The 112157-nt window shown below is 36.4% G+C and overlaps 3 protein-coding genes across 5 annotated transcripts; 2 read left to right on the forward strand and 1 right to left on the reverse strand.

The window, feature by feature from the left end:
• Nucleotides 1-10238: 10238 nt before the first annotated feature.
• LOC140164216 (post-GPI attachment to proteins factor 6-like) lies at nucleotides 10239-43838 on the reverse strand. 2 transcript variants are annotated; one of them, XM_072187497.1, is made up of 14 exons: nucleotides 43662-43838; nucleotides 37975-38140; nucleotides 30941-31145; nucleotides 29027-29160; nucleotides 27338-27612; nucleotides 25742-26178; nucleotides 24995-25188; nucleotides 24249-24388; nucleotides 23228-23406; nucleotides 22334-22487; nucleotides 19101-19201; nucleotides 17494-17703; nucleotides 13364-13443; nucleotides 10239-12347 (listed from the first exon to the last, which is right to left on the reverse strand). In XM_072187497.1, the coding sequence occupies exons 1-14, from the start codon at nucleotides 43747-43749 to the stop codon at nucleotides 12101-12103; spliced, it is 2610 nt and encodes an 869-aa protein (XP_072043598.1). In that variant the 5' UTR covers nucleotides 43750-43838; the 3' UTR covers nucleotides 10239-12100. The 2 variants fall into 2 exon arrangements, with proteins under 2 accessions (XP_072043598.1, XP_072043673.1); XM_072187572.1 differs by lacking the exon at nucleotides 13364-13443 and having other exon boundaries at nucleotides 12135-12347.
• A 10186-nt stretch (nucleotides 43839-54024) lies between these two features.
• Nucleotides 54025-61820, forward strand: LOC140164935 (uncharacterized). Its single transcript, XM_072188370.1, has 3 exons — nucleotides 54025-54445; nucleotides 57622-58309; nucleotides 61684-61820. Exons 1-3 carry the CDS (start codon nucleotides 54437-54439, stop codon nucleotides 61776-61778), a joined length of 792 nt encoding a protein of 263 aa, XP_072044471.1. The 5' UTR covers nucleotides 54025-54436; the 3' UTR covers nucleotides 61779-61820.
• Nucleotides 61802-111232, forward strand: LOC140164691 (uncharacterized). 2 transcript variants are annotated; one of them, XM_072188082.1, is made up of 9 exons: nucleotides 61802-61910; nucleotides 97338-97385; nucleotides 99393-99442; nucleotides 104478-104653; nucleotides 105769-105848; nucleotides 106820-107054; nucleotides 108348-108516; nucleotides 109371-109454; nucleotides 110259-111232. In XM_072188082.1, exons 1-9 carry the CDS (start codon nucleotides 61906-61908, stop codon nucleotides 110300-110302), a joined length of 891 nt encoding a protein of 296 aa, XP_072044183.1. In that variant the 5' UTR covers nucleotides 61802-61905; the 3' UTR covers nucleotides 110303-111232. The 2 variants fall into 2 exon arrangements, with proteins under 2 accessions (XP_072044183.1, XP_072044253.1); XM_072188152.1 differs by lacking the exon at nucleotides 97338-97385 and having other exon boundaries at nucleotides 61803-61910.
• The last annotated feature ends 925 nt before the right edge of the window (nucleotides 111233-112157 follow it).

Here is a 112157-nt window from a genome sequence, read left to right on the forward strand (position 1 = left end):
ATGCCCTTTTAATAATGGTAAATTTTATTGCTCTTTCAATTTCATTTTGGAAAATATTGAGGGTGGGAGTTTAATAGAGACTGGGTGCTTATTAGGAACAATTCGGTAGTCTTAAAATATATGTTATTTTGCACAGCTTTTTGTTACAGGGTATAGAGGGGTTGGCTTTGCAAAGAAACTAACTGTAACTACATACTTTTATTAAGCTTCATTGATCTTGTAACTGGTTCTCTTCCATTGCATATCAGATGAACTTGTGTGCCACATCAATGTGCTATGTTTTACGGGTCTTGTGAATTTGCATGCATGAAGAATGTATTATATTTGCACCGTCTAAAATACATTTTGGTGAACAAGACGCTGTAGTCGCATACAATGTACATGTATCAGATACATATCATTTTATTAATGTGCTTTGTAATACGGGTCTTCTTGAATTTGCATGAAGGATGCATATTTATACTTATTTATACTCTTTATACATTGGCCTCTGTTGCCAGATCACATCACATTGTGTGATGCTTTTAAGCAATGTGCTATTCCAGTTGAAATCCATACACCCCCTGTGGAAGACATGACATTAATAATGGAGTCACCCATTCAGGAAACCACATTTCACACACCCTGTGTGGAAGATAAAGGTCATTTGTCTTCCATAAGGCGTGTGGATTTCAACTGGAATAGCCCAATATGAGTCTACTATAATGGAAAGTTATGATGAAATTTGATTCTGTTTTAATCAGAGGATTGCCATAAATTAGTAGCGCGTACATGAAATGGTGCTTGGTAGTATATAAACATCATATTATGGAAAGATGATTTACAATTGTCCAAGTCGATGTAATATTTGGTAAATATGTATTTGATGTTCAGTTCATGAAAAATCATATAATAACAATGACTTATGGCCCATACCTAATTTATAAGGTGCAGCTTTCCCCAACCAGACAAACTGCAGCTAGCTGTAGTCATTGAAGGAGGATTCCCCAGCCAAGCTGAATAGCCCTGGTATTGGGACCTTGAATTTAGTTCAATTCAATGACGACCACATACATTTTTATTATTTTTTTTTAATTTTGAGATTACAATTTTTTAATTACAGTAATTTGTATCTGGTTACAATTATATCAAAATTTAACAGATTATGACTTCAAGATATGTGACCAGATTGACGGTCTCACAAAACAGATTACTTAATGGTAGGGCAGAATGTAAGTAATATATCAAGGATTGAGAACCGCGATTTAGAGAAAACATAATATGAAAAATTCTGCCCACCCACTTTTAAATGGATTATGACTTTTACCAAACCTGAATGGAATAAGTAATTGATTGGTTTTTGAAATTGACTTTGAGGTGAAATTGATTTGATGCAATTGGTATAATGTTGGGAGCTATGATTTTTTAAAGAATGAATTTAACAATATTAATATTTGTTGGTAGAAGACACCAAATGAGAATTACGCACTGGTCACAGCTCTCATTTTTTATCATATTTGAATATATACTGCAGCACTTCCCAAACACACTGCCAAGACAGCCTTTAATCAATCTGAATATTTATTTAAAAAAATAATTGTTGAACTTGATGACCTCTTTGAAAATTCTCATTTGGTGAAATGAATTTGTAAGCCCAGTATCTTTCATTTTTGGGTAAATGTGGCATTTAAGACAAATAACCCCTAACCCTAACCCCTACCTCTAACCCCTAACCCTAATTGGCATACGGGGATGTTTCTGTCTTAAATGCCACATCTACCCATATTTTTGTGTGTGTAGAGTAGATAAGTAATTTTAAGTGTACATAGTTCTCCATAAATTTGTGCATAATGACATTTGCATGAAAAAGAGTTTATTATAATTTGACTTGATCATTATTATATTGATGACTTATTAGAATTTAGTTCCAATTGAACGATGACCATAATTATCATTGAAATTACAAATGAAATCAAATTGGCACCGTAGTTACAGGGATTATAATCATTTAATTTTGACACCGAAAAACTTAAGACAAATTTATTGATATATTGATAGAATGTGCAAGTTGTTTTTCACGGTGTAATTCCAATAAATAAAACCCCACGTTTTCCATACTGCTTCGGCAATCCAGTCTGTTGCCTTTCTCAATGGTGTATGCCAATGGGTCCTTTGTTGCATGGAATGACATCATTAGAAGATGATGACAGACGCCCTCTATCAATTTGTTAGTTGACCAGTTTTGGGTTTTTTTTTAATATATATAAATTTTCATTTGATGAAATGAATGGTTGCGGCTAGTATCATAGTATATTACATCATTGTTTTGTAAATCGAATACTAATTTTAAGTGTATTTAAATTGTTCATAGTTTGCATTGTGTCATTTGCAAGAAAAGGTAATAAATCTAATTTTATAATTGAAAGAAACATGGTTTCTTGGCTAAGATTATTTATTGGTGTCATGTAAGAATCAAAGAATAAATCAAATTTGATTATAATAGAAAAGAAAATAACAAGTCGATCTGGCTGTATATGTATGTTATATGGTCATTGGTCCATGACATTGTCAATGCCGTTTATATTCAGTGGCACGCCCAAAGAGGGGGCCGGGGCATGTGCCCCCCCCCCACTTTTTACAGTTATGTGGCGGTGTGGGAAATAGCTATAACAGCAAGCGAAGTGAACATTTTTAGAACAGTAATCGAGACCTGTGCCCCTGACTTTTGAAAACCTGCACATGCGCATGCCACTGTTTATTTTATGGCAATAGAATGGCATTTGGCTATGTGGATTTCCCATATTACCGTTCATCCACCTTGCCCACTGGTGGCAGAACCAGGAGAGCAATCCCCACACACTTTTTCAACTGTCCCTCACACTTTTTGTGTCCCTTGGGAGAGAGGAAAGAAAAAGGAGTGAGAAAAGAAATAATGATATTGTGTGCAAGTAGAGTCCTCCTTTGAAATCCATTATCATCCCAGGGGTGCAAGCTGCAATCCCATAACTTCACAATCTGGAATCTAACGCAATCCTCCAAGTCAACGACTACCTACAGGATATGGGAGTAGAGTCAAAATGGCCTGCCATCAGGCCAGACCCGGGGGCCAGACCTCAACCCGATTGAACACTTGTGGGACCAGCTTGATCGTGCTGTGCGTGCCAGAGAAGCCCATATGCAACCACACTGAATGACCTGCAACAAATCCTTGTTGAAGAATGGAATTCCATCACACAGTAACGTGTAACCAGGTCGGTGAGCAGCTGAGCAGCATGCGGAGAAGGTGCCTGACTATTGTGGTTTTTCCACCCGCTATTGAGATTAGTGGCTAGCGTTGTTTGAGCACAGAATAATGGTCAATTTGGCAAATTCTGTTTGAGACACCACTACATTCACAAGGCGTGTACACAGCCGTGAAAAATGTTATTGTTTCAAATGGGGTTTCATTGTAAAGGGTAGTATGTATTGTAGCTATCCTGTGATATGCAACACAAATAATTGGAGATATAGATGCTTGAAAAACTTTCCAAACTTTTGTTGAGGAGTTTATAATCAAAAATAGTGTAAAAATGGTTCACCAAATGACTGCACTACATTCACAAGGCGTGTACGCAGCCGTGAAAAATGTTATTGTTTCAAATGGGGTTTCATTGTAAAGGGTAGTATTGTAGCTATCCTGTGATATGCAACACAAATAATTGGAGATATAGATGCTTGAAAAAACTTTCCAAACTTTTGTTGAGGAGTTTATAATCAAAAATAGTGTAAAAATGGTTCACCAAATGACTGCAATTTGAATTAGCTGGGCACAGTGTCGACTTCCTATTCGATAAATATAAATTTAATACTCCGTTGGTGAGCGACGGGCGACTGGTATTTCACCGAACGCAAGAAAAGGAGTTCTATCTGATTGGCTAGCAATCGATCGCTTAGGTCGCTTAGTAGTCAACTACAAACTCAAAACTGAGCATCGTATTCAATTCGATTGAAATCGATATTCTATTATTGCCGTAGATAAAGAGGGTGATAGTGTGTCAATAATGTACATTGTATTGCAGCTGGATTTTACATGCATTCTTTTATATAAATTTTTTTCTCAAAGAGTTGAATATGATCAAAATTTTTACTCAGGATTTCAAATTTTTTGCCCGCAAATTGCAGTTAAACATATCCACAGCAAAATACCAGTCCTCACTAATTAGTGTATTTAATTTCCAGTTAGTGTATTTAAGATAAAACCTGACAACAAATAAAATTTTCTTGCAATAGAAATATCATATGGGATACTGACTTTTTGCTCCGTGGAGCCAAATTGACCAATCATGATCATGTTAGAGTTTTTCATTACTCGGAGGTAAAACTGACTAATTAAGTACCGGTACGACTTACTCATTACGTGAAGCAAATTTATTCATTAAGAATTTGCCAGACGAGCGTCACATAGTTGCAAGATATCCTCGGTCACGAAAGTTATGATTCAAAAAGTAGTTTATGAAAAGTACAAACTGACTTATTATTAAGACTAGCGGGACACCAAACCAGTTCGGATTTACTTTATATACTAGTAGTAGGCCATACATACTGTAGTTACTGTCCGCTTTTCCTATACACAATACTCAGTGCGCTCACCATTGACGCGTGACCTCTACAAATAGTGTATGTTAGAAGTATAGGCCATTGCCTAGTTGACGCCACTACTGTGTAAAAAATAACCGACCAATATTTAAAGTATTCTCTGAAATTCTAGAAAATATAGTTTTGTAACATGTCCTAAATTTTAGCTAATTTAGGTGTTTGGAAATATTGGTACTTTTGTGCCAAAAAATATGAAGAAATTATTTCTAAACCGTGTTAAGTCATTAAGCTTCTCATTTTCAAGAACGCTGGTTAACAATAAGCAGACTATTGTCTCATTTCGTAAACAAAAGCCCACAGTATTGTTACCTTATGTTAAGCTTTATAATCGTTCACCCAACTGAAACTATAATACCAGCTCATTGCACAGGTAAAACAGACACAAGTGCAGTGTGTATTTAACCAGAGAAGATCTGATGTAACATAGTTGAGCCGCTTTTCATTGAGTGTTATCTTGGTTTAATAGCTTTTAATAGGGTTTAAGTCCTTCAAAGGTCGTGGTGAGTTCTACTGTAGACATAACTGCATCATGATTATTTTTAAGTCAACAACATTCAACAATATGATCACCGTGATAGTATGAGAGTATCAGTACCGTGGGTGTCAGTGATCCTGGCCTGACACAGTAGACAAACAAACAAACAAACACGCCACACACATGACACATGCATGCAAGGTAACATTGACTATACACTAATCAAACAATGGTATTGATCCTGTACAACTGGTCGTGGTTTATTTACAATCGATTCATTTAAAATCCCCATAGTAAACATTAATTTTGGCAAGGTTTTCTCTCTCTGGAACGAGGATGCATCCACTGGCTCCGCGTAATGAAAAGATCTAACATGATTGGTCAATTTAGCTCCGCGAAGCGAAAAGTAAGCTACGCGTAGCAGCTCCACATTGTGGCGGTTACGGCCAGCCATATATTGATCATGCGAAAATCGTAAAACATAGAATAGAAACAGTGTGGCAGGCGCCAAAATCTCAAATTGTATGCTTAGCCTGAGTTGCACGGCCTATCTCGAATAAAATCACCATGCGTAGTTGTTGAAAAACGTGAGGATTCATCGTACTATCAAGGCAATTTTTATCACAAAGATATAGGGATGATGACGGTGTGCTGGGCTTCATTTTGAAAAAAAAATCAACTTCTCAGTGGGCCACATCCCCTCCCCTCCGTCACCCCTGCACAACCATCATTTGATTGGTTCCCCCTTTCAAAATCTTGCCTTTTTTGCCGGATATATTCATGTTGTTTTCCATATTATTGGGTTAGAAATTTCTATCTTGTCAGGATTTGTCTCAAAAGGCTAGAAATGCATGTCACATACATTTGGAAGAAATTGCCTTTCCTTTGCTTTTTGGCAAGGGCCTCCATGACATTCATGGAAGTAATAGGTATAGGTCTATCCCACAGAATTAGAGGAGAACCAGGACTCCCTATACCGCCACATACAATCGCGCCTTCAGCTATGGGGGTATAGGGGGATTCGGGTCCTTGCCGACGGTGTGCGGAGATGAATGAAAACAATTTTGCGTCCCATCTTTAGTGTCTTTGTATCGTGTGCAGGTCGCATCTCTGTGCATCTCTCAAATGCGCCCATCATTCATGTCACACTTGCATGACAACGATTTGCCTCGAGCAAATTCCGAGGGAAAACGATACCCCAGGTTTTGCTCCATATCTGTATCAAGATGGCGGTCGAATCCCGGTTCTCTTCTAATTCTGTGGTCTATCCAAACAAATACAAAGAATCACACACAATTACACAGTAAAATTTGACATAAAAATGTATAATTTTATTTACACACAGACTATAATTTCTTCATCATGAATAAAATAATTTGTAACATGTAAATTACGAACATGTACAGAAATTCATACAGATTATAAAACAAATGGACTGTTCCAGAAACAAAAGGAAAATATGTATAAGAAATTATTGAAATTAATTAAAACAAATAGTATTCCCAAATTTCATTTATATGAAAACGACACAGTAGCAAGGCCAAAAACATGTTGTGTTGACTTGGGTATGTTGGATTACATGTACATCATTATAACACTTATTGGCCAACAGTATTTTGCAAAGACCCTTTGCACTGCTAAACAGGAGGTGGGGTTCTGATTGGCTTAGGGATCTGGAATGAGCGTTTCGACAGTATTTTTTGTGGGACATGAGAGCACATCAGACATATCGAATTGCATTCTGAATATTAATCAAATAATTTTCATTTTTTGAAATTCACGATATAATACAAATTATTAAAATTTGATATTTTTCACATTTTTGATACATAGCAGTCCTCGAAGTAAATTTTATAAATCTAATGATATATTCTGAAAGTGTATGTACATGTAGCTGGGATGAAAAGCTGACGATCAATTGAAAATTTTGACCTTTCATATTGAAGATATGGATTTTTTTGGTGTTTGGGGAAAAAAATCCATATCTTCAATACGAAAGGTCAAAATTTTCAATTGATCATCGACTTTTCATCCCACCTACATACACTTTAAGTATAAATCATCAGATTTTTCAAAAATATCAATTTTTAATCATTTGCCATAAAATGTGTATTACATTGCAAATTTCAAAAAATCAAAATTATTTGATATCAGAAGGACATTCTCCGTATTCAGAATGCAATTCGATATGTCTGATGTGCTCTAATGGCCCACAATAAATACTGCCCAAATGTTCATTCCCCACCCCTTAATGGAATGATGTCATCAGAACATGGTACCTCATTCAGTGTGATAGGTCTTTGCAAAATACAGAATACAATTTACAGGAACAAAATCAACAAATTTGAAAATTCCATGTCTTGGAAATCTTTTCCTCAAAAAATATTAAAACAATTTTCACGGGAATTTCCACCAAAGAATTCAATTTACAATATTGGTCATAATTAATTTTTAGTTACTGAACAGTCCAATGGGACGATTGCCACTGAAAATGTACTGATGAGGGCATGTGATCTGCTCTCACAAAGCCAGGAACATGGCAACATTTTTATCTCATGAGGACTTGGATGCTGCTGTAAGTAAATGTGATGCTACACTTCAAAAGGTGGGACTTTAGGGCAAAGTGCTTTTCAAGATATAAATTAAAATAGAAAAAAAGAAGGAAAATAATATTTGAGATGCTTTTTTTTAAATATGAATACCTTGTAAAATTCTTTCAAAGCAAAAATACTGAACTCAAAATAGACTTCAGCTATTATATAATAGCTGCCCCCCTTTTGATGTGCTGCATTACAAATGTATAAGTTATTTTTTGATACTAAAAGGGATCTTTAATAGGTCTTTATCGCAAAAATAGGCCAGCCTGCCAACATTGTAAGAACAGGTCACATATGTTAAATGAAAGAGTACCGGGAATTTGTTGCACAATAGGCTACTTAAGCTAGGATAATGTAAGGTCCTCAGATAGCAATGATAGACCCTGTTGTGGAGCAGGGGACCCACACCAGAACAACAATCAGGTGAGCTTTTATATTCTCTGTATTTTCACTGCGGGGAAGCATAATTATTATGGAAATCATTGAGCATGACAACATATTGCATATAGGTCTATACCAGGTCATCGGAAAACCAATGTGTATGAGGTACATGTATAGTAAAACCAAAGTGCACATTAGCCAAGTTTTCAAATACAGGGGTAGCACAAACTTTTGAAAGTATCGACAAAAGTATCAAGTACATCACATCAGTGATCTGGCCCTCCCCCAGTGCCATACCAGCCAAAATGAAGAATAACTTTACCTTGACATGTGCGTGTGGAGTGGGTGGAAATTTTCAACAATAATGTGCCAAAATGTTGTTAATTTTGGACTGAAACAGACAAAAAGGAAAAAGGCACATTGCAGATTTTCTCAATTCCCCTGGGGTACCGACGCCCAGTAATGTACCGATGGTCATGATTTCTGGTAGCCCTACCATAGGGCTTTTTTTTACACACTATGATACTCCAAGACACCATCCATGCAATAAGATCCTGAGAACGGCTAAATCCAGTAACCACTCACCCGAGAAAAGTAACTGGGTTGTTGTGAGCTGTCACTGGGTTGTGAGCTGTCACTGGGTTTTCAGCAGTTCTCAGGATATAGCATGGTGTAGAGCATATATAAAGCATAGCATGGTGTCTCGGGAGTTTATAGTGTTTAAAAAAAGGCGCCGTGGTAGAGCTAATTTCTGGGGGGCATTGCCACTGAAAGTCACACACACCAGCTCACCTAGCATATGCTTAAATGTAGTCCAAAACCTTTGTACCAAATAGCAGTACATCTATTTCCACAACAAGGTTTGCCAAAAAGACAGAAAAAAAAAATATTATAATTTTATCAAATTTCAAAAACAAAGCAATATACAAATTCATAATACAGATGGAATAAAATGTTCACAAATTTTATGATTTTTACAGCTTTTCACAAATACTTGGGAGCAATATGCTAGTTACTAAACAATGTGAAAGTTTGATTGAACTTGCTGTAAAACTTATACATTATAGTACAAGTATGAAAGACAGCTTATTGTTTTGCTCAAAGAGAATGATGCTAAATGTGACATAACATTACAAAATTGTCAAACATATGGTTTAGGAAAGAATGACCCTGTTTGAAGAAATACACAATTTTCTAATGCTTTATAGCTACAAGTATATAAACCATGCACTTTGTTTTCTAACATTTTGATAGACAAAATGTGATGTCTGAAAGACACTATCACTGGCTTTTATCACAATATTCATATCAGATTATTTCATTGAAACACAATTCATTAGTATATTTCTTACATGGATATACTTAATTTAACATTCAATATAGAATCATTTAGAAATTGAAGATTTCCATCATGTTATATGGAAAAACAGTGGCAAGATCAACAGGAATTATATAATAATAAATGTTTATTTCATTTCTGTCAATCTTGCCAATATTTGTCCATGTTATATTTTCTCTACAGTGAGGATGGCAATATATTTCTTGCATATAGGCCCTAGCTATTGGGCAATTTGTGGGGAGGAGATAAGATAAAGTGACTGCTTATAGGTTCAAATTTCAACCTTCCTACGGCCAGAAAAAAAATTATTTGATTGTCCATAGATCCAAAGGGTTTGGTTGGACAGTCAGATTTAAAAAAAATTTGTTAAGGTTATAGCTTAAAAAAATAGCCCAAATAGGTGTGCATTGGTATATTTCTCTACTGTATTCCACTTCATTCATGTTTTTAAAACAGTTTAGAAGTGTGAAAAAACTGTTTTCAAAAATATATACCTTATTTTACACAGTAAAACCAAAGAAAAACCCTTTTTTCCAGATTAGGATCGGTCAGATGAGGACAATCAAACAACTTTTTTTTGCCTAATCATGAAGCTCCAGTGGTCAACTGGTTAAGGTACAGGTCTTTTCTTTGGGATCACTTTTTCTACTTGTCTCCTTTATTATTTGCGACAGAGAATCTGTTCATACGAGGCCAAATTTAACCAAAAAGCCTTACATAATTTTTGACAGACAAAACTGAGATGGACGGACACACACCCCGACACACAACTCATCTTTTTCCTTCGGATGACCTAATAATGACTAACATTCTGGAATCATTATAATAAGTTCATCAAGTTTACAGAATGATCTTATTAATTTATTATATTAAAATGAATTACATTAAATACTTGGCAGCATCAATTTTATATCATAATCTTGTTTAAATATTCACTAAAATAGAGGACATATCATTAAATCTGGTGCCACATGTCATTCACATGATCTATCCAGGGACTGCATGTGAAGGGACTGGAAACGGTTTCCATCCATTGTAATCTGCTGGTTTACAAATTATCTTCAGTTGAGCAAGCACATATAATTCTGTGATCGATAGAGCCTTGTACAAATCCCAGCACAGTTGCAATACAGCACGTAGCCTGTCTTGCATGATGGGAATAATCTCCGTAAATCACATTCATTATTTTAAGAATTATTTTAGTATCAAGAACAGAAAGCATACGATGTGCAGCACATTGTGCACATTCCAGGAAAATGTTTACTTTGTTTGTTCTAGCATTCTACACTTCCATAAACTTATCATATTTTGTCTCCAAAATCTTATGTAAATGATTCTCAACATTACACAGAAATTGTAAATATTTTACACAATTTGACATATTAGAATATTTTGATGGTTTTTTGGTTTTGTGAAGGGCAAATGAATAAATACATGTAGTAAGAAATCAAACATCACGCTCTCGGCACAATTAACTTGCATCTAATCAAAAGTCGTAAAAGATAATCCAATAACAATATAGCCATCAATAAGCCGTTTCTAGCAGGGTCTTAGCTAGGATTTGACAAGTTCCTGTCATTTTCACTCATCTGCCTAGCTGTCCAAAATGTGACCCTGAAAACAAAACCCAGACATCTGTCCCTTCTGGGGTTCCATCAGTTCAAACAGCCTTTGCTATAGCCTTGATTTATTAGGCTGGTCTTGGTTTGAGTTTACAGAACTTATTCAAGCGTATTGTTTTTAGAATTTAACAATTTAGCATTAAATTTACCTGTCCCAAAAGCAAACTGCCTGTCCAAAATGACATGTGGACAGGCTACCAGTCCCTTCATACATGGTCCCTGATCTAACTTAATGATCCTGTAATGACCACATGATAGCTATGTGATGCTAAAATGAGTTTGCCAAGGACTATAAAACTTAAAAGGCTAATAAATGTGTTTCAAGCAAGATGTCAAAAACATCATTTTGGAAGAGATTAGTATTACAGTTTGATATGGGCTATTCCAGTTGAAATCCATACACCCTATATGGAAGACATGACCTTAATCTCCAACACAGAGCGAGTGAATTTCAAATGGGATTACCTGAAATTGAATGGGTGACTCCATTTGATATTCACACTCCATGTGTGGGACAATAAGGTCATGAATTGAATTTATTAAGACGTCGTCAGGTTACAGCCAGGCTGAAACATAGTATGCTTTTATGCTTTATATAAAGCAGAAAACTTGAGTGGACCAACATGAAATGTGACCATCCACCACGTAGTCGGCTCTGTTTATTGCAGATTTTGAAAGAATGCACCTTTAGCTTTACAATGACACCTCAACCAGCTTCATCGGACATCTAGAAGTGAAGTTACGGTTCATCAAAGGTCAAAGTCCTAATATATTTTACACACAAATCCAATACTGTTTTTGATTGTATCTCAAAATGGAAAATGCTGACTTTACGACCAGTTTGTGGTGGATGGGCACAAATAGAGAGAAGAGAGAGAGAGTAAAAAGTTTTAAGCAAGTAGCAAAGTAGCATGATTGTTACATGCTTTTCCTTCATTAAGTCGGTGAGTATACCTCAACACGCATTTTCATTGCCAGTGTTTATTCCAATATATTGAATCAATTACGGCTATTATACTTAAATTGTAAATATGGCACATAATACAGCAGAGAACAGCTTTACGCTCAGTTATCACCGACTCAACACCTGCAAGCATATGCGTATAATAACATTAATAGTACCTGTCCACAGTGATGTGTATGTCCTAACCATGGCAGTATTGAGGGACCCGAATGACTTCCTTGTGGTACTGACATAGTAGTCATGTGATAAGTCACATGATCGTTCTCGCAGGGACTTATAGAGCATCATGTACACCTGTTCCCATTGGTGTGTATGTCTCAGTTTGAACCACAGACCACATGTCATCTGAATTACGCTGTAGACAAGAAAGAAACCAAAAGAGAAATAAAGCCTGTATAAGGAAGGTTGTTTGTACCCTGGACACTGGTATACTCTGTCTGATGTGAAGTAGTTTGATTTTTCACTACCAATGAAGCTGCTATATTTTATGGTGCAACATGCATAAATGTTTCACAAAATGCAAATAAAATAGCCTTAGCAAGGAATGTATAAGGGAGCGTAAGGGTTCAAATGCATAGTCTACATCAAAGCCGCCATATTAGATTTTCAAGCATCATCAAGCATCATCTAAGCATACAAAATTTGAACGGTTTGCAGATCACTTTAACAATGTTACCATTTCACACACACACACTTTGTGCCATTTTAGCAAAGAGGCAGGAGGTAGTGCTCTATTCGTGTGTCGCCGGAGTGCAGAATAGTGCATGCCATGCCCCCAGCCAAATCCAAGTCCATTTGGTTATGAATTACATGCGCTGATACCTGCACCATGCACTACATGTACATGCATACGATTTCATGCTTAAGGCCATTATATATGATTTCATTCAATTTTGATTTTGTTATTTTTTGCCAGAAACTATGAAATAATATTAGTACTGCCAGGTAGGTTTTCTGTATATTTTTGGCTGAAATAATGAGGTAAAATGAAAGAAAGACCACTTACTAATTACTATCTTGGCTGCCTCTGTTGTTTCACACAATTCAAAATAATAAAGCAATTTTATGGTAGACCACATAAAAAAAATTTCAAAACCAAACTTGCAAAACCTTTATTGGTTCAAATTTGTGATATGTACATGTAGCTTGTAATTTGATAACATTTTTGGTATTATTTGCTGAAAACAAAGTTAATGCAAACATATCAAACTTCCTCCATGTACAAGTTATTTTGCGTTGCATTTTTATCTCAAATGCAATTCACGCTGAAATGTAAAAAACTCATCTATAATGGATGTTTACCGTGATGCAATCAGGCAAAAGAAACACTTGAATATCAAGCACATTCAGCTTTAATGTGTCTCTACTCACATTGTCGAAAGGCTACATAAAAATGTTAAAACTTCTTCAAAAGCGGTCTTAAGCCTTGCGATAAGTCCTACACTATGCTGCTGAAAACAATAAAATATGTAAGAAATGTGGTTTATCTGCACTTCAAAATCAGTCTTATTGTACAAAATGGCCCATTTTGACAATTGCATCACATCAGTTTATTTGCTTGAAACAAATATAGGCCAATGTGCTTATATATATCTTTTAGCCTGGCTTGAGCATTTTGTTGAGTATGGTCCCATCAGGAACCAAGTGTGCCTCCGGATGGAACAACCATTTGAACAAACAAACAAATGTGCTGTGTGTGTGTATATGATAATTTTGACTTTATAGCTGCACTTCCATGAACCAGCACCAGACAGAGTAGACTAGTGGCATAAATAAATGGCAGGTCTTTCTTGCAACAGGGTGATTCAAAATAATCAAGTAAGAAAATAAGGTGTTTGGGATTTAAAAATTCAAGAAACTCATATATAGGCAGGTTGGGAATTAGACTGCATGGTGAAAATGAAATTATCAAGAGTGAAACAAGAAGATTATTTTTTTGCTGAGGTGCAAAACAAGAGGCTGCCTTAAGAAGGTACATTTGTATCCTATTGCCTCAATAAAAAATAAAATCCCTCCGCGACCCCTTGCAACACATCAACACATATAAATGCGCACAACTTAAAACACCATATTTGGATATACATACATGTGTATATGTGACACGACCTGGCCCATGGGAGCCAAAGGTGGCCAATTTGAAATTGAGATAAAGGCAAAAATTTGGAGTAAAAAAGCCCAACAAAATACATAAGAAAACAGAAGTTTAGAACTTTAGAACCAAGTATGCTAGATCTTTGGTGTTTTCAGCATATGATAGCCCAATGTTTGTTTAAGGTAATAATTATAGTAACTCAATTTTCAAAATGTCTCCTTTAGCCCCCATGCAGCAGATTGTGTCACATATTGTCGTTATTTTGAAAAATGCCGTAAAAGTTTAAGACAAATCGATGTACTCTCCATATGCATACGTTGAATTGCACATTCTGGGGTTCAGTCAATACAAATAGCTATAGCGATAGCTTTGATTTATTAGCCTGGTCTAGTTAGTGTTCAAAGAACTTGTTTAAGTATTATTTTTAGAATGTAGCATCTGCCAGAGGTTAATTAATCTTGCCTGTCCCAGGAGCAAACTGCTCGTCCAAAATGACAGGTGGGTGGGTGACTGGCTAAGACAATGCTCTGTAGCCAAATGATACAAATGAAACATTACGATATATTGTCAGAAAACAGATCAAATGGGAAGGAGAGAGGGTTCAGTAACAGTAACCCTGGTAACAAAATTGGTTATTTCATAATGCTTCATCATTCACATTTTGGTTTGATTTTCTAAGAAATCAACTTCCAACAACATTATATATTAAATTTGAGACATCACTAATTAATAAATAAATATTAGTATATACACAATGGATGGAAAATAAATCTTTGTACAAAAATCTATCTGAATGAATACCTATTTGTTCTATAAACACAATATATATACAATTAATGCCCAATCTAGACATGTATTAAATTTTATATAAACACTTGAAATATCGCACAAATCGAACAGAACTAACTTGACAGAAATCAATTTTAGAGGGCATTTTGAGACAAAATTGGTGTAAAATTCAATCATTTCCTGACAATCTCATCCATAATTCTTTAAATTTTGTAGCAAAATTCACTGAAAAGGGACTAAAATGATTCCTTTTTTCACTCAAGCTCCGACCTCGTCCAAAAGCTGCGAAAGTGTAGTGGCTATTTTCAAGTTGTGGGCCAACAATAGTTAAAAGTGGCCCAATTGGGATCCCAAATTGCAGGTTTGGCAACCCTGTATCACATGTGTACTGTCAAAATACTGGAAGGCTTAATTGTTTGCATTTCACGCAAATATTTGGCCCAGATGGTGAAATATGAGATTTTGATGAACAGGCCAGGGTCATATTGGAGATTGAACAATATTTTAGTGCTATGTGCGGTGATCAAACCCTGGAGGCAATACTTTTCTTTTTCAGCTGCAAAACTGCCAATTGTGCACTGTTCCAATAAAGCTTAACTAGCACACATGTTTGATATTGTGCACTTTCTACATTAGTGATCCCAGCTTCCAATTCTAAGCATCATCTTTTTATCAAAGTGGCTAAAGCTTGGTCTAGCATTTTACTACCCAGGATAATGTTAGAACTACTTCTGATTCCAGAAAAATATGGCACTAATTTGTTTGGATCAAAAAAAATATTATACTGTTTTGCCATATGAAACATATAGACCTAGACCAATCCTTCAGCTGGAACTAACTGGCAAAGAAGTTAATTAATATATTTGGGGATTTTTTTTGGGGGGGGATGGGCAAAATGTGCCATTTTTAATGTCTTCTTGCATTTGCAGTCACAAAATTTGATGACTTGACATAAGCCTATAATTCTTGAGTATAGATTAACCCAATACTATTTTATGTTGATTTTTAATAATTAGTTATTACATATAACATACAATGTGTTTGCTAAAAATTAAGGACATACGCTGATATTAGACTTCTACAAGTCCTTTAAGCTTGATTGTCACAGCATACAAAAAACGCACTAAAAAAAACCATGTTTTTACCCTTATTATCAAAAATTGGCCTAATATTAAACTTGGACTTGTATTGCCAGTTATAGTTCCGACTAAAGGATTAGGTTTGAGATATATGTTTTATTTAGCCAAACAGGATAATTTTTTTAATCCCCCCCAAAAAATAGCACTGTATTTTCTGAAATCAGGAGTAAACATGTTAATGCCATCTCTGCATAACTTTTAATAACATTTTAAGACACTATAACTAAGGCTTTCATTGCATGATTTGGCAGGCATAAAGATTATTCCTATATTTTAAAAGTATGACTGCTGACACTTTCTATAAAACCAAGTTAATCTATGTAAATAAGTAAATTTCCTATTTGTTCAGAGATTGGCTGGTTTACAACCAAGACAACAAGACAGTTGACCCATTGATCATCAAGCGTGTTGAAGGGGCAAAGATGTTGCCTCTTCTACGTGCTGAATGATCACCAACACCTACCCGGAACTCTCAACAATTAGAAAATTAACTTTAGACCCCGGGAACCGATAAAAACTGATAAAAACATATCCTAAGTACTGAAAGTATAAACCTAATTTGTGTAAAATATAACTTTATAAACTACACCAAAGCCAAGGTGTAGTTTACTATTTTCTTTCAATGTTAAAAAAAATCCGTACTAAAATCGCACGGCTACCATACTGTAAAAATCACATTATATTTTTACAGCATCGAATATTCTTCACTAATGTAACCTGGCATCAGTCAACTGTTAAAAGTTTAAACTGGTTTAGTACAGAAATTTCATATTTACCTTGATATTTTACTTGTAACCATTATGCTTTAGTCGTGTATCTTTCCCATTACCTACACTAAGTAAAACAATTAAGCCTTCAAAGTCTATGCTTCTATTTATGTGAATATCCATACAGGATATAGGCATGTTGGAACAGTTGGTGGTTAAAAGTATGGCTCTCTCTGTGCAGTGGTGTAGCACCTGGGGTAAGGATACATAATGGTGCCCCCCCCTCTCCCCAGAACACAATTGCACAGAGCGAGTGAAAATGTAAATTTGAATTTTGTTCTTCTAAGAAATGGTCTTTCAAATGATTATTTATGTTGAAATGTGTATGAAACACACACACATTTTGACTTTCACCGCTTGGAGGGGACCCAGAATTGATGCTGAATTGGTTGTTTCGGCACCCGAGAGCATGTGTCCTCCTTTTCCCCCAGCTATACCACATGTGCATCACCAACAGCGTAACATCCCAGTCACCTATTAGCTTAATTTTCTGTTACGCTCCTAAAAATTCATGGTTTATATTAACAGCATAAAGCTGACTTGAGAAGTTCACCAATGTTGTTGTGGGAGTGGATCGGCCGTAGGTTACAACAAAAATATCGAGGTAATTAATAACTTAGAACTGCTTTAATACTCTAATATCTCATTTTCCACTAGCTCACTATTAAGGGCATTAACATCAATAAGTTCAGACATATGAGAATCATGCATTACATCTTTCCTTGTACGGGGTGGTAGTAGTAGCAGCACTCCAAATGCCATACAAGCATGCCATACACTGTGCACATATTGGTAATTGCTCTCTGTTTCGAAGAAAGCGAAGATAAGGAGTCCAGCTGAAGTGATGACGATACCGGGTACTATATACAGGAGCCACCTCCGTTTTGTTGGGTAACAACGTCTACGTTTATTCCACCGGTATCCCTACAATGAAAATAAGGCAAAAGAATAAGATGAACAGGTGCATGGCTATATGTGAATCACACTGGACATTTTGGGAATTGGAATAACACTAAGCTTAAGTAAAGCCCAAACTTTTCTGCTTTCCAAAGGTCAAATTCTGTTTTTTTCCGCTTTGTAATTTTTACGATGGAAAATTCCGATAAGGTTATTGCAATATCGCAAGACAGATATTGGGTACGGCCGTGATTGGCAATTCTTAGATCAATATATAGGGCCTGTGCTGATATTGAACAATAATCAGATTCATGGAATAAAGTCTGAATGTTAAATTGGTTCGCCCATTGCATTATGCAATTTATGAACACAAACACCAAGTCATTAAAAAACATTTTTCTGTATTTCAGACCTAGCACATATTTGTTGAGGTGGAATTGGTTATGTATGATACCCCCTGTCAATTACCAGCGATCCCGCAAGGAAAACAAAGCCTTCAACAAAGTCAACCATTTGAGTGACTGACAACCCAAAATCATAGAGTAAAATGAAAATTGCAGCAGAGAACCAAATGCATCTTTTGAAACAGAATAAAAGCACAAAAAATGCTGGAACATATCCTGGCCTTAATGCAGGAGTCAAAAAGAGTCTTGAACCTACCCTCCTCAATCCCTTCACCTTCTGTCCAACAATATTAGGTCAAGATTCATCTGATCTATACTTCGTATACCTTCCTCTAATCAGTAAAGTAAAATCAAATTTTGAGATTTTCTCAAAAACAGTCCATTTTTACAGGAATCTGTTATGCTAGTTGGATTCCTTGCATTATTTCCTTTCTGAAAATGTATACTTTAAATATACTTCTCATCATAACATTTAGAGATATTTAGAAACAAAAAACATTATCTAAAGAAAAAGATAGTGCTGTTGGTTCCATATAGAAACATTAATTTTGTGACCCAAGCTGATCCACTCAGGCCAAAGTCAGAAATTTTGGAAATTGAGTTACTACCATTACTAATTTGCTCAGTATATACAATTACTGATGTTGAATCCCCAGGTCGCTTGAATACTTTGTTGCAAAGTTATGAACCTTTTATATGTCCATTTTCTTTTGTTTTTTCTCCTCACTTTTTGCCTATATATCAGTTTTGTTATTGCCAACTTAAGCCTGATTGGATCAGATCTGGTCACATTAACAGCAAACCAAATGAGGGCAAAGATTAATTGAAGAGTCACCTTCACAATTTTTTGTTTGATTGAAGATTCATAGCATCTGAAAAAGTATTGGCCCAAGATTTACCCTATAGTTTTGTCCAGCAAGGTTAAGATTAAGACATATTTTAACCAACAAAATGGCTTGAGGAGGGTAGAGGCAAGATTCCCTTTTCCTACATAAATCATATACTGTAACAGTTCCTTACCCATGATGATAGTACTACTATTACACCAAAACCTATAGGTACTACTGCTGCCCATAGACTAAACCTGTTATATGTCGTACCTAATGCTAAACCAAATGTACCTGGGGAAAAAACAGAATTAGAAAATTAATCTTCAATGAAACATTTGGGCAACAAATTACGCTGCAAAATGATGATGAGGCATTAAACATAATAAAACAGCAGCATACTGTACATGTAAACGAACTGTACAATGTTAGAAACCTGCTTTCACAGTGAATAGCATCATCAATTGATATGTCAATAAACAAAGGCAGTGATTTTCGGGTAATTTTGTGCCCGGGTCCCCTATGTAATTTAAGGGCAGATATCTGCTGTACAAGTATTACCAGGGATAAGTCAAGGTGGAGCAAAAAATTTGCTCTTAATTTGTTTTTTAACAGTTGTGTGTGTAGCCATGATATTTACTGAAAAATATATACCGGCAAAATATGTAATGTAAACAAGTTGAACTCTGACCTCTTTAATTTGATTCTGTGGCAAGGGACAAGTTTATCAACTCATGGTGCCATTTACCTTTTGAGGTAAATTTTTCATGCAAACTAACAATGCTTGTAAATATTAAATAATGATCTTTGGGTAACCCGCACCAGAAATTCTGACCCAGATAAATTAGCGACAGGTGGGTAATCAAAAGCTCACCCCAATATTATGTCCCAGCTTTAATCAGAACATCACACTTTTATGCACACACACTTTGTGATTTCGGAGTTTTATTTTAATACCATCTTTCTCAACAGCTTGGACAAGATGATAGTTTTGGTTTTGATATAGAGGGAACTTGGCAAGATATATCTGTGGGAACTAAGATAATTTCCTGTTTGGTTCTGTCCTAAAGCTGTAGAAAGATGATCAAAGCGAGCTAGTTTGATCACAGCATATCAGAAGATTTTTTTCAGAACTTTGTAAATTTGCCTTGGTAGCTTGAAGTGTTATCAATATTGCCATAAAAGAAGCAGAACCCTATTCTACTTTATACAACATCCAAAGCACCATATATACCCTATAACATATGGAGGGGTCAGTGACACACAGACGTAACTCCATTTTTTGCGAAACATGAGGAATTTTCAATAAACACATAGAAGTAACTCTATTTAGCACCCCATTGAAATCAATGGCCAGTTAAACATGGACTTATATCTATATGGTCATTTTCACGGTAAAGGGTGTAACTTTTGATTTTTAGGGTCAAAATTTCAAACCACTTAAATATGTTTCTGTTTACTGTAATCATGCATAGAAGCAACTTAAATTCCAGTAAAATAGTGTTTCAAGGCTTAAACCTTTTGATTTCTGATAAAAAATTTGACATTTCCATAACATTTAGAAAAAAAAAAAAGAAAAATGTATTTTACATAAGCTCAGAAAATTATGACATGAAAGCTGGAATACATGTGAAATCCCATTCCAAAGTAAGTCAACAGATATAAGTTAAATTTTATACCATGTTTTGCTATGTTTGTAATTGCAATTTTGAAAATTTTTAACATCAAGGGTCATTTGCAATGGAAATTTCCCAACCTTAAACATATTTTTTAAGTTTTAATTGGGTTCCTAAAATAATTTAAATGTCTAACTTCATGTACAAATACTTCTTGATGAAAGGAACCTCCCAGCCAAGTTTCACAGAAATTGGGAGTTATTTTTAGAATTGGCAATTCAAGCGATTTGTGTTTCGGAGGCTTCAGTTAACAACACAGGTGATCATAAAAGTAAAATATTTGGCTAACTACTACAAGTTGACATGAAAAAATAGGTAAAAAATATCACAATTACCAATTTTCATGCTTTGCTTCTAAGTATTGAATTTCAGTTGTGACAAAAATTAAATTATCACAGCAAGTCATTTTTTTTTGTTTCGAGGCTTCATGTTTACAATGGTTAAACATGGCAGAAGTAGTTTTTTTGAAAACAACACTGTTGGGATCATCTAAGCTGTTATTTTCTTGTGTGTATTGAATCAATGATTCTATGCGGCAGATATTGCAGATTTATAACATGATAATTTTTCACCCATTTGTTAAGTATGGTGTTATTTGCATGTGAAGCCTCGAAGCGGGCTTTCTTGGATATCAGTATATTTTTCAAGCATTAACCATAATATCAATTTTTTTTTAAATTTATGACATTCTGCACATATCATGCAACAACTACAATGCAGATATCAATATGGAACATACCAATTTAGATATGCATAGATGATAATTAAGTTTACTGTTGTTTCGGAGGCTTCATTTGTTTCGGAGGCTTCAATTGTTAACGGAAAGTTTGTATTGGGTCCCATTTTCAAACGGTGATATATATCTCCATGATTTAAAAACAAGTGACTTGAGGATCTACTTTGCTACATTTTGATAAATAGATTGGATGAGCTCTTTTATTTATATTTGCCCAAGCTTGCTGAACAGTTTGTTTCGGAGGCTTCAAAAAGTTAACGGAAAATCGGCTCTTTGAAGTCAAGATTTTATAAAAATTTTAAAAGCTTGCAAATCAACTAATTTTTGTTACCCATTTCAAGTTAAGATATCAACTGTTATGAATCAAGAAGAAGTGAAGAAATAACCAAGAATTATGAACCAAAGCTATACCCACAAAGTTTGTTAACAATTGTTAACGGAAAATGAAGCCTCGAAACGACAAATATCAAGTCCGGTTCTCAAAAATACAGGGCTGTTCACAATTAAATCTAATGTGGCAGTGTTTACTGAACATATGACCGTACTTTCAGGATAAGAAAAATTATCCATGAACTAACTGAAGAAAACACAGGGTTTTACAAAAATGTTACTGTTTTTTACAGTTTTTCAAAATGGCAATATTAGGTACATTTAAGCCTGCTAAAACTGAACGCAGTAACTCCCGAAGATGATTATGCTACCCAAGGTAGCTGCTAACTAGATGACTTATGTGGCCAAAAATCATGGAATTCTGTGGCTTTATTAGAAAACTACGGATCAAAATGTTAAAAATCCAAAGTTACACCCTTTACCGTGAAAATGACCATATACATAAGGCAATATGGACCCATTATCTTTTAAACTCATTTTTCTCAGAATGGCCAAAACGGAGTTATGTCTTTGTGTCACTGACCCCTCAATATGGACGATTTGTGAGTTTGGTAGGTTTACTGTAAGAGGAATCAGAACCCTAGCCAATTTACAATAACCTACCACAGTCTACCATATACTCACCTAACATATGTAGAGTTTGTTTGAGAGAACTTGGTAATTTGGCCATAACTATTAGTGTTACAAATATTGCCATAAACGATGCAAAGAAGTCACAGAACTGTAGAGTGTTGTAATCCATGATGCAGAACTTGCTGGAATCACACGCATGATAAAACTGTGGATGTAAAAGAGAACAAACCATATAGAATATTTTTGCTTCTCGGGTATAAGTATATGAACTGTAACTTAACGATAGGCTACAATTTGAAATGACAAAGTATACTCATCATCTTCAATCATCATAAAATGTATAAATACAAACACACCCACCCCCTGCATATACAGAACACAAAGACACAACATACAAATGGGCAGGCATATACACTAAGAAACAAGCACACAGACAGACCAGGCTTTGCCGTTTGAAATTTGCAGGGGAGCTTTTAATTGCTCTCCTTGAGTGCTACAGGGGAGCACTAGGAGAGCATTTTTACTGTACTGTATATATGTGGTTATTATTGTTACAACAAAGGTAGGCGAGCAATAAAAAGCTCTCCTCAGCTTTACTTGGTGAGCTATCGCTCTAGCTCTCCTCAAACGGCAAAGCCTGACAGACACACACCCTCAAACACCTAAAAACACACACCCACCCTACACATAATTCCTGTGTAAATCCTATATTGTGGACAATACTGTCCAAGTATAGAAAATGTGTATCTATAGTAGCTCTAGGAGTCAAGTTAGCTCGATACTATGAAATTCAAACCCGCATTGTGCCTATGAATGGGATGTTGGGCTCAAATAGATTGTCACAGATATAAAACCATAACTGCAAATATGAGATCACCCATTGGACAGTGCATGATTACATATGAATGCACACCCCCACATACAAGCAGCACATGAGCTACTTACCGTTGAAAAAATTAATGTGCAGAAATAGACGACTGCTTCGGCAAAAAAATGCCTATACATAGCCAATATGACTGGTAGGATGAAAAATATATTACTGAGTGTTAGCAGTAGTACTTGGGTAAGAAAATACGCCCTCGACCACGCGTGAGTGTCATCTGTACACGCCCAACCACCGTAACCTGAAACAAAAGACAAGATATTGATGAGCATAATGTGAATCAAATAAGCAGGATAATACAGATAATTCAACTTCATCATAAAATTAGTGCAGATACCTAATATTCAAATCTTAGATATGTACCACGTACAGATTGTTAATGTACTGTATAGTGTATATAACTTCAAAATGAAAGGTCTTAAAGAACTGATTTGGATCAAGTGAAAGCATGCCTCACATGGGGTCTAAAATATCATTTGATATCCAAGTACCCCTCCCTCTCTGTGGAGCAAAGATCAACACTTTATTCTGAGTATTTTCTGTGTGATCACTACGTGCATGGTCTAGAGCAGGCTTCCTCAAATAGATTTGTTGAAGCGGCACATGAAATAAAAGAAAACTGCAAAGCGCCACTCATGCTTTTGCGCTGCCAGGGAGACATAGGGGGTGTCCCCCTCTGAAGCTATCGATTTTTTTAAATTTGAGGTGCAAATGATGCCATTTGGTGCAATATTTTGTACTATTTTAGTCTGTCTTTACAAAGATAACATTGGAATCGTTTGATTGGAAAAGTTTGATCAAAGGGTTTGATTTGATGTATTTTTAAAAAATCTAAACGGCGCCGCGTGCCACTCAGGAAGCCACGGCGCGCCACAAGTGGCGCGCGCGCCGCTATTTGCGGACCCCTGGTCCAGAGGGATTTAAATATCCCACCCACACCTCACATTTATATCGGAACCCAACTCACAATATAGTGATGATTGGATATAACATAACACTTAACATTCTAGCAGATCTTTTACAGAATATGGAAGCCTACATTAAAATGCATATGATGATTGGATACAACATTACAGTACTTACCATTTTGACACACACAACCATACAATCTGAAGCCATCCTGGTGATAAACATGACATCCACCATTAGGACCACATATGTCAATGCACTCTATCATAGACAATTGAAGTCTGGAAACTACTGAAGAAGGACACTGGTTGTTACTGAAATGTAAAAGACCCATAGAAACAGTCATCTTTTAGCATCAAGTGTAATGGCAATTGTTTGAACCTGAAAATCAAAAACCTTGATCACTATTACAAAGACAACATAATTTATTTAAAGCAATAATGTGTGATTTGCATAAAGAATAGATTCTTATTTAAATGTTTGTTTTCACTGATCACAATATCCCCTTTTAATTTCGAGCCAAACAAATGAGGTATACTACGAAGAAAATTGTGATTCATTCCAACGCCTACAATGCGTGTACTACGCTCACCGATTGTATTACATGTAACGGCACAGAGCATCGCACTCGACGTGTGTACATACAAGCTGACATCCACGGTACAATGTATATGTTAGCAAGTACTCGATCGTTGAACTCTGAATAAAACCGGGTCAACCCGGTTTTAATACAAAAAATAAAATTTTACTGTTATTAAAGCACTTCAGGCTTAGTCTTTTACGTGGTATTTTAGTATACCACTGGGCATTATAATTATGCAAAAAGTAGAAGTCCAAGTAAAATTGAGGGCGTCGCTGTGAAGCAAAACACACATTATGGCTTTAAATACACATGTGCAATTGTTAAAACTCTTGCTGACCTTAGAGTTGGTACACACAAAGCTTGCATTGACATGTACCACCACCCTCCAGCTGGAAATGGAATGTGCCAAGTCACTGGGTCATCACTCCTAATAGTAAAACCAAATTCTGAGCTACAATTGCTACCTGGGGGTGGAGAACCTCTCATCAAACAGAACGCTATAGTTATGTTGTGATTATGTGTGGTGGTATTCTGAAAAGAAAAATTGATAACAAATATATTATTTAGTAGAGTTGAAAGTACTGTAGATACATTTTTGTCAATTAGATCGTATGTTTAAGAATTTTTGTCATTTTTTGTAATTTTGGGAACAAAGTACAAAATGTGACCGTACACCACGAATGAACCATAAAGTCGGCCCGGTCAATTTTGTTTTATTTCGCATTTAGAAAATATATATCATAAGCTTTAAAATGGTATATCATGTATGCTTCAATGCATGATTGAACTAAATTTTGTACTTTGATCTCACAATTACAAAAAAAATGACTTGGGCAATTAATTATTGTAGCAGACTGATGATATGCAAATAAGCCAAGGCATTGCATTCACCAGGCTTGCAATCATGATCAATCCATTATTAATTATGTTACTATTTATAACTCGTTTAACATTATTTTATAAGGCGATGTAACATAAAAAGCCTGTTTTATAGGCGGAAAGACTTTTCAAGTAGGGTCGGTCGGTCAGTCAGGATTTTTTTCCTGGCGGAAGAATGACTCGTAAAATATCACCGAAAGCTTACCTCAGAATCTATGTTGGCCTTTATTTTCATTGTGCCACCAATATCCAATACAGGATCCATGAAAAATTTGGCAATAATTTGTCCATTGACCGGCACCGTATATAAATCTGTATTATTATCACTACGGATCCAAGTCTTAAACGGTGACGACTGCCCTTCAAATGACGACAATGAAATAGTTTTGGGACATAGTGCCATCTCCTCTGGGATTTGTAATTCATCAGGGGAGAGTATATATAAATGGTTGTCATCAGGTGGAGTTATGAAAGTAGCCTCTTCGTAAACCCCGGTGATTCTTTCGTTTACAACTGTCCATCGCTCTTTTACAGTTTCATAAGCATGATTTGCTTCGTCGGACATGTTGGTTCGTCTGTACCATAAGAGTTCATCTTTAGCAGTTAACTGGGCAAGAGATTTGGTTGGGAACTGTGTGCAAGCTGTAAGTTAAAGTATAGAACAAAAAGAAAAAAGTTAATAACTAGTCACCAGTCACATGTAAATCTTAGAACAATCAACAACTGATTAAGGATTACTTTTATAACATTTGTACTATGATTACAACTGGTTCAGGATTGGTTTTACAACTTGTTTAGGATTAGGCACCAGAACCATATTTGTTCGATATTTGGATCGATCGTTGATGCTACTTTGATGCTTGCTTTTAATGAACCAAAATTAATCCTTAATTTATATTGGTCAATATCAACACAGGCAAAGATTCATAATTATGTTATCACAATTAACAATAGTCAATTAATTGATTTCATAAATGCTTTTAATGAATCAAAATTAATCCTCAGAGATGCCCAGTCAGTTTCACTCAAAAAACCTGAAACTGGTCAGAAAATCTGAAAAAGCGTGTGAATGCAGGCCAAAAAGCCCCCAAACAGGCTGAAAATAAATAAAAACACGGGAATTTGAACTCACAAAAACCTGAATTCAGGTTAAAACCTGAAAACTGGCATCTCTGAATCCTAAATTTGTATTGGTCATTATCAACACAGGCAAAGATTCATATGTTATCACAACTAACAATAGTCAATTAATTGATTTCATAAATACTTAAGATCAGAGTAATTTGTTTCTGTTGCCTTAGTTGGCATTATGACTGGACTAGTTTTGTAATATCGTATTACGATTAGAATAGAGAGGTATCAGTGTTAGGTTCAGGGCATTATTTTAAATTTTGGATTGTTCCATTTCATTATCAGTTTGTCACCAAATGAAATGACATTCCATGTCTTTTCTCTTCTAATTTTTTCCATACAGTAGAAAATTATGAATGAAACAAGCTATCACAGACACAACCCTGTTTGACAATATCTCAGTCCAATCAATTCCAAATGATAGCCCTGCAATTACACATGCAAAGTATTACCTGCGCAAACCTTTAAATGCTGATGCTGTAAAATGAAGACTTTTACTCAATTTTAGACCTTGGCCAAAAAACCTGCAGGTACACTCTTTTGGCCCCTGCCGTTACATTCCAACATGGTATCATTTATCAGTGCTTAGAATTGCACACAGGGCTATACAGGATCCAGAATTGTTTTCATCGCCTAACCTTCACAGTTCAGAACCATCACCTTTACTCACCAGTTACACTGATTTCCACATTAAAATCGACAGTCAGAGGCCCATTCTTTGTTTTGTTCACCCTCAAATAATACCAACTGTCCTGCCAAGGATCGGAAACTGTAAACGAACACGAATCATCCTTTGATGTGTTGCATTTCAGTATAGGTTCGCTTTCGAGAGGGAAACGATTAGCTTCAAAGGATAGAGATATCGGACACCAACCGGGTTCGTTGTCAGTTACACAGCCAGTGATGCTGACTTGAATTGATTTCACCCTGAGTTCTGCAAAATATCTGGAAAAGACAACAAAAATGGATGTTTGAGTACGATTTTAGAAATTTTGATTTGTATGATGGCTTAACATAATATGCGTATCACAACTAAGATGTACGTGTGGAGCATGATGGCCGATCGGAACAGGCTCCAAATCATAATCGGAAGGTTGCGGGTTTGAGCCTTGGCAACGCCATCGTGTTGTGCCCTTGAGTATGGCACTTTATCTTGATCACTCCTCTCTACCCAGTGTATAGATGGGTACCGGCATTCTTAACTGCTCGGAAGGTAAGATTCGCTGTGGAGGAGGTGTGGCTATCCCCCACACCACAGTGGAGTCTGGCCTAATTGCTAATGAAAAAGAGATGGGCACTCCGTCCTGTAAAAACACAGGTTCAACTCCCTTACCTTTTACCTTGAACTTGAACCACGTTGCAAGTCTTCATTGTTTTTGACTGAGAGACCATCTTGGGCAATTCAAAGATTTGATCCACTCGATCAATACATGTTCAGAAAAAAATTACAAACATCATCCTTCATTTATCTTCAGTGGCTTTGGACCACTAAATGGCTATTCCCAAGTGGTACTCATGAATCAAATTTGGTTACATTTTTCAACTTATTTTCAAATGAGGCCATATAAATACTGTTGAAACTAACCAAAACAAATCGCATACACACATATGCCTACTACATACATTGTGCTATACAGAAATAGTGATTACATTGTACATTGTAGCCTCAGCAAGACAATAATACAATTTTATTGGATTGTGTGTAGAACGTAATACAATTTATACATAAATTATTTGATCTGCGTCATATGTGACCCCTTTTTTTAAACGTTAGAAGCATGTCAAATCTGATTTTCTTTTGTGTGCAATTATGCACACAAAATGACTGCAAACATAGATAAACACAATGTTGAGTTCATTGCCAAAACTCACTGCCTAGGAATCCAGCAACCATGCAGTCTATAATAGGCATTATGTTTGAGCTTTAACCCTTCACTTAACATTTAGGTGTGATAAATCTAAGGAATTGTAGTCATCAGTCTAAAAATTTGCCTGGGATATGTATACATATGTGACACGATCAAGGGGAATGAGTCGGATGTCACTAACATTGATTTTGAGAAATTGGCAAAGAAAGTGTTAAAATTCTTTTGTTTTCTATTGTTTACAGCGATTGATAAAGTGATGTAACTTTCTTAAGAAAAGTTGTATCAACTTGGGGTTTTCAGTTTCTGAAAGCTCTAAATGCCCTCTTTAGAAACATATGTATTAATCATTTTCGACCAGGGTCGACATGTGACTCATTCCCCTTGATCATATCACATATGCAATTGAGCTTAAGGGACCAAAATGATGCACACGATTTATATTCTTATCTCCCCCCCCCCCCGACACCCGACACACCACTACATATACTTACCTAAAGATAACAAAGGTTTCATTTTCATGCAGTCTATATGGTGTACTTGCAATGTCATTTAATGTCTGTACAGATGCTATCTGTCGATATGTCATGATAGCTTGGAGGAAGTAGTAACACTCAGTAGAAAGGCCCTGTCAAGTGAACAAAGCGAGAAAGTTAATACACATACAGGGAAAAAACAGAGGCACCGAAAGGCAATTGCCTTGGGTGCCCCATGCCTTTGCCTTGATGCCCCTTGGTGTAACTTTGGATGTAATCTTTAGCATGTAATTGCCTTGGTGCACTAGCAGGCCTCAGCAGAGTTGCCTGGCTGCTCTTGCACATGCCAAAATGAACTTTTTCCCTGCACACCCATACATTTCCATACATTTACCTATACATAAAAGGAATATATTTGCGCATTGTTATTTTCGAGGTACATGTAGCAGCTTGAAAAAAGCGTGAAAATAAATGTATCCCGAAAATTTCCATTTTTACATTATTGTGGCAGACTGTGCGACTTTTGCTGTAAAAAAACACATAATTAAATTCGTCGTTTGCATCACATACTGCACGGTATTTCAAATGGCTGTGTTGTGTGATTTTGTTATTGTCATCTAATTGTGATGACATAAAATTTACTTTCTATATATATTAATTTTGAGGTATTAACATCATTACAATCTCATGTTCATTCATAGATTAGAAAGAAGCATGCTATATGGATGATCAGACATTTTTACATGCTCATGTATAGTGAGTTTTCACAAGCAGTACAGTGATGCATTGCATGTTCAAGGTCAAAATGGAAACGGGTGGTGCGTTTCATTTCCAATGCAGAAGGTATACATTGATATGTATGTGTTTTGACAGGTGTATACTTATTGAGTATAAAGGATTCACAAGTTCTATGTTGCAAATTGAAAGGTTTTTAATGAAATTATAATAAAATATATTGGTAGCCTATTCTGTTTTACACACCTGGATCCTATTCCCATTTACAATAACAGATGTTTCAGTCACAAAGCAAAGATACAGGTATAAAAATTGCACTTAGGTCCATTTAACTCACAGTATGTAATCCAAAGTTATGAATATTCTGCATATACTTTTGTGTTTTTTCTTTACCTTGACAATCAAGCTCAACAACAAGTACAAAGCTTATTTCAGGTTTTGCATTTTAATTTTGGGGAAACATTTTCTTATGTCTTTAATATACCAGTAATCAATTATCAAAATTGACATAAAATATTAAAATAAAGAGCAAGCTCATAGCCTATCAAGAGGTTTGTGACTGCAGTTAGTACGTAAACATGTAAAATTGCATATTTTGGCCCATGTCCCCTCAAATTGCAAAAAATTATGTTAACATTTGACTTTCATTGCCAGTTAAAGGATTAGGATTTAGTTATGCTTCATTTGGCATCATAGGATAATATTTTTTTGACAATAAAAATAAGTGCTGTATTTTTCTGGAATCAGGAATAGAGACAAGCGACAACAAGTTAGCCCAATCGATAAGGCGTTCGACTATGGTGCGAGAGCTTGCAGGTTCGAACCCTGGCAGTGGATTGGTATACATGTATACACTCTCATGAAAAAATAGAGTTACCTTGAAATTCCACTGGACAAGAAACTTGCTGTAATTTGTCTCGTTGTAACCCATACGAAACACAAGGTGCTGATCCTGGCGGCGAAGGTCAATTTTGGAATGTATAGGGTGTGTGCTTCTATGCAGCAAGTCTCTGTGTTGTTGTTAAATGGTTTATGGAATGATGTGGGGCTGTAGTGGTCAATCTTGAAAGTGTGCAGAGGCTTATGGATCAATGTCTAGGCATTGTGCCTCTAGCTGTGTAGCACACTATCATTGCGCTTTTAGATATTTATTTAACCACCTGCACACCTCCCAATTGGTTTCTCCTTGCAACTCACCTCTTGTTTGATTCTGTCATCTTCGTCATGTGGCAGCCATGCTGTCAGAAACCAGTAGCCCGGGTTTGGATTTTTAATAAATAAGATGAGAGTAAGGTCATCAGCTATCTCATACGTTACCATATCAGGATTACTTCTGTACATATGGTCTGGGAAAGACTCATTGAGTGGGTTAACGATGGGAAAACTGCCATTTTGTAATGCACTGAATAAGAGAAAAATAAGAACAAAAGATGTTATGAACAATGAAGGACAAGTGTTGTGCTACGATCAGTGCTACAATTTCAGTGAAAATCTGTGAATCGGTTCTCAAAAAAATTCTATACCATTTTTCACCCTGATGTGGCAGTGGTGTCAATGCGTTGATGCAGGTGTTTCGCGAGTGCATTTATGCGGCATTAAAAGCACTTTGAGCGAACGCTAGCGATTTGATTGAAGCTGCACAGCAATGACGTCACTGCCACACCTGAGTGAAAATTGGTATAGTAAACATTATAAACTATAAAGTAACATTCAAGATATTTTAATAGCTCTTTATAAACTGAAACCCTATTGATTTCTACTTCTGAAGGTTCTGCGACAGTTAAACACCAAATAAACATTGTCGTCATCAACTTTGTAATGTGTCGTCGTCCAAATTCTACAACACACAAAGCGTCTGACAACCGGCTGACAACCCTCAAGGCGACAATGACAATGTTTGGTGTATTACCATCGCAGAACCATCCGCTGTTGAAATCAAAAACTCCCTATTAAGTATATACAGGAGGAAAACATGATTTAGGAATCCAAAAATGCACCAGGTTTTTCCAAAAAATGCAAAAAAAGTGATTTGCTGGGGAAATCTTTAAAAAAAGAAATAATTTTTAAGAATTATTGACCCAAAATTTTTCCTATTACTCAAGGTTGAAACCAGATAAATACTGCTACTTAAAAAAAAAAAAAAAAAAAGGAAAAGTTAAAAAGTTTTTTCAAGGCTGGATAAAGTTGTACATTTTAATTACTTTTGCTTCTACTGAACAGCTGACTTTATCCAGCTTTGAAAAAAACTTTGATTTTTTTATGATCAAATCAAACCTACATCAAAGGAGACAAAAGCTAATATTAAGATGCAATTCGGAAGACCAATAAGCAATGAATTTCAATATAAATATATTTGATTCAAATGTATCCTATTCCCTAGCCTTGACTTCTGCATTTCAACACACAGTAAAAATTAACAATCAGAAAACTTTGTCATTGACCTTGGAACATATGGGTAATCTATAGGGGATATTCACTCATTTATAGAGGAAATTATGACCGACATTTTGCCTAGATTTAATAACATATTATACAGTGTACACACCATATTCATGGACAGTACAATGAGGAAATAGCAGCTTTAATTAATTTGTCCCTTAGCACTAGCAGAAGTTAATTTTGCTGCAATGCTAGGAACAAATGAATATAAGCCTAGATATAATGTGTGCTTGCTACATTGTACATTGTACATATGTATAGTGTATACAACTGAGTCATGCATAATTTTGCAATGATTACATCATTACAAAAAAGGCCTATAATGCATTGCCCATGTTCAGGCTTCAAAGAATTTATATTTTATTTTTATAGGGGATATTTTCGCTCACTATCAAATGTAGTGTTGCTAATTTTACTGGCTACTTAAAAAATATAAGGCGAAAGTACTCCATCACCCCTCTCCCATGCATTCATTGATCCCATGAACATACATGTACATGTACGTGTATGCATCATGTTGAAAACTGACAATTGAATATGCCCGACTTAAGACTGATTTTGCTTGATCACACAATGCTTGATGCAAAATCAGATGGTCTATTGCCATTTGGTCTAATGCCATTTCGTCTAATTCCCGCTTAGTCTATATTCGATTGGTCTATTACCAGAAAGGCTAATTGCCACTTAGTCTAATAATCATATAGTCTAATGTCCATTTAGTCTAATATTGTTTGGTCTAATAACGGTATGTCTACTAACCATATAGTCTAATAACCATTTGGTCTAATATTTTTTAATAACCATTTGGTCTAATAACGTTTGGTCTAAAAACCATTAGGTCTAATACTCGTATGGTCTAATAACCAGTTAGTCTAATATCATTTCGTCTATTTATTAATAAACTAAATGCTTGTAAGACTAAATGGTGTGTAGACCAAATGGGTATTAGACCAAATGGTTATTAGACCTATTGGTTATAGACCAAATGAGTATTAGACTAAATGGTTATTAGACTTAATGGTTTTAGACTTATTGGTTATTAGACTAAATGGTTATCGGACCAAATGGTTATCGGACCAAATGGTTAAAGGACCAAATGATTATTGGACGTAATGGATATAGACCTAATGGGTTTAGACAAAATGGGTGTAGACAAAATGGATATTAGACCAAATGGTATTAGACCAAATGGCAAATCCCCAATCAGATAGGTCAGTGGTTCAAAACCACACCCAAGATAAAAAGTTTCTAATTCTTTCTTTCTTCCATTCTCCTTCCCCCTCGCCAAAAGCAACTACGTGTTAGGGTTAATGTTGTGGTAAAGCTGATGGGTGATGAGCCCCCGGGGGATCACTCACATAAATGGACTGTACGCATGCGTGACCAAAAAAAACAGGAAAAGGGGGTGTTTTTTTAGGCAAGGCAAGTTACGCGCGTGACGCATTTAGGGTCTAAAAAACACTGATTTTCAAGAATAAGGGTAGTTTTCTGAAGCTGAACAACTTGTTTAGGGTACCTTTTCAAATTTTTGGTAAATTACGAGTCCAAAAAGGGTACATTTGTTGCATTTATACTAGCCAAAAACTCATTAGGGGGTAAATTTTATATTAATCTACCTTATTAAGGGCCTAAATTTGCTGGTAGTGTAAAACTCGTTTAGGGGGGTGTTTAAAGAAAACTTGGTCATGCATGCGTACACTATCATACTTGAACCCCCCGGGTTGGAGCCTACATCTGTTAACCTCCTTTTTGAAGCTGGCCTAGCTGTTTCACACTTCCTGGAATGTGAGGCGGGAGTGCATTTCATGTGTGGCTGTACATGGAATGAAGGACCATTCATGACAAACATGGTTAGATATTGGAATTTGAACTGCAAGGTTGCGAGATTTTTATATTCAAATCAACATGTACAGGTTAATACCTCATTACACTTAGCAATTTGCCACATACATAAGGCTTACAAATTACCTTTCAAAAACGGTAAATGTAAAATTATGAACAAAAGCGATATTGACAAATTAAGAAGCATGCTATTTTGGGTATAAATGGGCCATTAACACTGCCAAATTAAAGAACAGTTTTTAGTTTTTATCCCCAGTCTTGATATACATTTGTACATGTAACCCATAATGCAAGTTTAATTGAATGTCAATTATATTAATTTCTGATTCCCTCTTGGCATTTCACCCATACATGCACATAAATTGCTTATATTATTAATTATGAAAACATTATTTCTGGCGTCGACTTGGGAGTTAACGTTATGGCTGTAACAACTGACATTTTTGTTTTAATATTTTTCTTCCTGAAACCTGAACTATAGGTACACATAGATATTTTCGCTAAATTTAACATGCATTCACAACAAGTTGATTTTCTTTGGCTACTGTTCTTTTAACCTGTATGTACAAGCTGCAGAGACATATTTTCACAAACTCTTTCAGTAATACCTCATCAGACTCTGAACACTTGATGCATGCTGATGAGAACCTAGTCCACTACACCACTGAGATGATACATGTAACTCGCAGCAATAAGGCATGCAAATTTCCCATCATTACCCCTAACCATACCCATGTTTTTTTGCTATCGGAAGTTAAAGAACAAACAAAAGTCACCTGGCACCCCCCGGATTCGAACCTCTGACCCTTCGCATGCCACGCAGAAGATCACTGGTCTGTACCCATGGCAGTTTCGCTGGCCCGGCCAGCGATTCCCCGAGTATGACAGGCTGATTGCGTTATCGCATCACATGATATGCATACATGCACAGTGCTTTTCATAAGTGAGCTTTAGTGAGATTCAGTTTGGTTTAGCTGCCAATATAAGATCCTTGGTATATGAACTTATGCTTTCGGATGGAGACAATAATTAAGATTGATCGCTCTGGATCGTTTTACGGATGTGGCCCACTTAAAGCTGCAACTACTGTTGGTATCTCAGACATACATGTAGGTGTACGGGTCCGAGCGCCGTGTCAATGCATACATGTGCATACTTCACAAAAGCTCAGACCTTTGCGATCAGCTGTTTTACGTCAGTGTGATTGGCAGTGTTCGAAATAAGCACTTATCCTCTTGTCCTCTTGTCCAAAAATCACTGGGGACAACCAAATTGAGCTATGTACTTATCCCCTGGACAACCAATATATTTTGCCTCCAAAAATATGACACATTTTGGGGACAACCAAAATGTTTTGAGGACAAGCAGAATTTATGCTTTAGTTGTCCTCAGGACAACCTCCATATTTTCCTTATTTCAGACACTGGTGATTGGTTTAATGTTTTTTGAGTTGTGTAGTTTACAATGTTACACACTAGCGGAATGCTTGTGGGATGCATGCATGCTTTCAAATGTACATCATTTCCGAGAATACAGATAGAGAAACACTAGGGTAGGGTTGAACTTGAACTGGTCAGCATTGCCTTAAAAACCCTTCCAACATCACATCAAATTTCAATTAATTGGCAATTTTATGCATCCGATTTGTGAATTGGTCAAAGGTCGCCAGGAAGAAGGGAAAGAGGTAAAAAAGGTATCACTTTGAGGAAATATATTGACCAGGAAACTGGCTGGCGGATAGTGCATACAAAAAACAGCCGGCCCTGGAAAAACACAGGAAAAGGTGATAAAGATATCACTTATTTTGATGATCAAGAGTAGTTGGTTAAAATATTTGACTTGATTACTGAACTACATCTATGTGTGATTGTGGTATGCAACCCTTGGTGGTTTTGAATAAGCGGATTATACCAGAGCTCCACATCTTAGCTGGACTAAAAAGGAGTCACTGTTACTCGACATTAGTGAAGAGGGTGAGCTGATGTTGCTGCATCAAATCAGTGCTTTCAGTGATGCTGTGATCATGTAACCACTCAATACAAGAATCTGAAAAGGTAACTTTTCTAGCTTTTATTGCAGGCTCCCAGGAGGGTCACTCTACATGTACTATAAAAGTGCTACCCACATGCTCGTTTAAAATAACAAGATTCTAAATGATGAAACTGATGATAGCAAATTTGCTACCCTTTTTTAAATAGTGTATTATCACTACCAGGATTTTTAAAATACATAAAAATAGTGCAACCACATGCATTATTACCTTTTTTTTAAAACAATTTTAACACTAGGTATTATTCAGACTCAAGACTCAAGCTTGTGAGGATTTAAATATTATTGTTCCAATAAGCGCCCATGCCCCAGCGCCCACCCAAGGTATTTTCAATTTGTTAAAGGAAAAAGGGTACCATTAATGTTAAAGTGACGGATAGATGTTGATACATTGAAATAGCTGGGGAAATAGAAGTCCTGTGTAAACATGTAATATATTTTCTGCATCAGAAAAGCTACTAGAACATCTCAGGACCCTTAACTTTTATAACGTACATAAATTTGTCTCTAATAACACCTGTTAGGTTAAAATTGGTAAACCACATGTAAAAAATAAGCGCCCACCCATAAATGACTTTGTTAAGCGCCCTGAGCGCTTATTGGAATGAATACGGTATTAAGATACTCTATACATTAAGCTAAAAATGGACCCCTAAATTATATCCACGCTGAGCACTGTATACTCAAAATTCAAGTCTTTTTTGATGTTTTTATCAATGCAGAATGCACCCCAGCCTTCGTGTTGAGGGCCTGAGGGAATTAAATTCTGAATAATTTCTTCAATAAGCAAAACAAACTATATATATTATGCAGAATGCAAAAGTAAGAAGTTTATTTGTAATTGGTAAGAACTAATAACTGTACTAGAACAGGTCAACAGGAAGTACATAATCAATTTATAAATTTATATATTTCTACCTAAAGTATTGACAATATTTAAGTTACTTTATTTTTGATTTTTTTCCCTTATCAATCTGCGTGTTTCTACTGGGAAACGGTTGGCGGGTAATGTGGTTTAGTTTAGAGTGTTACCGGTTAATGTGCTCAGTGGAAACAGATCAGTTCAGAGTGATGCGGTGTGGACACCCAGCAACCGTGATCCACCTCATGAGGTAGACCATATCATGTGGTGTGACACCCGTGGAAACACAACGGTTAACGGTTGCTGGGTGTTGAACTTCTTTTATGTACACTTTATGTATCACATCGTGACCTTAAAAGCAGCTTGGGGGTCAGGAAAATATTTTCAGTACTTCCGGTACACACCACAACCCTTCTTTTAAGCACTGATCAGTAGAAACATGCTGGTTGTTGCCTGAATCGGATTGTGGGTTACCAGATAATACCGGGTAAAAATACAGAGTGCTCAGTGTAAACACGCAAAAAGTTGGTACTGCTGGTAGCATGGGTTTAGTTGTGATCAATGATCAGACACTGGAATAAATCCGAGATACCGTATTTCCTCGAATAGTCATTGCTTTTTCCAAAAGGGGGGTTTAGAGGTCATTTTTAGAATGATAATTCCCGTTAAAATCAAATTAGGTAAGCTTACTCACGCTGAAATTACAAACTATGAACATAGGAACGACAACTTCCTGTTCACTCCCGGGTTTACCACCAAATATTCTCCAAGTACCGACGGCTCCGACGTCATAATTAGCGACCATATTATGTGCACTTAAGCTTACTACACATGCAACAAGATAGCATGGAAATATTAGCATTTTTTAAACATCTTGGTTGAAAAAAGTAGTGGGACATGTTGAAGGGGGCGACTATTCGAGGACATACGGTACCCTACATGGTGTTATAGATCTTTTCAGGAGGTGACACAAAACAACCCTAAAATAATGAACTTGTCTTTTGATCGTAACACAATGCTTTATCTATAACATACTCACACATGAAAAGTAAGATGGGGACATTTTGAGTTTGATCTATGTTTCATGAGTTGCCATCTGACATCACTGACCCTATCAGGCAAACGGAACGGGAACAAGCTTACACTGCCATAGTCGTTGTATTCTTTCACTTGACGTGGGTCGTAAAACTGATTCCCCGTCACATCTGAAAAGAGGAAAGGATATATTATAATATAAGCGACCGACTCTGGTAGTGACCATTATGACAACTTGATATCAAATGAGGTTTGACCTCAAAATCTGACCTTTGAGATCAATATTTCAGATGGCTCCTACATGTGTATATAATGAAAGACAGAGATAAAAAGAATTTATCGCGTCTGACGTCATCTGTCAATCAAACTCGAGCACGGTTTGTTTACAAGTGTCGTGATGATGACTTGCTTGGAACGTGGCGTATAACCGGGCGCCTTATTGTTAATTTTGCACCTTCAAACATACAAACCATCTCAAAAGTTAGGTCTTTATAGTAGGAAACTTTCTTTCGCAAAAGCACCATGTCAACAATGCCTAGAAAAGTTGCTTTTTGCCTTGTAAAAGTACATAATTTTTCGCTATTTTCTGCTATTCCTTTTCTCCGATTGGCACCATATAAATCGGCCTTCCTTTTACGCGCTATTTAACCTGTGTAAACCAATCAAGGATCGTAATTGACATTGACATCAGACGCGATAATTTCTTTTTATCTCTGTCTTTCATTATAATACACATTTGACACAAGTAAAATCAAAGCTTTCATTGACAAGTCAACAACATTCCTTCTTTCAGATATCTGATATATTCACTGGCCTTATATTTAGGGACTATGCAATTATTATGAGCCCTGGTGGGAGGGTAAAATTGGGGGGGGGGTGCTGTATACCGTTGCTCTGCCTCTGACATCAAGTTTATTTCAACTATCCTCAGAGCGTCCAGCTTCTGTCCTGCTCTGGATGAAAAGTTAGAAATGTGCTTTGTCCAGGTCAGCTTGCTGTTGACTGTGACTCAGTATCTCCAGCTCATCCTTCACAGCCAGTCTGGTGAAGAAGATCTAGCTTGGTTGGATCCCTCTTTCTTGATATTGTCATTGCCTTACATTTCCATGGCTTACCAAGGTCATCTTCGTTCTGTCTGCCCAAAACCTCACTTCACGTTCACTGCGCAAAGTAGGTCTACACCAGTGTCTGCGACTCACTCATGATAAATTTTATTTATTGCGTCCAAATTAAGTCACGCATTTGCGTTGCAGCATGGAGGTGGTTGTAGTTCATGTACATGTACCAGTAGTTTAGAATATATGCGATTTATAATCATGGTTGGCTCACATCATCACATGATATATCCATGACTAGACTTGCTACCAGTCCAATATACGCCGTGCCTATTACGGATATATACATTACGGACTGGCTCATACCATTTTTCTGTCTAACGGCAATACACACTTAACGATATGCGCAGGTCAGATATTTGACAAATTTGGTCAACGGCATAAATATAACATTCATAACCTCATTAATAAATGCGATACATATGATCCAATCATTTTTATTTATTTGCCAAAACACAAAAGGCGGTTTTTAATATACAGTGGACATCAGCATAAATATTAGTAACCTCCACGCGCACCGTGCTGTGAGTCAAACAAATTGCAAGCGCGCTGGCCGCCGCATTTGGATTTCGCGCTACCATATGTGACCGTCCACGTCGAAACGCTCGTAAAGTCGGCCCCTGGTCAATTTTGTTTTCTTCCGTGTTTAGAAAATATCATAAGCTTTACAATGATATGTGATGCGATCAAGCAAAATCAGTCGGAACTCAGAAATATTGATTTTGAGATATAGCCAAGCAAAGGAAGCATTTTCTTTTGTTTCCTATTGTTTTGGAAACTCTTTAATAGCTCATATCTTTGGAACTGGTTGTTCAATTTTAATGGGGTTTTCTGCAAAATGCAGCTTTGCAAATGCTTTTTACTGTCCTATAAGAAACTGAAAATTAATATTTCCGAGTTCCGACTGATTTTGCTTGATTGCATCACATATATCATTTGACTTCAAGTTATGGCTTGTTAAACTTTGCTCCTTCAGTAAAAGGGTACATTATTTTGGTGCAACAATATTTCATTTTTTCTGCATTGCTGGTATTAAATATCAAATGGTCATAATTGGCGGTCACTTCAAATCATCCCCAAGTCAACGAGGTTCAGGAATGTGCTCTCATTGTTAATTGTTGGTTAACCCACCACTAAAACAGGATTTAGCCAAAGCAAACAAAGATTTAAGTTATTTACTATAAGTATTTAAGCTTATTATCCTCTTCAACAATAGGATTAAAGATTGGTGTTTGACTGGACTAAAATGAGAAACATGTAGGACAATTATTAGGTACATTATGAATACAAGCTTTATGCACATTTTGGACTGTAACTCAAAATACAATTTGCCGACTTTACGAGCGGTTTGAGATGGATGGTCACATGTGACATGATCAAGGGAATGAGTCGATGTCCCTAATATTGTTTTTGAGATATTGGCAAAAACAGTGTTCAAATTCTTTTGTTTTATTGTTTTCTGCCATGCTCATAACTCGGTAACCAGATGTCCGATTTTGATGGAGTTTGCATCAAAATGTAGCATAAACTGTCAGAAAATGATGTAAAAAACTCCAATTGAAAAGTGCCGACATGTGACTCAATCCCCTTGATCATGTCACATATAATGTGATATACGCACTTCTGTTATTGGTCGTCCTGTTTTAGCCTGAACGATTTTTCGAAAGGCAAAACGTAACTAGACTGACGGCGGTTCTCGGATGTCGCGGTTTTCGACGCACGGCGTTGACCATGATGCCTCCACTAAAGGGAGTGATGTGGCACTCAAAAGTTGATACAAAGTTTCAAGCCTCAAGGGCAGACTGAATTTGACCTCAGATCATGACCCCTGGATGACTCATCCCCAGCTGTTGCAATTACCTGGCTGATGGTGACTAGACTGTACCTACATGTACCAAGCTCTATGCCCATACAATGTATGACAGTTTTTACTAATTTGACCGCCCAAAATGTTTTAATCTAGTTGATGACGGTCACACTTGAAACAAGTGAAACATGCAATATTAATTATTTTAAAACATGATTTATTGATGATTTCAGATGTCAATGGTCAGGCGCAGTAAGGGTGGAATGACAATGTATGTTCAATGGGAGCCGGCGCTATACCATCACATTCTAAATTCATCCGCAGCATGTGCATCTCGTTGGGTTATTTCTTTCAGAATTGTTATGCTGGTTTCATACTTTCTGCCGCTTGCTGCTGAGCGGCATGACGCTTCATCATGCCGCAAGCTTGCACTTGTCTGCACTTTGTTCCCATACCGGTATGTCAGAGCGGCACTGCTCCGAGCTGATTATAATTCAATTCCAAGCGGTGCTGCCGCTTGGGTAGCCTTGATCAAGGCTTCCTCCTTACTTTTTCTCTATTCATGCTCTTCACTGTCCCAAGTATAATCAGTGGTAGAAGTATATATCATATATATACTGAGCTCAAATTTTTAGTCAGGTCTGATTTTTTGTGTAGGATGTACTGGCTACATACATTGTTGCTCAAACACTGTACCCATGCACTCAGTGCACAGTATGCCTGGGGTAAAGTAAGATAAGATTATATAAAAAATATAGAAAGTCCACTATTTGGCATAACAATTCCAATGTCAAATACATTTTTACAAAGTTTTGATGGTAAATAATTGTTTTGAAAGAATAACTTCAAAATTTTGAAAAATAAATTTTTTGGAAGATGTGGCAAAGCTTCCATGAATTTTACATTCACTAACTATGGACGCCAAAGGACTTGAAGCAAATCCACCGCTTGGGCAAAGTGGTGGAGAAATCAATATAATTTGGCTTGCATGGTCACCGCTAAGCGTTTCTGGTGCGACTCAAGAGTGAAGAAAAAATCATCTTCATAGTGGCAAAGCATCTGAAAGATGAGGCTACGGTATCGGTTACTTCCGGAACTATTTTCAGATGGTGACTTGGGGAATTCGTTATCAAACACGAAAATTAACCCCGGTTATTCGCCTACACGCAAGACTTGGTGATAGTCTAGCTGTTTAGATCATTGTTGTCAAGCTCGAGGTGATTGACCCCCGATGATTGACATTTGGGAAAGCGTACCGTACACGTAGCCATCAGGTAGCCGGGGTGCAGCACCCGGCGCGCTTGTTAGCACACCATGGCGGCCCCCATATGTGTGTCAAATTTTGTAGTTCGTGGCAACTTCTGTACAGCATACCGTAGCCCATGGCGTGCAAATACCCAAATTTGGAGAATCGGCGAATCACTGTCAACCCCCTGCCCGAATGCGATTGATAATCGAGGCCAGCCATTACATGTACATGTACAGCTGCTAGCTGTCGATCATCATCATCATGATTCATGGCTGTTTGTTGAAAGTCGTGTTCATTCAATTTAATTGAAATTTCTAAAACGCTACTAAATTTATACATAACTAGATTTCACGGTTCTCGGGTTGGGCGGTTCTCGTGATAGGCCTATCTCTAATAAGCCAAATCGCTATTGTAACTTCCGGTTTTTTTAGGACACTTTGCCCTTTGACCTATCTGGAAAATTCGGGTTTTGTGAGTACAAAATATAATTTAAAACTTGTTACTAGAATAAAAAAAAAAAAAAAAAACATTATTATTACATGAATTAATTATTTAAATATTTTTAATGATAACATTATGACAATAATAAATAAATTATTAATAATTACAGCAATTTTCCCGATAGGTCAAAGGACAAAGTGTCCTAAAACTGCAAAAACTGTCCCACAATGCATTGCAAACTTCCAATGCCGATTGGGCTTATTACCCAACGCCCGTTACCTATAATCATGATAATACTTGTCCTGACCTTTCAAACTACTATACGATATACGTCTCTCAATGATTACAGTGTAAGACACAACTATCAACTCTGTTTTGTAGCTGTGACGCTTACTTCGGAACCTATAATCTGAAAACCCATCGTTCGCCTCGTCCAAACCCTGTCCTGCAACCACATCGGAGGACCCAAAAATACCCCGAAATTTTAGTAGTGTCTGGATGTTGGCCGTCAATTCAATCGGGAGAAATGTGAACGCAAACGGGTATGTTAATCATGTCTTTAAAATAGGCCTATTGGTCCGATGAGATGCACCTGTTAGTCACTGTAATGCTTTCCGATGCTCGCACTGCGCCTGTCGGTACTCCGCAGCACTACGCGATAGCGCACACAAGCACACGCTGATACGCGACAGCAAGGCTTTCACGTTATCACGCACCATGAGCACGCGATAAGAAGCCACGCAGCGACGCGATAAGCGCCATGGACAGACAGAGGACGACACGCATAATTAGTATTAAGATACAATGTATCATGAGGAATACAATTTTTGAACCTATATATTCAAATAATTATGTTAATTTTAACTAAGCTTACTGCTTTCACATTCATGCTAGCATTTATAATGTATGAATATAATGCATGTCCATCATGTCCATTGTTGTGCAATGTGCATGTGTGTCATTGAACATGTTGAATGAACATGAAGAATGATTGTCAATACAAAATGAAAATTCACAAAAAAAATACTAGTCAAGCATGCAAGTGTGATAAGATTTTTTGGTATGAAAAATCGCCTTACACTCAATGTTCTCATCAACAGCACCCGATCCGAAGAATTGCACACACAAAATGACACCCAGATATACCAGGTAGTGAACTGACATCATGTAAACATGAAGGTTTTGATTATGGTGTCGTCTCGTCGTCGACAAGTTCCAAATTCCGCTGCATCAAAACATTGGACAAATATTGAATAGCAAAATCAAATGTCATTCGCAGCAGCTATTTTTTCAGGACGTTTTTACTATAGACTAATTTTACAGTCGTTTTTAAGGGCATTATATATTGATTCATTCATTCATTCATCAGCATTTGTCCTTGTCGATTTCATTTATCTAAATCCATATATTAGGGAGTGTTCAGAAATACTTTGGTGGGGGGGGGGGGCTGGTAAAAAGGGAAGGGGGCCAAAAAAGTTTTGAACCTTAAAAGAGGGGGGACCAAAAAGTTTTAGGTGGTAGAAAAGGGGGGGGGGACAAAAAAAGTTTTCCGTTTTAAAACCCTATCACTTTTAACATGGGCAAGTTTGGGTTTTCAGTGCTTTGGTTTGAAAAAATTATGGCACTTGGTGTACACATATCTATTAATTAATATAACATTAAAGATGATCAGCAACATCTATATAGGTTGGTCTAAGAAATACTGGCACTTTTTATCATAGAATTTTATATCTCTTCAAAGTAGGCTACAAACATGATTATGTACCAATCTGATCAAAATACAATTAATTCAAGAAAATATTGTAAATAAATTGGATTTCTTTGCACGTAAACTGCACACTTCAGTTTACTATTTCTCATTGCAAAATTATTTTGTACACATAGGCCCATGGGTAGATTTACCATAGGGCAGAGTGGGCACAGGCCCAGGTGCCACGGTCTTTGGGGGCCAAACTGATACCTGTGTACATTTGCGTGACCAAATTAATCTCATATTTGACCATTTTAGCTTTTTGCATAAATTATTTCCAATTTTAACATTATTTGACCATTCAAGCTCCAATATGGCCAAATTTTTTGCGCGCATTTGTACAATAGCCACAGATGCAAAATAAGGCTGATGTGCCTATGAACCTCCAAATAAATCCTCTATTTCATTTATCCCAGTAAAATCAGATAAACACACTGATTTGGGACAAATCTAAATTAAGTATAAAATGAAAATTTCCTTGTGCTTGTATTTCATGCGCAATTGTCCCACCGGGAATGTTTCAAACATTTGCCTCCCTCAATGACATGTGACCCGTGAGATACCACACCACTGGAAACAACACTTAAGTATAATGTTTGTTATACGATAATGGGGGGGTCAAAAAGTTTTGTAGGTCAAAAGAGGGGGTCAAAAAAGGTTAGCGGTCCATCGAGGGGGGGGTCAAAAAGTTTTCGGGCGAAAAATTTGAGGAAGACCAGCCCCCTACCAAAGTATTAATGAACACTCCCTTATTGAAAAATAACACTTTGATGTTCTGCAAAAGTTTATTCAAGTTTACAGATATACTAGTTGAAAACTTGCTTGATTTATGGTTGTTAATGAGTTATGAAGGCCTGCGCTCTAAAAGAATGCTCCCGGCCCGGGCTCCCGGGAAAAACAGCTAAAAACCGGTCTAAAACTCACTCCTCAAAAGAGTGATTCACTCAAAAAAGAGTGAAATGTGTTTTTTTACATTAAAACCACTCTAAAAAGAGTGAAACCCCACTCTAAAAAGAGTGAAAACCACTCTAACTTAAGAACCACAGGACCTACCAATGCAAAGTATAGTGTATTAGGACAACACAGTGCACTAGTGGCATATACATATAAATCATACTAGGCCTATAACTCGCAAACGCAAAATCGGAATCAATTGAGAACAAGCTTTTTTGTGGGTATAACCAGTGGTGGCACTATATACGGGGGTGGGGGACAAGTGGACATTTGCTCACCCCTCCCACACTTTTAAGGCAAACCCCCCATAACTTACCCAAAAAAAATCCATTTTGAGGCAATTTTGTGAGCTTTTGTGCAACTTGAATTTTAATTGGTTGATTACCCCCCCATTCACTGCCCCCCCCAAATCTCAAAGAGGATGCCATGCTAGGATCACAAAATACTCCTTTAAACACCCCCTTCTACAGTCGATTTTTGATTAAAAAATAAATTCTATTCAGTTGAACTCGAAATTATACTGATATTTATACATCAAAATACTGCGATAAATTTGCAAATGGCGTACCAAAAATTGAACCCCCCCCTCGGTCTGCCGAAAACTGCACCGAACAATAGTGAAACGGGTCAACATCCTAATCAGTTCTATTGTTTGTGATCTATTTTGATGTGTTTCCTAGGTAACCAAAATGCCCTGTGCAAACTATTCTTTTTCTTGATTGCTATATATTACAAGACAAGATATTACATTTGAGAACATTTTCATCAAAATCGAAGGAAATTTTTGATCCAGTAGCCTAAACCAGGGATATTGAGGCAACTCATATCCCTGGTCAAACTAGGCCTATACATTTAAAACAAGAAATGTCTTTAAAAAGACAACGCCATGGATGAAGATCATGTTTCATAATTTTGCATTGCAAGTACTTGGAAAGCTAGTAAATTTGAATGTTTGGCACAACTAACCGGGTGCGAAATATTGGCATTTATTGGTAAATACCACCAATGACATACTAGGAAATACTCAAAATTTTCATGTCGAAAGCTGAATTGGAAAATGTGTGCTATAAATAGGTCTACATTTAATTCATACTTGTAACAAACGGCTCAATTGAAATCACATCCTCTGAGTTTTACAACAATCCAACTATCTATATTCAGATAACCTTAAGAATGTTTGCTGCAATTAAGGGATTTCATATCAACCACATTTCATGACAATCCAATTATCTATTATCAGTAACTGTTAACCTTGATATTGAAGCATGGTAATTAATTTTAGATATATTTATTCGCAATGTATAGTTTACTGGTAGTTACAATCACATCATATTCATAAAGAAGATGGATGTTTAGCCCAACTGAGATTCAAAAGTATATTAAAAATAGTCACAATAATGAATTCAAATGAGGGTCAGAAAATGAAGTGAGGGCGGTGACGGGAAACTCAAAATCGACTTTCATTGGCCTAATCAAAAAGACTGATTACTCAATCCCAGGGATTCCCAAAGCCACTATCTACCCCAATTACTGGTATCCCCCCCCCTCGACGACTAGTGTCACTCCCAACATCAATTAGTGTTGGTAGTAGTGCACTATTTATACCCAGCTCTGGTCAGATCAGGGAATGGTCAGATAATGCTCATTATTATTGTTTAATTAGTGGTCACACTTTACTTGTCAATGCTTGTTGACAGCTTATCAGTAGTCAGATCAGCAGGGGTGCAATTGTATCCTTTTTCATAGAGCAAAATTGTTCAAAATGTTCTAAAACCTTATTTGTGAACGGATTTTAATCGTTAACAAAGCAAAATGTATGTTTAATATATTAATTATTTCATTAATAGCAATTTCATAAGTTTCCATCCATAAATAACCACAGAGCATTATCTGTTTACAAAATAAGTGTTTATTTTCAATTAGCCATCTTATCAGTAAAACTGATAGGAGGCCAAATTATAGTCAAATCAATTAGCCATCTTATCAGTAAAACTGATAGGAGGCCAAATTATAGTCAAAAACAGATTCTTTGTCTGGTAGTCCCGGCAACCCAGTCTATATGTGGCTCAGTTGTAAACATACACAACACAAACCGACTGTGAAGGAGCCTATATGCACGTAAACAACTTTCTAGTACATGTATAATAAAATCCGTTTTTGAGTATAATAAAGAAAGTCATGCATTGGCAACATGAAGGAAATACCTATTGCTAACTTGGTAAAATGCATACTCGTAGCCCAATCCGTTGTACATCATAGCACCCAGTTTGGGTTTGTAGTTTCGAAATGTTGCAATTAAACATTAGTTCTTTCAAATATGAAACGCTAAAACACAAATCTAGAACAAACAATCATTATATTTAGAAAGATATAGCAAACTTTCCATGATAGAGATTGGACCCAAGACAAAGTACACCCAAATTAGGTGACAATTCGGAATTAAGCCATGGCTGGAAAAATCCATGCAGAGGAATATTAATTTTGAAATAAGTTTTATTAAAATTTGAGCAATTTTGAAATTGGACCCCTGTATAAACTTTGACCTTGGATTTCTGGGATTTGGGCTATTGCCCTGTATAGGCCTATACATCCATGTTTTGGACCAGGGGATAACATTGCCTTGAAATCTTGCGCACTTTGAGTATAGGCTACTGGTCCATCAGGGCACTGTGATCAGGGATTGTATCATATCCCTGATTTTCGGCATTTTTTTTTTCTAATTTTTTTTACACACATTTTAAGCGGTAAATTGGGTATGCATGATAAAGACCTTGAACTTTGTTGTTCCTTTTTTAAAATGTTGTTAATTTTTTTATATTTTTTCTATTTTTTTGCAAAAAAAATAAGAAAAAGTCTAGGGTCGGGCCTATTTTTAGGGTCGGTCGGGTTACGCCAATCAAGTTTTTTTAGGCCTAAAGGGCACTTGCAGTAATTGACCCTCTATTTTGCGCGAAAATTTGCCTGAAATACCTCCCCTATTTTTATCATTTTGAGGACGCATTTTTATTTCACCCCTTTATCACGAGGAATCAAGGACATTTTTCTAAATAAATACCCCTATTTTTACCATTTCAACGACGCTTTTGAATTTTCTCCCTATTTCATGGGGAAATGAGGACAACTTTTTCGGAAAAAATACGCTCGCTATCAATTTTTGTGTGGAAATACTAAAAAAACGGACAGAAAAAATACAAAAAAACCCCGGGAGTACCTTTAGAATACCCTACCACATCGACGGCGCCGCGAAGCTGCACCTTTTTTGGTAAAACTACACCGACGTCGCGTCGGCGACAATTAATGGGATAGATTAGAGGTATATGAGTCAGGTTTTTAATAAAGTATATATGTCGGCGTTTGACTTAATGAAGTTTGCATTCATCAAGGTAATAAGTGTTAGTACGATTAAATTATTGTGGTTACTTCTAGATAGTAGTAATGTCATATTTTAAATGAAATAACTATATTGCATTATATAATGACTTAGAAGTATTAATTATGCATAACAGATTTTAATGTACTCAAGTAATAATGATTGATCGCATCAAAAGATGATGTTAATAAGCATGATATAATTATAATTAGTGTGACGTATAAGAGGCCGATTGTAATTGGTTATGAATGATTATATAATTCTAATTATTATGATGGATTAGAGGGCGATGGTAGTTAATTAATAATTATGACATAATGATAATGAGTGTGAGGGATAAGAGGGTTGTTGTAAGTAATTAACAATGATTGTTAAAAGTGATTAAAGTTATATTGATAAGAGGAATGTTAATTGTTAATGAGTGGTTTGATTAAGAATGAGTAGCATTTATTTCATGGAGTAAATACGTATCATAATATTGAATATTGATGTGATGGAGAATGAAGATATCGTTGTCGCCGTGCTATAGCGACGACGCAAAGGTATCGCTGTTGCTGTGCTACAGCGACGGCGCGAAGCTAGACCTTTTATGAGGGGCCTACACCGACGGCGGTAAGGTAGACCTATTTCCGTAAGGCTACACCGACGGTGCAAAGGTGCACCTTATGTAGGCCTAATTGTTAAAGTTGCCATATTAGCAAATGAGTGTGGTGGAGGAAGGTATCGTTGTTGCTGTGCTACAGCGGCGCGCAAAGCTAGACCTTTTTACAGGGCTACACCGACGGGCGCGAAGGTATCGCTGTTGCCGTGCTACAGCGACGGTAGCCAACTATACCTTTTAATGGGCTACACCGACGGCGAGAAGGTGCCGTTGTTGCCGTGCTACAGCGACGGCGCGAAGGTGTCGTTGTTGCCGTGCTACAGCGACGGCGCAAAGCTAGACTTTTTTTGAGGGGCTAAACCGACGGCACGAAGGTATACCTATTTCCATATGGTAACACCGACGGCACTGGGGTATACCTTACTTGGTCATGTCACCAAATGAATGTAGGGGAGGTAGGTATCGCTGTTGCCGTGCTACAGCGACGGCGCCGGCTATACCTTTTACGGGGCTACACCGACGGTAGCGAAGGTATCGCTGTTGCCGTGCTACAGCGACGGCGCCGAAGCTAGACCTTTTACAGGGCTACACCGACGGCGGGAAGGTATTGCTGTTGCTGTGCTACAGCGACGGGCGGTAGGCTATACCTTTTACGGGCTACACCGACGGTAGCGAAGGTGTCGTTGTTGCCGTGCTACAGCGACGGCGCGAAAGTATACCTATATACCTATTTCCGTATGGTAACACCGACGGCACTGAGGTATACCTTATTTGGTCATGTCACCAAATTAATGTAGGGGAGGAAGGTATCGCTGTTGCTGTGCTACAGCGACGGCGCGAAGCTATACCTTTTTACTGGGCTACACCGACGGCGCCGAAGCTATCGTTGTTGCTGTGCTACGGCGACGGCGCAAAGCTAGACTTTTTGCGTATTTTGTAATGACTTGATCATGTTAGCAAATAAATGTAATGAAGAGGAAGAAGGTATCGCTGTTACCGTGCTTTTCAGATATTATAAATAAAAACAGGACCGTGACCACTGAAAAATTAATTAAGAAGAAACAGAACTTTTGCACCTGGGTAGGGGTGGTTGGGGCCTTTTATGAACGACGTATCCCAGCTAACCAAATAACGTTCTCTGAACGTTCTGAGAACGTATCGTTGACGTTTTCTAGACGTTTCGATAAAACGTTTTTAAAACGTAATTTTGTTGAAGGTTTTTGACGTTCTAAAAACGTTATTAAGAGACGTTCTTAAAACGTTTTCACAACGTAAACAACGTTTTAAAAACCTTTCTTTCTGTCACTCAGGACGTATCCAGGACCTACAGAAAACGTATCGGACGTTGTAGTACGCAACGGACGTACTACAAACGTTGTAGAAACGTCCAAAACGTCCTGAAAACGTTATAGGAACGTAAAAAACATATTGCATATTTTGTTTTTTATTGCAGCACGCACTTGTCACCATCAGAAAACGAATGTTACGTTTCTACAACATTTTAGAACATTTTAATGACGTATAGACAACACTAGTCTTTACAAAAGTACCAAATATATTATACATAATACAAAAGATAGGTCCGGCTTCTGGAAAAAAAACACGCGGTCCATGGCAGTTTTACAGTGACCAATTGACGAAAACTCCGGACGAAAACTCTGTAGTAGCCTATAAACACGAGAACCATGTGTAGTGATACGTCTACCATGATGAAAGTAATAATGTTTCACACCAAGGTAATACGTATGACCTCAACAGTTCCATGTTCGACAGCAGCAGCAGCAGCAGCAGCAGCAGCAGCTTCTGTATTTTGCCGGCAGGAATATCCGCATGATCCCGGTAAAATATACGATAAGCAGAAACACACCATTGTATGCCTATACCTGTTTGGGATAAGGGGTGGTGCAATAATTATGTGTACTAATAATGTCACTCCTTGGAAAATGTTGATGTTATGATAATATAGCATACATAGAGGAATTATTCCCGGAGCCATGTGTCACCGCGAGAGTCCGGCATACATAATAGCACAGTTTATACGATACATACATGTAGGCCTACACGTTGTACTGTACACAGTACTGTGCTTTGGTGAGTAACGGTTAAGGTCAAGTTCAACCTGTGACATTCCATTCCAATGCGTGGGCGCTATTATAGTCTTGAGGTCAAGACACAAAGTGAGAGTGTGCGTATATATAGGCACATCATCGTTTTCCCGGGACCATTTTAAATCTTTGATCGAGGCTAACTTCCCTTTCACTATTTGAAATGTTTGGCATGTATAGGCATAGAATTTTTATTCAAGAGTATATAAACCCGGAGGGGGTTCTTCCTGGTTGAAGGTATACGGGGATGTGCCACGGTTTTGGGGTACCTTTTCAGCGATTTTGGTATATCGATGGGTGGGTTATCAGTCGAGACCAATGCGCCCAATTGGGCGCATTTTGGAAAAAGTGCACTTAAAGCGCCCAATTATGGCAAATTTGGGTGCTTTTTCTTGAAAATTGGTATACTGATGGGTAGCAAAAACAGCAAAAAGTAGGTATAGAGAAAGTCAGCATCCGCAAGTCTGCGTGGCACACCCCCGTACAAAATTTTTCGAAGAACCCCCCCCCCCGGGTATATAAATATATGACTAAAACAAAATCGCAATAATTATTATTTATATTGACTCCATAGGCCTATGCAAAATGCAAATAAACGCGGCATCTTCATGTACACGTTTATGAATAAATTAAAATCAAGTTTCTACTTGTAGAAGTTAAAATTCTTCTTTAAGGCCTACATTCAATTGTAAATTTCCAATATTCTGTTGATAAAACTTAAGAAACGTTTAACAGACGTCGGCGCAAAATGTTTGGAGAACATTGCAGACGAATGTTTTATAAACGTCATGAAAGAACTTAACAATATATATTATAACGTTCACAATACGTACTGTGAACGTCCTAATAATACGAAATTAAAGCTTCAACATTATAACCAAATCACGATGTTTTAAAAACGTTTTAAAAACGTTTTGGGAAGACGAAGACGTAAAAGACCTAAGCAGAACCTATTAAAAACGTTTTGAAAACGTTTTGTGTTTGCTGGGATACACTGGTTTATGTGATTTCATACTTTGCAGTTGTTGTAAATAAAAACAGGACCGTAACCACTAAAAAGTTAATTAATAAGAAAATGGTCATTCATCGCTCATACAGTTCCGACTAATTAGGTGAAAAAATAAGCATCATAAGACATTTATTTTACAAGTTCAACAAAACATTGTGAATGAAACAGAACTTGTAATTATCTTCCATCTTTATTCAGATTTGTATTGAACGTAAAAACGCGGTCAATGTAAAGTAAAGCTTGCGAGTGGTAGGGGCGTTTTATGAACGACGTATAATCATGATTCATGATAATTTTTATCATTTATACTTAGCAAGGTCTTTTAAAAAGAAGAAATTTGGTGCAAAAATCATGGAAATCGGTAGTAGGGTTGTTGAGAAATTGTCGTTCAAAGTTCACACGGCGATGTCGCTGTAGCCCTGCAACAACGATAACCTTCCTCATAGGCATCGCATTAATGGGTGAATATTTATAAAGTTTGTTTGTTTGTTTGTTTGTTAATTAATTCATTAATTATCAAACGGCGATGTCGCTGTAGCCCTGCAACAACGGTAACCTTCCTGGTGTGCATCAGAAAATTTACATTTATAATTAATGACTGACTATTGTTAAAAGTTAATGTTTTTATTTAATGTTCTTAAGTTAATTAATAATTTTTTATCTCTTCTTTAAATAAGACAATTAATGAATGGAAACTGATCATTATGCAGATTTATGATTCCTGGCTGATTATGGGAAGCAAAGCAATAACTATGAATATTAATTAAATTTAAAATTTACTAATGTTCCTCTTCTTGATTATATAGTGGCATTATTAATTAAATTACTACAATGTGGTTTTGAATCTCTCTCGTTCGTTTATTTAATTTGCTGAATTAAGTGATTTATTAATTGCACTGAGTTAATCCATACATCATTCAATGTAATCATATCATCGAGTTTCGCGCCGTCGGTGTAGCAGGGCTAAAACTAGGGTAGCTTCGGCGACGGCCAAATGTGGTAGGGTATAGTAAAGTTTAGCCAAACCCCGAAAACTGTAGCGGTAAATCGCGGATACACCCTATTTTTCATATCAAGGACAATTTTGCTCCAAAACACCCCTAATTTGGACAATCGCGAACAATTTTGTACTCGAAAATTCCGCGGACATTTCTTGAAAAGTACCCCTAATTGGAACCATCATGGATACACTTCGTCAGTGAACCCACCGGACTAGCTTCAATCGGGAATTCCCCGATTGCGCATTGGGCGTGAAGAAAGAACCTGCGAACAAATGAGAAAATCAATAAACGCTGCCGTTTGAGATTTTTGGCTAAAACTTTTGTTTTGCTGGTTTCCATTACAATTAGTCGTTGAATACGATGAAGGTCTGGATAGATAATAAATCGAGAACCACTGAACCACTTTGCGGAACACGGAAGTCGAAAAGGAAAAGCATGATTGATCAGTACAGCAGTGCAGTGTGTGTGCAGGCATACGGAGTTTTATACCACAACAACAACATTTGAAGTTTCTGAATTTACTGCTCAATACCGGAATACACATAAATCGCCATGTAGCTGAATCAAAATGGAGGTGTCTGAATTTGTACAAGATATCGGAAGAAGAAATTTGCGAAGAAATTTGCGAATGTACATTGTGTAGAACTAGAAGCGATTTATCTGGATATGTGCATGCATACCGGGATTTAACATGTACCACCAGGATTATCAACCCGGCCGGTGCTTTTTCTTTTAAAAACAACTCTGTATACGTATACCGGGATTGCAACACTTCCTTTTTGGTGGAGTAGTTTCTGGAGTTTATGAGCTACAAATCCGGGTTTGGAAATTAAAATAAACATTAGCGATACGCCTTGAAACTTGTTTAGTCTCAAGTCTGCACTTTTGGACATTCAGCTTCCCTTCCACAAGTTCACAAGCCGCTGTCACTGACTATTTCAGTCAGACTCTTGATGTTTATATTTTTATCCACGTTCAATTGGGTGTAAATTATTTTGGTTATTTTTAGCCATTGGGTGAAAGTGTTCTTTAAAGAACACAAGCACCACAATTGTTCGTTCATCATGAGTCAGGTAAGTTTAAGAGTTGTAAACTAAAAAAAATGAATTGTACATGACCTTGGTTGGTATATTAAAACGTGTCTTTTGGAATTTGTAGGAGAGCATTTAAAAATAGCTCTTCTGGAGCCTTCAAGGAGAGCTGTTTAGAGCACTAGGAGAGAATGGTCAACTAAGGAGAGCTAAAAATCACTCTCTTATATCAGATTTAAGGAGAGCAGTAGAGAGCGATTGCTCTCGCTCTCCTCATGATATCAAAAGGCAGTCCCTGCATGAACTGCAACACAATATATAACACATTGGTATAAGGCCAAAAAAAAAAGGTTTGGCTCAAAGCTTGCGCGCGCGTTTGTAAAATCGCACGACTTGACAAAAAAGAAATGCGGAAATTTTTTTTATTTCAAAATTTTTTTTTATAGTTTTTTCCAGAAAAAATCGGCGAAAATCAGACTTTTTTCTCAAAATACCATGAAAAAAGTCGGGGGAAAAAAAATCGCATTTCGCATTTGTTTTTAAATTTCTCGTGAGCTTTGAGACAAACCTTTTTTTTTGGCCTAAACATGGTGTTGGAGGTATAAATCAACACATGTATGATGTACTGTGTTCGCTCAGTGTCGTAAAAAATAATATTAAAACATTGGTACCGTATTCGTCCGAGTATAGTCCCACGTTCGAGTATAATCCCACCCCCATTTTTCAAAAATTTCAGAATTGTAAAAAAAAAAAAAATTTTTTTTTTTTTTATAAGTTTTTTTATTTAGATTTTGTAGTGTCCCTGGAACTAGACATAAATGCTAGGATCATTCATGGTTGACCTAAAAAAAAAAAAAAAAATTTGTATTCATAAATCATACTCTATTAATGATATCAAAATGCATTGAATTTGAATGCATTTTGATATCATTAATAGAGTATGACATGAAAACAAAGTATCAATTTTCATATTAAAAATACAAAATATCTTGAATTTTTTTAATTTTTTTTTTATTTTTTTTTTTTTTAGGTCAACCATGAATGATCCTAGCATCTAGGTCTAGGTCCAGGGACACTCCAAAACCGAAAAAAAACTTATAAAAAAACAAATTTTTTTTTTTTTTTTTTTTTTTTGAAATCCCACCCCCCAATTGTGAAAAATTTTCACATAAAAAACGGGTGGGACTATACTCGGACCATACGGTAATTACAAATTATTCATTCATTTACATGTATGTGCAGATGATAGTGCACAGTTGTGATTTGAAAGGCATTTATGATATTAGGGGCTGTGCAATAATTATGAGGGGGTACAATTTCCAAATGATGATGTGCCAAAAATGATTGCCCCCTCTCAGCCTGCCAAAAATCACTTCCTTCCCCTTGGCCTGAAAGAGGTGCCACATAACAAAAAATAATGAAATCTTTCCAGGCATAGTGCATTTAAGGGGGTACTACAACCCTCGATAAATTTGTGTCTATTTTTGCATTTTTCTCAAAAACTAAGAAAACAGTGGTAACAAAAGTTATGAATATTATAAGGGCAAGGAATTCAATTACTACACTGGAATTTCAGTGACTCAAGACAAGCGGTTTGTTATTTATGATAAGAAGGTACCGCTAGGATGTAGGCCTACCGTACCTCATCTGAACCGCTTGTCTTGAGTCACTGAAATTTCGGTGTAGTAGTCCTTGCCCCAATAGTATACATAACTTTTGTTACCAGTGTGTTATTATTTTTTGAGAAAAATGCAAAAATTGTCACAAATTTACCACAGGGGTGTAGTACCCCCTGAAGGCCTGCGGAAGCGGGGGGGGGGGAGGGGGAAGGGCGGCATTTGCCCCTCCACTTTTTAGCCAAGAGAAGAAGAAGGAATGATGCATGCATGATCAGTTGAACTACCCCCACTGCGTCATCATCCCTATCTTCGTGTCAAAAATTGCCGTGATAGTACGGCGAATCCTCTCGTTTTTCAAAAGCTACTATACGCATGGCGATTTTGTTCGAGATAGGCCGAGCGACTCAGGCTAAGCATACCATTTACATGATATGAGATACCATACATGTATACGTAGCCCTGCCATAGAGCCTGTCGCTTAGTTTCTATTCTACGATTTGCACATGATCAGTACCACATATGGGGGAATACTATTATAGAAAATTCGATTTGTTTTCAGGTAAAACACAGGTTTTGTTTCCAGTACACTAACTCGAAAAGCAATACACTAATTAGCGGGGCCTTGCTGTTTGCTGTGGATATCTTTAACTGCATTTTATAAGTAAAGATTTTGAAATCCAAAGTAAAAATTGTGATATATTTTAAAACTATTTGAGAAATGAATTATACAAAGGAACCCGTGTAAAATCCAGCTGCTGTATCTGTAATACAATGTACATTATCCACTTTCTTTATCTGCGTGAATAAATAGAACATCGATTTCAATTGAATTGAATACATGTCTCCATTTTGAGTTTGTACTACATTGTACACCTCTGAGCGACAAAGCAATCGATTTCTAGCCAATCAGATACGGTAGGCCGCCCGTCGCTCACCAACGGAGGTATTAAGTTTATATTTATAACACTGGCTGTTGACACTGTGCCCCCCCCCCCCACACACACACCCCAACTTGTATAACGTGTACATCGGGGTGGACACGCGTGTGTGTTCGCACATCTGGGACTATCCAACCGCGACTTCGATATGTCGCTATGCATGTGTGGAAATGTCCCCACTTTGCCGGGAAAAGTCACATGTGTGTATCCCCAGTTAGATACATGTAGTATGGAGTCAGATTGGGTGTATTCGTCTGATTCTGTACTATCCAATAGGGGATCTCACCCCCCTATGTCTAACTAATGCATTTAACGCCCTCTAGGGGGGTTATATAGCCCCACTTGCATAGTAAGAAAATCGGGGATATCCCCGTTTGCTGTGTATCCCCAGTTTATCGGAATTGTACATGAATGTATCCCTGTTTCACACCTTTTACAAACGCACATGCACACACCAAAATGCAATTAGGGTGAGAAGAGTAGAGAGGCGCATGTTGGTGCTTATAAGCGCCAATTTTAGCCGCCTACTCCCCTTTCAAAAACCTTCCATGGGCCATGCATGCATTTGTTCAATTGTTGTTTGTGACATTTCCAATTTATCAACTAAAATTATGTTCAAGTAGATCTGATATACAAATGAATTTTTTGTTTCATTCTTCAGGGAAATGTGAAAAACTTTGCTGCAATGTTTAACCAACAGCAACAGCCACTAATAAAGCCTGGAGGTCTACCACCGAAACCGAAGCCGAAACCTCCAGTGCCTGTAAAGGACTCGAGTAATGGAAACACAAATCATGTTAACGGTGTTCACAGTACTACTGCACCTGTATCAAAACGTTTTACACCCCCTGCAGGGTCATTAGTTGGAATCCCACATAATTTAGACGAACTTCATCAAGTTAAGCTCAGAAGGGCACCTCCGCCAAAAAAACCTGAACAAGAACCTCCAAGTGAATCGCCTTTCAACCGTAGGCCTTCACTAAATAGACCAAAACCGGACATTAATACACCAAAGCCGGTAATACAGCCAAGACCTAAACCAAGGCCAGCAGTGATACCTAGGAAATCAACATCATCAAGCAGTGGGACAACTTCACCGATTGCTCCCACCAACACCAATGAACTAAAATCAGATGCTGATGACAGCACATCGATATCATCATTTAGTGATTCGTCATTACCGCGTACTAGTACCACAGAGTCAAATACAAGCAGGACTGAGTCCAACACAAGTCGACGTACTAGTGGAAAACCAGAGTTACAATTCTTGCCACCGGTGGAAATATTAGGAAGTGCACCACCAAAGCCTAGAAAACCTATGACTAGTGTAGTACTACCATCACCAACTCGTAGGTTGCAAATTCTATTTTCTTTATACCGTAATATCTGTAATCAACGCCCCCTATAAACACCCCCCATTTTTGGGCGCCACACGGCATGTGGCGTCCCCCATTATTTGGCTTGACTTTGCAAAAAGCTTCTAATTTCAGTCTTGCTAGATTTACTTCAGTAACTGTTTTGCTTAAAATTATGCCCAGCTTAGAAATAAAACCACAATATGCTTGGATTTTATTTTATTATTGTTTTCTGATGTGCACGGGATAAAATGTTGTGCGTATATTCTTTGTTTAAAATACAAAATTAATGGACTTATAAAAACACCAAATACATCGTGACCTTTGTATGGTCAGGTATGGTTTAAACTGCAGTTCAGTGTTGCCAAAACATTTCAGCACCAAGGCGCGGCGCATTGACTCGCCAGGCCGCGGTAATGGATTCTCAAGTAGCCCAATTTTTAAGCTTCCAAAAAGCGCCTAATACCGGATATTTGGGCGTATTTACCTGAATTTAGAATGCAAAACACCCAATTGGGCGGAAAAGCACTTGACTTTAAAACTTCCGGTACTTGCTGGGAAGTTTATACTGACCGATCAATAAATGGTCACAAAACCCATTGTAATTTCAATTTGGAGCTTTAGAGACTCAAAACCTTTATAAATCGGCTAAATTGAAAGGAAAATACATCAAATTACTGCCGCGGCCTGAGACTGTCAAAAGTAGCCCAATTTAAGGCAAGTAGCAGCATGCTTTTTTGAGTAGCGGCAAGTGATTGCCAAGTAGCCCAATTGTGCGCCTAAGGCGCGGCGTTGGCATCACTGCTGCAGTTTACCGCCTCTTAGAACCCGATAGACGGTGACATTTGACCATTCTAATTGAACATGTTTGCACATGAACTAGTTGTTTACAGTGTGAAGAATCTACAACATGCTCATCTATCAGGGCACAGTTCTTTAACCCCAATACATTTGTGCATTCATTGAATGACCTTTGAAAATGTGAGTACAAAAACTCATACTCTGCAACTTAAGGTCAAATTTTGCACTATGATTGTTTAATTGAGGTTAATGATAATATGCCACTGAATGAGGCCATTGTGGTCCATAGTGACCTTTGCACACCTAATCCTTAAACCAAACAAAACAACCACTGACCAATCATGAAATCACTAATTGGTTTATGTGCTTCAATGCTAACTGATTGTGACCAAATATTAGAACACAGCTCAGTATCTTTGTGGTGACTATCTCTGATAAAAACATTAATTAACTAATTTCAATTCTGCTCAGCAGAGAAAGGAATAAATTCGAAAGACATGATTGTGTTGAAGGTCAGAAGTGTATTTGCAACCCGAGTTGCCAACCCCGCGATATGGTAGCCCAATTAGGCGACTTTTAACTCGTGGTTCACCGTTGTTGGGCAGTTTAAAGCAATAATATACGATTTAGGCCTACATCATTTTGTTAGTGTTTACCCATAATGCTGAATGAAATAATATTTATTGTAATATGCCTAACTGCTGGGAAGGGTTCCTAGCAAGGTAAAGTGAAAGAAACCCCAATGGCTATTGTGTCCGTTTAAAATAGAGTTCTATGGCCGATTTAAAGTCATAATTATGACGTAATTTTGTTATTTATTAATTACTATTTTTAGCAGAATTAATAACATAAAAATGGGCTGTGCCCGTCTCATGAAGAATAACGATCGATCTTACCCTTGATTTAACAGGCCTGTCAATTTCTTGGAATTGTTTGATATGAAAGGAGGGTATGATTTTTTTGGATTAGTTTTAAGTATTTCCTAGCCTCTCTTAGCCACAGGGTTGGCTATACAAAAGACACAAAGTATACCTTAGGATAAACTGACCCCAGGTTTTCAACATTTCAGGATTGTTTGTGGACGGAGGTCGGGTGAAAAAAAAGCGAAATGACGTTTACATGTCGAAATTGCCGTGTGACAAGAATGAGTGTATAGATGACTAGGGGAGCTTACTTATTTGTATCTTCTATACTATCCATCATATACCCTAGGCCCTGCATAACAAAATTCAACAATATTCAATATCCAAAGCAATATCCTCACTACAATAGGCCCCCAAAACAGAACTCCCACCCCACATAATCGCAAAATTGATACTAAAGCTTCATTCCATGAAGCATTTCTCTCAGATTTGATCATCATATCCCGTCCAGCTCACATTGGGCGCCCCATTCCTTTTGTAAAGGAATTTTTATTTTAATGAGAAATTCACAAAAATGCAAACATTTCCAAATTTTCCATGCCATTTCGTGTGATCGGAGTAAGCATAAACTTGCATTAGCCATGTCAATCATATGACTTCATGTCAGTGATGATCGCTACATTGCATGGATAAAACCTATTATGACTCAAACTTCCATCCATTTCATTACCTAATTATGGTAGAATATCACTAATTTCATGCACTTATGTGTGTAATTTAGTTGTAATTTACCATGAAAATTTTCCACAAAATTTGGAAAAAGCAGCTCCTGGTCCTGTGATTATCTAGTGAACCAGGAGCCATTTTTAAAGAGCTAAGACTGATTTAAATTTCAACTGTACACATTAAATACAAACTATGCTTTAAGTTCAGGCTCTATTTTAAATAAAATGTATACACATACATGTACACCCCGAGTCTGGTTCATATAATTTTGGTGTGGACCAGGAGCCAAAATGTTATGACCATTGGGTAAATCGCTCTTAGGTGCCTGCTTTTTTTTAAAGCTTGTCTGTTTTCCACAAAACTAGTCAAACAAATCCTAGTCAACAAAGCTGTGTCAATCAAATTTGGACTTTTTAAACACAATAGAAAAGTTTGCAAAATAAAAGCATGGGTGTAATAATTCTGTTTTTCACAATGGTCATGCATCCATGCACTTCAGTGGGCCTTTTCTAGCAAGTGTAAAATTTAACAATAGGGATACAAAACCATTAGTTAGGGGTATTACACCCTCGATAAATTTGTGTCTATTTTTGCATTTTCTCAAAAACTAATAACACAGTGGTAATAAACGTTATGTATATATAGGGCAAGAATCCAATTACTACACTGAATTTCAGTGACCCAAGACAAGCGGTTCGTTATTTTGATAAGAAAAGAGGTACGGCTAGGTTGTACCTCATTTGCTATCATTATATACTGAACCGCTTGTCTTGAGTCACTGAAATTTCAGTGTAGTAATTGGATTCCTTGCCCCAATAATATACATAAATTTGGTTACCGGTGTGTTATTATTTTTTGAGAAAAATGCAAAAATAGTCACAAATTTACCACAGGGGTGTAGTACCCCCTTAAATGCAATGTAAAATGTACATGACCTTTGCATTACCCTGAGTGTCATGATTTCCTTTCCATCCACAGCAACTGTTCTCATAAAGCCATCAAGTAAACGATCATCATTCCTGTATAAAAGACACGATTCATCATCAACAACTCCCGAACACCAACCTCGATAAGATCACATAATATAGCGCCTCTGAAGAAGAATTGGAGACTGAAGAGTACTATGATGATGTTGCAGCTCTCAAAGATGATGAAAGTCCTGGATTGGCAAGAAGGCCACCTGAACCAAGGCCACCATCCATGATGTGAGTAGACATACTTATAATAGGAATTCCTTAGATTCTTCTTTTTACCCGAACCATCACTTACATTTGTAAGCCTGAAATGGCGAAAAACGGGTTAAAACCAGCCTGGTTGTTCCAACGCAGCAAAGGTCTGGTGAGCGTAGCAAGTTAGCAAGCAAAAAAAAATTAGGTTTTTGCTTTTTTTGGTCAAAAAAGGTCCAAATTTTGGAAAGAATGTCCACTTTTGATAAAATTACCCCCCCCTCCTTCATTATCCTGGAAAAAAGTCCCCTTTTTTCAAAATCCGCACCCCCCCCCCCAAAAAATCCTGCACACGTACAGGCCTGGTGCCAATGAATATTCACAATATCAAATGTGATGCAAACCCAGCTGGTTTTTGCCCATCTGAGGGACTGAACCCATTAATGTTCAGACTAGTATAAGGGTGTGAGTGAGTCCCGGGAATTCGAGTCCCGCCCGATAATCCTATTACCCAAATAAAAAAAAAAAACAAAACGGTTTTCTAGTGTCTCTAGACCTAGACCTAAATGCTAGGATCATTCATGGTTGATCTAATAAAAAAAATTGAATTTGAATGCATTTTGATATCATTAATAGAGTGACATGAAAACTATGTATCAATTTTCATATTAAAAACACAAAACAATGTGCAAAATTCAATTTTTTTTTTTTTTTTTTTTTTTTTTTTTTTTTTTTTTTTTTTTTTTTTTTTTTTTTTTTTTTTTTTTTTAATTTTTTTTTTTTAATTTTGTTTTTTTCAATTTCGGGTACCCGGTTACCCGCCCGAAAAATGCGCTGGGTACCCGGGCACAACATTACCCAAAAATCACACCCCTAGACTAGTATGAGAATATTACCCGGGAATATTAAAAAAAATAATAATAATTTTAGCCATGCGTGAATGCTTCCAGCCAATGTTTATGGGTACATTGTACATGTATATAATTAATACATGTACATTGTACACACATTTATGAACATTAAAGCATTCGGTCACACAGTTGTGTTCAGATTTGTAAAATGTAATTGGGCACATATTTTTATCATGAAGGAATCAGGGTTATCAAACTTAAGTTTGATCATTTGGAGTCATAAATGACCCGGATAACTGAGCAACTCGATTCGAGGACGTACGTACATGTAGCAGAGGTCTTTAAAGCAATCTGCTTTCTACATGTACATGTAGTCTTTATCTTACTTTGTATCTTTGAATTATATTTGTATAAATTTGGAAGAGTATTTGTAATGATTTTAAATAGTTGATCATTTTTCTCTCATACTTTTTTTTAGAGCTACACATGTAAATAAACTTGTAAATAATTAAGGATGTTATGTATACTAGTAAGGGGCAAGGAATCCAGTTACTACACTGGAATTTCAGTGACTCAATTTAAGTCAAGCGGTACATTATTTATGATAAGAAAAGATGTACATGTACTGCTAGAATGTACCTCATTTCTTTAATGAACCACTTTTCAGTGAATTCCTTGCCCCTTTTAATGTATACAAAACTTTTTTTACCAGTGTGCAGTTATTTTTTGAGTAGAATGCAAAATTAGTCATAAAATTTATCAGGGGGTGTAGTACCACCTTAAACTTAAAACTTAATTTTACATAGCTTACGTTGTACAATGGAGGCAGCATCATTTTTCTGCTTCTATTCTAATAGTTTTGTTTACATACATAGCAATTTGCAATTAATGTTTTACATAGCCTCCGCTGTGACAGCATCATTTACATGTAGTACCGGTAATTATAGTAAGGTTGACACTGCGTAATACACAGGTTTATGCATTGGACTGGTATAGGAGTTGCTAGGGCCTGTTTTCATTGTAGAAAATCACTGAGATGAGTACAAAATCTAGGAAAATTCCGGTGTCAAGGCTTCATGTTGAACTTTCCTGGTGTACAAAATGCATTGTATGCACATAGGCAAATTTACCCAGACCAGTTCCTTGTATAGGTCCCATAAATGAATACTGCAACTTGGCAAATATGAACAAGTAGAATTGTAAAATGCAATGAAAGGTATACAAATGTAAGTAGTACAAATCCAAATCCAAAGGTGGGTACAACAATCATGGGGCTAGTTTGGGTATTCAATCATTTTTATTAAAAATGCATGCCCAGAAATTAATGGCTGGTGCCCACTCTACGGGTTCACATTTGTGTGTAGGTGAGTTTTAGGTGTAAATGAATGAATTGAATAATTGCTCTTTGGGAACTCAAGCCCATGAAAAATCATCAGCCAATTCCGGGTACACCAGCCCCCCCCCCCCTGCACTGTCGAGCATATGACCATCTTTTAGTGCTGAACATCTCACCAAATGACCCAAAGTTTCAAATTCAATGCCAAATATTTTAATGTCCCATATATTTCCAAGGGGTTATTCTAAGTTATTCAGCGGTTTTGCATCAAAAAATTTATGTGTGGTATATATTGAAGCGTTGTTTCTTTTTAGGATTAGGAATTTATTATTAATGATATTTGATTTTATCCACTCTTGACACATTCCAAATATGCCCTAGTTTGTCAGATAATGCTGTTGGTACATATGCTAATTGTATGCCTATTGTACTATACAAAAACCACTTCCCTAGAACATAATAAAGATATAAATGGAAATAGTCTCTCAAGGACATCCATATCCTGAAAATTAAATTTCCTTGATTAAATAAAACTCTTTTGATATAGGCCTACATGTACAGTACATGTACAAATGTATTATCCCAGGCTTTAGAAAGTTATATTAGGGGATTCCCCAAAAACTTCCCTGTATGTGGAGGAGCTCTAGACTTTAACAAGACTTACATGTGCCATTCATGACCATGTGTACTGCAAGTAGTGTCTGTTAAAGAGTAAAAGGTCTGGGGTTCAAGTACCTGCACACATAGTTTTTCTTTTGTCAAAACCAATTTGAAGAAAACTTTACTAGTTTTTCTTGCTACAGTTTTGTCATTGAACCACTGATCAAAGCTTGGTGTTGTTGTGACAGCTGATGACTGGCTGGAAGTTATGTCACTTCCGGTAGCGATGTTAGTCTTGATAGCAGTCTTCAAAAGTGGATCATACACATGACTTAGATTTTAGATCCCCTTGTCTCTGTTCATTACTCCTCGTCCCCTCTTCCTAGCAGTCATACATATAGGGCTTGGGCTATTTTGTGTCCCGGTTTTGTGTGAATAGATGATACTGTAGCTATAATTAATAATTACAATTTAATGGAAATATGATTCATGTGATATGACAAAATGGTTTTTCCTTAAAGTGCAAGTTTGAAATGTGCATGCAGGGTCATTATTATAAAATAAAATTTGTTCATAAAATTTAAAACTCAAGATTTCTGAATGTCCCTTGTAGTTAAATGAATTTTGATGGTAAATTTGAAACAATATTTACATACATACATGTATTATTTTATTTAGGCTGTACAAACTTTCTGCATGTATTTTGAACCAACATGCAATTGGGTTTTTTAAATTCTTTGAAGTGCATTAAATGTTCCTTGTTTAGGTTTAAAGTTTCAAGGACAGTCCTTGCCATTGAAACTGTATGCATGAACAATAACAACAACAACAACTAGAGCTACTGAAGATCATGTGCCAGGACTATCAGATGGTGGCTTCTCATTTTAATGACCTCAGCAAAGTCTGCACAACCTTTGACCTCACAAACATTGCATGTCTTGCAATTTAGTTGTTTTTTCTGACTAAATATAGTAACCCGATGGACAAAGATCAAACATGACCTGTGGCCTTGGACAACTTTGACTTTTTACATATTCCAATCACATCAAAGAAACAGGGGGAAAATATCTAAATGTGTCTTTTTTATTTTTTTCCTGACAGGGTTACAAACATGTATTTGACTAATTTTCAAGAGAAAGGGTCATTTATGGATGTGTGAAAAACAGAAATGCCTTTTTGCGCATGCATCTGCAGAGAGAGAGCCCTGTTTTTGTAGCAAGGGTCAATTGGAGTCATGCAAAAAATGAAAGAATAAAATGAAAATAACTTAATAAGTCTAAATTCTTCCCCAAAACACTTTGTTACATGTATTTTATTGTTCTATTATTCTCATGTATATATGATGCTATATGAGACATTATGACTCAATTTGATAGACAAAACTGTCTCACTTAATGTTAAGTTTATAGTTGGAATAAATCCAAAGTCTTGAACAAGTTTGCTGATTTTCACTTAAAAGGAAGTGTTTGTTAAATTACAAGTCTTTGGGAAGAGTTGTAAGTCAGAATCAATTAGTGGAATGGCACTGCATGGCAAGTACATGTACATGACTATAATTTTGGAAATGAGAACGATCAATGCAATTTGAGCACACATGCTGTCAGTGTATATGGTGCACAATAAATACATTTTTGTAAGATATAGGTCAATAATGTATTTATAAACACTATGAAATTATTATAGTGATGTTTTAGTTTGCAATTCATTTAAATGTGAAGAACTATCAAAAAGTGCATTGCTTGGGTGCAAACATTTATTCACATGTACATGTATACAAAAGTCACCGTTTCATTGTCTTATTTCGTTCAAGATCCAGGACTTCCTTTCTTTGGACTCCATTTTGACTCTTTTATTTCCTCCCTGGTTGCTTCCTTCCTCTCTCCTCACTTCCATCCTTCCTTCCTTCCTTCCTTCCTTCCTTCCATACTTCCATACTTCCTTCCTTTCTTACTTTCTTTCTTCCTTCCTTCCTTCCTTCCTTCCTTCCTTCCTTCCTTCCATACTTCCATACTTCCTTCCTTTCTTACTTTCTTTCTTCCTTCCTTCCTTCCTTCCTTCTTTCCTAACCTACCCTTTTCTTTCTTTCTTTCTTTCTTTCTTTCTTTCTTTCTTTCTTTCTTTCTTTCTTTCTTTCTTTCTTTCTTTCTTTCTTTCTTTCTTTCTTTCTTTCTTTCTTTCTTTCTTTCTTTCTTTCTTTCTTTTGGTCATTCTTTTGTTCATTCATTCAATCGCTTTCTTTCTTTCTGAAAATAACTTCTTGTGTCTTTTTCTTCACATCCATTCAGAAACACACGAGTTTTGGCAGGCCATTGCTCTCACATATTACATTAAACCACACCTTTAATAAAGCCCAGCTAATCCATTTTGAATTTGTAATTTCAACATTGATAAGTTTTAGTGAAGAACATGGAGATTATGGGATAAAAAGCAGAAGACTACACCCAACAACCAAAATGAACAATTCTGACATGGTAAAGCTATTTTGGGTCATTTATAGTTCAATTATAAAGGTATATCTCCATGAACATTCTTGCTAATATTCCTGAAGTTACTGCCATTTGTGGTATTAGAAGCTAGTTAACAATGTGTGGTAAGAAATAAGGCCCCCTCCCTCTTTTCATGGTCTTCCCTAGTCTCCTTCGGATTCTCTGATTATATCTTCTTTCAAAAATTTCCAATTTCCAGGTCTAAGAGCAAAATTGTTATGTCTCTTATAAGCCTGAATTTATATTTGATCGCTTTTGCAGAAAAGCAATTTTCACGCATGCTCAACGTTTACTTCCGTTTTCAGAGCGTCAAACGATACAAATCGCTAAGGCAAAAACGATGTCGCTTTTGCCAGTTGAAGAAATCTCAACTTACGAGCGATATCGCTTGACACATAAATGCATCAACCAATCATTTACAACCAACTGGATCTATTATTTTACGAATAATTTACATTTTTTGTACCTTTCCTCGATTATTAACTTTCGGTGATGAATTAATTCAAAGCAATAATTATTGACAGCAATGTATGTTCTACAAATGAATTTTGTTGCATTTAGAATATTTTAGTTGTCGTCTGTAATTACTATTGCCAAGATAAGTATAAATGCAAAAGCGATGAGCGATGCATCACAAAATTTGACAATTGCCCATCGCTTTCAAAAAGCGATGCATCGCAATCGCTTGGCGATCCAGTATAAATTCAGCTTTAGTCTTACAAGTTACAGAAAAATGTAGGTAAACAAACAAACAAACAATAGGAAAGGAGACAGATTGCAGAAGTATAAACAGGGCCAGCACAATCTATGCGACAGGTCAGTCGATCGCTGCACCAGTTTTGAGCAGAATGTTTTACAAAGCATTATGTAGAACTAGAAGCAATAAAAAACAGACATTAAAAATGAATGCTAATACTAAAATCCCTACACCCGATACAACATAATTCCTGGGAGCCTATTAGTAAAATCTATCTAGTACAAATACTCAGTACAGATGATGGGGGGGGGGTACTATCTCAGACTTGAAGGTGACTTTGAAATGTATAGGTTTTTTTTCACCAGAATTTTATAGTTTTGTAGAAAAAACTTTTAGACATGGATCTCTCCTTTGAAATTTTTCCATGGTATGCATGAAAACCACAATAAATTTGCAAATTTTAAATCTAGTGTAAAAATGGTCCACAAAATGGCTTTCCAAATGCTGAGGGGGTGCATGCTGAGGGAAGACACCCCACGGAAGTCGCTCAAGCACGACATCAGTCGACATAGACCCCTAGCATGCAAATAGATAATTTTTCACAAAAAACCCTTAAATCTATGTTAGCACTGGTTATGTGCTCAAAGTAGTGTACCATGATGACAATCCAACTCCTAAACCACCGCTCATGTGCGCTCGGTCTCACGCTTTACGCTCGCCTCGACGTGCTCGCAATCGGGGCATCGCGGTCAGAGGGAACAGAGCCAGTTCTAATCTATATTTAAAGACTTTTAGATGTGGGTCTCCTTTGAATCGGCACTTTTTCTAACCTAGGGTAAAAATGGTCCACCAAATGGCTTCAATTGGGCCTTCAATTTTAACTTTTTTTCCAATTCTAAGGGGGGGGGGGTGGCACATCACCCCTTGTATTTCCCATATTTTTGGATCCAATTTTTGCCATCTAGCAATGAAAATAAAGCTACATATAGTCACAGAAATTATTTTGAGGTGATTCTGCAAATGAAGTTGCATGATTTGAGCTGTCAAATTCGGGACAGATTTCTGATAAAATTAGCAGTGGGACTTTTACGTTTAAACGGTTAGTGATTTTCCTAAACGGATAGTGCAATTTGCGGTCATGCAGTTAAACGTGAAATGTGTAAATGTACATGTAGACACCTATAAATAATGTGCCCTTCGTTCCTCAAAAAGTACACATGGAGGTTATGTCAAAACGAGAACAGGTTATTGGCGAGTTAAAAAATAGGCGAGTTAGAAAAAGGCGAGTTAAAATGGCGAGTTACCCCCTGCAGTGTTTTCCGGAAAGTCCATGCGGCGAGTTGTGAATTTCCGGAAAGTCCATGCGGCGAGTTGTGAATTTCCGGAAAGTCCATGCGGCGAGTTGTGAATTTCCGGAAAGTCTACGCTGGCGAGTTGTGAATTTCCAGAAGGTCCACATGGCGAGTTGTGAATGTCAGGAAAGTCCACGCGGCGAGTTGTGAATTTCCGGAAAGTCCATGTGGAGAGTTGTGAATTTCCGGAAAGACCAAAAAAAAAAAAAAAAAATGCAGTTTTGGTCAAAATTCAAAAACTGATTATTTAAAAAATTGATACTTGTATTCTTTGACTCATGTCAGTTCCATAATTATACTTCAGAGGTTGTTTAAATGTAACCCCAGAATACATTGCAGCCACTGATGGCATGTGGTTTGAGAAACACATGGTTATTTTCAGAAAATATCACACTGGGCTCCTGCTGTGCATGGTCAAGGTTGTTATACAACCAGATAAGCTATGTGTCTGCATGCATGCATGTGCAAGAAAACTTTGCTGGTTTCATCTTCTTTTCCCAAGCATTTAAAATATCTAAAATTGTTTTAAAAACACAAGACTTTTTAACTTTCTTGGTGGCAATGTATCCACAAACATTAGCCGCACCAAATTATCAATTCAAAACATAAAAGTCTCGATGAATATTCCATCAACTCACTGTTGGGACTTCATCATAGTGTTACTGTAACTCGCCACCAGGATTTCATAGTGTTACTGTAACTCGCCACCGGGACTTCATAGTGTTACTGTAACTCGCCACCAGGACTTCTAGTGTTACTGTAACTCGCCACCGGGACTTCATAGTGTTACTGTAACTCGCCACCGGGACTTCATAGTGTTACTGTAACTCGCCACTGGGACTTCATAGTGTTACTGTAACTCGCCACCAGGACTTCATAGTGTTACCCATGGGAATATCTAAAAATAGCCTCACTCTGTGGGGGGTAACTCGCCTTTTTAACTCGCCTTTACCTAACTCGCCCATATTGTAACTCGCCTAAAACATGCTCTCTGTCAAAACATTAGGTATGTAGTGTAGTATCATGAACTGCTGTAAAATGTGATTGAGGTCTTAACCTTTAGTCAACACAGCCCTAAGCAAAATTCTTGCTATTTGACAAGGAAGGATTTTAAATGGATATGTGATTTTGAGCCCAAATGTTGGGTTTTTTTTCCAATTACTTTAACAACTTCACCAAAAATGCATTATCAGTTTACTGAATATCATTCAATTTGTAAAACAATATTCACAGCAACTTTTCCACACAATTCTTAGCAAGTTTTCCAAACTGCATACCAAAAATACACTTGCTCCTATCAATTGATGTGCTGAAAAGTGCTTGCTTCCACCTGGCAGCACATATGCCAAATTTAAAGGAACCCTACCCCAAAAAAAGTTGTTTGCTTGTCCTTGTCCGACCAACCGTCTTGGCAGTCCCAACTGTAGATCTTTTTTTTTTTGAAAAAGTTTTTTTTACAATTTTCCCAATCCCAAAACAGTCATTATGTTTTTTCAGGTTTAAACCAGAATTCAGGCTTTTTGGGGGTCCAATTTTCCACACTTCTTTTTAATTTCAGCCCATTTTTTATTCAGGCTTTTTCAAACTTTTCAGGTTTTTTCATGGATGATCATTCTCATGACTGACCTGGCTGAGGGTTCCGATATTTCGTATTTTCATCCTCAGTGTCTACACAAATTAAAACATTGTTGAACTTAAAAATGCAGTATTTTGCATGTCAAATAAAGTAGGGTTTACTTTGAATTTGTCTTTGGTGGAAATTCTGTGGTCAGTGAGTGTTTTACATTCCAAAGAGTACTTCACATTATATACCTTTGGTATTTGAAGAAAAAAAAACTTTCCCCGCCTGAACGACCCAACGAATGTGATCTATGGACAAGCAAACAATTTATTTTTTTCTGCCTTATTTTGTCATGCTTTAGTGCTATGATGTGAGTGTAGTGAGCAGGAAATTGTGCATACAATTATTTGAACATGTCAATGACCTGAAATATCATGTAAAAAAACTTATCAAGGGTGTCATATCTCATTTCAGTCCCAGAAATGAGACTATATGAACATTATAAAATATCTATATCTTTGCATGTTTGAAAACCAGTGATTTGGGTCACCCACAGAAAAGATATCTTACACTTCCCACCATGCATTTCTTCAATTTCAATTTTCTGTACTGATTTAATTGCTAGAGTGACAAACAGTACCTTAATGAAGCAAGAGAGCACATTCAGATCTTAAATATCTTGACTATTGACCCATGTTTAGCCAGTCAAGTCTCAACATGAAAACAAGGGGTAACTGTACAAATTGTGACCCGGCAGCACAAATGAGCCGTAAATTCCCTAAATTGTATTCTGAGTTACGGTGTAAAATGTGTACGAAGGTCATATTCATCGGTAACTTGCTGGCCCGACATCCGCTCTCATTTTCTTAGTCAAAAACTAATCAATAATCCTATTGTTGAAGTGGATAATAAGCTTCTACCTTGATGGCTATAGAACTTTTAATAGCTGGGGTCTTTGTTTACTCTTGCTAAATCCTGTTCAAGTGGTGGGTTACCAGGCATTGTATTTTGTATAGGTATGCATAACCAACAATTAACAATGAGAGAACTTTCTTAAACCTCGTTGACTTGGGGATGATTTGAAATGACCGCCAATTATGACTGTTTGATATTTATTGCCAGCAATGTGGAAAAAGAGACACATGTAAAAAACGTAAAAGCTATAATTTTGTTGAAGGAGCAAAGTTTATCAAACCATAACCCCGCTTCTGGATATCGTTTGAAGTCAAATGATATACCATTTTTAAGTTTATGATGTTTATTTTTTAAACACGAAATAAAACAAAATTGAGGGGAGGAATTTACGGCTCATTCGCCGTGGACGGTCACAATTAATAGGTGTGTCATTTGATGTAACGAGGTGATGCGTCTGGGAAGGGCTCTATTTTTTAAAAGGTATCGATTATAATTTAGGCTAACACAGGCTCTGTGCTGTACTCTGATACCTATGATCCAAGATATTTCCACCTCGCTACGCTCGGTGCTTGCTTCGCTCGTATCAAGAGGCGTCATGGTTTGTGAACAGGGACTATATAGTTCTAATTTAGATTAGTAGTATGTGGGAATTTTTATATTAAAGTGCATGGGGGCACAATTTTTCCCAGGAAAAAATAAGGGGAGGGAGACATTTGAAGAAACTTGAGAAATGGGGGGGGGGGGGAACAAAAAATTGAATTTTTGAGAGATCATGACAGGGAATGTGAAAAGTTTTTGTCTGAAATAAAGTGAGTTCCCTTATTTCCCCCCTAGCATATTATTGATTTCTTCCCTTTAAATAGTTTGCACACAAGCTTGAAAAAGGCCTAAAGTCTGTCCACTATAAGATGGCACATGACCTTTGAAAAAAAAAGTATACAGGTCCCCGAATGGAGACAAAGATCAAATGGTATACTGGTGCAAAACTTTTGGAAAATGTGCCATAGCTTGAATGCTACCACAACTTGCCCTTTCTAAAACAAAATTGACATAATAGTGAAAAAAGAACTGGGTCATGTGCCATCTTATGGAGATGGTCACTAATAGTCAAGGGCACTTTCAGTTCCTCTTATAGCTAAATGTACAGGATTAGTTCCTTTCTTTATGAAAGTACATTAGGATTTATTTGTAGGAAATTAGACTTCTAATATTTAGATTGAATTGGATTCAAGTTTTTATCAAGTGCTATTGATTTTGATAGAAGAAATCTTGCATTTTTGATCGCTATTCTTAAGATTCACTGATGATACCATCCAAGGGGATGGCGCATGATATTTGCCTTCCAGTCTTTCTATCTAGTTGTCCAGGTATTTAACGAAATCATGGACATTCTACTTTTTTGCCATGCGACGATTCTTCGTCGTCACTGGAAGACGCCATTGTTTACCACAACTTGTTTATTCGATCGAGGCTGCAATTACTTCCGCATTCGCGATCCTGTGTGCATACAGTGCCATACGAAATACACATGTAGGGCTCACAATCCAAAATGAATCTGGACTAACTGTTCAAACACTTTCCGATTGTCTAAAAACATTTTTTTAAATTCATTTTTGAACAAAATGTTTGGGGATAAACAAAATTGCAATTTGTACATTTTTAGAAAAATTATCATGGACAGATATCGTAGTAGAGTTTAGTGTGCCACTCAAAATAACGCTAGAAGCAGAAGGAAGCCAGTCTATAATATTATTATACAAATACTATATTATTATACATTATACAAATGGCTTTTGGTAAAAAAACACCTCCCATGCATGTCATTTAGGTTGACTTATATCATTGTTACAGAGTTTATTGAACTTTGCCAGTGGAAAATTACATGTAGTCCCTTTAAATTTCAGCTCAAAGTGATTGCACTCTTCAATATTTTGTTGTTTCTGAGATAAATGGGTCAGAATATATTATTATTATGCAAAAAGATATTTATATCTGGTTTGGGTATGAAACAAAGATAGTTTGTTTAAAGAACTGGTATCAACTAGTGTTTTTTGTTCAATAGGATATGCATAATTTAACAGCCCTTCATTCACAGAGGGCAAGAAGTGAGAGTATTGCATTTCTGGCTCAAATGTCTTGTGGTTCCTTGAGTTACCAGCTTATATTGAAAAGGGAGAAAGTCAGAACCAGAGCCAGAACAAAAGTCTGCCCTTTCCAGACCTATATTGTAACTAAATTACCAGGGCAGTATTGAAATTTTAGATAAAAATTATTAATAATATTATGTACCCTTTGCACCCTAAAAATGAACCAAAACATGAAACCCCAACTTAGTCATAAACCGTAACAATAACCATAACCCTAAAATGCAGGGTGGAGAGAGTATGTCAACATTCCTTCAACCCTTTAATAAGATCCTTGTGTGAAGGTGAATTTTGAGAAAAGGCATGAAAGCATTAACTGTCAGACAGTGTAAAGTGTGATTAGTAGAAGAAGAATGCCAATGTTTCGTGACCAAAGGTTTGGAATTGTTTTGGGCATGCCTGAAAGGTATACTGAACAAATGAAAACATGAAGCATCAAAAAATTTAAAAATAATGAAAATTTTCCCTGTTTGTGTAGTAAATGTGACCAAAATATAAGCTTCCCCTATTACATTGACCTGTCACCTACATATATACATTTTGTGTTGTTATTTTTACAGTAGCTGCATGGAAAGCAAAAAGTGCAAAACTAAAATGCAAAATTTCTAATTTGAAAGTATATAAAGCTTATAATTGAATGCTTCCTATGCTTCCCAGATTGCTTCCCATTTGTGTCTCATTAGGTCACACTTGTAACTTATTAAAAAGAGGCTTACTACATACAAATTTTTCACTACAGTGTAATTTCATGTTGCAATTTGTCTGGGGGAGAGGTACTCGCATATATTGGCATGAGCCTGTCATTAGACGGAGACCCCCTTTTTTTGGCCACTGCCACTCAATTGCCCCCCTTTTAGCTATAGTAATGCATGGAATCTTATAGCTAAAAAAAGTGAAAAAACACAATGTTTTGGAGTAAAATTGTGTTAAAATTGCAAGAACTTGTTAGAAATCTGAAACGCTTGAAGAGGGGTCAATGGCTAGTAGCTAAGTCCTTGACATGTTCACATTGAGATACAAATGTAGTAGCATTCATTCCCAGCTTTGATCATTCATTGTGAAGTGAGGCTGGCTACTTGTTGTCACTTGTTGGCACAGTGATGAGATTTGACACAGGTGAATTGCCAATCGGGGGTGGAGGTGGAGGGGCTGTCAAATAGCACCACTTGGCATAAATGAGTCCATTTTAGCATCACATGGCACCAGCACTTGGAGTCACTGGATCTGTTTTGTCACCAGTGTCACCAATTCAATTTGCCATTGACATCATTTCCTGATACCAAAGTTGCACCACTAATGAATGATGCCAAGACAGCGCCACTGCACCAAGATTGTGTCACTGATGCCAAAATGGATCCCAAACCTCCAGGTGCTGGTTGCCAGTAACACCAAAATGGATCCACTGATGGGGCTATGCTGTGTGATTCAACATTGGGAAAATGTCACTGTTTGGCTTCTAATTGTGTATGTGTAGAATTGTAATTTCACTATGAATGCTCAAAAACAGGAATATTAAACTAAAAATACAACTTTTAAAAATAACTTTTTGCTCTTTTGTCTAGTTTATAATGAGGAAGTATTGAGGATTTTTTTCTAGGATTTTAATTTCACTTCTTAATTGCTATAAAAGGAAAGTATGAGACTATTATCATAGACCATTTACATATTGGCCAAATTTCATCATTGACTGTAGAAAAAGAATCAGTCCATGGTTGTATTTCATATTTCCATTTCTTCACCTGTACATGTTGAAATGAACTAGATCTAATTTTGAAAATTATTAAAAGGAAACTTGTGACAGTATTGTGCACGAGACCAGGGCCGTTCCGACCATTAGGCCAGGTAAGGCGGTCGCCTAGGGCGGCAAAAACACAGAGGGGCAAAAAAGGAGGGGGCGAAAAAAAAAAACGGGAATGGAGAAAAAAAAAAAACGGAAGAAAAATGAGGGCGGATAAAAAGAAAAAATGGGCAGTATACAAATAGGTCAAAACTTCAAGGGTGTGACCCCTTTAACACTTTTTTGGTATGCTTTGGTGGGGCGGCAGGGAGAGGCTTTGCCTATATAGGGCGGTCATAAACATCCCTAGGAACAGCCCTGCACGAGACAACCCTTGCCGCCTCGTATACCTATGTGGCGTCATAAAAGAGGGCATCTGATGAAGGCAATACATTTGATGAGCAATAATTGATATAACTTAACTGTGTAGTGTTACGAGTCGTACTTGACTCAAGGCCAAAATCACCTTTTACCCGAACTCACACGAATGCACAACACAAATACACTGTTTGATTTTAAGCTAACAAATCTAAGTCTTTAATTGAAAATAGAGTATGCTTGGTACATATACAACAATTACAATAAAATCACACAATCAGTTTTATTATATCGGTACTTAACCAGCGGTCTTCTTGTTGGTGATTCTAGAGTTCTTGCAATGTTCTGGACGACTGATGTAATATATCCTTATTCACTTGTTCTGCGAAAATCAGCGAAGTCCATCGTTACACTTGCATTTATAAATCCTTGCACATAAAATCCTTATACGAAAATGATGATGCTTCCTCCAATCTCCTTTGCGCTGCTATCTCCACAAATATATCTCCTTGCGCTGCTTTCTCCACAATATCTCTTTGCGCTGCTTTCTCCAAAAATGGCGTTTCTTTCACCAATCACTCTTTTTCCAGGGAACAGGTTTCTTTAACACAGCTCCGCTGTTTTTGACAGATGCGTGGCCTTCACAAACTCAGCAAACTCCAGCAATTTGACAGAAGAACTCATACTCCTTTGATGAGGAAGAGCACTTCTGCGCGCCCGCGGTCTTCTTCGTTGCTGTATTAAAAATAGCTCAATTATGGGCTATATAAACTGGTTAAAATGTACTTCTTTTTTGAAGCACGAAGACCATCACACACATGTGGAGTTTTCAATCTCACATGACATTCTGTAAAGTCCCAACAAAAACCTCCAGCTTTTTATATCAGTACTCATGCCAAAAAAACCATCATCTATTAATAAACCATTACTTCAATCACATTTTCACAACATTGCTGCAATCTTGGGATTTCCCAAGATTAATTATACACATTCACATTACATCACTTCCTGGGGGGTTTTACCTGATGGTGCAATAATGAACTGGGGCTTTCCAAGTTCCAAACATAGATCTGACTTTGTTTACAATAATTTGGGGGAATTCCAAAACGACTTTCCACATCATTATCTTGCACGTACAAGGGGTTTCCCATCTCATGAAATACTTTCAGCTTGTAAACAAAGTTAAATAATTAAATTAAATTAAATTACTCAGGGCACATCACACCCTCCCCCTTAAAAGAAGAAAGTTCGAATGTAATGAAAACTTTCTTAAATGTTTTCTTCTTTTACATCAACTTCAACATATTATCAACTTTGAGTATTTAACTCATCATACACAGTGACTACTTGTCACACAAGTTCCCTTTTAAAGGAAATTTTTGTTTGTCAGGTTTTATGCAATTCTGGACAGGGCATCAGCCATTACATTGTCTTTTCCCTTAATATGTTTGATGTCCAGATTGTACTCTTGCAAGGTCAAACTCCACCTCACCAGTCTTTGGTTTTTGTTCTTCATCCTGTTGATGAAGGGGAGGGGATTGTGATCTGTGAAAACAAGCACAGGGTATACTGTGGTACCCAAATACACATCAAAATGTAGCAATGCTAATAGCAATGCTAGGCACTCCTTCTCAATTGTGGAGTAATTTCTCTGGTGCTTGTTGAATTTCCTTGAAAAGTAACAAATGGGGTGCTCTATTTGATCTTCACCCTCTTGCATCACAACACCTCCACAGCCTATGTCACTGGCATCAACAGTCAACTTGAACTGCTTCTGAAAATCAGGTGCAGTAAGGACTGGTGAACTCATGAGTATTGACTTGACTTTGTGAAAAGCATTTTCACACTGTTTTGACCAAATGAATTTTGCATCTTTCTTTAACAAATCAGTCAAAGGACTTGCTATCTCTGAAAAGTTTGGACAGAACTTTCTATAATAGCCAACCATTCCTAGAAATCTCATGAGTGCCTTCTTGTTTACAGGTGTGGGTATTGCTCAATTGCTTCAACTTTGGCTTTGATAGGTTTCACCTGACCTTGACCTACAACATATCCTAAGTATGTGACTGTGGCATGGCAAAACTCACTTTTTACCAGATTGACTGTCAATTGTACTTCAGACAGCTTCTCAAACAATTGATGGAGTTGTTCCATGTGTTGTTCCCAAGTTTGACTGTAAACAATCAAATCATCTACATACGCTTCACATCCCTCTATGTCTGACACAATTTGGTTCACCATTCTCTGAAATGTTGCTGGGGCGTTTTTCAACCCGAATGGCATAACTTTGTATTGGTAAAGACCAAATGGTGTACAAAAAGCAGAAATCTCTTTGGCACGGTCTGTGAGTGGAACCTGCCAGTACCCTTTCAAAAGATCAAATTTGCTAACAAATTTTGCATTCCCAATTTTGTCTATGCAATCATCAATTCTTGGAATTGGGTAGTGCAGTCTGTCTTTGAATGAACATTTGCAGCTCTCATGTCTCATGACCAATCGGTATGAACCATCAGGCTTGGGAACAAGAATGCATGGTGAACTCCACTCACTACTACTTGGTTCTATGATATCATTGTCTAGCATGTAATTGATCTCATTTCTGAGATGTTCCATTTTCAATGGATTGACTCTGTAAGGATGCTGCTTAATTGGTTTAGTATCACCAACATCTACATCATGAAATGCAGCATTTGTTCTACTTGGCGTATCAGGAAATATATTGTCAAATTTGTGAATCAAATTTGCAATTTGACTTTGTTGATCTTGAGAAAGATGACCTAACTTTGAGTCCAAATTAGTGAGCACATCAGAATTGTTCAATTTTACATTATACTCTTTGTGCTCTAGCTCTTTATCCTGGTCAAATGTGACATCAGAATTGTCATCTTTACTCTTGTCTACATTGGCAATTTTGTCTACATCGGCATGTTTGTCTACATTATCAGCATGTTTTACTGTACACACAGGTTTTGGAATGCCACTGTCACTTCTTTCAACATACTCTTTGAGCATATTTATGTGGCATAACTGCCTGCTCTTGCGTCTACCAGGAGTCTTGATAATATAATCTACTTCACCCACTTTTGACTCTACCTCACATGGACCATGATATCTGGCTTGTAATGGGTGTCCTGGAATTGGAAACAGTACTAGAACTTTGTCACCTGGTTTGAACACTCTTTCTTTGGCATGCTTATCATACCATTGTTTCATTTTGGCCTGACCCTGTTTCAAGTTTTCCTTGGCGATATCAGTTGCTCTGTTAAGCCTATGCTTAAAATTGGAGACATAATCCAATAAATTGATATCTGATTTCTCATTGAGCCACTTTTCTTTCAACAACTTTAAGGGCCCGCGCACTGTGTGTCCAAACACTAACTCAAAAGGACTAAATCCTAAAGTTTCCTGAACAGCTTCCCTAGCAGCAAACAACAACAAGTGTACTCCCTCATCCCAGTCCCTCTGAAATTCCAAACAGTATGTTCTGATCATGTTTTTCAAAGTTTGGTGGAACCTTTCTAGTGCACCTTGTGATTCTGGATGGTAAGCACTTGAGGTATACTGTTCTATACCTAATTGATACATGACCTGCTGAAATACTCCAGAAGTAAAGTTTGATCCTTGGTCTGACTGTATGGACTTGGGGAGCCCCACAAATGTGAAGAACTTGGTTAAAGCTTTCACTATGGTCACTGCTTTAATATTTCTCAATGGTATGGCTTCAGGAAAGCGTGTTGACGCTGCATACATAATTGTCAGAAGGTATTGATTACCTGACTTAGTCTTTGGTAGGGGCCCTACACAATCAATAATAACCCTACTAAATGGTTCATCAAAGGCTGGAATTGGCTTCAATGGAGCAGGAGGTATTTTCTGATTTGGCTTCCCTACTACTTGGCATATGTGACATGTTTTGCAATATTCAGAAACATCTTTTCTGAGAGTGGGCCACCAGAAATGTCTCAGAATTCTTTCATGAGTTTTCTTAACACCCAAATGCCCTGCCATGGGACTATCATGTGCTATGTTAATTACTTCAGTGTGGTATACTTTTGGTACCACAATTTGGTGCACTACCTTCCACTCTTCATCGGCAGGTACATCAGGGGGCGCCATTTTCTCATTAGCACACCATCTTGTTTGTAAAAACAGACAGAATTTTGTTCTGCTTCTTCTAGGGTCAATGCCCTTTGATTGATCTCTTTGAGTTCTGGGTCATTTTGTTGCTCCAGAATCAGCTTGTCATGACTTAATGGGTCTTTCATGGTTTCCCCAATTTGTTCATGCTCAGAGGCTGTGTCATTTTTAGGGTATTTTTTATCCCCAGGAGAAGGAAGTTTATCTTCTTTCTCATTCAACTTTGACACAAATGTGTCTTCCAAATTGTAGCCTAAGTCGTCAATTTGGTTGTCCTCAATTGTTTCTAATGAGGCCTTCTTACTCATTGCCCGTGTCACTGCACATGCAGGAAATATCTCCTCTTCCTCACTATTATCATCCTGTATACAGGGCTTATCTGTGACTATTGGGTCAGGAAAAACCTTCTCCCCTGCCAAATCATTTCCTAGCAACATGGACACTCCTTTGACTGGCAATTCATGTCTAACTCCTATGGTTACAGGACCAGAAACCAAGTCAGATGTCAAGTTAATTTTGTGGAGAGGTACACTAATTATTTCCATACCAATACCCTGGATCAAAGCATTACCTGCTGAACTAGCCTCATTAAAGGGCAAAGTTCCTTCCAGAATCATAGACCGTGCACAACACGTATCTCGCACAATCTTGATGGGCTTTGGACTACCATTCTCACCAAGTGATACTACTCCCTCTAACACAAATGGTTCAAATTCTTCACACACCTTGTCTGTCTCACCTCCCTTTTGTGGGAATTCTTGTTTCTTGATTTGACTGACTTGTTTCTTTGACACAAGTGACACTGCACATCCTACAGTATTACTAGCAGTTTGCTGCTGTTTTTGTGCGTCTTGTCTGCCTTTTAAGAAATAACACTGGGTCATCGTGATGCCCTGGTCTCTTACAATGAGTACAAGTTACTTTGGCTTTAAATTCAGTCCCAACTTTTGCTCTGTTACCTGAACTCTCTGGGGTCCCTCTACCACCAGCACTATGCTGTGAATTAGACTGAGGTTTCACTTCTTGTGTACCACCCTGATTTGTTCTAGGTTGATTATGGCTGAACCTGTTTGAATAACTTCTGTTATGACCAAATCTACTCCCATTCAATTTGTGAGTTAAGCCATAGTCGTCCGCCATTGTCGCCGCTTCATTTAGCGTCTTAATTTTGCTAGCGCTTTCATCCAAATGAGTTTTTATGTCAACGTGGACACATTTCTTGAACTCTTCTATAAGAACCAATTGCTTAAGTTGGCCGAAATCATCTTTGACTTCTTTTGAACCAAGCCACCTGTCAAACATTTGTTCTTTCACTCTAGCAAATTCTACATGAGTTTGATCTGCTTGCTTTCTTGAATCTCTGAACTTTTGTCTGTATGCTTCAGGCACCAGCTCATAGGCCTTAAGGACTGCCTGTTTGACTTCTTCATAATTATTACACTTCTCTATTGGTAGAGCTGAGTAAGTTTCCTGGCCTTCCCCACAAAACTACTTTGTAACAGTAGGGTCCAATGCTCTGGAGGCCATTTCAAATTTGTAGCTACCTTTTCAAAATGTTGAAAGTACTTGTCCATTTCTTTTTCTTTGAATTTAGGCACAAGCTTTACATACTTTGTAACATCAAAGCCTGACTTTGACTTTGAGGAGAAACTTGATGAGTATTTGTCACCTAGCTTAGCCAACTTCTCTTGTTCAAACTCAATTTCTTTTTTTTTTCATTGTGCTTCCAACGCCATCTTTTCATGGCGCGCTTTGTCTTCCATTGCCATTTTCTGTTTCTCAAGTTCCAATTTTGCCACCTTTTCCTTTTCTTCAATAAACATTTTCTGTTTTTCCATATCTAGCCTTTCTTGTTTTTCTTTATTTTCATTCTCTAACTTGATCATTTCCAGTTTTTCTTTTTGGTCCATTTCTATTTTCCTCAGTTCTAATTGAATTTCCAACTCTTTCAATTTAACTGCAGAGTCCCCACCGATTTCAGTTTCGACCTCTTTTCTCTTGCCCAAAATGGATTCATCAAAATACTCTTCATCAACTAAAACCTCAATCAAGACATTTTTGATTATTTGTCTTCTTGTAGTTTGCTTTACTTTCAAGTCATAATGTTTGGCAAGTGCTAATAAATCAGGCTTCTTCAACTTATCAAATTTCTCCCAATCTATAGTTTCAAGAAACTCTTCAGCTTTGAACTCTGCCATACTGTACTTTCACTTTTAAGACTCAGTAAATGAATGTCAACTTTTTTACAGTGTATTTCCCAGACGCTTGAGCCCCCAATTTTTGTTACTGAGTCGTACTTGACTCAAGGCCAAAATCACCTTTTACCCGAACTCACACGAATGCACAACACAAATACACTGTTTGATTTTAAGCTAACAAATCTAAGTCTTTAATTGAAAATAGAGTATGCTTGGTACATATACAACAATTACAATAAAATCACACAATCAGTTTTATTATATCGGTACTTAACCAGCGGTCTTCTTGTTGGTGATTCTAGAGTTCTTGCAATGTTCTGGACGACTGATGTAATATATCCTTATTCACTTGTTCTGCGAAAATCAGCGAAGTCCATCGTACACTTGCATTTATAAATCCTTGCACATAAAATCCTTATACGAAAATGATGATGCTTCCTCCAATCTCCTTTGCGCTGCTATCTCCACAAATATATCTCCTTGCGCTGCTTTCTCCACAATATCTCTTTGCGCTGCTTTCTCCAAAAATGGCGTTTCTTTCACCAATCACTCTTTTTCCAGGGAACAGGTTTCTTTAACACAGCTCCGCTGTTTTTGACAGATGCGTGGCCTTCACAAACTCAGCAAACTCCAGCAATTTGACAGAAGAACTTTTAATCCTTTGATGAGGAAGAGCACTTTTGTGTGCTCGCTGTCTTCTTCGTTGCTGTATTAAAATTAGCTCAATTATTGGCTATATAAACTGGTTAAAATGTACTTCTTTTTTGAAGCACGAAGACCATCACACACATGTGGAGTTTTCAATCTCACATGACATTCTGTAAAGTCCCAACAAAACCTCCAGCTTTTTATATCAGTACTCATGCCAAAAAAACCATCATCTATTAATAAACCATTACTTCAATCACATTTTCACAACATTGCTGCAATCTTGGGATTTCCCAAGATTAATTATACACATTCACATTACATCACTTCCTGGGGTTTTCCTGATGGTGCAATAATGAACTGGGGCTTTCAAGTTCCAAACATAGATCTGACTTTGTTTACAATAATTTGGGGAATTCCAAAACGACTTTCCACATCATTATCTTGCACGTACAAGGGGGTTTCCCATCTCATGAAATACTTTCAGCTTGTAAACAAAGTTAAATAATTAAATTAAATTAAATTACTCAGGGCACATCACAGTAGAAAGATGTGACAAAGGTTGCTCAAAATATCTTTTGGGGGATTTGATAAACCCAGGCCTGTACCTAGAAGGGTGCATCTAGGGTGATCAAATCACCATAGATGCACTGTGCTGAAAAGCTATTGCATTGGTAGACTGCTTTGCAGAAATCAGCCAAGTTTTGTGCCTTCTTAAAATACAACACATTCCTAGTGACTGCTCTTTTCACAGGGCATCACAGTTTTTGAATAGGAGCTGTTCTTGTTCTGAACTTGTAATCATTGTAAGACGAGTTGATATTGAAGTATGAATTTCAAGAAGGACTATGAAGTATACTAGTGCATTGGGTGAATCATACTCCCCAAAATCTGATGGTAAACATGGTAAATATACACCAGTGCAACAGGCAAAAGTCCTTTACTTTAATTTATGGCAATAATTCTAGTATAGCCTGCGACAAGTATAACCCTAACCCCAACCCTAACCCTAAAACACAGAGTGCGCAAAACCAGAACAACCGCAGAATTGATAAAATTTAACATAAAATTCTCAAAAGAATAAACTTTGAAGTATTTTGATTTTGAATTTCAGCCAAAGTATTTAAAAATCCAATTTAGGGGATAAAAATCTATTTGATGCAAAAAGATACAGAAAATGTCACTCATATGTTACATGTTGACCTAGCTATTTCACCTTATGCGAAAACAGGTAGTAATTAAGGAGTACCTAAATTTGAATGTGCCTCGTAAAATTTATTGGTTTGTCAAAAGAGGAAGCAATTTACTCAACCATTGCCTTCTTAAAATTAATTACTTGCTTATGTGGTGTTTGTCCGTACTCTACACAAACATGTGACATTAATGTGATGTCATTAGTCTAGACTTTGAAAAATACATGCAGCTCAAAAATCAGTCTTTAGTGTACCTTTTTTTTATAATCACCTAAAAATAAGTATACAAACTTGCCAAATTTTGTACTTTGTAGGGAGCGATCACTATATCGCTCGACGCTCATTCTACAAAATCCGGTGCCAATAACCTTTTTTCCATTCTTTGGTCCACAAACACTTTGTCGAGCATTTAGGGCATCAAATATGTTGTTTTTTCTGGTAGAAGGCCCATTTCACGGTTAGGCGCCACTTTTTGATTTTCAACATATCTGGCCTGGTGTGTAAAAAATAATGGGGTTACAGAATTTACTGTTGGTGATTTTTCATTGTCTTTGTATGGCCTACCTCCATTAGCTTAATCGGCCTTTGTAGTGTTATCTTTCAGGTCGCCCTGGGGTCAGAAGTGGTCAAAAACCACATTTCACTAGCAACCTGGAAACGGACATTTATTTTCCAATGCTGCCAATTTTAACTATGTTGAGCCTACCAGCTGCTTTTGTTGTTTTTATGTAGTGAACAAGTTGCACTATACAGCCATACATGAACAAAGTATTAGTTGTCAGTTAAACTAGCATGAGAACCATTTAAATTTCTGAATTCGGATGTGACATTTTCCGTTCACATCTATGTACCTTATTCAATGTGGAATAGATCGACTAATACTTTACATGAATGGCAAACTAGTGTGTTTTAGTAAAGTTCAGAGTCTTGTTACTATTTGTTGAGCAAATTACACTTGTTGCTCTTAATATGTAGATACAGCGATATTTTGAATTTTTGCCAACAAATTCCGTTCACAATTTTGTCACATCCGATTAATTTTCCAAATAGTATAATTTATTAACAAAATGTGGCAGAATTTTTTCTCCTTGATTTTTAAAAATCTCCTGCTATGAGCTATCTAATGACACCATTTAATGAAAACTCCTTCATCAACTTAGCTTGCAGATGTCATTTCAAAGTTTCCGTTCACATGTGTCACATCCATGCATGGTACCTGTCACATCCAAAATAGTTTCTTCAAAGAACTAAGACAGGAATGGGACTAGGATGCCAGTTTGAAGTTATTTCATTACAGGTTTGTGGGGGATCAAAAGGCATAACAAATCTTTAATTCAGTATGCCTTCTTTAATTGTGACAGGAGATTCAAAAAGCTTCAATTTCCGTTCACATGTCACATCCTCAAAATTAGTAGTTTTTTAGGCCAAAATACTTAAACAACATGATATTTGACTTTCTAAAATAGGTTTATTATTTTGTACATGTCATATATGATTATTTCAAAGCGTTGTCTTTGTCTTTAGAGGACAGTTTGTATACAATTTACAGAGCGGATGTGACATTTTCAATTGTGAACGGAACATTTCAGTAAATTATAAACATTTTGCTTGTCAAAAATATAAAGGGTCAGGAAAAACGTTTTAGCATTGCTCAATTCAATAGAATCTCACAAAATATATGTGTTAGAAGTGCCCAAAGCTTATATTTTTGACAAGCAAACTGTTTATCATAATGAAACATTCCGTTCACAATTGAAAATGTCACATCCACTTCTATAAATTGTAAACAATGTTTTAAAATGAACACTAACACAGGTTGATATGTTTCAATATATCCCATTTAATTCACTGAGTGTGTGAAAACTCTTTGAATCATTATTTTCTGAAACATACTCTGCTTTACAGTGTGTGGTTTCCGTTCACATTGACATCAGTCACATCCAAAATTGCACAAACATCAGAATCTTGAATTTGACCTGTGTTTTCAAACTGGCTGATATTATTTGTAAACATTACCCATATTATGACCTTCAAAGCTGTGCAATATCAGAGTCATTCATTGATTATTAAAATTGTTGAGTAAACCTTTTCATGTCAATTTCCCTTTTTTAAAAAAAAAATTACATTAAAGTGGCCATAAATTTGTCATTACACAACAAAATTTGCCCAAATTTGGTCAGAAGGGAGCCTATGACATACTCGTTTATTTTAAATATCTATGATATATGTATTGGACAGTCAAAGTATAATATACACTACTCAATATTGATCAAATTTGTTAAAAAATTACATAACATGAGATAATAAATTATAATTTTCTTCAAGAAGTAGCGAGATTTAAGCTGGGAAATGATATTTTTATGAAAATCTGGTCTTATTTGGAAAAGAAAACCCCTATTAAATTAAATTTAATCCATTTTGAAAATTTCGAGTTTTTTTCACTAAAAGTGGCGCCTAACCGTGAAATGAGCCAGCGCTCACCGAGATCTACACAGACATATATAGTTTTCCATACTTTAAATGCTTTCTTCAGCCTGATTAACCCTTGCAAAGGCTTAAAAATCGCTAAAAATGTGTTTCCACTGCTCAGCTCAAGTGTCACATCTAACCCTGAATATTTTCTTTGAATAAATGCGATTTCTTTACATATTTGTTGCTTTTTAATTAGATAACGCACCATCATATTGTTTATCAACATTATTTTTTAGTGATTAAAACGTCTTTGTGTAATTCTAAAATAAATTGCACTTTCCACCAAAACGCTGTGAGCTACGTTACCCTTTTTTAACACAACACGTTATTGAAAAGAAGTAAAACAGAGGTATCAATGTAATTTGCGGTTTTTGAAAGGAAACACTCATAGGTTTTTAAAAATCACAGTAAAAATCGTGATGCTCTAGCATTTTTGGCATAGAAATGTTGTAAACATTGAAATTTCGACCGACCATGTTAAGATTGGTGAGCTACGTTACCAAGATTCTATAATATGCACTTGTATTACATGTACTTCCTAATAATATGTGAAAGCTACCAGTGGTCGAACCCCATTTATATTAGGATTAACCGACATAACGTTCTACTATTCGCAAATCACATTAAAAACATTAAAAACCAGTGAACTACGTTACTGTGAGCTACGTTACTTACACACTCATTTACTCTAAACTTCTATGAAATGGTGAAATCTGTTTTACATTTCACTCAAGTGATCTTTAGTTTGCTTTTTATGACCTTGGATTGAGTAAAACCAGCCCATTTTGTAGTCGGTAACGTAGCTCACATTACATTGAGTTTTAGTGTTAAATAAAAATTCCCTTTAAAAGGGAAAGCCAGCCTCAATGTAGAAGAGGTCTTGTAATTAGTTTTGGTCAATGTGAAAGGCATTTTTAGGATCACGGCTTACTACATCCATGTTACATGACAGTCCACCAAACCATCAACGGTGAGAACATGTACACTGAAACGGCAGAAAACATTAACTCCTAATCTCATGTCAACTCTTTAATTCATTATTGTTCATTATTATTAATTCATTATTGTTCTCTAAATTGTTCTGTTCTGTTTTTTTTTTTTTTTTTTTTTTTTTGTCTTTTCAGCTTTTTACCCACGATATCTCAATTTCCAATTTTTAATACCATAACTTACAAACTCAATATCTTCGCTTAGGAATGTCCGATTTTATTGGGGAAAACGGCGTTGTGGAGCAAAATAGCTCTTTATGTGAAAGCCTCCAAATTTATAAGCTGTCAAAAGATGTCTGTTTTTGACATGATACGCCACATTTCTTAAAGACCCATTCAGTGATCCCAGTGCAAGAGTAAAAAAAAATTAAAATTGTTTATAAATTGCTTAAAAGAGAAGGATAGGCCTAAGTCATTCAAATTGTCATTTGGTATTTTTGAAATGCCAAATTTGACAAAAAACGAAGAAAACAGCAGTACTGACGAAGTTCAAGCCCCGCCATTCAAATACATGTAGCTAATTTTAGATACTGTCAGTATCTAAAAATACAGATTCGTGTAAAATGTCTTATTTTGTCTTAAATAGGCCTACACGGCTTTCGGCTGAACCATTCGCAGACTTCGCACATCTATGTAATAACACAGGTACGGTACCAAACTTTTGATGATTTTTACGATCGCCCGGATGAGCAAATCACTGAATGGACCTTTAATATTAATAATAGATAAGCTGCCTTTATAAATATTATTGACAATGTTGAGAGTAGGAATTACCTTGAAAAATGTCTCAAAAATACAAGATGCCAGTTTTATTCGGTCTGAAACGATCAGATATTTTAAACATTAATAACATCATAAACCCAAATCGTGAAAAAATCACCCCGGGTAGATTTTTGGCTATTTCTCCATTTACGATCCTGCCCAAAAGTGTCTGCTTTCGATATACCACGTCACAAATACTACACTGCACTTGACTGCAGGTTTTAGTTAAAAGGGCATTTCGTGATCCACAGCATCATCCCCAACTTTTCTCAAAAAAGTTGAGATTTTTATATCACTGGAAACCTCCGGCTACATAATGTTTATGTACAAAATATTTCTTGCAGATTAATTCGTTTAGCAAAGTAATCGTGAAATTTGAATTTCGTTCTGGTATACCAGAACGAAATTACAACACATTGTCTACACATAATCATGCATAACTCGTAAAGGCAAAATCGGAATCAACTGAAATTTTTTAGAATAAGCTTTTTTTTTTTTTTTCTAAAAAAAAATGTCATAAAAAGAGGATGCTAGGATCACAAAATACTCCTTTAATTCGCCATATAACATAATTTAAACACCTTACATGTACATTTTATTTTAAAATAATTTGATATTAATTAGCAATGTATAGTTTACTATATGATAGATGGTGGCAAGCACATTTATAAAGGACTGATTACTCACTGCAAGGGCATTTCGTGATCCACAGCACCATCCCCAACTTTTCTCAAAAAAGTTGAGATTTTTATATCACTGAAACCTCTGGCTACATAATGTTTATGTACAAAATATTTCTTGCAGATTAATTCGTTTAGCAAAGGGATCGTGAAATTTGAATTTCGTTATGGTATACCAGAACGAAATTACAACACATTGTCTACACATAATCATGTATAACTCGTAAAGACAAAATCGGAATCAACTGAATTTTTTTAGAATAAGCTTTTTATTGTGGATATCTACTGAAAAATGTCATAAAAAGAGGATGCTAGTATCACGAAATACTCCTTAAATTCGCCATATAACATAATATGAACTCACCTTACATGTACATTTTATTTAAAATAATTTGATATTAATTAGCAATGTATAGTTTACTATATGATAGATGGTGGCAAGCACATTTATAAAGGACAGATTACTCACTGCAATCTTCACTCTTGTGTGTTTTGACTGTAAGTTTATGAATCAAATAAAAAAGATAGAAAGTAGCTTCACTTACGTTATGTGTCATTTTATTTATAACATAGAAGTTACTAAATTAATAAAGTAAGACAATTTATTTATCTATAAGTGCATGTCAAATGGGTACATTGTTCAATACTATAGGCCTACATGCATAAATTATGCCCACATGCATAAATTATGCCCACATGCATAAATTATGCCCATATTATAGCTAGGCCCTAAAAACTTTATTTTGCATCGGATTTTTCCGTTGAAAAGACAAAACTGATGTTTATGATAGCAACTATTTCATCAATAGCATTTTGAGTCATTTTTATCCATAAAACGACACAGGATAGGATAGATAATTACTTTGACATCAATGATATGATGAAGATTTTAATTCTTAGATCTTTTATCAACATGATATCACGCTGTTCAGTGGTCAAGGACCCCGGATCATAGGTGATGTAATTTTCTTCTGCTGACCATATGATGCTGTATATTAACTATTATTGTTACATTTTAGGCCTATACCTAAAACTTTTAAAGTCATATTAATTCAAACATAACTTTGGTAATACTCACTCGTTTTCATTCGTTGAAACGGCAAAACATACTTACTTTTCCTGACAAATCGAATTACAATAATTTTTAAAAATTCCACCCATAAAATTTAAAAAAATAAGTCATTCCAATACCAATAAAAGTTAATCTCTTGAGCAAACAGACCCGATCCCAGAAATATATACCAGCCCGCGAATGGGCTGGCGAAAACATCATGACTTCCTGAAAGAAAAATATGCAAGTGGTGTTGACAATTTTTTACATCTGAAAGTAGTGATACATTTACTCTTAAATAAAAATTCCTTTAAAAGGAATAGGGCGGGCAAATGAAAAATTGTCAAGAGAAATGAAAGAATGAGTAAGTCTTCACAATTAAAAACATGGAAAATATGACACAACATCGATTTCCAATGGGGAATAACACAAAGCGTATAAACAAAGTTAAAAGAGTTTTTAACTTTATACGTTTACACGGTTGTTATTCCCCCATAGGAGGTTGTGTCATATTTTCCCTGATCTTATCTATTGCTTATCCTTTATTCTCATCAGATAGAAAGACTTCTGTTCATCTTCTCTGGTGAGACAACAGGGCTGGGGTATCTTTCCATATCAAAGTTTAAAAAATCTGTCATATCGATTTCCTCAATATGTTGTTTTGATACAACTTACGAGGGGAAAACTTTGATTTTACAAGATTTTACAACTTTATTATATGATTAACATAACTGTATTTCAAAGCGTCAAACTATATCATTATTTTGTCCCAACAAAAATAATCCAGGGAATAAAATATTCATTCATATGTTTATTTATTTTATTTGACCTGGGCCATTTCTACTAGTGCACATGCATTAATACATAATAATTTGTCTATAGGCTAATACCTTATACAAGCATCATCAAAGCACAATTTGTCACAAGATTTGAAAAGTAAATAGCCTATGTACACACTGAACACAATGTATATACAAGCTGTATTTAAGTCCATATAGAGGCTGTCAGTATAAAATGATATATATGACCTTCACGATGCTATTAATTTAGCCCAAAGATTAGGAAAACTAGCAAAACTGGTGAACTGGTACTGTTCAAATAAAAACATCTGCAAATCTTGCTGCAATTTCCAAATAGTATTTCTATTACTTAAATAATTATTTTTGTTATTTCTTTTAATACAAACACATTACTGCCCATGACGACTTTATCGTATTACTTACATCTCAAAATCAAGTAATAATTACCAAACTCACGTAAACTATCACCTCTGTGGGTGTTTGGGATATAACCGCACGAATATTTTCTCAACACTGCGGCATGTGAAAAAGTAGGTCAATAGTCAGAGAATACAGGGCGGGTGCGGCACGCCGCACCCGACAAAAAAACAAAAAGCAGGTCTTTTTGAACAATTTTTTCAATTTTTATAGTGGATTGGCACCGGATTTTGTAGAATGAGCGATATATGCCAGGGGAAACAGAGTAATTTAGGTGGGACGCAAATTTTTTTGATTGATTTGGGGAGGGGACATGAAATTTTGACCTTGATATTGGAGGGGGGACATGAAATTATATACAAGGAATGGAGGATTCAAGGGGGTGACATTTTTTATACTTTTGTACTTTTTATACTATATAAATCTATCATAAACTGATTTTCTGATGGGTTTCTGATATATTTATAAAGAGTTGAACTTGGAAGAAAGTGACCTGTAAAAAGCCCCAGGGGGGGCACTCCCACTTTGGAGGTGACACGTATGTAGGGCTGTTAAGACCCTCCCTTTTCAGCGTCGCTGTCACCCAAAGACCCCATGTTTTTTTACAAATACAGTATGCTCTGTCAGCCGAAGATCCCTTATTTTTCATTTGATCTGTCACCAAAAGACCCTTATTTTTCAATTTTTCATTTATACACTGATTTTGTTACTTATTTTGAAAAGACAGAGAAATTTGAAGCCATTTAGAACTAGAAATTTGATTTTCGAGGTTTCTCACCCAAAGGTTCCATTTAAAAAAAAGGTCATGTTCTCACCCAATGACCCCATATTTTTTACATTTTGCTCTCACTGAATGCCAAAAATCATGCTCTCACCCAATGACCCCATATTTTTTACATTTTGCTTTCACCGAATGCCCCTTACTGCGAAAGTGCCAGCCCTATACACCTATATCCATTTCAAATTGAAGTGCCCCCCTGGTAAAATGACCCCATATTTTTTACATTTTGCTCTCACCGAATGCCCCTTACTGCGAAAGTGCCAGCCCTAATACACCTATATCCATTTCAAATTGAAGTGCCCCCCTGGTAAAAAGCATGCCCAAGTTACTGGTCTATGTAATACTCCCATTTACAGTACATCAACGAAGAATTTTTGGAATATTGCCCTACTTAACCTGCATGTAAATGGTTAACAGTCGGTTGTTTGAGACATATGCTTACAAATGTGATTTTGGTCAAAGGAAGATAATTAATCCTGAAAAAGCTAATTAGTTTTAATTAATATTCAATATACTTAAAGGATTTCCTCACCAAGTTCAACAAAAGGAATGACTGTTATATAATCAGTATTAATGTAGAAACAGATAAGATATATTTCATATGTAGGCCTACATAGAATCTCTAAATCAATTTGATAAATAATTGTGGTGAACTTGTTGTTTGTAAACTTTGGATATACTGAAGGTGAAGAGGATGTACACAGTGTTACATGGTTTTTTTTTTGTATTTTTGGTAATTATTTTGCTTTGTGTGTGTTTGGGGGTGGGGTGCACATGGAGCATAACAGAAGGGTTTCAATGGAGGTAGTGGCGTTGGCAGCAGGGTTCTAAATTTTGGTTGTCCGGTTGCCCGGGACAACTAAAAAAGTCGCCGGACAACCAAAAATACTGATTCGGTTGTCCACCTGACACCATAAATCTAGCCAAAAGTCACATTTGTAGGCCTACGGACAACCAAAAACTTAGACAGACAACCAGAAATTGTAATCTGGTTGTCCATGGGACAACCATTTATTTTTCCTAAATTCGATCACTGCCCAGCAAACACAAAACGTTTTCGACATCATTCGCAAAAGGTTATAAAAGGTTGTCAGAAAACGTTTAAATGTCGGGTTATATAAAGGGCATATTAAGGGTATAAACGTTTTCATAACATTGAAAATCATTTTTTGATAATCTACTGCTCAGCAAACAAAAATGTTTTACAGAAAACGTTTAAATGCCTCGTTATATAAAGGGTATAAAAACGTTTTAATAACATTCCAAAAACATTTTTGAAAACTTGATACAAAACATTCTAAACAAAATGTTATTTTGGGGTTGAAAAAATATTTTGCGAAAAATGTTTGCCCAAAATATTTGCAATAACTAGAGACTGACCGATCAGATCGGGAGCTTCCTAATCGGGCCGATTATTAGCTTATCGGTAGTGATCTGCATCGGCCGATTTTTCCTTCATCCGCCGATGTAATGCACGATCACCCAATATCATGAAAGTAATTGTTGAAGCTTAACAAGTATTCATTTATTGGTATATTTCTTTCTTTAAATCAAGCGAAATTTAGCAAAAGAACAAGCTTTGTAGGCGATAAACATCGTGATTCAGGCACGCAGCTGAGATAATCAGGTAATTTCCCGCATGCATACTTCCGGGTTACACACGTGCGCCAGTGTCAGATTGGAGAGAGCTACGGGCCGCGTGCAAAACTCAACACTTCCGGGTTACACGCGTGCGTGTCAGCTACGGGCGGCGTGCAAAACTCAACACTTCCGGGTTACACACGTGCGTGTCAGCTACGGGCCGTGTGCAAAACTCAATACTGACTTGAGCGTAAACACAATATTAAAATGGGGCGTCGAATGATTGACGGGCTCGGATATCAGGGGAAAAGGTAAATTGAACTTAGAATAATCATGGTCAAATTAAGTATTGTAAATGAGCACGGGAGTGTAGTTTTGTGCTCAGAACATACATAATTATGGTAATACTTTGCGTACAAGTACCCTTTCAACATACAGGTGAAATTTACTCATGGCGATGGCAGCCATTGTTTACAATTGAAATTGGTAATCGGTGATCGGTGATCGAATCGGCAGATCAAAGAGGGAATTGATCGGCCAATCGGCCGATTCAGATATGGACCTGATCGGTCAGACACTAGCAATAACGTTTTGAAAACGTTTTCATGACCTTTATATAACCCGACATGTAAATGTTATTAAAGCGTTTTGAAAAAAACATTTTAAGAACATTTTTGTGTTTGCTGGATGCAAATATTTTAACATAATGTTATTTAAGTGTTGACAAAATATTTGGCAAAATATGTTTGCAAAAATAGTTTACAATAACATTTTTGAAAACATTTTAAAAATATTGTGGTAGTGTGTTTTCATACAAAAGCGTTTTAAAACGTTTTCATGACCTTTAGATAACCCGACATTTGAATGTTATTAAAACGTTTTTATGTAAACCAAAAACCAAAATATAACTTATTAAAAACGTTTTTAAAACGTTTTTGTGTTTGCTGGGTGGTTGGCAGTGTTCGATTTACCACCTGCATGCCTGCACATATGCAGGTGACTTTGATTCATAACATGGGTACATGCACGATTTGAGGTTGGTGATTCGGCATGTTTTTTGAGTTCCACGGGAACAAGGAACAGGATCAAGAATCGCAAAAAAGTAAAAAAAATATCAAAAATAATAAAAACCAAAAAGCAATAATATGGAAGAAAACAATTCAAAAAGAAAATTAAAATGCGAGTCACAGAAACAGGGGAACAGAGGAACAAAGCAAATAAAAACACAAGTGCATGTAGAATGTGGAATTTTATTCGTAAATTGCACAGTTCGAATCAGAAACATACGATGTGCCTCTAAATCAAAGAAGTAATATATAAATATCCCTTACGAAATTACACCAATTTGTATACTTTTCATCTGTAAAAAAGATGATAAGTTTCATGGCACAAACTTCTTATTTTATATGGTTACATGTAAATTGTGTGCAAGTTATTTTCACTTTGTGCAGGTAGATTTTTTATGTTTACCTGCACAAATGCAAGTAACTTTTTTTCTGGTAAATTGAACACTGGGTGCCTGGGACTGGCCCCCGACTGGGTGTTGGTGGTGTGAGAATGGGTTGAGTTGAGTTGAGACATATTGGGTTTGAGAAGATGGATAGTATTTATCTGTAATATGATTCTTTTTAATTTTCAATTTTTTTTATATTTATTTCCACCTGTTACAATGTACAAGGTTTGCACAAATCTGTTTTTCAGTTATTTCAACGTTTATGTTAACGTTTTAAATATCCTCATAATCTTGTACATTTGTTGATGTGAATCTATCAATTTTAATATTCTTTTTCCAGATTTTGAAAAAGAAAATGGAGAAATAGCAAACTGAGAAAAAGGAATTTATATGACCCGATCTAATCGGCACTCATCAGGCTAAAGTTGGAAATTTTGAAAATTGAGTTGCTATAGAAAAATTATTAAATTTGTGTACATCGTGGAACATTCAACTACGCTTGTTACTCCGTGACTAATCATGCTAATACACGAGCGTACAGCGCTACTCTACGCGTCCATATGGCGAGGTTATCTGCGTACAACAGCTTACTACACACAGCCACGCAAAGAGTATGTTCCACAATGTACACGAATTAAGTAATTTTTCTATAGCTACCATTACTAACTTGCTCAGTACCTACACTTAACTCCTTGGTTGCAAAGTTCTGAACCTTTTATACATCCATTTTCCTATGTTTTTTATTGGGTTTTTTTTCTCCTCATATATTTGCCCATATCTTACATGTAGTTTCATTATTGCCGACTTTAGCCTGATTGGACCTCGATCCAGTCACAATTTGGAAAATGGAAACATGGCATGAGGGATATGGGTTCTAGGTTTGGGTTAGGATTAGGGTTAGTTTCAATGCTAAGAGCATTCCATAGTTATGCTGAAAAAAAAGTTTGCCTATAAAATTAAAATTACACAATATGACAGAAATGTTAACTCAATAATTTTGAGACTATAAATTATAAAATATACTTACTATGAATATATATATACATATACATGTGTATGCCCTTACTTAATCCTGATGACATATACCACAAGCAATTAATAATACTTAATTTCCTGAAGTAATTGATATCACATGGACGTTAAGGTCACATGTATCAAAAGATGCATGAACGATATAATAAATGTAATCGAGTTAAAGACATTAATGTATTATGATTTCGGTCAATTTTAATTTTGTTATTCTTCACCAAAACATATTACATAATATTAGTAACAACTGTCAAGGAGGTTTTCTGATCATTTTAAGCTGGAATATATATGAAAATTAAAGAAAACCATTAAGCCACTTTGTGGAGCTCTATGGGGCAATATCTCTTAAATTTTACTCAAAAGGCAAGGCAAGTTACGTGAGTGATGCATTTAGGGTCTAAAAAACAGTGATTTTCAAGAATAAGGGTAATTTTCTGAAACTGAACAACTTGTTTAGGGTACCTTTTCAAATTTTTGTTAAATTACAAGTCCAAAAAGGGCCAAAAAACTCATTAGGGGGTAAATTTTATATTAAATTACCTTATTAAGGGCCTGAATTTGCTGGTAGGGTAAAACTCGTTTAGGGGGTGTTTAAAGAAAATTTGGTCTCGCATGCGTACACTATCATACTTGAGTGGCCCCCTGGGATTTTACTGCTCAGTATAAACTGTACCATGATGACACTTCGACTTCACTGCTCATCCCCGTGCTTCGCGCTCACTGCCACTTTGCTGCGCGTGGAGATCAGAGGGAACTTAGCCATTTCTACTGTTATTAAAGCATTTCAGGCTAAATTTCACAGGGTATTCAAGTATATAGAAAAAAATGGCATCCTTGTGAGCAAATCACACAGTATTGCTTTAAATTTAGAGTTCATTTCATTCAACTGTGAAGCAGGCGACTACAAAGGTTTCTCCATGATGTACTATGAATTGAAGCCAAAGTGGTAATGGCATCTGGCAGTAAAGAGTTGTTGAAGTCCCCCAACAGTTTTTGCACTTAAGACATGTAGGATGTTCTTTGCCTTCCAGGTCTTCTTTTACCATGTAATACAGTGTATGTAGGGAGCATATCTTCTGCATGGTTCATCTTCTTGCATCCTCAGGATATGTCCCAGGAATCGTAGTTGTCGTGATTTGACAGAATTGATAAGAGGCACAGTGTTGGTGACTATAAATCTTTAAAGAGTAATTAGCAATATCTTTTGTTTTCTTCATTTTTGCTGCATTTATATGCAGTCCTACTCTCGATTCAGATGAAGAAAATGCAGTGGATGATGACATAATGTAAGTATGGAACATCATCTGGAAACCCATTGGTTTTCTGCATGATTGTCTGCATGGGATCATACAGATCATCACCAAATCGCTCCAAATCATTTGCTTTGCATCATTGTTACCACATTTGCTCATAGTCAATTTATTTTATTTTTCATTGATATTTTCTTGCATGAAATTGCCATTGCTTTTGTTTGTTCTCTTAACTATTGCTTGGTATTATAACTTTATTAAGTTTATTATTACTTTAGGGACCGTTCACAAACACTTGTAACAGGGGGGCCTGATGCAAAAAGAAAAATTCACATATTTTTTTTCAGGGCCCCCTTTTGGACCATAAATAATTTTTTGGCCATAAAAAATGAACATCACCCCAAATAGTGTAAACTTCGATGTTCCACGAGAAAAATTAAGGTGATATTTTTAAAGCCCCCCCCTTCAGAGTGATAGAAAATTTCAGGCTCCTGTTTTGCATCAGTCCCTCCCCCCAAGTGTTTGTGAACAGTCCCTTACAGCAATGTGACCATCACAAATCTTTTTTGAATTTGCAATTATATTGTTGGCTGGATCATGCGCAAATCACCATCCCTCATTTATGACTTTACATTTATATACATTGCTTTTATACATTTATTGTGCATAATTGTTTCTTCAATTTTGCATGCTGCATGGTATGTTTTTGAAAGTGATCATTCATTTTTTATTTATTTGATTTCCTTGGTTGAAATGTCTAATGCTAAACAGGGTAGCCAACCCTTATCATGCATTGGGCTGGAGTATCATGTTTTACAATATTTTCTCATGCTTTTGCGCTTGAGCTTAGGCCTGCTAAGAATGTGCAATTTTGGAGGCAAAAATATGCACCTTGATTTTCCAACAAATGTAAAAATACTCAATTACCCACCAAAAATGCAAAATCTAAATTTCTCTTTGGTGGATTTGGTAAGCCACTAGACCTAAAGCCATATATACTGAAATCATTCATGGTTTTAAAAAAAATCTCCAAAAAATTATAATTGGAAAAAAATCAGCCAAAAAAAAGAAAGTTTGTATCCAGGAGGGTAGATTTGTAACTTGTATTCACTTTATAATCTATTAAAGATCAACAATTCATTGGTTTTGAACACATTTCTATATCTTAAATAGATTCTGAACTGAAGTGACCATACATTACATATTTGCTCCTTTTGGATACAATATTGTAATTTTTTTGGGATTTATTTTCAAATCAGCCACAAATGACTTGGCTCTAGGTCAAGGGACTCTCCAAATCTGCAAAAAAAAAATCAAAATACAAAAAAGAAAATATTGCGTATTCTTAGCAGCCCTAACTTAAGCCATCAAACAACAGGTGTATAATACTGAACACCTTGCATCACCATGTTTTTATTCTCCTCATATTTTTATGCATCCACTGTGAGGCACACTGTCCGTGCTTCCGAGCTTCCGTGCCTCCTGATGCTGTATCTTGTGATTGGATAGGTGGATTGAGGTCTAATTAATGTACATATGTCACTGTCAACTGAATTGGTTTCTTCTGGGAAAGGAGGGTATCCATTCATTCCCCATGCATGCCCACTAAATCGTCTCCCATACTGCTTCTACTGGGAATGTTGCCATGTATCTCCCACTATTAACCAATAAGGTTACCCGCATCACCTGGCTTCACCCGCATCACCTGGCTTCACCCAATCTGTTTCTATGTAACCTACTGAATATATTAGCATTACCCTGCAATCCTGCACTCATAAACCCTTTGCTCTGCACATCGTCCACGCCAGGTAAAGAATTATTTTGTACAGGCAGTAAACAAACCAAGACATTTGCTTGCCAATCAACACACCTTTGTGTGGGGCCCATTTTAATTACGAACCAGGTAATTCTAGTTGCTAAGTCCTTCATTTAAATATTTTATTTTTACCCACATGCATACAATCTTGTTGAATCAGCTCAAACTCATCACCCAGTCAGTGATCCAAGATGTAATAATATGTTCTTTTTTCTTCCTCCTTCCAGACCGCCCATGGACTCAGATGAAGAAAATGATGATGTTTATGATGATACAGGTATGTTGGAATTGAAACAGAGTGACAGCATAATAGCTACTTGCAGCATAGTGTACATGAGGGTAGGCTTCTGAAAATCTCATTGCAGCACTACTGAAAGTGCAAATTAGTGGGGGGGTGGAGAGGCTCATTGCAGCACAGTGCACACTGGATGAGGGGTGTGGGTTTTTGAAAGGCTCATTGCAGCATAATGCACATTGGGGAGGAAGAGAGGATTTCTGAAAGCCTTAAGGGCTATTCCAGTTAAAATCCACACTATCCCTGTGGAAAATTTTGGAAATATCTTCCACAGGGGGAGTATGAATTTCGAATGGAATGAACATATTAGGCAATTCCATTTGAATTCCATACATCCTCTGAGAAAGATTCAACTTGAATCTTCCACTGAGGTAGGGAGAATTTCAAATGGAATTGCTAATGTGTTCATTCCATTTGAAATTCATAATCCCCCTGTAGAAGATATTTCCAAAATCTTCCACAGAAGTAGTGTGAATTTTAAATGGAATAGTCCATTGCAGCAGAGTACACAGGGGAAAGAACACGCAACTTCAGAAAGGCTCACTGCACCCAAAACCAACAGGTTTGACATGCCTTGTTTCATGCAATATTATAATGAAATACTATGAATATAATATAATATAATATAATATAATATAATATAATATAATATAATATAATATAATATAATAATATAATATAATAGTTACAGTATAAAAGTATTTTCCTTTAAATAGTTGAGATGAAATCAAGATTGATTTTGAGATACAGTGTATGCTTATACAGTCCAACCTCTCTTATCCGGACCTCTTTTATATGGATCTCTCTGTTATCCGGATGTGAAATCTTCACAGGGAAATATGTTTTTGATGATTTACCACAGGTAATACCATGCTCTGATTGCTTAGAATGACATCTATGTTGCATTTAGCACTCTAAAGCCATCTTTTAGTTTTATTACACCATGTTTAAATAATCTTTTGTTGTCCCAATTTCAGTACTTGGGACAGGCAATGCAGATTTACATGTAATTCACTTATCCGGATTTTTCACTTCCGGACAATGCTTCGTCCCATCATGGCCGGATAAGAGAGGTTGGACTGTATAGGCAATTAATATATCCTCTCACTGTTTTCATTAGTCATTAAAATGTTCAATTTCCAGAATTTTAAATCAATTTCAATAAAATTGGCAATATTGCAATGTACATTGCAGCTCTTCTTAAAATGGTTTTCTGGATTGAGCCAACTAACAAATAATTATGTCATGGAAGAAAGCTCCCTGAAAGCTAATTGCTCTTGACAAGCAACTTGCGTTTATCACACATATCACATATTTACCATGGCTTATATGTGATATGACCAGGATGTGTGACCATTTTATCACAGATCATCAGTTCAAAGTACAATGCACCAGCAGTTCAACCGAATGTTAATTAGGATTATTTATGTCTAAATACTTGTGTTTGTGTTAGGTTTCTTTAAATGGTAGATGATTAATTAAGAATAAAATGTATCACTAAAAATGTTGTTTAACATTATGCATTTGAATTAATTGGACATATAATGGATATCCTATAACCCATTATGTAATGAAACCCTACAAATGTACATGTATGCTTCAAACTTAATAATATAGAGCCCTACATGTATATTATTTGTAACCAAAAATAAGCACAAACTAGTTTGGTTTATCTCTGAATTGATATGTTCTTGCAATATGAAGAAACTTAGAATTTGGCAACCCACATGCTTAGAGTAACTGGTGCTGTTTATTATTAAGACCATGCAGCAATATGTGCTTTAAAATTATGTTCTATAGCTTCCAAGTCTAGCACCGAAGCTAATATTGGACTCTTCTATTTACATTCCAGCCCCCTGTGGAAGATTTTGGATATATCTTGGGGATTATGAATTTCAAATATAATGAACACATTAGGCAGCTCCATTTGAATTTCATACACCCTCTGAGAAAGATTTAACCTGAATCTTCCACAGAGGGAGAGTCAAATAGAGTTGGTTTAATGTGCTAATTCCATTTGAAATTCATACTCCCCTCATGGAAGATGTTTCCAAAATCTTCCACAGGGGTAGTATGGATTTCAAATCAAATAGCCCATTATAGCAAATGTTGAGTAACATGAATTTTGCATAAACTGCACTTACATAGAACAGCATGATGTATAGTTTTGTTTTGAGAAAATAAAATGAATAAATAAAATTACATAATTAATGTAAAATACCTGATAAATAAATTAATGAATAAATAAGAAAATAAAATATAAAGTAAATAATTAAATAAGCAAACCAAGGAAGTTGACTGAATGAATAAATGATTAATTGATTGATATGCATGAAGTAAAAATGAAACTACACTACTTCCTTTACAGCACAGTACACCCTACCATGTATATGTGACAGATCCTAGTAGGCCTCATAAGCATTGCACCCAGTACGATATAGTGTATACATGCATGACCAAATTTGTTCACAGCACCATTTTACCTAGCACTGCTTTTAAGCTTTGTCGCTTTATCCATAAACATACTATCTGGCTTCACATTTGATCCAGTCCTCTTCAGTCTAAATCTGTGCGGGTCACAGAATGCGACTATTCTTTTTACGAGTTGTACTCTACCAGCTAAAAAAACCCAACTTGCTCCCTAAAGCAGGGCATAATTTAGTGTCTGAATTTTGCATAGCTCAATTGTGACAAAGTTTTATTTGTATAGCAATAATTATGTATAGCAATCATATTGTGTGATTGCATAGCAATTTGACTAGTTTGTGTAGCAAAATGCGATGCGATACCGGATATATTATGCCCTGTCCCTAGTTGTTAGGACTTAATTTGCAAAGTTTTTCGAAAAACTACCCTGAATGAGATCTCGAAAAAAATTCCAAGAAATCTAAACAACAGGTTAATATTACCCAAAACATTATTTCTATTGTTTTTAAATTTTTTTGCTAAAATATAATACAAGTTAAAAGGATGGACCCCCAATGACCAATCTACCAATTTTCTTGATAATTAACTCATAAACACATTACATAAGTTATACTTGACTGGTTACAAAAAAACACCCCCCAAAAAAAAAAAATCACACCCCTGTTCATGCATGTTTACAGTGAATATCTCAACTGGTCTGGCCTCTGGTTTGTGCAACGTACACTATAAAGAAACAGATTTACAGTTAATAAGTTTCACATTCATTGTACATTTTAACTTTTTTGCAGCATTACCATTTTTAAACTTCAGTTTTTTGCCGCCTGTGCCATCAGCAGCGAGTATACCACATCTTCCACCAAGTCACAGCCCCTTATTTTTTGAGGGTAAACACATGCATGAAGCGCATGCAACCCTTCATCTCTGCACTTTCTGTCATGGCATGTCTATTTTCATAGGTTAAATATTTTGAATCATTGTAGGAGTAATTGTTACAATATTTGGCATTGAGCACTAGGAGGGTGTGGGAGAACTTTTCCCAATCTTTGACTTTGCTTTTTGGGGCAAAAACAAAATCTTGGGAGAATTTTCAGATGATTCATTCATTTGTTCCCCATCATTCACCATCAAAGTACTAGTGTATAAATCCAGCATTATCACTTTGTCAACTGGATTTGAGTCCTGAACCATGATCTAAATTATCGTCATGCAAAGTCTACTGCATGTACTAACCATTCTAAAAGGTGTGTGATCCTGTACTAGGGAGTATAATTGTGACCACTTTGCTGCTTCTGATTTGCATAGCCATGTATTTATGTACCCATGTTATTGTCAATTGGGCTATTTTTAAGGGCTTTATTATCTTCACCTCAATTAGTTCTATTTATGTCTTCACTAATAACTTGAAATTTTGTTCCCTATTTTGGCTGGGCGAAGTCAACTGCCTATTATTATTAATACGTTCTTAAAAACATAGCCATTAGCCATCATTCACCATCAAAGTGCTAGTGTATAAATCTAGCATTATCACTTTGTCAACTGGATTTGAGTCCTGAACCATGATCTAAATGATCGTCATGCAAAGTCTACTGCATGTACTAACCATTCTAAAAGGTGTGTGATCCTGTACTAGGGAGTATAATTGTGACCACTTTGCTGCTTCTGATTTGCATAGCCATGTATTTATGTACCCATGTTATTGTCAATTGGGCTATTTTTAAGGGCTTTATTATCTTCACCTCAATTAGTTCTATTTATGTCTTCACTAATAACTTGAAATTTTGTTCCCTATTTTGGCTGGGCGAAGTCAACTGCCTATTATTATTATTACGTTCTTAAAAACATAGCCATTAGCCAATCAGAAAGGCGATAGAAAGATATACGGAGTGTATTAACCATGTCTAATTGCACTACAGTACACACACATTTTAAAATTAGCAAGAAACTTGTGTATGAAATAGTTTAATAACTGTGTTTTACTTGCTCAAAAAACATGACAAAATTACTCACTTACACTGAAATGTTCATGCAGCTAATGTACTCTCCCCTTCGACCAGGGCTCTTGCATTAGATGCATTGAACATCTCAGCGCAGGTGTATTATTTTGTCCAATTCTCTCCCAACAAGTGATATGCAGTTATTAAGCTATAAACATTTCTCAAAATTTCCTAAAAACTACATGACTGCATGCACATGGCTATCTTATATACCTCATTGGCCCATCTGGGTCATGATCTGCCTCATCAGGCTACAACCTGTTATTGTAGTCACTTCATGAGGGAACTCAAGTTATGAAGTGAGAATACAACATTTTTTTCAAGGCAGAGGTAATGTAATAAATGTTTGGTTTGCATGGCGCATGAATCTTGCCTTAAACAAAATCTCTTCAAAACCGTTCACATGCATTTTTGAAATTAATTTCACTCTTTCAGTGGGTTAATTAAAAATAAAGCTGTGTACTGCACAACACATGTTATCGTATATTTCACAATTATTAATGTGTTGACAAGAACCCAAATAGATTTGTTGAACAGTATAATAGCAAATAAAATGAACAGTCACCATTGTTTTCTGTTTCCTTCTTCTGTTACAGCACCACCACCTCTTCCAGACATTGCTCGTTTACCACAGTCTTTTCCACCACCACCACATCTCCCGCCAAGTCGCAGTCCCTTACCAAGTCGACATAGCCCATTGCCAAATACTCCTGAAAACAGTGGTGGTGATGGGGACTTTGACTTGACTTATGATGATGTATCAAATCCGTCTGTAAGTATCATATTCAAATTAATTATCACAAAAAAAGTCATTGTTGTCAGGGCTCCGGTCAAAATAAAAAGCAAAAAAATAAATAAATAAATAAAACGGTTCACTGGGATTTTACAAAAACCAAGAGTAATTTCTGAAGAAACAGGAGAAATGTTCAAATAGTAAATCCTTTTCTGCAATACAATATACAGCATATAGTACTCCTGCATCAAGTGCAAAACTGGAACCAGGAGCAATTTGTTTTAGTAAATTGCTGGTTCATGTGAATTTTATAAAGACCAGGAGCAATTGGTGTCTTTATGAGGGCAAATTTGCTCCCAGGGCCTGCTTATTTCAAGGCTTGCATACAAGTTGGACTGAGCTCATGGACTTTGGTGGGAGCTGTCATCAATATCTCTCATGCTAGTTGATGGTTATTTAAAGTCAGGAGAGGTCGGTCATTTTAGGTCAAAATAGTAAAGATTGTTGGATTTTTCAATGAAATGGACTTTTCTTACAAATTTTATTGTATTGTGGAACATTATGACATGTAGAGATAGTAAACATCAGTATTATGTTTCACACAATGTGATGCTCATCCCAGGTCATATGGGGTCATCTGCTTGGTGACATTTGTTTATTATTGGATGCCTCATTTTGTATAGTCATTTCAAGTCACCAGAGATGTAATAGTAAATACTGTTGAACTTTAATTCATGACAGTTTGACACCTTTAAATGATTAGCATTGAAAGCCAAGGTCATTATGTGACCAGATCCAATGAGGCTAAAGTCAGCAATAATGAGATGTCTAAAATAAAGAGGGAAAAAACAAAAAAAGCATAAGAAAATGGATATATAAAAGGTTCATAACTTTGTAACCAAGTACTCAAGAGACCTGGGGATTCAACATCAGTAAGTGTTGGTACTGAGCAAGTTCAATTTTCAAAATTTTAGACTTTAGCCTGAGTGGATCAGATCAAGTCACATATAGAAGTCATCTGGGATCAAAGGGGAGATTCTTGGCCATGAAACTTGATAAAATAGTCATCAGAGGTCATCGCTGATCGCTGGTATGACTGAGGGAATATCTGTTTGTGAAAATTCATTTTCTGTTTGTAATTGTCTCTTACACAGGATGGGGAAGCTGAGCAAGATGAGTTGTATGAAGCTGTTGGTAGTGAATTCAGGGAAGAGCTGCAACACAATGAGGATGGGTAAGACTGTAACCCTTGTATGGGAAATAAAAAGTGTCAGATCTTTAATATAATTGTTTAATATGTGTTTATTTTATAGAAAGAAAGGTTAATTGTCCTAAAGTTACCTTTAGATACTAGCAGATTAATATCACCTTGTCAGATAAATCTTGCACATGCATGGCAAACATTTTCATGATTCTGATAATTGAGGCATATAGAAGAAGAGCCTTTCAATCAACAATGGGACAGTGCCGCATGGTCAGTCTCCCTGCACACCTTAAAATCTGATGGGTAAGGCGGGTCTGAGGGAATTTGCACTCAAATATTGAAATAAATAAAGCAGACACACAAGAGGAATGGTGTGGGTTCTATAAAGAAAATCCCAAGGCTTGATTTGATATAAGGGGTGTCATTTCTGCCTTGCCATCCCACTTGCCTTAATATAGCAGGTGAAAGTGGTCAATGTGTTATTCCAGTTGAAATCCATACCCCCCCATGGAAGATATGATCTTAACCTCCCCCAGAGGGGGTGTAGATTTCAAATGAAGTCACCCATTCAGGTACGTTGTACCCCAGTTGAAATTCACACTCCTGTGTGAACAATTAAGGTCATGTCTTCCATAAGGGGTGTATGGATTTCAAGTGGAAGAGCACAGTGCATCAGGCATGTTGTAACATGGCAAAGATATTCATTCCATTTAAAATCCACACCACCCCTGTGGCAGATTTAGTTAAGTTTTGAATACAACAGAGAATTGGTTAACTTCCATTTGAAATACTCACTCCAGTTATGGAAGATATGCATGTAGGTAAAGCCATAACACAGGGGGAGAAGTGTGGTTTTCAAAATAATTTAACCCTGACCAATTACATTTGAAAAACATACTTCCTCTATGGGAGATATTTCAAATATCTTCCACAGGGGTAGTGTGGATTTTAAATGGAATAGCCTATTGCCAATAACTTGATTGTCTGTTTTCTATGCACAGAATATCAATTGCATCTGGAGTAACAGATGAAGGCCAAGACGTATCAGCCAAGGAATTAGAAGCACAGAGGAAAAGAGAAGAGAAACAGAGGAAAGAACAGGAGAAACAACAGAAGAGGGAAGAAGAAAAGAGAAAAAAAGAAGAGGAAAAGAAGGAGAAAGAAAGACAGAAGAAGGAGAAGGAAGACAAGAAGAGGAGAGAAAAAGAAGAAAAGGAAGCCAAGAAAAAGTTTGGTGTAAGTGTTAGAGAAGATTAACCCCATGGGTACTACCTTTCTTTACAGATCCCCTGATTTGTTGATTATATGTAATGTGATCAAGCAAAATGAGACAGATGTCATGGATATTGAGTTTTCTTGTATTTTATTGTTCTGACCAACACTAAAGTTTGTTCGGCTTATATAAAAGGCGAAAAAAACTTATCACCGTGTATTGATATAAAATGGCATGCATGCAGTTGGCGCAGTGCTTACACTAGTTGTGCATTGCATAATGTGTGGCAGGCGCATGCTTATGTGAATTTACACGCCCAGTAACCAAACCCGAATCATTTTTGCCTATTATAAGCCAAACAAACTTTAAAATGGCCGTATCTCTGGAATTGCCCGAATTTTCCACAGGGGTAGTGTGGATTTTAAATGGAATAGCCATTGCAATTTCCAGAAGAGTTCTAAAAGTAAATGTGATCAGACTTTTCAAACAGATTCACTTAATAAACCTAGGTCATGCAGTTTGCTACCACAGACTAACGACACTGGCTGAAGCATGCACCCTGTTTATCGGGTAAAAAGAACTGGGTCATGCTGGGGTCAGCTGATGCTATGCTGCTAGATCAGCAAATGAGGTACCAATTTTTCATGATGTGATTGAATCAGTCAATCAGGGCACCATTTCTGTGTTTATGCACGGCAAGCACTAAAACGGTAGACAAGTGTTCTTCTCTGCAAGCAATTCTCCTATTGCACAGTTCCGCCATGATGCAAGGAGAGCCTTGAACTGGCATGACATGAAAGGAAGAATTACATAACTTTACGCAATGTTACATGACTAGTTCAATTCCCATTCAGAAGCCAGATCAAGGCTCTCCTCGCACATGGCAGAACCATGCAATGGGTGAATATTAGTATAAAGTGTCACACATTTTATGTGCCGATTAAAAAGGGATCTGATTTATTGATTTGACTATAGTGATTCAGTTATTGATTTATTGGTTGGATTATTATTAATTGATGATTAACTTACTATAATATTTTGCAGTAAACCTTTGACGAGTGCGTTCCACCATGATGTTGCAAAGTCAGAGCCTACAACATGTATGGCGCAAAGTTCATTCATAAATTTCCAATCGGCAACAGCAGATCGACCCAGCAGCCAATCGGAGACAAGTGCATTTTCAATGCAGTAAATATGTGATGTACGCTTAAAATACGCTCTCGATAAAGATTTACTGCAGATTTATTTATCAGTCAGTTTGTCCATCCACACATCCGTCCTTCACTTTTTGACTGATTGATTGATTTTTGTTACAGATCAAAGGTGATATAGAAGTGATAGAAAGACGTACAGTAGTAATAAACTTTCATGCAGATTATGCCGATAAGCTAGACCTGAGTGTCACCAAAGGGGATGAGTTAGAAGTATTGAGGAAGGATGGTAATCCCCCAGGGAAATGGTTAGCAAGAGACCTAGAGGGACGATGTAAGTATACTTTATAATCCTACCATGGGTAGGGGGTAGGGGTAGTGCTAGGTTTTTAATAAACAAGGGGTCAAAAACTGTATATTTTGTGAAACTATGGATCCAAACAATAGAAATAAAGGGTTCAAATGACCCTTTAGCAACCACTAATTGGTAATTTTGTGCGCTAAAAGAATGCGCCTATGACCCCATGATGCAAATTAGCTCTACCCCTGGGGGACAAGGATCATACAATAGGGACCTAGCAAGGAGTCATGACGTCAGGGGTTCATTTCACTTAACTTTACGAAGCTTTGTAAGTCTCAAAATCTTTTGTAACTTGCAACGAGTCGTAAGGACCATTTCACTTACAAACGGTACCCTTTTTAAGTGATAGGATTTACTACAGGGACCCTTTATAAAGTTACGTTTAGTATTGGGTATTCGTAACTTTACCAACGGTTACTTAAGTTACCAAGGGTTAAAAGTTTAGTGAAATGGACCTCTGGTCAACAAAATCAGGCTAAAAAATTCAGATGTCAAACTCAATAAAGAACCAAACTGAATACACCTGACTATGTAATTAATTCTATTATATTACTATTAATGATGATGTTTTCCAGACTAGAGAGTATAACAGTGGAAACTTGTTAACACAGAATCTGTTAACATAAAATTCCTGACAGAATGCATTTCAACAAAAACATATTAGAAAAACCTGGTAACACAAAATCCTGTTAGTATTGTTGTAAACTAAAATTGAAGGTCATGATAATTTTTTGTTAACAAGGCCCCACATAGCCTACAAATACATTGCCATACATTGGTATTGATATTTTAATTTCTTGATTGTGTGTGTGATGTGTTGGTTACAGATGGGTACGTTTCTGAACTTTGCGTAGAAGTTGGTGATGATACACAGGATGTATACGATGATGTAGCAGCTGTAGCCACAGAAGGTAAGCGGTCTCTCTTCCAATGGAATCGGAATAGGAACAACCTCCTTTATTTGGACCTCTGTAATAAGGGTCTCTCTGTAATTCGGCTTTGATGCCTTAATTTAATGCCCTATATGAAGCATTTTAAATGGCATCTATTTTGCATACAGTACTTGCATGCTATCTTTTAGTGTTGTTACCCCATATGAGTCATCTGTGCTTGTAACAAGTCTAACAATCTGAACATCCAATGCAGAATTATACATAATTTACTAATCCAGATATTTTACCTATCTAGCCTGTGCTTGGTCCCATCATAGTGGAAGAAGTTGGAATGTATGAGGGAATGTGAATCACACCACCTTTGTTCAGGGATGGTGGAACATTTGTGGTTGAAATGTATTTGATACTAATCAGAGGTGTGGGCAATACTAGCAAACATGGCCAAATTTAATACCCCAAACTTCTTCTATTGCTGATGATACTTCATACAGGGTGATTTATGGAGTCTGCATTCTCCCTTTATCTATGTATTTGGCCTGATGGTCATAGATTCTTATTTTAGGTCAAAGGTCATGCTGTGCTATTATGAGTAAATCTAAGCACTATCTTTTGTGTGGATATATTAATGTAAAGAAGTAGATGGCAGGTTTTCAGTTAAATGGCCAATACTAGAAAAATAAAGCTCTACTATATATATATCACTCGCCAGAATAGTAAGGAATTCAGAACTAAAGGAAAACATCTTAAACTTACAATGTAAACCAATAAAATAACTACTCTTTCATTTCTAATTGCACTTTACTTTCACTTATTTCATCACAGATGCAGAAGGTGAAGAAATTTATGATGTTCCCGATACGGAATAACCTCCATGGATTCCATCACAGAATTGCACATGTGCTTCATCTGAAGAGTCATGTTTCTAAAGGATTGTTGGGAGATTGCAAATCACATAAAGGGTATAACAGTGTGGAATATAAACAATTCCAAAGCAGCTATTACTTTGAAGGTAGCTATTATTGCTTTGAAAGCAGCAGGTATTGTTTTGAAGGCAGCTATTACCATGAAGGCAGCTCTGATGATTTGTTATCTTTTATATACTCAGCATATAATCCAGACTCACAGTGAATTTGCAGACTACTAGTTTCTGTATATATTCAGCTGTGTTTCTTGCATATTCATGAGGGTCGATTGTTTTATCAATCCTAACAAATTATGCATGGGATTGCATGCCCTTGCAAAAGATACTACAAATATGCTTTGGAATATATACACTGATAGAAGACTGATGATCCACTTCAAGGAGTGATTGGCCTTCATAAATATATTGCACATTTGCTTAATTACGATCTGTTTCATAAAATTCATCTGTTATTATATGGTACTGCTATGTACAAATTGCAGCTATTATATCAAGAAAGCAGAAGGCAGCTATAATATCAAGACAACATAAGGCAGCTATTCATCAAGACAGCAGAAGGCAGCTATTTATCAAGGCAGTGTAAACGGCTACGTACATAGGATGATAAATCCGGATCAATTTGGCACTACAGTGGATTTACTAAGTACACTTTGGTACTGTCTACATTTTGCAAACTGCTTTTGTATGATCACTTATGAGAACAGGGATGTATTTCACTAAACATAACTTTTTGCAACACAGATTACGGACATTCTTTTACTTGTCGTAACTTTACAAATCCCTACGAAGGATTGATCATAAATCATATTAGTGAAATGGATTTTACGATGCGTTGTAAGTTACGGTGAATTTTGAGACTTGCAACAAAGCTTTGTAAATGCAGAGAAGATGTAATAAAGAGGAGGGTCAACGGAATTATATCCTTGAGATAATCCCGTAGGTAATCCTGTCGCATCTATTCATAGTCCTTTATTCTCAAGTAGTTAGACATCCACTTGAAATATCCTATGATGTTATGTGTGTGACCGCCCATGGTTGACCAATTTTCACTTCAGACTTGAAAATATTTCCCATGTTTCTATAAAGAATTTGTTAAAAAGTATGAAACGTGTGTGTTAAGGACCTGCCGCTTGGATGGGATACCACATGTGGGTAATACAAGAAAGAAATCGAGTGCTGTAAAATTTCCCCCCAAATCCACCGTTTTTTGTAAATATATAAATTTCTAAAGAAGAAATTTTTAGGATTTTTTAGAGAGGTGATGATTGTTGATCATTTCTATTTTATTATTTTATATATTTTCCTGTCATTTCCTGCCAACCTAATAAAGATATTCTGATAATTGATAACATTCTTTATCCTAAATAATAGAGTCTGAAAGTGGCAACAAGTAGCAAAAATTATAATTTGCCATAGAACTTCAGTCATATTTTATCTGAAATCTGACAAGATGACAGGGTCTGCATGCATGCTGTGTATAGCATGATGACATGCACACACTGACCTATCCCTAAAAGCAGTTAGCTGTAACTTGTGTATCACACCCATCCCGGTTCAAACCCTATTGTGGTATTCTATTGTTAAGCAGCTAAATAGGGTGATTCATCATTTACTTTGAGTGTAACGGTCTCACACATATTTTGTTTGAGGATAGCTTGATCAACCTCCTCTTTATTACATCTTCTCTGGTAAATGTTAGTGAAGTTACAAGTAATTGAAAGACATGCATGCATGTACTAAAAGCAGTGCTGGGAGATCGTAGCTTGTACACATTCCCCGGGCAGTGCAGTTGCATTTAA

Source organism: Amphiura filiformis, chromosome 1, assembly GCF_039555335.1.
Source record: "Amphiura filiformis chromosome 1, Afil_fr2py, whole genome shotgun sequence".
Taxonomy (NCBI): Eukaryota; Metazoa; Echinodermata; class Ophiuroidea; order Amphilepidida; family Amphiuridae; genus Amphiura; species Amphiura filiformis.

Bases quoted from the DNA above. Each gene is read 5' to 3' on its own strand.
- LOC140164216 (XM_072187497.1), bottom strand. From the start codon at position 43,749: ATGATGTCAGTTCACTACCTGGTATATCTGGGTGTCATTTTGTGTGTG. The intron at 23,407-24,248 runs GTAAGTACTGTA...CTTTTGTTTCAG, and splicing joins TGGTTGTGTGTGTCAAAATG to GTTACGGTGGTTGGGCGTGT. The intron at 13,444-17,493 runs GTAATGCATGAT...TATTGTTTTCAG, and splicing joins CACCCCGTACAAGGAAAGAT to CAGCATAGTGTAGGACTTAT.
- LOC140164691 (XM_072188082.1), top strand. The intron at 97,386-99,392 runs GTAAGTATGGAA...TCCTCCTTCCAG, and splicing joins GCAGTGGATGATGACATAAT to ACCGCCCATGGACTCAGATG. The intron at 109,455-110,258 runs GTAAGCGGTCTC...ATTTCATCACAG, and splicing joins AGCAGCTGTAGCCACAGAAG to ATGCAGAAGGTGAAGAAATT.
- LOC140164935 (XM_072188370.1), top strand. The intron at 58,310-61,683 runs GTAGGTTGCAAA...TTCCATCCACAG, and splicing joins AGTACTACCATCACCAACTC to CAACTGTTCTCATAAAGCCA.